Source organism: Equus przewalskii, chromosome 1 (genome assembly GCF_037783145.1).
Source record: "Equus przewalskii isolate Varuska chromosome 1, EquPr2, whole genome shotgun sequence".
Taxonomy (NCBI): Eukaryota; Metazoa; Chordata; class Mammalia; order Perissodactyla; family Equidae; genus Equus; species Equus przewalskii.
The window spans coordinates 157,338,131-157,482,309 of NC_091831.1; the positions used below are offsets into that span (position 1 = coordinate 157,338,131).

At 38.8% G+C, this 144,179-nt stretch overlaps 5 protein-coding genes and 1 long non-coding RNA gene across 19 annotated transcripts in view; 3 read left to right on the forward strand and 3 right to left on the reverse strand.

The window, feature by feature from the left end:
- Nucleotides 1-3,581: 3,581 nt before the first annotated feature.
- LOC103565261 (purine nucleoside phosphorylase-like) lies at nt 3,582-10,987 on the forward strand. Of its 2 annotated transcripts, none has more exons than XM_070584847.1 (6): nt 3,582-3,811; nt 6,383-6,552; nt 8,707-8,810; nt 9,009-9,184; nt 9,298-9,488; nt 10,331-10,987. In XM_070584847.1, the coding sequence occupies exons 1-6, from the start codon at nt 3,801-3,803 to the stop codon at nt 10,546-10,548; spliced, it is 870 nt and encodes a 289-aa protein (XP_070440948.1). In that variant the 5' UTR covers nt 3,582-3,800; the 3' UTR covers nt 10,549-10,987. The 2 variants fall into 2 exon arrangements, with proteins under 2 accessions (XP_070440948.1, XP_070440947.1); XM_070584846.1 differs by having other exon boundaries at nt 3,690-4,034.
- A 23,380-nt stretch (nt 10,988-34,367) lies between these two features.
- Nucleotides 34,368-39,134, forward strand: LOC139077379 (uncharacterized). The gene is made up of 3 exons (XR_011529840.1): nt 34,368-34,501; nt 34,627-34,729; nt 38,998-39,134. It is a non-coding gene; the product is annotated as an uncharacterized lncRNA (long non-coding RNA).
- Nucleotides 39,135-40,353: 1,219 nt separating this feature from the next.
- Nucleotides 40,354-44,731, forward strand: RNASE10 (ribonuclease A family member 10 (inactive)). 2 transcript variants are annotated; one of them, XM_070584870.1, is made up of 2 exons: nt 40,354-40,490; nt 41,837-43,004. In XM_070584870.1, exon 2 carries the CDS (start codon nt 41,842-41,844, stop codon nt 42,481-42,483), a length of 642 nt encoding a protein of 213 aa, XP_070440971.1. In that variant the 5' UTR covers nt 40,354-40,490; nt 41,837-41,841; the 3' UTR covers nt 42,484-43,004. The 2 variants fall into 2 exon arrangements, with proteins under 2 accessions (XP_070440971.1, XP_008539483.1); XM_008541261.2 differs by having other exon boundaries at nt 40,363-40,498; nt 41,837-44,731.
- A 48,542-nt stretch (nt 44,732-93,273) lies between these two features.
- On the reverse strand, nt 93,274-104,728 carry RNASE9 (ribonuclease A family member 9 (inactive)). Of its 7 annotated transcripts, XM_070584988.1 has the most exons (5): nt 104,670-104,728; nt 101,087-101,156; nt 98,955-99,079; nt 95,600-95,706; nt 93,274-94,244 (listed from the first exon to the last, which is right to left on the reverse strand). In XM_070584988.1, exon 5 carries the CDS (start codon nt 94,236-94,238, stop codon nt 93,681-93,683), a length of 558 nt encoding a protein of 185 aa, XP_070441089.1. In that variant the 5' UTR covers nt 94,239-94,244; nt 95,600-95,706; nt 98,955-99,079; nt 101,087-101,156; nt 104,670-104,728; the 3' UTR covers nt 93,274-93,680. The 7 variants fall into 7 exon arrangements, with proteins under 7 accessions (XP_070441089.1, XP_070441079.1, XP_070441072.1 ...); XM_070584978.1 differs by lacking the exon at nt 101,087-101,156 and having other exon boundaries at nt 104,670-104,694; XM_070584971.1 differs by lacking the exons at nt 101,087-101,156; nt 104,670-104,728 and adding an exon at nt 102,143-102,164.
- A 25,270-nt stretch (nt 104,729-129,998) lies between these two features.
- Nucleotides 129,999-132,375, reverse strand: RNASE11 (ribonuclease A family member 11 (inactive)). Of its 3 annotated transcripts, none has more exons than XM_070584949.1 (2): nt 132,104-132,375; nt 129,999-131,597 (listed from the first exon to the last, which is right to left on the reverse strand). In XM_070584949.1, exon 2 carries the CDS (start codon nt 131,573-131,575, stop codon nt 130,976-130,978), a length of 600 nt encoding a protein of 199 aa, XP_070441050.1. In that variant the 5' UTR covers nt 131,576-131,597; nt 132,104-132,375; the 3' UTR covers nt 129,999-130,975. The 3 variants fall into 3 exon arrangements, with proteins under 3 accessions (XP_070441050.1, XP_070441040.1, XP_070441029.1); XM_070584939.1 differs by having other exon boundaries at nt 132,039-132,374; XM_070584928.1 differs by having other exon boundaries at nt 132,135-132,367.
- Nucleotides 132,376-135,241: 2,866 nt separating this feature from the next.
- Nucleotides 135,242-144,179, reverse strand: part of RNASE12 (ribonuclease A family member 12 (inactive)) — a 22,053-nt gene continuing 13,115 nt past the window's right edge. The window contains exons 1-2 of one of the 4 annotated variants that reach the window (XM_070584894.1): nt 139,430-139,544; nt 135,242-135,933 (exon numbers count right to left, since the gene is read on the reverse strand). In XM_070584894.1, the coding sequence (XP_070440995.1) occupies nt 135,458-135,933; nt 139,430-139,484 (531 nt within the window). In that variant the 5' untranslated portion in view covers nt 139,485-139,544 and the 3' untranslated portion in view covers nt 135,242-135,457. The other 3 variants (XM_070584902.1, XM_070584891.1, XM_008507111.2) reach the window with 3 other exon arrangements.

A 144,179-nucleotide genomic window follows, 5' to 3' on the forward strand; every position in this document is an offset into this window, starting at 1 on the left:
GTAAAGTTGTAGGGTACAAAATCAACATACAAAAATCAATTGTATTTCTATAACTAACAATGAAAGAGCAGAAAGAGAAATTAAGAATACAATCCCATCTACAATTGCAACACAAAGAATAAAATACCTAGAAATAAACTTAACCAAAGAGTTGAAAGACCTGTACACTGAAAACTATAAAACATTGTTGAAAGAAATTGAAGAAGACACAAAGAAATGGAAAGATATTCTGTGCTCTTGGATTAGAAGAATTAACATAATTAAAATGTCCATACTTCGTGAAGCAATCTACAAATTCAATGCAATCCCTGTGGAAGGTCCAATGACATTTTCTATGGAAATAAAACAAAGAATCCTAAAGTTTATATGGAACTACAAAAGACTTGAATAGGCAAAGGAATCCTGAGAAAAAAGAACAAAGCTGGAGGTATCACACTCCCTGATTTCAAAATATACTACAAAGCTATAGTAATCAAAGCAGCATCGTACTGGCACAAAAATAGACACACAGATCAATGGAAAAGTATCAAGAGCCCAGAAATAAACCTACACATCTATGGACAGCTAATTTTCAACAAGGAAGCCAAGAATATACAATGGAGAAAGGAAAGTCTCTTCAGTAAATGGTGTTGGGAAAATTGGACAGCCACATGCAAAAGGATGAAAGTAGACCGTTATCTTACATTAACTCAAAATGGATTAAAGACTTGAATGTAAGACCTGAAACTATAAAACTCCTAGAAGAAAATATAGACAGTACATTCTTTGACATTGGTCTCAGCAATATATTTTCAAGTACTATGTCTGACCAGGCAAGGCAAACAGTGGGAAAAATAAACAAATGGGACTACATTAAACTAAAAAGCTTCTGCACAGCAGAGGAAACCATCAACAAAATGAAAAGACAACCTAACAATTGGGAGAAGGTATTTGCCACCCATATATCTGATAAGGGGTTAATACCCAAAATATGTAAAGAACACATACATCTCAACAAAAAAACAAACAACCTAATTAAAAAATGGGCAAAAAATCTGAACAGATATTTCTCCATAGAAGATATCCAGACGGCCAACAGGCACATGAAAAGATGTTCAACATCACTAATTAGTAGGGAAACGCAAATCAAAATTATAATGAGATATCACCTCATGCCGGTCAGAATGGTTATAATTAAAAAGACAAGAAATAACAAGTATTGGAGAGCTTGTGGAGAAAATGGAACTCTCATACACTGCTGGTGGGAATGGAAACTGGTGCAGCCACTATGGAAAACAGTATGAAAATTCCTCCAAATATTAAGAATAGAACTACCATATGATCCAGCAATTCCACTGCTGGGTATTTATCCAAAGAATGTGCAAACACAAATGCATAAGGATATATGGACCCGTATGTTCCTTGCGTTATTATTCACAATAGCCAAGACTTTGAAACAATCTAAGTGCTCATTAAGGGACGAATGAATAAAGAAGATATGGTATATATACACAATGGAATACTACTCAGCCATAAAAAATGATGAAATCTCGCCATTAGTGACAACATAGATGGATCTTGAGGGTATTAGGCTAAGTGAAATTTGTCAGATGGAGAAAGTTGAATACTGTATGATCTCACTCCAAAATAGAAGATAAAAACAACAACAAACAAACACACAGACAGAGATTGCGTTGATGGTTATGAGAGGAGAAGTGGGGTAGGGAGGAGGGTAAAAGGCGCACATGTGTACACTGATGGATGGTATTTAGCCTTTGGGTGGAGAACATGATTACTCTACACAGAAATTGAAATATAATGATCTATAACTGAAATTTATATAATATTATAAACAAATGTTCCCTCAATGAAAAAATAAATAAAATAAAAAGATATTCACCAAAAAAACCCCCACAAAACATGTGGTCTCAGGAGGCCTGCTGGGTAGACTCCTCTATGGGCCATTGGTGAATCTCAGATTAAAGAGATTGGGGACCCAAGTGATTATTTGGAAGGCTGGTTGCTGAACCTGAATTCAGAATAAAGTACGCCATGAAGTTCTGAAGGTTATGTCACCCTGGCCAAGGTGTAGTCTGGTAAACTGCCCTTGCCTGTCACATGATTTCTTCAGTGACCAGAATATTTATATATACATACTGCAGATTCTTCCCCACATGACACCAGAGAAACATTACAGAACAGTAAACATTGTCACCCAATTTTGCTTTTGTAAATATATTGAAGATCATCTCCTTTTGGTTTACATACGCTTACTTTAGACAGATTCCATTAAAATTAATTAAGTTTGCACTTGTTAAGTTATAATCATGTTCTTATCTTTTGCGTAAATTGGACTGCATTTGGGGTGTTTAAAAAAACCTTTCAGAGAACAAATAGGATACATCCTTCCTTGGGCTGATTTTTACTTATGACTGACCTTATTCATCATTTAAAATCATGCTTCCAATGTTTCAATTGTTCCCAGTCTCATTACTAAGATCTCTAAGATTTACTTTCTGATCGTCCTGTTGTTACTTTTGCTAAAATTACCGGATGATTAAGGATAGTGATAATAAACAAATAATAACAAATTGGTTTATTTTATATAATAAAGCAGTAATAATAAATCAATAATAATAAACCAATAATAACAATAATGATGACTGAATAAACTGTTCATATTAATGAGGACTGAATAAACTAAACTCGGCTCAGTTCCTTATCATTTGTTTCTTTATATATATTGTCATTACTCCTCTGTCCCTAGCACTAGAACATTGCAGGTACATAGTTGAGGCTCAATAAACATTTCTCCCATGACTGAGATAGAAACAGGGTTGGGAAAGAGTGACCTGGGCCATGGTGGTGGGTGAAATGGCAAGCAGCAAAGATGAGGTTTCAGGAGAGTGGAGACAGGTAGAGGATTCCAACAGCCAAGCAAGGGCCAGTGAGTAGCGATTTCATGTGAGGCTGGTTAAACTTGTAAAGTGGAGAGAGGAAATAGCTGAATTCTTACAAAGACGTTATGTTGTGTAGTTCTGTTTCAGGAATTTCCATATTGGGAGGAGTCCTCCAGCTTTCCGAATTGCTTTGGTCCAGTATTGCGTAAATCAAGGGATTGTCTGGCTTTTTCCACGTCATCCCCACTCCATCCCCATCCTTTCTCTGTCGATGTCCAGGATCCAGGAATTCTTGCCCCTGGAACTTTCCTCTTCTCCCCATCTGGACCTGGATTTAGACCCCCGATAAGTGCTCCTAAAGGCCGTAACCTCTTGGTTCGACCCTGTTTCCTTGTTCAGGAAGCAGCTCAGACACAGGCTCAATTCAATTTTATTCTGAGGTTGCATGATCTAAGGTTTCAAATTTTCAACTTTCCAATCTCTCACGGTTCACTGTAGACACAAGCAGGAATGGGGTTGGAGACAGACAGTTCGGGGGTCTCCTCCTGGCTTCTAGCCCTCTTCTGGCATAGGCATCCTCGCCAGAAACCCCAGCTCTACGGACTGGAACAGGCGCAGGGATGAAATGCATCATGGCCCTCCGGGGGTGGAGGAGCAAGGGGAGGTGGGGCACAAGAAAGGATCCAGCCCGGGGAAGAAGTCAGATTAGGCTTGTAGCCAAGCCTGGGACGATTGAAACAGAGTGTGTCACCATGGAGACAGGACCGGCCAGCGTGCTCTGCTGCCGTCGGGTGGGGCCTTCCGGGCTGAGGAGCAAACAGCGCGCTAAGTGTGCGGCCCTGACCGGCGGCGGCAGCTCAGCTCAGCCGAGCAGATCCAGGCAGTGAAGGGCGGGCTTGCTCGGAGAACGTCAGCGGCACCATGGAGACCGGGTGAGGTGGGCACCTTGCCCGGGGAACTCTGCCGCTCCTAGGGAGGGGAAATGGCTGTTACCGAGACCTGGAAACCCGGCTCTGGGCCCCGAGGGAGAGGGAGCGGGGGCCCTGGAGCTGCAGAGAGGCCTGGCAAGGAGCCCGGGGTCAGGGCCAAGGCGCAGAGCAGGGACGCACTCGGGAATCGAGCCAGGGTGACGCCAGTGGAGCGGGAAGGGGAGAGGTGAGTAGAGTGTAGTGTACTCGGAAAAGGAGCCGGTGTGTTTGTGTGTATGTGTGCGCGTGCACGTTGAGGGTGTAAGTCTAGAGGGGGGCGTACTCCCCTACCCCAAATACAGGGCAAAGGTCTTCCCACTGCACGCTCTTCACAGATTCCCATTCTAGAGTCCAAGTAAAGCCGCGAGATAGTTTTGCTGCCCATATCTAGAGTTCCTCCTTCAGAGGAGAGATTGCTCAGGTCCTTCGCCAACGCCACTCTTCCCTCGAAATTGGAGGTCCAATTTAGTTAGGGATGGAGTCTCCAAGGAGGGAAGGAAACCGTTATTCATTGATCCAGGCAACATATCCTGCCCACTGGCCCCCACTCCTACCTTTGAAAACCTCTTTCTCTGCTTTGGTCCTGGAAATCCCAGTCCAAATCTCCAGCGTTAGGGATCGCAATGGCTTTTGGATGCTCAGGGCACTGATGGCCAATGAGGAAGTCCTATGGCTGTGGCTAGAAATGCTAGGTGGCCAGGGCTTCACATTTCCTTTGCATCTCTTGGGGATGCTGTTTGGTTCACTTCTTACCATTTCATTGCTTCTCTTCTCCAGCCTCCTGTGGCCCTGGCTCTAGCGCCCCTGCCCTGTCCCTTTCTCAGCTACTTCCCTGAGGGAAGCCTGGTGTATTGTGGAGTGATTTGGTTTCAAAGGCTCTGCTTTTGAGGGAAAGAATTTCCTCTGGAGGCTTGGTTAGCTGTGTGCATGGGTGTGAGAGAATTGGACTAGAATTGTGAGAAAAATTCTAGATTGATTCTTGGGATGTATGGGTTCTGGATGAGTGTATGTCCTTAAGTCTGTGAGGAGCAAAGAACCTTGGTGAAGAGAAGGGAAGATGGGGGAAGGCAGGGAGCAGAACAGAGACATGGGAGCAAGTGGCAGAAAGGTTCACGTGATGGGGACCTGAACCGGTGATTTATGGAGTTAAAGATCTTTGGAGCTTGTTAGCAAGTTTTTAATTCATTTTCAAACTGAGCCTGTAAGATAGGCAGGGCTGATCACATTCCTTTGGTTTCTATCTCAGGAAAGAATTTGAAGCACAAGTTACTTGCCTAAAAAGGCAAAATTGGGACTAGACACCAGGTTGATTTCTGCTTCCCTCTAGACCAGAAATTCCCAAACCTGGTTTTTGAATCAGAATTACTTGAGGCACTTTTGTAAAAAATACAGATTCTAGGGTCTCTCTCCAAAATTATGAATCTGGAGGAGTGGGCTCCAGAATCTATTTTTAACAAGCTGCTGTGAGAAATTTATGCAGTCAGTTCTGCTCCAGCGCTGACAACCAGAGTGCAAATGGGGTCTGCTCTTGGCATTCCATGTGACAGTACTCTGTTTGGGTCTGGGGACCCTGGAAAGAAGGATCCAATTGAACAGACACATAGACTTCCACTAGGAGTGTTCCTCTCACTTTCTTTGTCAATCAAAAATTTAGCCCCTAGGGCCCGGTGGCATAGTGGTTAAGTTCGCAGGTTCTGCTTTGGTGGCCTGAGGTTCACTGGTTTGGATCCTGGGTGCGGTCCTATGTGCTGCTTGCCAGGCCATGCTGTGGTAAGCGTCCCATATAAAGTGGAGGAGGATGGGCACGGATGTTAGCTCAGGGCCAGTCTTGTTCAGCAAAAAGAGGAGGATTGGCAGCAGATGTTAGCTTAGGGCTAATCTTCCTCAAAAAAAAAAAAAAAAAATTCAGCCCTTAGTATTTGTCTGAGGGGAGAGCTGGAGGGTGAGGGTCCAGAAGGAAATTGGATTCATCCCTTGCCCTCAGGGTAGTTAGTCTTAACCACATTTTGAGCGTCCTGAGTGGGTACTAAGGAGGGGTGCATTGAGTTTGTCACTGCCCTAAGGAAGGTCTTAGTTCCTTTTTGAGTGTACTTCTGGGCCGGCCTCCTGAGGCCCAGCACTTTTACCCTCCTCGATTTGATTATTTCGCTGTATTTGTCTGTATACTAGATGGTCCTTCCTCTAAATCTTTGTCACAAGAGAGAGGTTAAGCCTGCCAGTGGTGGCTGAACTGGAGTTGGGGCTGCTGGTGGAGACATAGGCATCATTAATATTTGCCAGGAATGAGGAGGGAGTTTCATGTCAGACTTTTAGTGAGTCTGATTCAGAAAGAGGAGTGTGTGGGTGGGTGGGTGGGTGAGCTTAGTGCAGCCTCTCCTGAGAGAGAGGAGCCTTCCCTCTGGTGCAGCTCTTTGACCAGATTTTCTGTCCCCTGTCACCTTGGTACACCTGCCAGCCTTTGTGCGCTGAGGGTCATTAGTCTGTGATGCACTTGGGATGGGAGTGAAACTCACCTTGATTTTCCCTTTCTCCTAGGTTCACATATGAAGATTATCAGACCACCGCACAGTGGCTTCTGTCCCACACCAAGCACCGCCCTCAAGTGGCGGTGATCTGCGGTTCTGGGTTAGGAGGTCTGACTAATCAGTTAACTCAGGCCCAGAGCTTTGACTACAGTGAGATACCAAACTTTCCCCGAAGTACAGGTACTGGTCAGGGGAGGGAGGGATGGGACTGAGGAATGTTGATGGGATTCTGATGGAAGGGCAATGCTTCCGTGCCTGGAGCTGGTTATTCTCTATAGCATTTGACTGGAGACAACTGTTGTGATGGAGGAGAGAAGACGACAGGAATCAGAATGACTTTATTTTTATTTATTTATTTATTTTTTTTAAAGATTTTATTTTTTCCTTTTTCTCCCCAAAGCCCCCAGGTACATCGTTGTGTATACTTCTAGTTGTGGCATGTGGGACGCTGCCTCAGCGTGGTCTGATGAGCAGTGCCATGTCCGTGCCCAGGATTCGAACCAACGAGACACTGGGCCGCCTGCAGCGGAGCGCGCGAACCCAACCACTCGGCCACGGGGCCAGCCCCAGGAATCAGAATGACTTTAGAAGGAAATTTCCCCAGTAGGAATTTCAGAATAGACAGGGCGTGTGTGTGTCATGTACTATATGATGACCTGTTTCATATGCTTGAATGATTCAGAGCTCCTTAAAGCTCTTCAACACCTCCCTCAACTGCTCCCCCATATACCATGGTCACCACAGACTCACGCACACTCTTATTTCTTTCATTCTCATTTCTTTTCTCTCATTTCTTTCAGTCTGCAGCATTAATGGAAAAAACAGTGCCTGTAACTGCTCAGGACAAGATCAGGCCATCCCTGTCCCATGTCCTCCTGCTATTCCCAATCTCCCAGCTCTAGCTCCAGGCCTAGGATAAGGCAGACACTGGTGCACAGCAGCAAATGGGCAGACTGCCATGTTCCTGCAGACAAATGCACAGATGCTGCATGAATACACAACTTCTCATTCACACTACCCTTTGGAGGGGAAAGGAACGGGGCAGATGCACCCTGTGCACAGTGGAGCTCTGAGGTATCTGAGAATAGGGTATCCAGCATCCCAGTAGCATCCAGAAAGCTCTAAGGCTAACACTTGGAAAAGGGCCAGGTAAAATAGGACAAAGATAGTTTATTTGGTTTACTGATTCATTTCTCAGATCACTAACTTCTCTTGATTTATTTATAAATTTTTCGGCAATCTACCTTCCTGTTTTCTCTGGAGAGTTATGACTTTTCACCGATATTTTTCAAATCCTTTGAAGCAACTGGGAGACTAGAGTGGGGAGGTGGGAATGGGGTAGGAGAAGGAAATATTAAGAAAAGAGAGGGAGGGCAAAGTTTTCTAAGGAAGATAGTAGTGGCATTGGCTCTACCTGTCACTCCTACTCCCTGAAGAAGGGCATTGCACTTAGTGATAAGTGGATTAATTTTTAAATTTTATCAACGTGTTTTTTTGTATTCCACTTGAGTTTTTCAATCTCTGACACCTCTGCTCTATTACTGGTAATTTTTTTAATAAGCTGCTATATCTCTGTGTGTCCGTCAACTCTTCCTCTTGGTTTTGGTGCGTCTCCTAGAACATCCATTCCAAGCGATAGGGTGGCCATGTCCATTAGAGGAGAAATGCCAGATAAGGGTATGGTAATGATGGCTATGATGTCTGGGTGGGAGTTACCTTTGCACTCCCGTCCCCTGCCTGCCCCATCCTGGACATGTGCTCCCACAGAACTGTTATGTGGGTCTAATGGAGGAGACTTGTATGGATCCAAGCTCTGCCCATTTCCCTTTGTTCAGTAGACTCTTTAGAAAGCTAGGATATGCCTTGAGTTCCCTTTCAGGAGCGAGGAGGCATATAGTTAGGGTAATAAATAAGAATATACATTTTGAGAATTTTGAAAATTTTGGAAAAAAGTTCTATAATTACTGCATTCACTGTTTCATTATTACCCATTTATTCTACTTTTTATTCCTATTCTCTCGCAATATGGCTTTCTCATTCTTAGAAATGTCTTTAAAAAGCCTTTCCTTGTTTTGATATATGTTTACACCGAACATCCTTGTCTCCATAGCTTTAATCTCAAAATGGATTTATATACTTAATTGTAAAATTGTGATTAATTTCTGCCTCCCCCACTCAACTTAAACTTTCTGAAAGCAGAGATGGTAATGTCTTCTTTTGCTTCATTATGCCCTCACGTGTTGAGCACAATGAGTTGGCTCATGGTAGGTGTTCATGGATATGTGTTGTATGAAACAATCATCCCATTCATCTCCCTTTCTTGTTTGTATACAGTGCCAGGTCATGCTGGTCGACTGGTGTTTGGGTTCCTGAACGGCAAAGCCTGTGTGATGATGCAGGGCAGGTTCCACATGTATGAAGGCTACCCGCTCTGGAAGGTGAATCAGGGGCATCAGCCTAGATGAATCTGGAAGAAGGGAGAGAGCCATCTCTCCTATTCTATTACCTAGCTACCTGGTCTAGGTAATTTTTGATGCCCTCTTTTCTCTTTCATGATGTATATCATGCATGTCTGCATGGATGGGTTGGTGAAATTTTAAAGAACAGTTTATCATCTTTTATCTTTTGCTTCTAAGGTGACCTTCCCAGTGAGGGTTTTCCGTCTTCTGGGTGTGGACACCCTTGTGGTCACCAATGCAGCTGGAGGGCTCAACCCCAAGTTTGAGGTTGGAGATATCATGCTGATCCGTGATCACATTAACCTGCCTGGTTTCTCTGGTCAGAACCCTCTCATAGGTCCCAATGATGAAAGGTATGGATCTTGTTCCTTTATTTATAGATGGATAGATTGTAAGGACTGGCCTGGGGGTTCGGAGAAATCTCGTTGTATTCCGTTAATCTGAGATAATTGAACCTGTGCCCTAGGTTTGGAGTTCGTTTCCCTGCCATGTCTGATGCCTATGACCGGGATATGAGGCAGAAGGCTCACATTGCCTGGAAACAAATGGGGGAGGAGAGAGAGCTACAGGAAGGCACCTACGTGATGGTGGCAGGCCCCAGCTTTGATACTGTGGTAGAGTCTCATCTGCTGCAGAAGCTGGGAGCAGATGCTATTGGTGAGAAGGGGAATGTGGTTGGAGGCTTGAAGCGGGAGGGATCTGGTAAAATAGGGAGGGCAAGAAGTAAGAGATTGCAGATTTGATGGTGGATTGAGAGAGAATCTGACTTAAAGGTAGATTGAATGAAATTGACTTCTAGAAAGATACTAAGATGGTGAGGTTTGGTGTATTGTCCCAGCAAACCTCCTCATCCAGCATCAAGGGCTTAAACAGCTGTAATGCTAATGACCTATCCATGATTTGATAACTATGTCTAAGTGTTATTCTAATAAATATCATTATATGCACCTTCTGTACCTTGCCTGGAAGATGGAACTGCATCATTACAACTGACTCCAAAATTGCCACAGACAGGGGCGGACCCGTGGCCTAGTTGTTAAGTTAAGCACACCCCACTTCAGAAGCCCAGTTGAGGTTCCCAGGCATGCATCTATACCACTCATCAGCAGCCACGCTAGGTGGTGACCCAAATACAAAATAGAGGATGACTGGCATGGATATTAGTTCAGGACGAATCTTCCTCAAGCAAAAATGAGGAAGATTGGCAACAGATGTTATCTCAGGGCAAATCTTCCTCGAAAAAAAAAATTGCCACAGACAGATACAGAAATAAAGTATTGCAATGGTAATATTTATAAGAAAAGTGTAAGGCCCTCTGAGGGCCCACTCCTTTAAACAATACAGAACAACCTAAGCTCAACTCTAATTTAGCTGCTTCTTTGGATGTTTTCTGACATGTTAAATTTTCAGAGAGGTGATGAATAGCTGTTAGGCCAAGGGGTGAGGAAAAGAGTCACTTGAGGCTCCTGACAGTTGGTGTCCCTCTTTCTCCCCATCAGGCATGAGCACAGTTCCAGAAGTTATAGTTGCAAGGCACTGTGGACTTCGAGTCTTTGGCTTCTCCCTCATCACTAACAAGGTCGTTATGGATTATGAAAGCCTGGAAAAGACCACTCACGAGGAAGTCCTAGAGGCCGGGAGACAAGCGGCACAGAAACTGGAAAAGTTTGTCTCCATCCTTATGGCTGGCATTCCACAGCCTGGCAGTGCCAGTTAAGCAGGCCTGGAGTGGTCTGGCCTCTCCATTATGGTATACGAGTAGCTGCTACCTGCTTTGGCCCCTTGGTGGGTCATGTGCCTCTGCTCTTAGGTAGTAGCAGAAAAGAAAGGAAGATCCACATCCTCCACCTTCCTCACTTCTCCCATCAGACCCTTCTGGTGCCAGGTCCTCTTTTGCTTCATTGTCTTCTCAAAACAGTCCTTCCCTGAGAGCTGAAGCCCAAGCCCTGCCACACATCCATGCAAATGCCCAGGATGTGGCTTAGGCTGTTGCACTTGGCATAGTAGCTACTCCAGCTTTCTGAAATGATGCTCTCAAATTCCTGGGGTCTCAGTTCTGAGTCCCCTAAAGCACTAGATCCCACGCAGGGACCAGCCCAATGTCTCTTGTACTGTTATACTATCATACTTTGAGAATAAAGAGAAAGATAAAATAATTTGTTCATTTTTGTGCAGTTTGTTATAAGGCTGGGGCACAGGCAGAGACTGGTATGAAAGGTTGCGAGACCACATGTCTTATGTGACTGTCTCCTTCTCAGATAAGTAGCTAAGAACTGAGATGAGGTGGTAGGTGAATCCAGGAAAGAGGAAGGAAAGGCAAAATGATGAGAGACAAAGTTGTTGGAAGATGATGAGGATGGAAGGGCTAGCTTCTGGCATGTGAGGCCACTTCCCTCAGACCAGTCTGCTCTGTCCCTTGCCTTCCGATTGTGTCACCCCGTCTGCTCTCTCATGAATACCAGACTGTTCACTGATCTCAGCTTCTGTTAACAGTTGCCACTTCCCCGTTAAGTCCTAATTATATTTCCTCTTGATTTCCTTCTCTCTCCTAGTCTACCTTCTGCCCTAATTAGTGGCAACTATACCCTCCTTTGCTCTGATAGTGCAGCAGATAATACCCCGTTTTCTGTGGCCAGCCACTACACTGCTGGTTAGAGTCCTGCCAGCCCCAGGCAACTTGTGAAGTGGGCTCATCCTCAGCTTCTTGGAGCTCTTCCTTCCCTCCTATTGCTGCCTGTCTGGGCTCTAGTCTTTCTCTTCACTTTCGCTTGGTCAGAACCTCCCTGTGACTGGCTCGAGGCACTAGTGGTTATCAACGTGCATTCAGCTGGCTGGCATGTTTGAAAACCACACTACCCTCGGGGCCTCTTTGCCTTGTCAGGAAGGGTTGTGCTGGATGAATCTATAATAATGGTGACATTCCAAGTACTAGTAGTATAAAATAGAAGAGGCATGTTGGACAGAAAGCTTTTGAAAAGTCTTTCAGGGGGCCGGCCTCTGGCGTAGCGGTTAAGTTCTCGCGCTCAGCTTCAGCAGCCCCAGGTTGGCCACTTGGGATCCTGGGTGTGGACCTGTGCACGGCTTGTTAGCCATGCTGTGGCAGGCATGGGCGTGGATCTTAGCTCAAGGCCAATCTTCCTCAGAAAAAGGAGAAAGATTGGTTGTGGATGTTAGTTCAGGGCTAATCTTCCTCAAAAAAAAAAGTCTTTCAAATCATCATTGTATGGTAAGTGACCTACTTAGCTGAGCCCTGCACCAAAAAGCATCCTGGAGTGGCCTGGTCATCATTCTTTCATCAGTTCTTTGTACCTCCATCCAGCTCTAAAACCCTACCTGGACCTTTAGGCAATCTACTAGCATCTGTCTTTTGTCTCTGAGAGAGCTGGTTTAGAGGGAAGTACTATGCATCCTTTAGATAGAAACACAACTTTACTTTGTTCACCTAAGGAGATGGCTAATAGACATTTTTGTTTGATCAAGTTATTAAATATCTCTGTATAACACTCTCAGCTCAGAAAATGTTAAATTGAGAATGAAAAAATGGTCATTTCTCTCAAGGGCCTTACAATATTAAGAGATACCTTTGTAAAGCCATGAACTGTTCCTATAAGGTGGTATAAAATAGGTACAAGTCACATGTGACGGGAGACCAAAGGATGGACTGATTGCATACACTGGCCCCTGACGATTGGGTGTTTAGGGAAAGTTTCACAGAAAACTTTGACTTAGTCTCAGAGGATGGAGGGGAGGAAGATTTCACACCAGGGTGTGCCAAAGCACAGGGCTATGAAAACTACTAGGCATATTCATAGGTCATTGTCACAAGAGCTGTGACTAGACCAGAGGACATGAAGGACTCTAGTGAGATGGGCAAATGGGTATTTGGAAGTGGGAAGAGGGCTGCATCTGGTGCTTGGCTTTCTTACCCCTGATCTGCCCCTTGGTGAGATGAATCAGGATCCGGAATGGTGCCACCTGAAAAATATGTCCCTGAAAGACTTTGTGGAATTCTAACTTTATAGATTAGTAAATGGGTTTACCCATTTACCCTGTAGAGCATCATGTATTTCGTGATAGAATACTAGATTCCATAAGATTATGCATTTGATGCCTTAATTCAAGAGTCTAATTTCTTAGTTCTAATTTAAAGTACAAAATGTGGGACTCACTTGCTTATACAAGTGTATATTAATATATTCATATTAAGGCATTAAATGTACTCCTAGGGTGACAAAAAAAAAAATAGGTTGTCTATGGTCAATTCCGGCTCACAACGTTAATCCCTACTGCTCCCCCGTATAATAAAATATAGCTCCCACCATTGTTAGTATCCTACCAACTCCATCAAAGAAAGTATAAAAATAATTGCCATCGAGGGATAAAGTCAATATTTGGCACAGTAGTTATTTTGATATACTTATTTGGAGTGGGAAAGTTATCACTCTGGACATCAATAGATAGGATGTTACACAGCCTGTGAAGCCCCTGAAATGCAAGATTACAGGTGTGTGAATTTTTGGACGCAGGAGAAAGTCATATCCTTGGATGTGTCCTCAGCTACCTTTCCCTCTTCCCTCACAAATGGATAGGAGCCGCTAGTGTTTAAAAAAAACAAAGATAGAATTATGGTAAGAATAATTTTCTATATTTTCTGGCCAATCTGCCATTCTTTTTTTTTTTTTGACGTTCAAAATAAAATTTTTATAGCTTTGTTGATATATAATTGAAAGACAATAACTGCGCATATTCCAAGTGTACAATTGGGTAAGTTTTGACAGGTATATGCATCTGTGAAACAGTCATCACAATCAAGACAGCAAACATATTCATGTAGACACATGAAGTCATACGGTATTTAACATGTGTTTCGTCTGGTTTCTTCTACTCTGCATAATTATTTTGGGACTCGTCCCTGTGTTGCATGAATCAGTAGTCATTCCTTTTTATTGTTGAGTAATATTCCATTGTATGGATATTCCACAATACATTTACCCACCAATGAACATTCAGTTGTTTCTAGTTTTTAGCTATTACAAATAAGCAGCTGTGAATATTTGTGCACAAGCCTTTGTGTGGACATAAGCTTTCATTTCTCTTGGGAAAATATCTAGGAATGAAATGACTGGGTCATAAAGTTGGTAAATTTTTATCTTTTTAAGAAACTGCCATACTGTTTTATAAAGTAGTTGTAATATTTTATACTCCCGCCAGCAGAGTATTGGAGTTCCAGTTGTTCCACATCCTCACCAACGCTTAATATGGCCAGACTTTATAGTTTTAGCCATTCTAGTGGGTGTATAGTGATATTCCATTATGGTTGTAATTTGCACTTCCCTAATGACTAATGACATTGAACATAAGATTTGTAGCAAGACATTATCCAAACTGGCCTGGCTACTGCTTGGGGAGAGGATTTTCTAAGTTCTTTTTATATTGAAGCAAAATAGCACAGTGGTTAAACACACAGACGTGGCATGTCCCTAATAACGTATATACAAAGATATTCATTGCAGCGTTGTTTGTAATAGCAGAAAAACGAAAACACTAAGTATCCTTTAATAGAGGCCTGGTCAAATAGGTTATAGTATCGTATTAGGTTCTCCAGAGAAAAGGAACCATAGGAAGTGTCTGTATATAGTTAGAGATTTATTTTGAGGAATTGGATCATGGGATTGTGGAGACTTGGTGAGTCTAAAATCTGATAGGGGTAGCTGGCAGCCTGGAGACTCAGGAAAGAGTTGCAGTTGAAGTCCAAAGGCAGGCTGGAGACCCAGGAAGGAGCCGATGCTGCAGCTCAAATTCAAAAGCAGTCTCCTTGGAGAATTCTCTCTTGCTCAGAGGAGGTCAGTTTTTTCTTCTATTCAGGGCTTCACCAGTTTGGTTGAGGCCCACTCACACTATGGAAGGCATTTTGCTTACTCAAAGTATACCAATTTAGACCCTCACAGAAACATCCAGAATAATGTTTGAACAAATATCTGGGCACCCTATGGCCCAGCCAAGTTGACACATAAAATTAACCATCACAAATATGAATGAAATACTATGCAGCCATTAAAAAGGAAAGACTGCTCTATATGTTCTGAAATGAATATATATCCAAGATATATTATTAAGCGAGAAAAGCCAGATACAGATGGTATGTAAAATATACTACTGATATAAAAAATTTCTTAAATAATATACATGGTTATGATTGTAGATGCATAGTATATAACTTAAAGGACACATGAGACATTCATATGGGGGAAGAGAAGTTTACTTCTGAAGAAGGCAACTGAGTGGCCAGGGAATAGGGAAGAAAGGAAACTTATTTTCGAATTTACACAATATCTTTTTTAATTTTGAAATTTTATGGCATGTTTAGAAGAAGCCTTGGCTTTGAATCTCAGCTACGTCCATTAAAGATGTGTCCCAGCCATCCTTTTTGAGGACTGTGGGCACAAGGACAACCACTTTAGAGCAAAAGTGATGGCAAGTTGGAGGGACAGGGATGGAGGCAGAGAGTGCTCTAGAGTGCCATGGACAGAATCCAAGACTGCGGCTCACCCCTTGCTGTGGGGTGGACAGCCCAGCCCAGGGACTGGGGAAGGTGGGGCTGGAGCCTGGGGAGACCTGTGAGAGCCGGGATGAGGTTGAGTTGCTCAGGGAGCACCATGGCTCCACCAAGCAGTGCTTTTTGCTTTGTAGGGAAGTCGGACTTACTCACTTTTTGGTCTGAAGATGGGAAAGATGACGTAGGTCCCAGGGGCCTTTAACCCCATCCAGAGGCAATCTTTTTCTGTTACAGACCAGACTCTGCCCTGACACTTTAAGTGTACAAATCTGTGGAGAGACCCCTCCTCACAGGGGGCCTGCAGAGGAAATCCCTGCACAGGGTGGACAGGTGAGCCCTCTGCTTTGCCAGCTCTTTAAGATTTGGACTGCACAGTAATAGAGGTTTGCTTCCAAAAAAAAAAAAAAAAAAAAAAGCCAGCATGTGTTGCAACTTTGTGATCAACACGTGGTCTTAGCTGATAGCATGCGGTTACTTTCTGTGTAACTCCAAGTCCCTCCTGCCCTCCTCCCTCTTCCACATGCTCCTACCTCCCTATTCCCCTCCCCCCACTTCCCTTGATTTTCCCCAAACTCTAGGCTGACTTGACTCCCTACTTCCCCGTCTCACCCTGACCACCCCATGCGCTCCTTTGTTGGATGTCTTCAAAGGAATGAGCGGGTCCCCAGCCCCAGCTGCCACTGACTGAGTTGACCCATGGGCACATTTTAAAGCTGACCTTTGGCTTTTTGCTTGTTTTGTTGAAGTTTATTTCAGGAGGTGAGGGGAAGGGTACTCTTTTTTTGTTTAATTGAGCTAACATTGGTTTATAACATTAAATAAGTTTCATGTGTACAACATTATAACTTAACATCTGTATACCCTACAGTGTGCTCACCACCAAAATCTAATTTTCATCCATCACCATACAGTTGACCCCCATTATCCATTTTGCCCTCCTCCCACCCCTATTTCCCCTCTGGTAACCACCAATCTGTTCTCTGTATCTACATGTTTGTTTTTGTTTTGTTTTGTTTATTTTGTTTTTTTATATTCCACATATGAGTGCAATCATACCATATTTGTCTTTCTCCCTCTGACTTATTTCACTAAGCACAATATCCTCAAGGTCCACCTATATTGTCACAAATGGAAAGATTTCATCTTTTTTATGGCTTAGTAGTATTCCAGGTGTGTGTGTGTGTGTGTGTGTGTGTGTGTGTGTGTGTGTGTATCTCACATCTTTATCCATTCATCTGTTTGCGGGCACATAGAGTGTTTCCATATCTTGGCTATTTTAAATAATACTGCAATGAACATAGGGGTGCATATATCTTCTCAAATTAATGTTTTCATGTTCTTTGAATAGATACCATGCATTCTTAGTTTCTTGAGGAATCTCCATATTGCTTTCCATAGTGGCTGCACCAATTTAGATTCCCACCAGCAGCGTGTGAGGCTTCCCTTTTTCTCCATGTCCTCTCCAACATCTGTTATTTCTTGTCTTTTTGACAATAGCCATTCCAATAGATATGAGGTGATATCTCATTGTGGTTTTGATTTGCATTTCCCTAATAATTAGCGATGTTGAACATTTTTTCATGTGCTTGTTGGTCATCTGTGTGTCTTCTCTGGAGAATGTCTATTTAGCTCATCTGCCCATTTTTTAATCAGTTATTTTTGTTGTTGTTAAGTTATATGAGTGTTTTATATCTTTTGGATATTAAGCCCTTATCAGATACATGATTTGCAAATGTCTTCTCCCGTTCAGTAAGTTTTCTTTTTAATTTCATCGATGGTTTCCTTTGCTGTGCAGAAGTGTTTTAGTTTGATGTAGTCCCATTTGTTTATATTTTCTTTTGTTTTCCTTGCTTGGGGAGACATTTCCAGAAAAATATTGCTGAGACCTATTTCAAAGAGCGTACAATCTATGTTTTTTTTCCAGGAGCTTTATAGTTTCTGGTCTTACATTCAAGTCTTTACTCCATTTTGTGTTAATTTTTGGTTTTGTTGCAAGATAATGATGTAGTTTCATTCTTTTGCATGTGGCTGTCCAAGTTTCCCAACACCATTTATTGAAGAGGCTTTCCTTTCTCCATAGTATGTTCTTGGCTCCTTTGTCATAAATTAGCTATCCATAGATGTGTGGGTTTATTTCTGGGCCCTCAATTCTGTTCCTTTGATCTGTGTGTCTGTTTTTTCTGCCAGTACCATGCTGTTTGATTACTATAGCTTTGTAGTATATTTTGAAATCAAAGTGTGATTCCTCCAGCTTTGTTCATTTTCCTCAGGACTGCTTCATCTATTCAAAGTCTTTTATGGCTCCATACAAATTTTTGGATTTTTTGTTATATTTCTGTGAAAAATGTCATTGGGATTTTAATAAGGATTGCATTAAATCTGTAGATTGCTTTAGGTAATTGGATGGTTTAACAATGTTAATTCTTTCAATCCATGAGCACAGACTATCTTTCTATTTCTTTGTGTCTTCTTCAGTTTCTTTCAACAATGTCTTACAGTTTTCAGTGTACAGGTCTTTCTTCTCCATGATTAAATTTATTCCTAGGCATTTTATTCTTCTTGTTGTTATTGTAAATGAGATTGTTTTCTTAATTTCTCTTTCTGCTAGTTCATTTTTAGTGTATAGAATCACAGCTGATTTTTGTATATTGATTTTGTATCCTGCAAATTTACGGTTTTTGTTTATTATTTCTAATGGTTTGTTTGGTGGAGTCTTTAGGGTTTCCTATATATAAAATCATGTCATGCACAAATAGTGAGTTTTACTTCTTCCTTTCCAATGTGAATGCCTTTCATTTCTTTTTCTAGCCTAATTGCTCTGGCTTGGACTTCCCATACTATATTGAATAAGAGAGGCAAGAGTGGGCATCCTTGTCTTGTTTCTGATCTTAGAGAGGTACCTTTTAGTTTTTGACCATTGAATATGGTGTTAGCTGTGGGTTTGTCATATATTGCCTTTATTCTACTGAGATGTCTTCCTTATATACTCATTTTACTGAGAGTTTTTATCATAAATGTGTCTTGGCTCTTGTCAAATGCTTTCTCTGCATGTATTGAAATGATCATGTGACTTTTCTTCTTCATTTTGTTAATGTGGTGTATCAGATTGATTGATCTGGGAATGTGTAACCATCCTTGCATCCCTGGAATGAATTCCACTTGGTTGTGGTGTATGATCCTTTTAATGTATTGTTGTATTTGGTTTGCTGATATTTTGGTGAGGATCTTTGCATCTATGTTCATCAGAGATATTGGCCTATAATTTTCTTTTTTTGTGTTGTCCTTATCTGGTTTTGGTATCAGGGTAACATTTGCTTTGTAAAATGAGTTAGGAAGTGCTCCCTCCTATTCAATATTTTGGAAGAGTTTGACAAGGATAAGTATTAAATCTTCATTGAGTGTTTGGTAGAATTCACCAGTGAAGCTATCTAGTTCTGGACTTTTGTTTTTTAGCAGGTTTTGATTACTCTTTCAATCTCCTTACTAGTTATCAGTGTATTCACAATTTCTATTCCTTTATGATTCAGTCTTGGAAGTTTGTATGATTCTAATAATTTCTATTTCTTCTAGGCTATCCAATTTGTTGACACATAGATGTTCATAGTAGCCTCCTCTAATCCTTTGTATTTCTGTGGTATCCATTGTAACTTCTCCTCTTTCATTTCTGATTTTATTTATTTGAGTCTTATCTCTCTTTTTCTTAGTAAGTCTAGCTAAAGAGTGGTCAGTTTTGTCTTTTCGAAGAACCAGCTGTTAGAGTCATTTATCTTTTCTATTGTCTTTTTAATTTTTATTTCATTTAATTCCACTCTGATTTTTATTATTCCTTTCCTTCTGCTGACTTTTGGCTTCACTTGTTCTTCTTTTACTGGTTCCTTTAGGTGTAAGATTAGATTGTTTGAGGTATTTCTTGTTTCTTGATGTAGGCCTGTACTGCTATAAACTTCCCTCTTAGTACAGCTTTTGCTGCATGCCATAGATTTTGGTATATCATGTTTTCCTTTCCATTTATCTTCGGGTATGTTTTTATTTCTCTTTGATTCCTTCATTGACACAAGAATTCTTCAATAGTGTGTTGTTTGGTCTCCACATATTTGTGATTTTTCCAGCTTTCTTCTTGTATTGGATTTGTAGTTTTATACCACTGTGATCAGAAAAGATGCTTGATATGATTTCAGTCTCTTAAATTTATTGAGACTTGTTTTGTGTGCCAACATATGGCCTATGCTTGACAATATTCCATGTGCACTTGAGAAGAAGGTGTATTCTGCTGGTTTGGGATAGAATGGTCTGTATGTACTTATTAAGTCCATCTGGTCAAATGTTTCATTTAGGGCTGATGTTTCCGTGTTTACTTTCTCTCTGGATGGTGTATCCATTGATGTAGGGGGCTGTTAAAGTCCCCTACTATTATTGTGTTGCTGTCCATTTCTCCCTTTAGGTTTGTTAATAATTGTTTCATATATTTTGGTGCTCCTATGTGAGGTGCAAATATATTAATAAATGTTATATCTTCAGATGAATTGTCCTCTTTATCATTATATAATGTCTATCTCTCTGTTTCCTTTTTGCAGCTTGCAGTCTATTTTGTCTGACATGAGTATGGTTACGTTTCCTTTCTTTTAGCTGCCATTTGCTTGTAGTATCATCTTCCATCCCTTCACTCTGAGCCTATATTTCTCTTTAGAGCTGAGATGGGTTTCCTGGAGGCAGGATATAGTTGGGTCTTGTTTTTAATCCATCCAACCACTCTATGTCTTTTGATTGGTAAATTCAATCCATTTACATTTAGGGTGAATATTGATATATGAGGGCTTAAAATTGCCATTTTATCCTTCTAAAAAATTTTTTAAAAAATTTTTCCTTTTTCTCCCAAAGCCCTCCAGTACATAGTTGTGTAGTTTTAGTTGTGGGTCCTTCTAGTTGCATGTGAGATGCTGCCTCAACACAGCCTGATGAGCAGTGCCATGTCTGCACCCAGGATTTGAACCAGCAAAACCCTGGGCCACCATAGTAGAATGCACCAACCCAACCCTTTGGTCATGGGGCTGGCCCCCATTTTATCTTTTATTTTCTGGTTGTTCTATATTTCTATTTTTTCTTTTTCTTTGTAAGCATACTCTCTGCTCACTTCTTCCTCTCTTCTTCTTCTGGCATGCCCATTATCCTCATGTTGTCTTTCCTAATGGAGTTGGATAGTTCTCATAGAAATACTTAAATTGTTTTAAAAAAATTTTATTTTTCCTTCTTCTCCCCAAAGCCCCCTAGTACATAGTTGTATATTTCAGTTGTGGGTCCTTCTAGTTGTGGCATGTGGGACACCGCCTCAGCATGTCCTGACAAGCAGTGCTAGGTCTGCGCCCAGGATCCAACTGGCAAAACCCTGGGCCACTGAAGCAGAGCATGCAAACTTAACGAGTCAACCGTGGGCTGGCCCACAAATACTTAATTTTTTAAAAATATTCATTTTCTTTCCTCTTATACCTGAATCATTCCCACGTCTGTCTTTGAGCTCAGAAATTCTTTCATCTGGTCTGCTCTATTTCCAGTGCTTTCTAATACATTCTTCATTTCACTATTCAGTTCTTCAGCTCTAGAATTTGTTTCTTTCGTTTTTTTCCCCCATAACTTAACATTTATTCTTTTCAAATTCTCTGCTAAAGCTTATTCATTTTATTTTCCAACTCTACCAAAGAGTTTGAGAGAGAAAGCAGATTTCACTTTATTTCCACTGTGTTCTGCATAAAACCCTTTGGATGCCAGTTTGGATTGTACTGACATATTAGACAAGCCCATTAAAATAATGACAGCCTGCATTTGTGTGGTGCTTTTCCATTTAAAAGAACATTCATGTACCTTATGTATTTTGATTCTGATAATAATCTTATGAGATTGACAGGGGAAGATTAATAGCCCCACTTAGAGGTGAGGAAAATAAGGCTCAGAGAGCTAAGTGATGGCCCAAAGTCACTGTGTCTTTGGCAGGCTAAAGACCAGGATCTGAGCATCCTGACCCTTAATTCAGGCTCATTTTACATGGGTATAAAACCTCACACTCTTTGGGGCCAGCTGCACGGCTGAGTGGTTAAATTTGTGTGCTGCGCTTCGGCGGCTCAGGGGTTTGACAGTTTGGATCTTGGGTGCAGACATGGCACTGCTCATCAAGCCATAGTGAGGTGGTGTCCCACATGGCAGAGCCAGAAGTACCTACAACTAGACTATACAACTAGGTACTGGGGGGATTTGGGAAGAAGAAGTGGGGATAAAAAAAGCAAAGATTGGCAACAAATGTTAGCTCAGGTGCCAATCTTTAAAAAAATTTTTTAAAAACCCCTCACACTCTGAAAAATTAAAGTTTAGCCCTCTCAGTGAAGTAGGAGTCAAAGAGTCCTCCATCAGTAATCAATTAAAGGTGTCATTGAATTCCCAGACAATAGTACAAACCATCTTATCTCCTCTTTCATATCACACCCAGTTCCCATTTGGGTTCTTTCCATTTCAAGATGTCTCCCATCATTAAAACAATTTTTAAAAATAATTGTAAGCCTCTTCCCTTGACCCCACATCCTTCCTCCAACCATCACTCCCATATATAGAAAAATTTCTTAGAGGAGTTGTTTGTATATTCTGTCTGTACTTCCTCATCTCTCATTCTTTCTGTTGTCATCTTTATTGCTCCACTGAGACTACTTGTCAAGGTCAGCAGTGAACTTGACACATGCCCTCCGAGACATTCTACTTCATATCTGATGAATGGAGTTGCTTTTTACTGAGATGAGACGCTTAAGAGAGGAGCAGTTTTGGCAGGTAACCAAGAGTTTGCTTTCACAAACTCTTTTGCTGTTAAGTTTGACAAGTCCAGACCTCCAGGTGGACATAATGAGTATGCAGTTGGGCAAATGAGTCTGCAATCAAAGAAAAGAGATTTAAGCTAGGTATATAAATTTACTCTAAATAAGACTATAACATGCTAACTAAAGCTAAGTTTATTTGAACTATATCAGTCCACTGTGGAAACCCTGCTTATCTCATTCTTATCAAAACCTTTTTTTGGTAAATTTCTTTTTAAATTAATGCAAATGGGAAAATTAAATTAATTAAACTGTGGTGAATCATGAGTATAATAGCAAAATTTCCTCAAAACTTGAAATTTTTGGTACCATTGATGCAGGCTCGGTGAGTCGAGGAGACAAAATAAAGATTTCTTGGACTCTCAAGGTCTGGCAGTAGTGCTCTTTTATTCAAAGAATAGCATGGAGTAGCATGGGGACAGGACCCATGGGCAGTAAGAGCTGCAGGCATGGGGACAGGACTCATGGGTAGTAAGAGCTGCAGGCATGGGACAGGATCCATGGGCAGTAAGAGCTGTAATGGGTTTAGGGTAGGGACAAATTTATAAGGCATAGGTATGTGAATTATTTCTTTACAAGACAAAGGAAAGATCACGTAAAAAACTCATTCAAATGGTATCGGTGTAGGTGGGGTCTGGTTATTGGGTGGTCCTATAACTTTAGATAAGAATCAGATTGGATCAGGTCAGGATGTCCTATGCTTCCCAGAGGATGATATAGATCAGTATGTAGGGCAGGAGGCCTTGGGCTTCTCCCTGGGGAAGCCTTGATCCTCATCATAAGACCCTCCCTGAACCCATTTGGCTCCAAAATCTTTTGGGAATATGAATGATGGTCAATCTTCTGTAACTGCTTCTGGCTGTACAAGGTCGTAAAGCTGTCCCTAAATGGGGCCATAGGGGAAAAGGTAGGAAGTTCAGGGGACCAGAAGGTTGCACCCACAGAGTCCAAGGCTGATGAGGTGTACAGATCCTCTGGAAACGAGAGAATCATTTGACGAGAAGTGGTCGAGGAGGTGAAACTTCATTGACATGTGGAAGACGAACAATGAAATAGACAACAAATTTTAATAAGAAATACAATCAATATGATTAACCCAATGAATAAGGCTTTGATACTAGTCAAGAGACCTGGACCTGACCAGGAGTCCAACCAATCATTTAGGGAGGGGGTAGGGTCAGACATGGATTTAATTTTGTGGCTCATATCAGATAGGAAGCCAGAGATATTTTGATGGTAGTCAGGAATATAGACACAACATTCTATTTTTATAATGGCACAAGTGCCCCCCTGTGCTGCCGTCAAGACATTCAGTGCCATTCGGTTTTGGAGGACCACCTTACGCATTTGGGATACTTCTAAATCGAGCAGTGAAAGGCTATGTTGTGTATCATTTAATGCCTTCATGGTGAATTTGTTTAGGGCTTCCATGTTCCAGATGACACTTTCGACTCCTAATTGGGGAAGGAAAATTGAGGCAAGATGATCATACCAGTGGAAGACAGAATGGTTCCAGCATTATTGCAAGTTGAGTAGGTTAGCAGGAGGAGATGTAGTAAATGTAGCTCTACCTTGTATCCAGACAAAACCTAGGGTGCATCATCCAATCCATCCAGGCGGCAGCCAAGGCCATAAGTCAGAGCCACATAACCATTGAGTGCTGTTAGTGGCTAACCAATGTATGCTGGGCTGTCTATCCCAGTCAGTCCCAAACCAATCAGTATTTCTTAAGGCTATGATATGAGAACACATATAATGGGAAATTTGTCCCATAGGTCGGGCGCTATTAGGCCACATATCTCAAGTGTGATTGCTTTATTCCCAACATAGACTGGCTTTTGACTGAGTTGACCGCTAGTAGGAGTGAGCCAAATATTTTCATCCCAAATTTGATATAGTCCATCCTGTGTGTATCAATAGGTTGAGGACTTTACCTTTGGAACTCATTGTCTATGATCCATCTGTGACAAGGCAAATCTAGTTAGTATTTGGGCAGTAGAATTGAAGGAAAAGTTTTGATTGTGGCCAGGGAGCTCCCAGGTATCAGAGACGGATGGCCACAAGGAGACATTGTGATTACTAACAGATGAATCTTGTCGAAGGGAAAAGCTAGAAGTATATCCATGAATGTGTACTATAGCTTCTACTGAAACATAATTTTTCTCTCTAAAGTCACCCTCATTTTTACAAAAGACAACCAAATTAAGATAAACTGGTTTGCAAAATAAGTGTAGTTTCAATAAAATTTGGTCCAAGTATTTACATAAGTGCAGCAAGAATAGCAATTGATCATATAGGCTCTTTTAAATCTGCTTTGCTGGAATTTTTTATCAGAAATCTCAGATTGAAATTTAAAGACCTCTTGAGGCCCGAAAGTCAAGCCAAGGACTTTCCATCAGACTTTGCCTGCAATACCTACAGATTTGGGTTGATTCCTCTCTTTTCAAGGTCCCCCCAAATATTGAGGTTCCTTGTACCTGCCAGATAAGCCAGCTTCCTTACTTACCAGGTAAGATTGCTGGAATCTCTGTAAACAAGGTACCAGGCCAATATTTCCAAGTGGCTTTATTCTAGAAAGTCCAATCTTTGTTCCTGAAAAGCTGTCTTGTCATATCTAAGCCTCTATGTTTCTCTCAAATATGACGTTCCAGTCAAAGCCTTGGTAATATAACCAATGTGCCCTGTTATAAGGAGAACAGATTCTCATTGAACTTATGCAAATAACTATATTGCCATGAAATAACCATACTCACTCACAAAGAGTTTCCTAATTCTGGAGGGATCAGGTAGGGAGAAAAACATAAATGTTTCAGTTCTGCTCATAATGGTATAATTTCACTAAATTGCTTTAAGTCATAGTTAGCATAAGCTTAGATCTGAGAAAATAAAACAAAACATCAAGAACAATATTTCAAACAAAAGTCATAAAAATTATAATCATCCTCATCAGTTCATACAGTCCTGTATGATCGATTCTTGATCTTAATCTTCTGTTAGCAGTTTTATGAGGTCATCAGTTTCTCTGTTAGAATTCTGTAATTTCTTACCCAGTTCAGTTTTATAATCTGAAAGTTTGTCAGAAATCTGTAGTTTAGAATCTTGTGTCAGAATCCTTTCCAGGAATTTCTCTGAAGATGGAACATATTTGCAAAAGCAAAAAGCATCAGAGTAAAACAGCAACTATCTGCAAATGACAAAAGACTCAAAAGGGCAATTGACAAAGAAACTTGGCTACTTCTGTGACATACAACACTTCTAGATAATACCTAGAATTATGACTGATAACCAGGACAGATCAGAATTTTAGGAATGTTATAGAATTTTAAGACATCTTTATCAATAGCATTTACTCATATAATACCACCTAAGAAAGTTTATCATTGCTTATTTGACAATGCTTCCCATGTAGTTTAACAGACTAAATAAGCCTAATTAGTTTAGTATTTTCCTCCTTATAGGAAGAGAGAGCAAATTTCTTTGAGAAGTCTCAGGGGCCCTCTGAAAATCCCCAGAGAAAATTTCCTCCTTTTGGGTCAAAAGAAAGCCTTCATTCAGGATTTGAATATTCTTTTCTTTTTTTTTTTTTGATGGAGAAGCTTGTCAAAAATATCAAAATGTTTTAAAACACTTGTTCAAATAGGACACAATGCTCACTGTGAAACAATGCTCAGGTTTCCATTCAAAACGACAACAGAAACAGTCAAGAGCAGTTAAAATAGTCAAAAAATCTTAAGAGTGACCTCTTTCTTTCTGAATATAGGAAATTATTTTAACAAAACATAGATTTTGTCTTTTACGTACAGTTAGAACAGGCCAAAAGTTCAAGAAAATTATCCTTTGAGAGAAAAACCAAACTTTAATTTCTGCACCAGCTTATTTTTAACATTAAAACTCATTTACTTAATTGGATTTACTTTAATCTTATCCAACTTGACCAGGCATAAAACCTCTTTTTGAATTTCTCTTTCACAAACCTTAAACTTTCTTTTTACATTCAGAATTTGTCCCATGTTTTCTTTGTTCCCTTATAGTACATTAGGACAAATTTATCCTTCTTAACCCAACAAACAAAAATACTTCCATTCTTTATACCCTCTTTACTGAAAACATGCATTTTAACTTCCTTATATACAGAACTGTTTTTCCTTATTAATTTCCAGTAGCTTTAATTACATATATTAATTAGAACTTTTAACCCTTAACAGACTCTAGTAAACACTAAAAAGGTAAGCAATTATGAATTGTCTTTTATATCAGCATTCTAAACACTTTTCATAATTTCTAGAAACACGCCACTACAGTAATAGACCCAAACACTTTTAGCCTCTCTGCAACAAGAAGCCAAAGATAGATAACTTAGATATATTTAGCAATAATGTTTCAGTGTTCTATCCAATCCAAAAATGACCCAGATACTCAATAGATTTTTATCATTTAACTTAACTTGGCAAAACTCAAGATTGTTACCAAAAAGAATTTGGAAGCTGTTTTTCCCCAAGTATACAGACCATAAAACAGTTATTGTACCCACAAACTCTTATCCATTTTCATCTATCTAATTCATTTGTTTCCAACAATTATGTTCATATCACCCATGAAAACTTCTTGAGATATTAGACAAAATTAGCCATCACTTAAAGCTATTATTTTGCTGACGAATTTCTAGTAGACAACGTGAGCTTACTTGACTAGTAAACCCAGGCTGCATGCCTGCATCATATCCCAATACTGACAGCTCTGACAAGACTATTTCAATCAAATGAACAAACTTAAATAAGCTTTCATTTACCAAAGGTTAATTCACATCACGTTAGCTTGAAAGACATTGGGTTAATTTCTACTACGTTTAGAATTTATGTAAGTGCTTACTTTAAGCCAATTAAACAGAGGTCTTAATGTTGGCCATACCATCTGGAGGTAAAATACCACACACATATAACATACATCTAGACACACATACACAGAGTCTCCACAGCTATTGTTTTAAAATTACTGCCAAGAATCAGGTACAGTAATACAAAGCTCACTAGATTTGAATCCAAATTTTTTGGGGGCCTTATTATCCATATCTGTGGAGAAGACACTCAAGATGCTAGGTTTTTGGCCAGGACACTCTTTTGGTCATTTTTCCTTTTTTTTTTCTTCAGTCTTAGGAATTAGTGGTGGGCTAGATAGTCCCCAGAGGATTTGCAAGCTCTTTGAGATAAGGGAAATGGGTGGAACCTGAATGCATCTAGAGCTGCTTTCCTAGCCTTACAAGGATTTTCCAAGGATGGTTGCTCTTGATTTCTCAGAAACTGGGTTGTAACTCAAATGACATTATAGGTTGATCTACCTGTCCAACTGAATCATAAAGGCACAGAGAAACCCCTCAAGTTTTCTCCCGGCTGGAGTTTCTGGGGCATAATACATCCAATTGAAAGAGTTTCCAATTAGTTAAAATGCACTTGAGTGGTGAGTCTCCAGGGATGATTAGGGCATTCCCCATGACAGTAAAGCTGGTGTCCAACTGACTGAGGCTGGAGAAAGGGTGCAGAGCCTGACGGTGGGTGTCAATATGGCTATAAGATTTCATCAAGTCCCACTTAGCCAGAGCGCTTAGTCCCTGAGCCAGCACAAGGGGAACCAGGGAAGCAGGAAGCAAAGGCCTGGAACTTGCTGGGGGCTGAGACTCCCAGCGCTGGGGTTGAGAGTTAAGTCCCTGGCAAAAGGTTGTCAATTTTACAGAAGGTCCAGGTTCTGCTCAGGTCCAGCCTGAACTTAACCTCCACTTGGAGACAACAGAGGAGGTGATGAACGAAACAAAGAAAGGAAAAGAAGAGATCAGGCCTCGCCCTCATGGCTTCTTCCAGAGGGTTATCAAGATAAGAGTAACACAACAGTTCCCATGCCAGGGCACACAACCCAGCAGGACAGTTCGCAAAATAAATCACAGGTCTCCTGTCTGCATAACTGACTCAGTAGGTGCCTAAAATACTAGAGTCAAGTGCCAAGAGAGAGGATCCCACTTGGGGTTACTGGCGTGATCAGGCCCAGAACCTAAAGTTGGGGCTCCCAGGGGTGGAGCCTTTGACTCTTTAAAGATTTCTTGTTTCCCAGTTGCAAAGCTCAAAAGGAGACCAAAATGGCCACTGTAACTCTAAGAGAGATGAAAGAAAAAGGTCCATTACCTTGAAAATCCCCCCTGAACATAGGGCAGTGTCCTACCAGTTTTTCCTCCTATGGGATTCCTATGGCAAGGGGTGATGGGGGCGTCCCCCTGCATGGCATCCCTTGTATACCTTCCCTATTATGTCTGGAAGTAATAGGTGCCTGGTGAATGGTCCCAGAGGTAAAAGAATAGAGAAAAATGGTGAGGAATTTTCCACTGGTCTGGGGGACATTCTACCCAATTGCATCCTGGAGCCATTCTCCCAAGAAGGGGTTCCCATACTCAACCAAAGCTAGAGTTTGGTACATTCTTTGAACGGGAGTCCTGATTGGGACTTTCCCGGTTCAGAGTGTGTTCAGGAGCCATAGGGAGGGATGCCAATCCAGCCTTAGGAAAAGAAACCTGCCACGGGAGTCTTGGAGATTGGTGACCATTGTAATGACTTAAGTGATCAACCCGTGCCCATGTAAAATTTATATATTAGAGATAAGATTAGGAAGGAATGGATTAATTCATTCTCCATCACCCTCAGGCTTAATGTACTGATTCTCTTCAAACTGAATGCCATGGTTTGCCCCATAGAGTAGCCATGGGCAGCAAACGTGGATTCATACAGCTGTCTGAGAAAGATCCTGATGGAGAAGTGAATTTAGGTCTACCTTTGAAAAAGAGGAAGGCACAAGAAAGAAAAGGGCACTTACCAGAACTTCAGCTCACAAGCCAATGAAGCAAGATTCCCGTAAGGGCCACCAGAAGAAATGATGCGGGCTTGGTGAGTCAAGGAGCTGAAAGAAAGATTTCTTGGACTCTCAAGTTCTGCTGTTTTTTTCAGAGAATAGCAGGGGGACAGGACCCATGGGCAGTAAGAGCTGCAGGCATGGGGACAGGACTCAAGGGCAGTAAGAGCTGCAATGGGTTGAGGGTAGGGCTCAACTTATAAGGCATAGGTGTGTGAGTTATTTCTTTACAAGACAAAGGAAAGATCACGTAAAAAACTCATTCAAATGGTATCGGTGTAGGTGGGGTCTGGTTATTGGGTGGTCCTATAACTTTAGATAAGAATCAGATTGGATCAGGTCAGGATGTCCTATGCTTCCCAGAGGATGATATAGATCAGTATGTAGGGCAGGAGGCCTTGGGCTTCTCCCTGGGGCAAACTTGATCCTCATCACTATCTGAGGATTAAATCAGCTCAGATCAGCCTTTGGTAAATAGTACCCACCATTTGTGAAGTCAAACACCTAATCTACCCAAACTCATAATCTATCAATGGGAGGAGGCTCCAAGAACTCACAGACTCCAGCTCTGGGGACAAAAATGCAGGCTTAGGGAAGTATAGTGATTTTAACATCCTCACAACTAAAGTTCAACCAATCAAACTGTATCCTACTTCTTTCCTCTTAACTAAATTTGATTTGGGTTATCATTTATTGCAGATAGTTTTGCAAGATATCTTTAATCCTATCTTGGAACAAGGTGGAGTATAAAACAATACAACCAACAAGCCTACTAATATATTTTAACAAAGAGATGGGGGAGGTTGGAGATTAGAAAGGGAAATTCTAAATTTTGGAATTGCTTCCTTGTGAGCCAGCACTGCTCAGCGGTAAGATGCTGGCTCAGTCCTTAAATCCCAGTCAGGAATGTCTCCCCACACCCACCCTGCCGGAATGAATCTCAACACTACTCCCATGCCTGCTCACTAAGCAAACATCTCTTCATGGTTTGGTCTCCTCCCACTTAAGTGAGGGAGAGACTGTGTAGGGCAGGGGTATTTCCCACTGCACATAGTGTTCAATGTAGCTCTTGTTTATAGTGTCGTTTTGGGATTGGTTTGTATGAGTCAGTCCTGTGAGACTGAAAAACTCCAGATGCACAGACAGAATCAAGTGTGGGCCTGTGAGCTGAGGAGGGGATCCAATGTGCTGGGGTAACGGTGCTGCCTCCACCTCCTGAATCCCTTCCTGAGCGGATCGTCTGACCTTTCTGGATGACTTTGTTATCTCAGTCTAAGCGAGAGAAATAACTGTAACTTAACAAATGTAGCTTACAGGGACCCAATGGGACTGCGAATAATGAAAAGTGTCCACGAGTTTAGCTGGTTTATCTTCTACCTTCAGTCTTTTTGCCAATTGAATTAAATGTGGTTCCACTAAAACTTGTTTGACCACTACCTCAAGTTGAAATACTACATAGTGACGATTGTTGGAAAGCCTTTCTCTGTGAGGTTCACTATTTCAGCATTTTGTGGCTGTTCTAAAAGAGTATTACTATCACCTATCAACCATTTTACAAATGATCCTCTCCCACTCCAGCAGACACACACACACTCACACATGCATTCACACACACATTCCTTTCCCAGTGTTTTCTCCTTCTCAGTCCTAGTGTCTAGTACCATTATGACCTCAGGGATTGCCAAGAATCCCCAACTGACCCAATAGTCTATCTCCATACTTTTTCCTGTCTACACTGGAACTTCCAAGAACATGGATTTTTAGTCAGACAGATCTGAGTTCAAATGCTGACTCTGTCATTTACTAGTTGGATGATCTTGAGTATTTCACTGAAAGTTCCTAATGCTTTGTTTGCACCTTATAAAATGGGGCTGTACTGTAGTATCAGTCACCTCACAGTGTTAGATGAGATAATGTAAATATAGTACTTAACACAATTCCTGGCACTTAATCAGCACTTCATAAATGCTGGCTGTTATTTCTTTTCATCTCCTGGGGCAATGCATTCTCTTATAGGAAATCACACCTAATTGATATTGACTACAAGCCCAATTAAATGTGCCAACGATTTTGAGGATCATTTTATTTAAAAAAAAAAAAAAGGCAAAGAAAGAAGATAAATGTTAAAGGAATGTCTCTCAGACCATGGAATCTTACACAATGTGCAGCTATTAGGAGAGAATTTTTTGGGGAGTATAATGGCAAGAAACCTCAAGAATCATATGTGATTAGGTGATTTTTATTCTGTGTTTATCCATAAGGCTGGCTCAGTGTGCAGCCATGGAGACCTGATTGTGATCTGAAGGAACGTTTATAGTCCAAGGCAAGTGAGCAATGCCCATTCTCACTCCTGTTTCCTCACTCCCAGGGCCAGGCTGACTCCACTTGTTCCTGATTCCCCCCAGAATCATTGTTGGGGGTAGGGACTGATAAATAGAGGGAACAGTGCTACCCACCTTCCTTGGGTCTCCAGCACTGATTCCCTCTACACATATACACCCCTCTCCTGCCTCCTCCTCAGCCCTTAGATCATTCCATTCCCACTCTACTTGTGACAGTATCTGGCCACTGCTAAGTCTCAGACCTGATATGTCTGTCCATACAAATAATCCATAATCAATCTATAAATCAAAATTGAGGTGAATTTATTATGAGCCAGATTGGAGGACTAGCCCAGGGCCTTCCTTCTCCAAGGAAGAAAGGGCACCAAAGAAGTTGGGTGTACAGAGTGATTATATACCATCTTGGAACAAAGAGCATACATTACATATGATAGTAATGTCCCTCTTACAATAGTCATGAGATTGTGTTGCTGGCACAGCAGATAGGGGAGCACAGCAGTTCAGTGGCCACAAAGTCACAAGCAGGTCAGTAATAAATCCTTACTTTAGGGAGAGATGCTTATCCTAAAGGAAATGCCAATACGGGAGAAGTTACATCCCTATCTTTAAGGGCATCATTCTTGTCTTTGGGACACAGTAAATATTTAAAGCAGATGTACAATGCATGCTCAACAGGCGTGTCAGGCCCTTGCAGAAAAACAAGGTCAGGCCGAATTAGTTTTAAACCAAATGGCTTCGTGATATACTCCAATATATTTTATTGCTTTTCCTTTATTTATCATAGCCAAAGGACCAGTGTGTGGAGTGAGGCCTGCCAACACTCAGGGCTGAAACAATGCCAGTTGAGCGCTTCCCTCTCTAGCTTCAGTATTCCTGGAAACTCTGCTATTTTGCAGATCCTTTCCGAGAACTGGGCGGTCAAAGAGGAATGTAGAAGCCGGTCACGGGGCTGTTTGAACTACCGGGTGCCAAAATCCAAAAACAAAACAAAAAACTGCCTGAACTTGCTTATCCTTCACTTCCTTCCTCACAAAGCCCTCAGAATTCCTTTCTGTAATTTCCTTCCCCTTTAAGGTCATTTTTAAAAAACTTTTTATTATGGAAATTTTCAAACATGCCCTGAAGAAGAGAGAAGAATATAATGAATCCCCACTTGCCTACGACATGCAACTTAAACAGTAATCAACATTTTGCCCATCTTATTTCATCTCTCCTCCCTCTTTATTAGTTTTATTTATGTGTTTCTTTATTGCTAAAATGTTTTTAAAGCTAATTCTGAATTTATTTTTGATGAATTCTCCCTCTCTCCCGAGTCAAAGCTGGGAGTTGGTCAGAGACCCAACTGGTGAGCTCAGCCCCTCCCCCTGCCTCCCTCGCTCTCCATCACTGCCTCACAGTGGAAATCAGGTGCAAATACAATTTCATAACTCGGTATTTATTCTTCTAATCAATAATCTTGATTTCCTTCTTTATGCCACACACTGTGATAGGCACTGAGAATAAGAAGAGCGCCAGGATAAGAAACTCTCAGTTCAGAGGGGAAAAAAGGAAGCAGAAAAACAATATTGTTGGTTTGGCCTGATAGTTTATAAAGGTACAGCGAGAGTGTTAATTTACTATATAGGCCTCCTTAAGTTTCCATTGTAACTCTAGAGCCATATATTATCCACAAAGCTACAAAATTAACTCCTTTCTGGAAACTTCCTTAAGGAATCTCAGATTGGGCTTTTAAAAGCCTCTACTACTTGCTATGTTGAGCTTAGAAAAATGAAGCCAAAGAAACCCTTTCTGTCAGATTTCACCCGTAGTACCTACAAATTTGGGTGAACTTCTTTCTTCTCAAGCACCCCACAATTTCCTAAATTTCTTGGCTTGCCAGGAGGTGATGTTCCCTACCTCCTGCAAAGCTGGAACCTTGTAAGCCAGGTCCTAGGCAAGTTTTCCTGAGAGGACATGCAGGCATTTGTCCATCATATGGGATTAAATGAGCATCAATCTTAAAAATGACGTTCTGGGCAAGGTCTTGGTTGCATAACTGATTTTTCCATTATATCCTGATAAAAAGGAAGATAAACTTTTACTCAACCTATGCAAATAATTTACTGCCATGAAAAATAGGGGACTTGGTAAGAGTTTCTGAATTCTTGGCTGAGTGTGTGAGTCAGTGAGAATCAGGTATCATTTAAAATTATTTATTTCAGTTTAAAAAAGCAGAATCTAGTAATTTGTTATGGATTATTGCGAATTTAAGAGGAAAGAAAAAACCTCCTTTAAATATTCAGAATAGGACATTAAAACAACATTAACATTAAGGTAGAACATTAAAACTATATTCCAAACAAATAACCACAAATTTCCCTTATCAGTTCATTTGACACAGCTAATTCTTGCTCTCGTGGATCTTGAGTTAGCAGTCTCATGGAGCTGTCTGCTTTTTGACCAAAAAAATTTCTGGAAATCTTGACTCAGTCCACTGGTTTGGTATGAAAATTGTCTAAGTGACGTTAACTCAAAAGCCTGTACTTAAGAATCTATGCTGCAAAGTGTCAATAGATGGAAGTTTCTGGTACAGTCTTTTCACGAGGCTCTGAGACTGTCTTTCTTTGTTGAAGACACAAATTCTGACTTGTGGTTTATAGCAGAGGCTTCAGGCAAACAGTAGAATAAACTAAAAACTACCTGCAGGTGACAAAGCTGTAAAATGCCTGTGGTAAATTTACATCTGATAATTTTCAAATTTGAAAATTTATGAAGATTCATAAAAAGAATAATGCAACTTTCAAGGAAATCTAGTTGTTCAAAACCAGATAATAAAGCCATTTCAAAAAAGTTTTCACACAAAATGTCTCTAGAGATAGTTATTAAGCCTATTTCAAAGTCAGTGAATGTTACTTGTGCTGCTTGACAACAATGAATGAACATAATTTTTATAGAGGACACAACTCAGATTGTCAGTGAGCTGGCTTCTTTCCTAGCAGAGGTGTAGGCTGTGAGAAGACAGAGAACTTGGCAAGAGGGATCCGTGGGCTACAGGTAAGCTTTGGGAGTAGCTTCTGTAGACTTTGTTGGTTCTGGAAGTTCTTGTTGCAACAGAGTGGGGTGGTTGTGGTCTGTTTTACTGATCATATGTTATTAACAAAACTCCTCCAACATTACAGAAGCTGCCAAAATCACTCAGTGAGAAAGAACAAGACATAGTGTGATAACTCCCCCAGAGGGTTGTCTGCCAGGTGGAGCCGGGGCTGTGCAGAGCCTGAACAGGTAAGGACCCAGATCGGGGAACTGCAGTGATTAGAGAGGGGATGAAAGGATTCTAAGAGTCCAAGATCTCACAGAGGTGAGAAGGGTCTGTTTCTATGGATTGTGAGCAGGTTTATGTGAGTTCATTTTAAAAATATGAACTGCTATGATTCTTAACAATAACGAAAAGATCCATCTTATATGTGCAAGATTGTTTTGGACATAGATGGTAACCAATTCTTCTCTAGATCCATGAGAATCGACGTCAACTGGAACAGACTATCAGGGGCAAGGCAGAGAGAAGGAATAGGGGGTGGAGCCTGTAGACTAGGGTCGCATTCCTGTTTTGCACCCAGGACCTATAAAGCCTTACGCAAGACATTTAACATCCTGAGGCCTCGGTTTTATTGTAAAACAGGAGAAATAGCTGTAGTTCCTCTTATTTGGTGGAGAAGTTATAAGGGTCATAGGAGGTCATTTATGTGAAATGAACTAAAATGTAAAGCCACCTATTTAGGTCCCCAGATGGCCTAAACAACACCTTTGTATGGATTGGAAGAAAACCCCGTCCTCTGGGTGAAGTCAACTCCGTGCCATTTTGTACAGTTTGTTGAGCAGAGCAGGGGTTAAGTTTCAGTCTCTACTCACCCTTGGCTGGCCACTCTTGAGCAGAGCAGAGACATCAGAACTGTTTCTGCAAGAATTGTACCACATAATACAAGGACGCATTCACTATCAAGATGTTTGCCGAATACCCTTAATAGGCCAGGTCCCTTTGTCTTTGGTGGGTAAACTGATGCTGTGCTCTGCACACAATTGAGCACTCTGGGATCCTAATGGAAGTCAGTGTTTAACTGTTGAATCATGTCGAATAACATATCTCTCTCTGAAAAAATGCCTCCCCCTACTGCTCCCACCTTGGACTTTAGTGTATCTGGTGGGCATGTGAGTGACAAAAACTCTGGAAAAAAAGCCAAGGGCTTATTGGGGACCCACAGCAGAGTTGGATTCCTTATTAGTAAAACATTATTCAGTATCCTTTCCGCTCTTTTGTTTCTGTGTCTCCCATCCTAAGAAACTCTTCAAAGCTGGGGAGCCTCCTCCCCAAGGTTGACCTGGATTCTGATATCCAGTCAATTGTAATTAGGCAGTAGCAGCCATAACTGCAGAATGAAGGGAAAGCTACTCTGTGTACAGAATAGCAAGACCCCTGACCATTACTAATTCTTCTAAACCAATGGTTCTCAACCATGTCACCAGATCCAACCTTCCACAGCAAGCATGTGGTATGTCCCCTTTACCATCTTGATGTGTAATTCATAGATAAAACACATTTACCCACATAAACTCAAGCAATCCATCTGCAGAGTCTGAGGACTCAAAATCATTCCTCCAAAGATTCTCTCCTGTCATATCAGTTTTTCCTCTCTACTTGGTCTTTATTATCAGTAAACAAGTGGTTATTTTTCCCATATTAAAAAAAAACAAAAACAAAAACTAACCTTCTTTTGACACTCATTCTCATGCAGTCTCATGACTTTAGATACCTAGTCATATGCTGATGTGTCCCAAATTTATTTCTCCATCTCAAATTCTTCTGAACTCTAAACTCCTATATTCACTATATTCAACTGCCATTTGACACCTCAACTTGTCATTTTAACATATATGTTGAACCTAACATCAACACAGGGTTATGTGGGGTGGGAGGAGACTGCTAGGATAGGCACTAAAATGTAAGTAACAGTCTCAATGAGAGTCTTGTGTGTGTTTCTCTATACTATTATGTAAAACTTCTGTAATGAACAGTAACACTTCAAAAAAACTCATTTTATTTTGAAATAATTATTGAAGCGTTGGAAGTTGCAAAGGCAGTACACAGAGGTCCCATGTACCCTCACTCAGTTTCTCTTAGTGGTTATGTCGTATGTAACTATAGTATAATGTCAAAACCAGGAAATGGACATTAGCATAGTGTGTGTGTATGTGTGTGTGTGTGTGCATGTAGTCCTATGTCATTTTATTTCTAGTGTAGATTCATGTAACCACCACTGCAGTTAAGATACAGAACTATTCCATCACCATAAAGATCTCCCTTGTGGTATCTCTTTATAGTCATATCTGTATTACTATCCCCACCATCCTAACCACTGGCAACTGCTCCTGTGTTTTCTGTGTTATATAAATGGAGTTATAAAGTACATGACCATTTCATTTTTTTTTTCCACCGGGCACAATGCCTTTGAGATCCATCCAGTTTGTTTTGTGTATCAGTACATTCCTTTCTATTGCTAATATTGCTTATCTGTAGTGTCTGAGACATTAACCTCTTCGAGTCTCTTCACTTGTAACATAAAGTGTCAGTCTATATGAGCCTTAATTCCTTCTCTGAGATTCTAGGGTATATGTTTGACTTCTGAAAGAAGCAGTGAGCAATGTTAGTAGCTGCAGTTTTCGTATATGTTATTTCTAAATAGGAAAATAGCATTGATTAGCTAATGAGAATGTTTTGGTAAGTGCTATGCAATAGCAATAATAGTAGGAATAACAACAGTAGCTAATACATTTATCCTTTTATATGCAGTTTCCTTTTCTTAAAAATTTTTTAGTGTAGTAACATTGGTTTATAGCATTAAATAAATTTCAAGTGTATGTCATTGTATTTCAATTTCTGTGTAGATTACATCATGTTCACCTCCTAAAGACTAATTACAATCCATCACTATATACATGTGCCTAATCACTGCTTTTTCCCTCCTCACTCCTCCCTTCCTCTCTGGTAACCACCAATCTAGTCTCTGTTCCTATGCATTTGTTTATTGCTGTTTTTATCTGCTATTTATGAGTGAGATCATAAGGTATTTTTTATCCCTCTGACCTATTTCACTTAGCATGATATCCTCAAGGTTCATTCATGTTGTCACAAATGGCCAGATTTCATCTTTTTTATGGCTGAGTAGTATTCCATTGTATATATATACCATATCTTCTTTATCCATTCTTCTCTTAGTGGGCACTTAGGTTGTTTCGAAGTCTTGGCTATTGTGAATAATACTGCAAGGAAGATGCGGGCCCATATATTCTTATGCATTTGTGTTTGCACATTCTTTGGATAAATACCCAGCAGTGGAATTGCTGGATCATATGGTAGTTCTATTCTTAATTTTTTGAAGAATTTTCATACTGTTTTCCATAGTGGCTGCACCAGTTTCCATTCCCACCAGTAGTGTATGAGAGTTCCATTTTCTCCACAAGCTCTCCAATACTTGTTATTTCTTGTCTTGTTAATTATAACCATTCTGACAGGCATGAGGCAATATCTCATTGTAGTTTTGATTTGCATTTTCCTAATAATTAATGGTGTTGAACATCTTTTCATGTGCCTGTTGGCCATCTGCATATCTTCTCTGGAGAAATGTCTGTTCGGACTTTTTGCCCATTTTTTAATTGGGTTGTTTGTTTTTTTTGGTTGTTGAGATGTATGAGTTCTTTACATATTTTGGATATTAACCCATTATCAGCTGTAGGGTGGCAAATATCTTCTCCCAATTGTTAGATTGTCTTTTCATTTTGTTGCTGGTTTCCTTTGCTGTGCGGAAGCTTTTTAGTTTGATGTAGTCCCATTCGTTTATTTATTTTTTCCATTGTTTCCTTTGCCTGGTCTGACATGGTACTTGAAAATATACTGCTGAGACCAGTGTCAAACAGTGTCCTGTCTACACTTTCTTCTAGGAGTTTTATGGTTTCAGGTCTTACATTCAAGTTTTTAATCCATTTTGCATTAGTTTTTGTGTATGGTGTATGTTAATGCTCTACTTCATTCTTTTTTTTTTTTTTTGAGGAAGATTAGCCCTGAGCTAACATGTGTGTCCATTTTCCTCTATTTTATATGTGGGATACCTGCCACAGTGTGGCTTGATAAGCAGTGTGTAGGTCAGTCCCTGGAATCTGAACCAGCGAACCCTGGGCCACCAAAGTGGAGGGCACAAGCTTAACCACTAAGTCACCAGGCCAGGCCCCTCTACTTTCATTCTTTTGCATGGGGCTGTCCAGTTTTCCAAACGCTATTTATTGAACAGCCTTTCCTTTCTCCATTGTGCATTCTTGGCTCCCTTGTCAAAAATTAGCTGTGCATAGATATGTGGGTTTATTTCTGGGCTCTCGATTATGTTCCATTTATCTGTGTGTCTGTTTTTGTGCCAGTACCATGCTGTTTTGGTTACTATGGCTTTGTAGTATATTTTGAAATCAGGTAGTGTGATACCTCCAGCTTTGTTCTTTTTTCTCAGGATTCTTTTGGCTATTCGGGATTACATGCAGTGTCTTTTATAATGTTCCCAACATCCCTATGAGGTAAGAGCTATTATTATTCAAATTTAGAAGATAAGAAAACTGTAGCCTGAAAAAGGAAAAAACAAAAATAAAAACGTGTGCAGTCTAAAGGTTGTATTTGGACCACAGACTTAGGTCCTTTCTTCATATTTAATCAAGCATTTATTTCAAACAACTGCTAATAGTAACCAAACACCCCAATAGTAAAGAAGCAAGTGAATTGTGTAGTTGAACATATTATCACTGCTGACTCTATCCAGCTGCTGGTTTCAATGGATGATTCTTTATTTCCTCCTCATGTTGCAAATAGACCTCACCAGAAGGAATGGGCAGAATAGACACCAAAGAGGGATAACACAAGCAAATCGCGAGGGTGAAATGCAATAAATGCCTACCACAAAGTGAGAGCTCAATTTTGGTTAGTTGTTGTTATTATTACTATTGTAAATCATCAACATGAGCACTGCAAAGGGTCAGCCTGATAGACTTTGCACATCATGGAAGCAGTTCCCAGACCACCATTTGAAAATTCCAGCCTGAATGACAAAACAAAACATCCTCATAAAGGGTATTGTTTATGTGTAGAGAGGGTTTTTCTGGTGCTTTAATAATCTGCAGAGTGCTTTTAAAAATATTATCTCATGATGTCACTTTTAGCTAAAGAAGTGAATAGAATTAACATTGGAACCCTTCTGGTTTTACTCACCCAAGCTACAGGACTGATGGTGATGGTGCTACCTTGACTATTGTCTTATTTAGGGTTAAGTTATCAGGTTTGCAAAATCTGAATATTCCTATGGGAATGTGGTTATTCATTGGGGTTGGAAAGATGGAGTGGAGAGTGGAGGGCTGGGATAGGCTTCATAGGTAAAGATAAGAGGAAATTTGTGATTGACTCAGATATTCCAAATCTTCAAATGAAGACATGATACAGTTCTAAAATGTGACAAGCAAAATGACCACGTTGGAGAGATGAACTAAATAAAAGACCAAGATCTTGACATTCCAGAAATGATAGGAAAGGGCTGAAGGAAGTACATGTGGAGAATATAAGGAAATGATTTGGTTTTAAATTCACAGGCAAAGGCAGGCTGTATAAACCGCAGGATAGTGGGTGTAACTCAAGAGAAGAAGAATTGATTGCCAAAATAAAACTATCTGCAGTTTCCCAGGCTGGAGACATTTCCTGTCTTGGATGTCTGGATCTACTTCAAAGTGTTTGTGGGTGCAGGAAGGAGAACTGGCTGAGCATGTTTATTCAGTGCTGGATAGGGAGAGTGGAAGGGAGCGTGGGCTTAGGAAGTAAGCCTGGGTTTAAGAGTACATGGACCACAAGGAGCTAACCATTCTTCTGCGGACCAGCATCCAGGGCACTTCTCAGAGAGAAGGAAACCCTGGGAGGGAAGAACTTGTTGAACAGGAAAACACAAGAATCTTTGAAGCTATTTGGGTATGTAGGTAAGTCACAGTGGGTGCCCCAGGGAACAGCATGAGAAACTCTCTCTCTTTTTAAAAAATTTAAAAAAATTTTTTGAAGTATTTTCAACTTTAGGGAAAAGTTACAATAATAACACAAGGAACTCCAGAATACTCTTTACTCAGGTACATTATTGTTAAAGACCTTTTCTCACATTTTTTGGATCATATTCTTTCCTTCTCTGTAAACACACATGTACACACATACATATAATCAATATTTTGAACAATTTGAGAGTAGGTTGCATACATCATGCCCCTTTTCTCTGTAATATTTCAGGGTTCATTTTCTAAGAACAAAGATATTCTCTTTAATCATAGTACAATTTTCACATTCAGTATATCAAACATTGATACAATACTCTTATTTACTCCATAGACTATAATCTAATTTTATCAATTGCCTCAATAATATTTTTTTAATAGTAATTTTTATTTTCTAGTAGGGAAGGGATTTTTATTTTCTTTGATAGGGGGATGAGACTGGCCTAGCAGGACAAAGATGCATGGTCCTCTCGGCTCTCATTAGGATCTTTATAAGTAAAGGAATCCCAGTAGATCAAGTCAATCGTTTGGTTTTCTTCGGTTTCATTTTTATTCTATTTTTTCCCTGAGAGTATAAAACTAATCAGCAGGAAATACCCAAATGCTGAGAGATCTTTAGTAGTAGAAAGGATCTGGCATGAGAAGATGTAGTTTTAGCAGGGTCCTGAGATGTGAAATTGGGCATCTCCCCATCTTCCTTGGCCCCACTGGCCTCAGCTTAGGAGTGAGAATGGACTATAGCACATTTTCTATTCCTTTTGTGGGAAGGATAGGGAGAGTAATAGATACTTGAATAAGCAAAAGTGAATTTGGGCTAAAAACAGAGAAATGGTCTCGTGGTAAACCTAGTCCTTTATTGAGAAAAAGATTTTCTACAAGAATTTCTCTCAAGGAAAATGTGACACTATACTTGCTTGTTTTCTCAACCATTCTCTTGGGTTATTTGGAACTAAATTCTATTTAAGAGGCAACTGATATCAACTTTCTTAACTGATTCCTCATATGTGAACCAGTTTCAGAACTGCTTTCCCTGGTCATCTTCCTATTCTGCAGGATCCATACGTTATTACACAATGACAGGGAATGTGGTGGGGAGGACAGGAGAAGTGGGAAAAGAATGAGAAAGGACCTTTGCCTTGAGGGGGATGGAGAAATGTGGCAAAGGGAGAGGAGACTCCAAAGACAATGCTGTCAGGGTTTAGGGTGTCGAGGGTCTCTACTGGAGCCAAGTTTCATCTCAAAAGTCAGTCCTTCCATTTCCTTCCTCCTCTCTAGGTAAAATGAAGCTGACTTTGGTGCAGATCTTTTTCATGATGTTGCTGCTGTTGCTGGGCCTGGGGATGGGCCTGGGGTTGGGGCTTCAGATGGCTGCAGCAGTCCTGGAGGATAGTGATCAATCACTGAATGACTTTTGGTCCAGTGACTCACAGGAGAAGGCCGAGACCACTAAGGAGGGAGATGGCACCCGAACCACAGAAACCCTGCTGCTTAGCAACAAAGGAGTGGTTCAACCTGTGTGGCCAGAAGAGACTATCCTCGCTGAGGATGAAGTTGGAGGAAACAAGATGCTCAGAGCTGATGCTCTCTTTCAGAGTGACAAAGACTATCTTAGGCTTGACCTGATGAACAGGGAATGCAATTCCCTAATGGCACATAAGGTGAAGAAGCGCAACCACACATGTATACCTGAGTACACATTCATCCATGAGGAACTAGATACAGTCAAAGCTGTCTGTAAGAATCCTGTTGTTGCCTGTGATCTCAAGGGAGCCAAATGTCACAAAAGCTCCCGTCCTTTTGATTTGACATTCTGCAAGTTATCCAAACCAGGCCAAGTCACTCCTCACTGCAATTACCTAACTTTCATTTTTGAAAAGTTCATTATTATATCCTGTAATGACATGAAGGTCAAGATAACATGAAGGTCTGGACAATGAAGCAACTTCTCCTCCTCTTCCTCTTCACCTTCTCTCCTTCCTCTTCCTTTCCACTTCTTTCTCACATTGTTTCTTCCTCTTAGGTATTCTGCAAAAAGGTTCTGGGAAGAGAAACCAGCCTATTCTTTATCATTTTCTTCTGAAAATATTATTCTTCTTTGCTCTCGGGTTCACCCAACTTGCATTTTGTTCCTGGAATTATAGGTGGCAGAAGAAAGTAATGATGTCTAGTCTCTCTAGGTTCTCCATCTCTTGGATCTTATCTCCTGCCCTGGAAAGAGATAAGTAAAGAACTGCTTGGTTTCTCCTGTGATCCTGGTCATCAGTCTGCTCCTTGCTCTGTTTGTCTTTGGGTATGGATTACATGAGTTTAATGCATCCTTTACCCATGTTCTTCCCTGCTACCCGCCGTGAGCCTCTAGGATAATCACGTCAGCCTCCTGGGCTTTCCACACAGCACTTCTCTGCTATGGATGCAAATTAAAATGATTCTATCTGTGACTGCATCTGGAGAACCATGTGAATTGGGTTTCTTTTTCTGAGTTTGAAAAAAATGTAGGGCCTAGGTGTAGGGGTCTGCTGGTAAGGTGCTGTGGTGCTGCAGACCAAGATAGAACATGTGCTGGGGCAAGCCCAGCACTCTTTTTCTTGAGCCTCCTCAATACTTTTTCCTTTCCTCCCATTTTGTACCAACTGCCTCTTTCCTTTCCTTCTTTTCCCCCTCTTCCCTCTGTTGTCCTTTTCCTCTTCTTCTTGGGCCCCATCTGTTCTTCTTCTGGATCTTTTTAGAAATTCACTCAGCCAACACTGATCATTTATGCTATGCCAAGTAAGAAGATGCTGGTCCTATAGTCAAAAAGTCGGGCATAGGGGGTTGGAGGGAGAGTGGGTCAAGAGAGTGATGAGGATAGACATTAAGAGAGAGATATTTTTTTCCAAATTAGGTCCAGAAAGTAGAATAGTCCTCACATTAGGTGCTCAATAGATGTAGAATGAATGATATTGGAGGTAGTCTTATTTTCACTCAGCCTCTCCCACTTTTTTGCACTGAAGAACAAGAAAGTCAGTGAAAGAATAATTTCAGCGGAGAAGAGATTGGATCTACTCAAGCTATGGATTTGAATAAATAGAGGATGTAAGTGGCTGCCCTCAGCTTATTTCCTCTGAATTCAAATCTATCAAGAAATGCTGTAGTTAAAGATGTATGGGCGCAGGAGGGAATCAGAGAAAATGGCAATGGGGATTCACCGGGTGACCGACTTTGAGATTTCCTCCCCACTGAGATTTTTCTCTGTTTCACCTTCCTAGACTGTAACACACTTGAGAGTTAGGGACATACACAAATGGGAGACTGGTTGGAAGAAAAGGTTTGTCTTACTCTGACCTGACTTTTATTTCCTGTTCTTTCTTCATTCATTCCCCAATTTTCTTTATCCTCACAGGCAAGTAACCACTTAAAGGTGCTGCCTCTGAGACTCCCCTGATTCAACCTTTCCCTTCATACCTCTGACTCACCTCTCTTGGCAATGATCTTTTAGGAACAGTGTTGTTGGGAAGGAAGTGTGTCTGCATCTATGGGCTGCCCTGACATTTTAGAGGTGGATGGAAGAATGGTGGGAGGTGAAGACTTGGCCAAGTCATATTTCTACTCTTCCTGATGGGGAATCTCTTTCAGGGGAAACAGACAAAATATTACCTAAGGCAAGGGAGAAAATGAGAAGTGAGGTGAGAGGAGAGGAAAGAAGGGTAGATGTCAGAGAAAACCAGCCATATGAGGAATTTGTCCAGTAGGTAAACCAAAGGCATTTAGGGATGGGAATGGAATATGAAAGAGTTCCAAGTCTGACTTCTTAACCAAAAGCCAAAGGATCCATTGTATGGAATGAACTATTAAGAGGCTGGAACTACCAAGGAATTGAAGCCTACATCTCTCTCTCAGAGAAAAGACTACATCCTCTTCTAGGGTCCCACCAGTGTCTCTCCTGTAGGTTCTCACACTGTCCAGTGAATACTCCTATCTCCTCCTTCCGGTCGTCACTTTGGACAAATCTCAGTGGTCAGGCTTTTATCCGACTGTGGAGACTATCTCAGGAAAGCAACCTAAAAAACACGCTGCGGGCTCCTAGCAGCTCAAGAAGAAAAACACAGCTTTCATAGATAATGTAACATGTAGATGAGATGTTGTGGATACCTCCCTTACCAGGGACAGAAAATAAACTCATTATAACCCAAATTCTGTCTCATTCACAAAACTTTCACCAAATCCTGCAGCTCTGATGTAGTTCCCTCTTTGTACTTCCAGTGAATATGCTTTAGCCCGTACAACAGGTCCTCAGTCCCTCATCCACTGTTCCTAAATCCCTACAGCTTGGAAAACTGAAAAGTTTTCTTTCAAAGTGGCTCCAAAACTCATTTAGATGTGAAATCTGCCTGCATGAATGATGCAAGGCTATTTATCTTCATTAATGCTTTATTTATGCTATATGCCCATTATACCTTTCACTGAGAAAATATCAATGTGTTTGGTTATGAATACTACCTCAGATAGACTGTTCTAGGGGTGTTAAGTAATATGTGACTCACACAACTTTGCATTTTAAAATCTGAAAAATTCTAAGTTTCAAAACGCACTGGGCCCAAAACTTTCAGGTAAGGGATTGTGGACCTATATATACTATTTAATTAGCCCATAATTAATTTGAGTACATAATATATGACCCAAGTTAGGCCATAAGCATCTTTGTGGAAGCAACTATATTATAAGTTTCTTCTATATTCTTCGACACATTTATTGATCAATGATGACCTGCTTATTGATTATCCAGTACCTCCTCAGAATTTATAAAAATTGTGTGAAACATAAAATAATTTAAGAGGAGCATGTTTTCTGACTCCTGTCAAATACTGCACAGTCTAATAAAAACAGCTAAGTAGGCTAATTCATGTTTCAGAGGGCTTAATATGAATTCTTTTCTTTTCAAGACAAGCAGGAAAGAAGATATCATTGTATGCTGGGCACTCTACCTGGTGCTGTCACATATTTGGTTCTATGTAATCCCTGTAAAGATTTGGAGCCAGGATTCTGGATTCTTTGTGTCAGTCAAAAAGCATTTATTGTGCTAAGCACATATGTACTAGGTACCCTAGGAAAATGAGAGAGACAGCGAGAGAGAGAAAAAGACACAGCCAGAGTGACCGCCCAGGAGAGAATCTCTAGGTTCTGGGTCCTTCTCTCAGGACATTAACACTGGCCAGAGTATGACTTCAGAGGCCCAACATTCTGGATAATTATGGACATTGTCTAACATAATATTTTTTTTTTAAAAAAATCGCCAACCCAACTAAATCATACTATATGTGTAAGAAAGTTCAACAAAGTTTGGATTTTTACCAGGATGACTACTTTAGCCCTTTTGAAAATATGAAAGATAATTTTTTTCAAAATCAATCTCCTTCTATGTCTCACTATCATTCTCACTCTTTCTGGCCCCTGCTTTGCTCACATCCTTCACCTGCCTGTTGGGTAATGCAGCACTGAGCATAGTAAAGGTACCTGGGAGGGAGGAACCAAGGCCAGTAAATGACCCTTTACTGTCTGCAAGGCACTCAAATGTTGTCTGCAGAATACTCTGTACAAGTTTTTCCTCAGTCTTGGCTGCTCATTAGAATCACCTTAGGGAGCTTTAAAACTACAATAAATATAATCCCAGAGTCCTTCTTCCAGAAATAGTGATTTAATTAGTCTGAGTTGGGACCTGAGCTTCAGGTGCAGTCTAGGCACCTCGGGGCTTCCATTACTATCCGTTTGATGGCAGTTTTTCTGTGAATTGGTGTTTCAAAGACTTTTAGCAGAGATGTTAAAATGATTAGGGAGATGCTGGGTTAAACAGAGTTCATCAGGTTTCTTTTATGCAAATCTCACAACCTTTAATATTAATATGCCTTGTGAATCTCTAATAGGTAGAGATCATAATCAGCATTTCTAAGATTATTTCAACATTAAATTCCTCCCCTTCCCCTCTTTAATCATTTAATAACATATTCTAGAGCTAGTGTTTCTAGTTGGGAAAAGCTGTTCTAGACCTTTCTAAGCCCTTCTCCTGGCTGTGTTCATCTAATACAGTTATCATGGGGCCTACCTTAAAGACTAACATCTAGGTTAAGATTATAAAGTAATCTACAGTCAGATTATCAACTAATCTCATGTGGTATGATACAGGGGGAAAGAGCCTGGGAACAGACATGGGACAAAATCAAAGCTCTGCCACTTAAAGGCAATTTTGACCATGGATAATAGCTCTTGGTACTCAGAACCTCAGGTTCCTATTTATAAAATGAGATAATGATAGTATCTACTTTATAGGGTTGTTTTGAGGATTGTGTGGGATGAAATGGCCCACAGTAGGGCTCAATGCATGCAGCTGCCTTGGGTGGTGATGTTGCTGGGCTCGCTGCCTACAGCACACGAGTGTTTTGACAGCGTCCTTCTGGAAGCAGTACTATGATACAAAGTGCAATACCATTACCATGGACTTCAGTTTTGGTCACACTGGCTAGTATGTGAATATGTCGGGGAGGGTCTTATAGAACTCCTTAAATTCCATCCCTCGGATGGCCACAAAATTTATATACCTGAGGCCAGTGCAGTCCTTAGAGCTGAGCAGACAGGGCCCCTTCCCTGGGACTAACCCTCAGGGGTCACCCATGCTTTATAGTGCCTTTCATATGTGAAGTCCCCCTCTGGTGTCTGGGACTAACTAGGGCCAACAGTGCCATCTGAGTCAGGTACCCTAAGTTTGGATTGGGACTCCTGTGGACCTGAGTCCCATTTCTCCCCTTCAGGGCACTACTCCCCTACCCTATGTGTGGGGCCAATCAGCTGCCCCCAAAAAGTTCTGAGACTTGCACCTATAGGGTCATCCTAGGGCCCTGAAGTTAGGCCCTGGTTCCAAGAAATGGCCTGGTAAGTGGATAGTTCTCCCTGGCTGATGTGGTATTTCCTTTGTGGGAACATATGACAACAGATCACAGGAATGGTGCTGATATATTGATTTTGGGTGACTTAAACACTTCCTAGACACAAGAAGAATTTAGGACTCTGGGTTACCAATAGTAACTATTGACCCTTGGACTTGAGCGCATATGTGGAAGGCTTTCACCCATCCGTGTTCTTACTGCTCTGCTACTTCTGGTCTGTACCACTTGAGGGTAGCAGGGATAACAGCATATTTTCCTTGCCCTGTGAGCCTCTTACTGCTGGCACCCAGGGTATTTACTCTACCCCTTTGCAGTCTCAATATCATATGGTGCTATGGGGTGCTGCTGCTGTATCCTATAAGGACTTTCAAGACCATTGCTCTTTGGTGCCAATGGGGCACTTCTGATCAATGTCCTCTGTTGCCTCTGAGTGATGGGTGGTGATATACTCTCTTGGTTTAGTCTTAATCTGTGCAAGATGAAGGATAGTCATTCCTTGAATAAATGATACTGCTCTTTTCACTCTGCCCATGGACCTCTTGCCTATCTTCCTGCCTGGTGGCAACGTGTGAAATGCAGGAGTGTGATCTGGTCAGTTATGAAAGAGTTTGTATTTTAGGAAAGCAGTGATTATGGCCTAAAGAGTTCAAGAGAAGATACGTTTGGAGGATGTGTTGTTTTATGTTTACACTACAAAATCCCAAATGGCAAATTCCACAAGGCCAGAAAGTGAGTTATCATTCTCATTTTTCTGCATACTCTGAGTGCTATGGTCTGAATGTGTGTCTCCCCTAAATTCACATGTTGGAATACTAACACCCAATGGGATGGTGTAAGAAGATGGGGCCTTTGGGAGGGGATTAGGTCATGGATCCCTCATGAATGGGATACATGCTTTTATGAACAAGATCCTCCAGAGCTCCCTAACCCCTTCTGCCATGTGAGGATACTATAAGAAGTCTGCAACAGAGAAGAGGTCCCTAGCTGACCATGTGGGCACACTGATCTTGGACTTCTAGCCACCAGAACTATGGGAAATAAATTTCTGTTGTTTATAAGATACCTAGTCTGTAGTATTTTGTTATAGTAGCCTGAAAGGGCAAAGACACTGGGTAAGACTTGCATTTGTGGTCATCATCAACAATGTAAAGTAACAAAGTAACATTTTAGAGAGTCATTGGAAGCCAGTATTCACAAGCAGCCCAGCGGATGATTCAATGTCATGAGCTATGACATAGCCAGCATTAAATAAATTGCATTAGGAAACTGTAGAGGCAAGAAGATCTATATTGTTTCAATTCAGACAGGCTTTGAAGAGCCATGACATTGCGTGACCTTTTTCTTGTTGTGGGAGATATGAAATTATCCAAGAATGATACATTTGACAATAAAGAACACAAAGAAGTGGTTCCTAGATCTAACAGGGAGACATGGTGCCTGAACACTGCAAAGAATCTGCTTGCGCATTGATTGGACAATAAGCAAATATGTAAGTATCTTTTCTTCACCCGTAATTCTAAATCTTCATTGATAAATCACTATACTTCACTTGGACACATGAGTTTTAAGATATATTAAAAAATCAACCAGAGTGACGTTAGATCATGGGGAAGTGAACGAATCCCTTAGGCTCTCCCCTCTAAGATAAAATGAAAAAGACATTCATCAATCAACAGAGGACATTCACACAACACAATAGAAGTCTGAGAGATCCACACAGCCATACATCTGAAGGTGGGGATGCTGGATCTCCTGGGAGGCAATGGAAGGAGGTAAGCAGATCTCCTCCCACTCCCCAGTGGCAGTGTTCTAGAGAGTAGGACCTTGCACAGTGGCTGGCATGTGACTCTTGAGAGGAGAAGGGGAAGAGGTAGCCCTCTGCAGGAACATTTTCACTCTCAGAGTTGCTTCCCAGCCTGTGGGAGCACTCCACACCATGGTGGCTCAGTCACTGTGTGTGTGTGGGGTGCCTTGACCAAGCCAAGCAGCCCAGGAAGCCACCAGTGAGTGCAGAATGGGAGAGTTGGAGAAACAAGGCTCCCCCACCCCTCATCCCACCTGGCTGTTCAGCTTGGCTAGTTGGTCAAGGCAGGGGATCCCCACCAGAGTGACTGTGCCTGCGTGTGCAAAGCAGTGGTGGTCAGACACAGAAAGCTCTATTGGCACAACTTCCAAATGACAAGCACAATGGCCAGAGGATGCAGCAGGCTCAGAAAACATGGCTCCTGTCCCCTACCCCCAGTGATGGCAGGTGGAATCTGTGACCAGATACTACCACTATGAGCCGGCAAAAGTCCACTCCATCAAACAGAATGAAGAAATACATTAACACTCCAGACCAGAAGGAAAATGACAAGTATCCCAAAACCAATCATGAAGTCACAGAAATTTACAATCTAAAAGAGAGAGTTCAAAATAGTTATCATAAAGAAACTTAATGAGTTACAAGAAAACTCAGAAAGACAGTTCAATGAACACAGGAATAAAATTAATGAGCAGAGGAAATTCTTCACAAAAGAGACTGAAACTCTAAAAAAAACCAAGCAGAAATGTTGGAGATGAAGAATACAATGAAGGAGATAAAATTAAAAATCTGGGATCCTTAAAAAACAGAGCTGGCATTATAGAAGACAGAATAAGTAATTTAGAGGATAGAAATGCTTCAGATGGAGCAGGAGAGAGAACTAAGACTAAAAAAAAATAAGAAATATGTGACTCAATTAGGAAACGCAACATAAGGATTATAGGTATTCAAGAGGGAGAACGGAGGAAGAAAGGGTCAGAGAGCTTGTTCAAATAAGAGATAGCTGAGAACTTCCCAAACCTGAGGAAGGAGCTGGAATTACATGTAAATGAAGCTAATATAACTCCTAACTACATCAATGTAAAAACACCCTCTCCAAGGTGTATGTTAGTAAAACTGGCAAAAGTCAATGACAAAGAAAAACCATTAAGGGTAGCAAGAGAAAAGAAAAAAACCTACAAAGGAACACTTATCAGGCTTTCAGTGGTTTTCTCAACACAAACCTTACAGTCTAGGAGAGAGTGGAATGATATATTCAAAATACTGAAAGACAAAAACTTTCAGCCAAGAATACTCTATCCAGCAAAACTGTCCTTCAGATACCACAAGAAATAAAACTTTCCCAGATAAACAAACACTGAGGGAGTTCATTGCCTCTAGACTCCCCCTACAAGAAATGGTCAAGAAGGCCCTCATAACTGAAAAAAAAAGGGTTACAACGCCTTGAGCAAGGAGATAAATAGACAGAAAAAATCAGAAAATTGTAGCTCCCTATCAAAACAGGTTAGCAAACACTTATAACATTAAAGATAAAGGGAAGGAAAGCATAAAAAAAATATAGTCAATTCATTTTAATCACAAACTCACAACACACAACAGAACAAGTTGTGAGAACAATAAGTTAGATGGGGAAGAGGAAAGTGATGGAAACTGCTTAGGCTAAGGAGATAAGAGGCTTTAAGAAAATGGACTATTTCATCTATGAGATCTTTTATACAACCATGACTGTGACCACTAAACAAAAAATCAGAAGAGAGTCACAAGTGATAAATAAAGAGAAAACTCAGAAAACCATCATAGAAAATCATCAAACTGAAATGGTAGCCAGAAATACATGGGATAAGAAACAAGGGAAATACTGAACAACCAGAAAAGAAGAGAAGATGGCAGTATTAAGCTCTCATATATCAATAATCATTCCAAATGTAAATGGATCAAATTCTCCAATCAAAAGACACTGAGTGGCTGAATGGATTAAAAAAACAAGACTCAACAATATGCTGTCTCCAGGAAACAATTCTCAGCTCTAAAGAGAAGCATAGGCTCCAAGTGAAAGGATGGAAGACAATACTCCAAGGTAATGGCAAACAAAAGAAAGCAGGTGTTGCCATACTCATGTCAGACAAAGTAGACTTCAAGATAAAAAAGGCAATGAGAGACAAAGAGGGGAAGTATACAATGATAAAAGGGACACTCCACCAAGAGGACATAACACAAGTAAATATATATGCAGCTAACAAAGGAACACCAAAGTACATAAAGCAACTATTAACAGACCTAAAGGAGAAATGAACAGCAACACAATACTAGTAGGGGACCTCAACACCCCACTTACATCAATGGATAGATCATTTGGACAGAAAGTCAACAAAGAAATAGCAGAATTAAAAGAAAAACTAGACCAGATGAACTTAGATAAATATAGAACACAGCAGAATACACATTCTTCCCAAGTACACATGGAACATTCCCAAAGATAGACCATATGTTGAGAAACAAGGCAAGCCTCAATAAGTTTAAGAAGATTGAAATCATATTAAGCATCTTTTCCAACCACAATGCTCTGAAACTAGAAATCAACTACAAGAAAAAAACTAGGAAAGTCAGAAATATGTGAAGACTAAATAACAGGCTACTGAACAACCAAAGGTTCAATGAAGAAATTAAAGGAGAAATCAGAAACTATCTGGAGACAGTGGAAAATGAAAATACATCACACCAACTAATATGGGATGCAGCAAAAGTGGTGCTAAGAGGGAAATTCATAGCAATACAGGCCCAAGTCAACAAACAAGAAAAATCTCAAATAAGTAATCTTAAACTACATCTAACTAGAACTAGAACTAGAAAAAGAAGAGCAAATGAAGCCCAAAGTCAGCATAAGGAGAGAAATAATAAAAATCAGAGCAAGAATAAATGAAATAGAAACCAAAAAGAACAGTCAAAAGAATCAAGGAAACTAAGAGCTGGTTCGTAGAGAAGATAGACAAAATTGACAAAACTTTAGCCTGACTCCCTAAAAAAAAGTGAAAAGGCTCAAATAAATAAAATTATAAGTTAAAGAGGAGAAATTACAATGTATACCACAGAAATACAAAAGATTAAAGAGAATACTATGGAAAACTAAATGCCAACAAATTGGACAATCTAGAAGAAATAGGTAAATTCTTAGACTCATACAACCTCCCAAAACTGAATCAAGAAGAAATAGAGAATCTGAACAGACCCATCACAAGTAAAGAGATTGAAACAGTAAACAAAAACATCCCAAAAAATAAAAGTCCAGGCCCAGATGGCTTTTCTGGAGAATTCTACCAAACCTTCATATAAGATTTAATACTGATCCTTCTCCAATTATTCCAAAAAATTGAAGAAAATGGAATACTTCCTAACTCATTCTGTGAGGTCAATATCACCCTGATCCCAAAGCCAGGAAGGGACAACAAAAAGAAGGAAAATTACAGGCCAATATCACTGATGAACATAGATGCAAAAATCCTCAACAAGATACTGGAAAACTGAATACAGCAAAGCATCAAAAGGATCAAACACCATGATCAAGTGGGGTTTACCCCAGGGATACAGGGGTGGTTCAACATCTTCAAATCAATCAGTGTGATACACTGCATTAACAAAATGAGGAAGAAAAACCATGTGATCATCTCAATAGATGCAGAGAAGCATTTGACAAGATCCAACAGCCATTTATGATAAAAACTCTTAATAAAATGGGTATAGAAGGAAAGTACATCAACATAATAAATGCCACATATAACAAACCCACACCCAATATCATACTCAATAGTGAAAAACTGAAAGCCATCCCTCTGCAAACAGTAACAAGACAAGGGTGCCCATTTTCACCACTTTTATTCAACATACTACTGGCGGTTTTGGCCAGAGCAATTAGGCAAGAAAAATAAATAAAAGGAATCCAAATTGGCAAAGAAGAAGTGAAACTCTTGCTGTTTGCAGATGACATTATTCTATACGTAGAAAACTCTGAAGAATCCATCAGACAACTATTGGAAATAATCAACAACTACAGGAAAGTTGCAGGGTACAAACTCAACTTACAAAATTCAGATTTCTCTTCTCTAGTAATAAACTAACAGAAAGAGACCTCAAGAATACAATCTCATTTATAATCACAACAAAAAGAATAAAAATCTAGAAATAAATTTAACCAAGGAGGTGAAAGATCTATACAATGAAATACATAAGATATTCTTGAAAGAAATCGATGATGACATAAAGAAATGGAAAGATATTCCATGCACGTGTTTGGAAGAATAAACACAGTTAAGAAGTCCATTTTACCAAAAGCAATCTACAGATTCAATGCAATCCCAATCAGAATCCCAATGACATTCTTCATGGAAATAGAACAAAGAAATCCTAAAATTAATATGGAGCAAAAAGACCCTGAATAGCTAAAGAAATACTATGAAAAAAGAACAAAGCTGGAAGCATCACAATCCCTGACTTCAAAATATACCACAAAGCCATAGTAATCAAAACAGCATGGTACTGGTACAAAAACAGATACAGATCAATAGAACAGAACTGAAAGCCCAGAAATAAAACCACACATCTACAGACAGCTAAGATGTGACAAAGGAGCCAAGAACATACAATGGAGAAAGGAAAGTCTCTTCAATAAATGATGTTGGGAAAACTGGACAGCCATATGCAAAAGAATGAAAGTAGACCATTATCTTACTCCATACACAAAAATTAACTCAAAATGTATGAAAGACTTGAAGGTAAGACCTGAAACCATAAACTCCTAGAAGAAAATGTAGGTAGTACACTCTTTGACACTGGTGTTAGAAGCATCTTTTCCAATACCATGTCTACTCAGGCAAGAGAAACAAAAGAAAAAATAAACAAATGGGACTACATGAGACTGAAGAGCTTCTGCAAGGCAAAGGAAATCAGGAACAAAATGAAAAGACGACCCAAGAACTGGGAGAAAATATTTGCAAATCATATATCTGACAATGGGTTAATCTACAAAATATATAAAGAACTCATGCAACTCAACAACAAAAAAACCCAAATAACTCAATAAAAAAATGGGCAGAGGATAGGAACAGATATTTTTCCAAAGAAGATATACAGATGGCCAATAGGCACATGGAAGGACATTCAATATTACTAATCATTAGGGAAATGCAAATCAAAACTACAATGAGCTATCGCCCTACACCTCTTAGAATGGCTGTAATTACCAAAACAAAAAATAGCAAATGTTGGCGATGACATGGAGAAAAGGGAAGTCTCATACACTGCTGGTGGGACTGCAAACTGATGCAGCCACTATGGAATGTTGTAACAGTAAGGAGAATTAAATTAAAAAGAGAAATACCATACAACCCAGCTATCCCATTATGGGTATTTATCGAAAGAACTTGAAATCAACAATTCAAAGAGAATTATGCACCCGTATGTTTATTACAGCATTATTCACAATAGCCAACACATGGAAGCAACCCAAGTGCCTATCAATGGATGAATGAATAAAGAAAATATCGTGTATTTATACATAATATACAATGGAGTACAACAGAATGCTACTCAGCCATAAAAAAAGACAAAGCATCCCATTTGCAACAACATGGATGGACCTTGAGAGTATTATGTTAAGTGAAATAAGCCAGACAAAGACAAACACTGCATGATTTCACCCATATGTGGAAGATAAACAAACACATGGACAAAGAGAACAGATTAGTGGTTACCAGAAGGGAAGGAGATTGGAGGACGGTCATAAGGGGTAAAAGGGCACATATGTATGGTGACTGACAAATAATCATGCATACCTGAAATTTCACAATGTTTTAAATGATTATGACCTCAATAAAATAATAATAATTTAAAAATCTAATTGTTTATATAGATAAAGGCCCCATTCCCCCTTCAAAAAATTTGGCCAGGGCCACACGCACCCTAGAAGCAGCTCTGTTTGTAGCCAAATCCAGGGTAAAGTCCCGTGTCTCATGTTCTTCTTAGGCTCTTGACATGGACTCTCCTAAGATCCCTCAAGTGCTCACTCTTGGAAGACAGAGTAGACTGAGCTGGCCCTCTTCATCCCTTCTCCTGGCAGAGACTCATTTCTGGTGAGATGAAAAGGAACTCCAAGGGACAGAGTTGTTGTTATTTTCAGCAATACTTTGATTTAGCACATAATTTGTTGATGTTTCTGCCTCTGTATCCTACTCACAGGCCTGCCCTTTCCCCTTCACATTTGCAGACTGGGCTTCATTTAATTTCCAGAAAGTGACTCAAATTACAGAAATGCCACCTCCAGGAGCAGCTGGGCTGGCTCTTTATTAGAATTATGATTCAGAAACCAGGTAAAAGTTGGATTTAGGAGAAAAATAAGGGGAAAGGAAGATGATGGTGTTAAGGTTAAACAGAAAGGACAATAGAGAAATGTGAGTGCCCACGTCAAGGCATAATTGCCCTTTACCTATTTACATAGGATTTAAGGATTGGGATGCCCCAATGTTTGAAAATGTCAGCTTTCCAGTATTAGCATGAGGCTAGTGTTTGGAATCATATCCTTATAAACTAATTGTGTATCCCTATACACAATAATAGAAAAATTTTAACTTCAAAGAATGAGTGGGATTTTCAGCACCTTTATAAACTGACAAGAGAAGCAAAAAGCAAAACAGCACTTACTCTATGAATGCTTTTGCATGAGTTTGGCAGTGTGCTAGTTACTGGGTATACATTTATTAAAAACAAAAAAACTCTAAAACCAACCATTGTATCTGCCATTGTAGCACATCCACAAATGAGATGCATAAGAGATAATTGTGATAGAAAGAGGGAAGGTGCTGTGATTAGATTCAGCACTTGGCACTGCTCTGGAAAGATGGTCTGGTTAGGATCAATATACAGGAGGCAACTGCAGTGGGAGACTGGGGTGAGAAGAATGTATTTCCAGGTTAAGGAAAGGATATCTAAAGGGTCAGCTGATAAAGATAGATTTCCTTTACGAAGCATGTGCAGCCATCCCCTAGCTGCTGTGAGTGCTACCTGCCAAGAATTCACAGGTGCACTCTTCTCCACAGTATCACTCCAATTTGAGGAGGCCAATGATCGACTGATACAGGTGTACAAGAACCTGGGCCTCTTGCCTTAACTTTATGTTAGTATTGTTCTAGAGCTCCCTGTGGGGTCCAGATTTGAGGCAAGACTTCGGCTAAAATTGCATCTTTGTTTAGCTTTTTCTTCTGCCCTATCCTGCTTCTGTTACTTCCTTACAGGTTTCTCCTGAGAGCACTCCCTCGATGAATCACTAGCTCAAGAATCTCCATCCTAGACTCTACTTTCAGGCCACCTGGCCTAATACCTTTGGTAAGGGCAAGCCTTGACAGACACTCATTCTTTAGGATGTACATATTCTAAGGAAGGAATAGATAAGTCATTTAACTTGAAGGTCTCCAAGGAGCTGAAGGGCAAGGGTCTAGGTTGGGTCACTTCAGGCAAGGCAGCGGGCAGAGTAGACTCTGGAATGTCAGTGTGGCATAATGGTTAAGCACATGGAATCTTGAACTACACAGCCTGCATTCAAAGCCTAGTTCTAACATTTACTAGCTGATTCTGGGTAAGCAACCTCTCTTGTTCTTGTTTATCAGTAAGTGAGGAATAGCCTCAGAAGAACTGACAATGCCTTGTACATATTAGGTACTTAATGTATATGTATTGAATTGAATTCATTTTTTTTTTAACATTCCATTCTCAAACATTGGCTAATATGCCCTGATTCTCCTTTTATATATAGTCAATACCACTCATGATAAAGATGGACTAGACCTCCTGGCCCTTTAATCAATAGTATTACCACTATACTCTGTTTCCAACTTTCTTGACCTGGGAACAGTCAGCTATCTTTCATTGATATCTCAGACTGAGGTTCCTTGATAAGAGCTTTATGGTTTTTAGTTGTTGTGGTGGCTTCAATGTTCACATATTCATTGGTTCTCTTCCCTTCAAAAGGTGAGCTGAGTTTCCTTCTCCTTGAGTGTGGGCTGATTTAGTGATTCACTTCTAATGAATAGAATGTGATCAAAGTAATGGCAGGCTGCTTCTGAGATAGGTCAAAGACAGCATTTGGCTTCCTCCTTGCTCTTGTTCTTGAATCACTTGCTCTGGTGTAAGCTATCTGCCACGTCATGAGGACACTCAGTCAGCGGGAGAGCCCCATGTGGTGAGGAACTGAGGTCTCCTGCTCACATTGGCAAGGAACTAAGGCTTCCTCCAAAAGTCAGGTGAAGTGGAAGTGGATCCTCCAGCCCCAGTTAACCCTTCAGATGACTGTAGCCCTGGCTGACATCTTGACTGCAACCTCATAAGAGATCTTGAACTAGAACCTCCCAGCTAACCTGCTTCCAAATTCCTGACCCTTAGAAACTGTGACATAAGAAATATTTGTTGTTTTAAGCTGCTACATTTTGGGGTAATTTGTTACACAGCAATAAGTAATCAATATAGTTATGAAATGCAAGATTTCTGCCCTGGAATGGCTCATTATGTTGTTTTCTCATTTCTCCATTCACGATCATTCTTTATCTGGGAACTAAAGAATGAGTATACTTCCCTCCCATCTCAGCTAATAATTGACCTACCAGTTTAGTTTAAAAATATAGAATGTCTATTATTTACAGGCAGGACTTTTACAAACTGTTGGAAGATATTTGTTTATCAAGTTGTCTCCAGAAATGTTAAAGATTACTAATTATTCTAATTATATAAGTTCCTCACAAAGAAAAATATGATAATATTTAATGTTGTCATGGGCTAGGGTACCGAGCTAGTAAGAATATAAACTGGTACATACTTTCTAGAGGGCATTTTGGTAATATGCAGTAAAAGCTCTTAACATTTTTTCATACTCTTTGACCCAGGGATTCTCCTTTTTACAATTTATCCTAAGGACTTAATTTGTCAAGTGCATAAAGTTGTATGAACAAGGATGTTCACTGTAGCAGGGTTTATAATAGAAAAAAGTGGAAAATCCTAAATATCCAACACTACAGACTATTTCTATAAATAATAGTAGTCTAACAGGGAAGTACTATTCAGCCCCCTAAAGAGATAATAAAGATCTATATTTATTAACATGGAAGAATGTAGATGAGTTCAGCAAAAAAATTGATAGTGTGTTTATTATGATTGCTTTTTATGGAAACATGCGTGTATTTACTTAAAAAACTATATGTGTATATTTGCATTGAAAATTCCTGGAAGAGTATATATCAAAATATCATCAGTGGTTAACTTTCAGTGATGAGATTTAGGGCAATTTTAAATGATTAATTTTTTTGTTTATCTGTATTTTCTAGTTTTTCTTCTAGTGATTTAATGAATCAAGAAAAAAAGCAATACAATTCATTGTAGAAAATTAGAAAAATGCTGAAGAAAAAGAAAGTCATGGTCAAACGTAGTTACACTATTTAAAATTACTCATTGTTTTGGTGCATATACTTTTAGCCAGAGTTTTTTTAATTGTGGTAAATATATATAAACATAAAACTTGTTATTTTAAGCATTTGGAAGTATACAGTTTAATGACATTAATTATGTTCATAATGTTGTGCAACCATCGCTGCCATCTATTTCTAAGATGTTTTCATCATCGCAAACAGAAACTCTGTCTCTCAGGTCATATTTTGTATTTATCAAAATAATACATGCACACAGTTGAAAGCTACAGTCCTTTCCCCACCACTTTCCAACTCTAGTCCAGTCCTAAGAGGCACTACTTCTAGCTCTTGCCTTGATATCTCTATAATAAAGTCTGTCCCCCTACTCGTTAACACAGCAAGTGGCTATTGACTTCATGTTATGACAGACTAAGGTTTAGCTCAATTCTACCTCACTCCCCTCTCCTCTTCCTCCTAATAAAGCTATATTTTAGTTTCTCTGCTCCTTACCTTTCTAACCTAACATACTAACCCTTTTAGTATCAGTTTCAGCTGTGCACTATATATTTTGAGTCCTTATTTTGTAAGATGAGAATATTAGCATCCTTCATCCATCTTTCCTTCATTCTCTTTGCCTCTATCTCCCAACTTCTCTCATCTGTAATTTAGTTTTACATTGTCATGATTGTTAATATTTCATTCTATAACCAAAATTAAGATTTAACTTCATTGACTCTAACAATGAAAGTTGGTACAAAGTATTTATATTGTTTTGGATACAAAAATAGTGTTTTTGGAAAATCCAATAATGCTAATTTTTTAAACAACATTTTGTACCTCCTGGAGTTCTTTATTTTATTATTATTGTTTTACTTTATTTCTCTTTTTTTATTTTATTACACTTTTTGCAAGCCTCAAGTTTTCAAATCCTCAAGTTCATCCATCCTCTCAATCAAGTTGAGTTTCCTATGAAGTACTTGTCTTTGCCCAGAGATTTCTCTCCTAGAGCCTCTGCTCTGGTAGGTAGGCCTGTTCTTCAGCTGGAATCCTGCAATCACTGTTGCCTGGATCCCACATCTTCCTCTTTCTTGGTCGACTCTCTTCTTTTTATTTTTGTTGGAGCATATCCCCAAGTAAGAAAGTGTGCTTGGGAGGTACATTTTGTGAATTCTTGCATATCAGAAAATATATTTATTCTATTCTCAGATTTGATTGATAATTTGCCTGGGTATGGAATTGCAGATTGATAATACTATCTCCCCAGAATTGTGAAAACACATGGCTTCATAATCTTGTCACTCAATGCTATTGTTGAGAAGCCTGATGTCATTTTGAGTCTTTGTAATTGGTCTTTTTATTTCTCTAACAAGCTGTTAGGATCTTTTTATGCCTGTGTGCTCAATTTTCACATGATGGGCTTAGGTATAGGTCACTGTATCCTGCACTGGGACAGGTGTGGTGGTGGTGGTGGTGGTAGGGTTTAATTTGGAAACTCAAATATTCACGTCTGGGAAATTTACTTCATTCAATTTTCAATTTTTCTTTTCCTCTCTCTTTCTGGAACTCTACTAGTCAAATCGTGGATTGCTCTTCTACAATTCTTATCTTTTGTTCTATTTTTTTCTCATATTTTGGAACTAAGTTCTTGGAAATTTCCTTGACTTTATCTTTTGACCCTAATACTGATTCTTTTGTTCCCCATGATATTTATGTATTTATGTTTCAAGTGTTTATTTTTTTTCTATTGTTACTTTTTCATAGCATCCTGCTTTTGTTTTATGAAAGTAATAGCTCTTCAAGTAGCTCAGAATGCACAGATTCAAGGTCTTGATAACCTGCAATTATTAATTATTAAAACTTTATCCTCTGGTCTTTGCTTTGTGATATTTGCTTTTACTTTGTGTTTTGCACATGCAAGCTTCAAAGAGATATGGAGGCAATTCAGTATGTGTAGCGAATGGACTTTGCAAACAAATGAACTAATTTTGTAGACTTGGGCAAGTAAATTTCTCTTTAAAATAAACATAATTCAAAGTTGTTAAAAGGATATATACATGTATATACATATGTATGTCTGTGTAAAATATCAGGGAAATGGTAGTTGCTGAATTGCTAGTAGGTCTAATTTTTCTTTTATGTATTCACTTCTCAAAAATAACAAACCCCCCAGCATCTACAATGTGTGTGAGATATACCAGCAGATGGCGCCAGTGCATTAGTCTCATGATTGGAACTGTAAAGTGGGTGCTTTACTTTCACCTGTCTCAGCTTTCTCGATTAATTTAAGTAGTCCAGCACTCATTTTACAGAATAAAATCTAGGAAGATATATACCAATAAGTTAATCATAATTTTCTCTGGATGATGGAATCTGGTTAATTTTTGAACAGAACTCTTTTTTAGTCTTCAGCAATTAATATGTATTATTCAAGTGATAAAAAAGCAAAATGATACTATCTCTGTAAATCAGTTGAATTTTAATATTAGATGTTACAATATATAGCTCTTAACATTTGGAAGGGAAAGAAATTAATATATAGGTACAAATTGGCGACACATTAATTATTTCCTGTCATTATTTTAAATTATCATTCCAAAGCTAATCTCATGAACAGACTCATCAGAATGTTTTTTTTCATCTACTCCCACTGAAAAAAATTAAGGACACTCCCCCTCCCCCATCTCCCATCTCCAACTTTAAGAACTCTATGATTAGGTCTCTTTGATTTCTTTAAAAATATGATAATATAAATCAAACATATGGAAGGGAATAAGAATAATAATATGACACACCCACACACCTCCATCAATATTTTAAAATGTTAATATTTGGCCATATTTGATTCAGATATTTTTATTATTTTTTTGAAAAGAATTAAAATGCTACTCTCCCATTCTTTTCTCTTCATTCCCCGGAAGTAACTACTAAAAGGATGTTGGTGACTATTCTCTCTGTTGATGTTTTTGGGCTTGTATTAGCTACGCATATATCATAAAAAATATATATACATATAGCATTTATGTTTTTCAAATGTACACAAATTATCTCATGCTGTGCATGTCCTTTTGCCACTTACAGTTAACAATCAACATTGTTATTGAGATTAGCAACACTAACGTATGTAGATCCTGTTCATTGATTTTTACTACTCTATTCTTTTTGTAAGTATATTGGGTTATTTATTTTTTCCTTTATATATGGGCATTTAAGTTTCCAAACATTTACTATACAAACAATGCTTTATTGTCTTATGCATCTTTCTTTGCCTATCTGTGTGTTTCTCTAGCGTATATACTTGGAAGAAGAATTCCAAATTATGATGTATATTCGGTTATATCTCATTGTCATAATAGTTTACATTTCCCACATTACCAGTGAGATTGAACATCTTTTCAAGTGCTTAATGACTATTCACATTACTGCTTCTGCCATTACTGAGAATTGCTAGCTCATGTCAGACTTAGAGAAAATTTGCAAAAATAGTTAAAAAAAAACTCGTACATACCTTTAACCCAGTTTCTCCAATTGTTAACATTTTACCACATTTGTTTTTATAATTCTATCTATCATCTTTGGAGGAACCATTTGAAAGTAATTTTCATACATGATGCCTCTCTATCACTAAATACTTCCTTGAATTTTCTAAGACAAGGATAGTCATTGAAATATCCATAATTATCAAAATCAGGAAATTAACATACTATAATAATATTTTCTAATCTAAGGACCTTATTCATAATTCACCAATTGTCTCAATGATATTATTTATTTTTAATTTTCTAAATGTCTTTGCTGGCAGTTACCTATGCAACCGATTTTTTTATTGAAGTAAAGCTCACATAACATACTATTAACATTTAAAAGTGTACAATTCAGTGGTTTTTAGTTCATTCACAATGTTATGCAACCACCACCTCCATGTAGACCCCAAGCATTTCACACCCCTAAAGAAAACCTTACTTCCATTAATGGAAGTGGTTTTAATTAATTCCACTCCTGATTCTTCCCTTCTCTCATTCCTTGGCAAACAAAAATCTGCTTTCTGTCTCCAAGGATTTACCTATTCTGAACATTTCACACAAATGGAATCATACAATAGTGACATTTTGTGCCCAGCTTCGTTCACTTTGCGTAATGTTTTCCTGATTTGCCACACTGTAGTATGTATCACTACTTCTTTCATTTTTATGATTGAATAATATTCCATTGTATGCATATACCACAATTTGTTTTTCCATCATCAAAAACGACAATAATACCAAGTGCTGTCAAGGATGTGGAGAAATTGGAACCCTCCTACATTGCAGGCCCAGTTGTATCTATCTGCTTTCAAACTCATGCATTGAGGTGTTATTTTAGTGGTAGTTTTTAGTTCTAATATTTTGTTTATTTCTTTGGCACTGTTTTTTGTTGCCTGCCAAAATTCTCAGTTCTATTGTATTAGTTATTTTATTGCTGTATAACAAATAGCTTAAACTTAGTGGCTTAAAACAATAACTATTTATTATCTCACAGTCCTGTAAGTCTAAATTTTGGCTCAACTGGATTCTCTGCCCAGTGTCTCATACCCCAGGTGTCAAAACTGGGCTACATTCTTATTTGGAGGCTTTGGGAGGAATTCACTTCCAAACTCATTGGCTGAATCCGGTTCCTTTTGGTTGTAGGACTGAGGTCCTTGTTTTTTAGCTGATTGTTGGCCAGGAGTCATTCTCAGCAATGTGAGGCCTTCTGCCGTTCCCTGCCATGTTGCCCAATCCATTTTAAAGTCACCAGTGGAGAATCCGCTGACATCAAATCCCTCCCAAACTTTGAATCTCTCTTTTTTATATATTAGGTGACCTAGTACAGTCCACCTAATCAAATCAGGCCCGCCAAGGATAATGTCCCATTCTTAAAGTCAACTGTTCAATAAACCACAACGTCATGAAGTGATGACTATCCCATCACATTCCCAAGTCCTGCCACACTGAAGAGGAGGAGATAATGTGGGGATGTATAACAGGAGTGGGCATCTTAGATGTCATCTTGTGGTACTAGAACTGGGCTACTGCACTGTATTTGTGTATGGACATATTTTTATGTATTTGGACATATTGGTAATTTAAAAATTCCTGTTTTTATAACTCCATTTCTAGATTATGTGGATATCACCTCTGTTCTCAGTTTCTTTTGCTCTTGATTTTCACTGTCATGATTTGTCTTCTTGTATATTGATAACTTTTCATTATATATTGAATATGGCATATGAAAAATTGTAAAGATACTTTGAGGCTCTGGAAGATGTTATTTTCCTCCATAAGGTTTTCCTTTTGCTTCTTGCAGGAAGTAGGGCTAGGACCATTAGCAATCCTACTTAAATTCTGCGTCGGAGTTTTAAGTGCTTCAAGTCTGAGATTTAGTCTTTGTGAGGGTACCTCTATATCTGGTTCATTCTTACCCCTAGAATGTCTCAGCATTCTAGCTAAAAGCCTGAGATATCACCAAATGGCTCTTCATTCTGAGGTATTAAATTTAATTTTTGTTCCCTCAGGCCTGTGATTCTGAGTAAAGCTCTTGGCTTCTCATATGCCACTTTTGAAATTGGCATTGCCTTGAGGGGGGAAAGTGACCCCCCCGTATGCCTGACTCAGCTTTCTCCTTTCTTGAAACTTGGCCACACAATTCCTCACTAACTTGGCACTCTCTGATACCTTCAGAGAGATCTAAAAACTTTTTGTTCAGCTCTTCCAGTTATTTTAGTGAGGGGTTGGTGTGAAACCATCTATTCTACCATGCCAGAAGCTGAAATAGTGGAATTTCAAACTCGTAAAAGACACATTGGACTATTCTTTGAAAGTCAGTAGAGTTGGGTTTCTACCTCATATCATACACTAAAAAAGATTTCATATAAATTAAATATTTTGAATGTAAGACATTTAAAAACTGCGTGATAAAAGCAAAGCAGAAAATATAGGAAAATGTATTTATAATGTTAAAGGCTATGCAAACCATCAGTCATAATTCAGTGCATAAATTTTAAGATATCCTGTTGACAAAAGATATCATAAATAAATTTGCAAAAGAAACATCTGAATAGAAAAACTACTTGTAGCATACACTGGAAGGATTAGTATCCATGTTATATAAAGTACTCCTAAAATCAATAAATAAACATAACCCAGTGGAAAATATGCAAAGTATGTGAATAGGAAATTCACAAAAGAAAAGAATAAATTGCTAGCAAACACCTGAGATTTTTAACCTCATTAATAACCAGGCAAACAGAATTTTTTATCTGTTAGAATAGAATATGATGTATTTGGTAATAATATTAGAAGGATTTAAAGAAACTCTTTGTGAGAGGATGTATTGATATAGCTTTTGGGGAGAAAATTTGTCAATATGCATTGGGTTTAAATATGTTATTTTGCTCCGATCCAGAAAAAATTCAAACATATTAAAATTGAAGCAAAACACATAGAAAAGTGCACAAAATATAAGTATACAGCTTATCAAATACTCATGCAATCCTTGAGGTTTATGTCTAGAATTCTATCCTTTGCAAACTTCCCCAAAGGGAAACAAAGAGGTTTCTGCAAGGATGTGAACTTCTGTATATTTTATTACTGTATGAATTTTTTTTAATTCCAATTTTCTTAAAATTTAATTTTAGAGGTGTTTCTATCTAATCATAGCTCTGCTGTGGGTAATCAAGGGAAGGACCTAAAAGTAAAGGGGAAACAGTGTTCTCTCCCTGGAAGCTGAGGCAATGTTGGAAGCAACATCACCAATGTGGAGACAGGCCTGTGACACCCTCAGACAGGACAGTCAGTGGCCACGATCCCTGGACAAAGAGAGCCATGGGAAGGACCTGAAGAACTGTGAGAATGCACAAAGGCAGCACCACCGGGAGATTCAGAAGGTACCCAAGGACATTAAAGGGAAATTACATTCCTGTCTAGAGGCACAAGCATTTGAAATCTTTAAAATTTGTTTTTTAATGGAAGTATGGCCTTATTTTATACTTAAAGGCTATTGAAACTTAGATATGTTGCTTTCATGATTTTTATCATCACTATTTGAAATAAGAAGGAAATCAGTACCTGTTCCCACTAAGAGAGAACAGTTGACCTCTGATATATCCTGAATAATGAGGCGAATGAGCTCAATATGTGCCTGGACTACACATATCGGAATGTTCCATATCTCCTACATTATTTTTTTTAACTCATCAACTCTCTCCTTTGATCACGCCCAAGGTGTGCTCTAGGGCTTTCTCAAGGTCTCCCAGTAAGGTCCAGAGTCATCATTCTACTTGTCTCGGCTCTCATCCAGGACTAGAAGGCCCAGGGCAGGCTCCAGGCCTAGCATCATTAGGATTTTTCTGTACGCTAAGCACTAAGCAACAATCACGGGCATGCGCATGATATCAGGCTGTTGAGGAACAGAAGGTGTGAGGGTTGATGTGAGTTTTATGGTGCACTTAAAACAGATTTTCCAGAACACCTATTAAGAAGTTTGTTTTGGTTTTGGTTTTAACAATGGGAATTAAATTGGTTAAAATAAAGAACTAAAATCCATAGTTCTTCCTTAGGCTTTTAAATTTAACTTGCAAATTTTATTATTCAATTCATAAATTCAGCAGATAACTGACTGAATTTTGAATATCTCACAAAGCTTTCTTGTGACCTGTGGTCATAAATCATGAGATGGATACAGAGGATGTAGAGCTCTGGGAATCTCAGTTTGGGTCTTGGCTTGGGGCTTAGCCAAAAAGTTGACCAAAGAGCCTCAATTCTACCTGTAAAAGTCTCAAGATAAGAAGAATCATCTGAGGCTAATGAAGTACAAAGAATTTCTGTGGTCCTTCAGGCTATAAATAGGTCAGCGATGCATCCCAAACTGTAATTCCCAACATAAGAGTTGTTTCCATTAATCTTTATATTTGAATTTTCTTTTATTGTTCTTTCATGCCAGAACGTTTGAGGTAAAGAGTGGGAGTGGACAGTAGTTAGAAGAGGTTCACTATTTCTCTAATATAACATCACTGTTGTGCTTCTGTTTCTATAATTATATCATTACATATAATTCTTAAAATTTGCGCCAGGCCTATACTTGAGCAACCTAAACCTCCTCAGGCCTCATTAGTCTGAGGTTATTGATGGGATCATTTACTAGTAACCACCTACATCTCACATGATTTTGCTTTCCCCTCCCTAGCTCCTGTATGTAGAAATTAGAATTGGTTTGACAGTGACAGAAACTTCAAATCACAGTGGCTGAAACAAGATAGGTATTTACTTCTCTCTCACATTTCTTTTTCTGAAGTTCAGGGATAATCAGTTCAGGTCTGGTATGGTGCTCCATTGTGTCACATATCCAGGCTCTTTCTATTTTGTTGCCCTGCCGAACCTAGCATGTGCCATCAAATGTCAGGATCCAAGATGTCTGCTTTAGCTTCAGCCATGATGTCTATATTCCAGCCATTAGGAAAAAGAAAAAGAAAAATAAGGGCATTCCTCTTTCCTTCAAGGACACGTCCCAGAGGTTTCATTCATTTCACTTATTTTTCATCGACATACCGTTGTTTAGAAATTAGTGACATGGCCAATTTTACTTGAAAAAAAAAACCTGAGAAATATCTATTTTACTTTGGATAGCTATGTGCTCAGGTAAAACTTGAGGTTCCTATTACAACCCCCAGAGGAAGAAAGGGATTACAGATATGGAGGGGCAATGGATAGTGTCTACTATATACCTTGCAGACACTTTTAAAATCTCACTTATGTCATATCTGTCATATCCAGTGTTCTCCAGGGGAGGTCTCAAAATGCTCCCAGACCAGTAAGTCATGTGTATCAGGTGGTGTTCTTTTTCTTCACCTCCATTCCTTTTTGATGGTGTCCTTTACCCATGAAGACACTTGTGGGAGCTTGACGAATGTCATGGCTTCCCATGCCTCTATGACACTCGGCTTCTATACCAAGATGTGCTTTCTTCCAACAGCATCAAAACTGTTTAGATGGAGGTCTTACAGGTGTATGGTTTTCCTTTGGGGAATGGAGAGGTTATGCCTTTATCACTCTGTGTTACTCTTCATCCCCTGACCACCAAAGCAGTATTGTTTGTTCCTCAGTCTCTCAGAGGCTCGCATCAAAATAGCTCTATCATATTCTACTTAAAGTTCCTCTCTCTACAGTGTTCAAATACTGGTCAGAAAGGCCAGGTGTGTGTTACTGTGTATGTGGAATGTGGGATAGGGAAGTATATGGAAGAGAAACATCAGTCTTGCTTCTCTGCCCCAGTTTTCATTTTCTTTTCTGTCACGCAGAATGCTCCCTCTTCAGCAATCTCCTCACATAACTAGAACCTTTTCAAACACTGCCTCACCAGTTAACCATGTATGTCTGAATCTGCTTGAATTCTGGTTTTAGGAACAACTTAACCTATAACCATATTTCACTTTGTGTGCCCAATAGCTGGCAAAGTCTCAATAAATATTTATTGAATAAATGAATGAACACATGTTTTAAGTAGGGTCAGAGAGGAATGCTTGCAATGCCATGGACAGTGGAGGAGTTAGCCACCCCTCGTAATCTCAGTTAGAGCACTATGCCATTCTCAAATAGACATACAGTCTAAGTTAAAGCACAAAACAGAATAACGTGCTTCTTATTGAGGAAAATAAATCATCTCCAAAACAAAATGACAATTTCTTATTTTTTATGTCATTCTACAGTATTTTCTATAAATATGCTTAAATAAAAGCAGGCTGTACCTCTCACCAATTAATTGATCTTCATTTGTCACTCTGGATCCCTTTCTAGCACATTATATTTGATTGATAATCACAACGATGGAGGCAAGGATGAATGACCATCTTTTAAGGTTAGAGCTTAACTTCAGAATCCAATAAGGTCTTATGATTTTATACCCCAGGAGAGAGGTTAACTCCAAAAGTGTTCACTTCTATATATAGCCCATTAGAGAGTAAACTGGATTGTGTTTAACCTACCTATTTTTTTTAGGCATTCCTTTTACTAATAGTATTTATTTCTCCTTTCCCAAACTTGGGGAATCAAGCTTTTTACCGTCTCTGCTAGTTCTCCATTAAAAAGTAAAATAAAACTTTGACATGTGCTCACTCTATATTTGTTGAGAATTTTGCTTTCACATTATGCAAATTCATCTTCAATTCAGGTCCTCTAGTTCCCCTTTCTAACCAGATCATAGCCTCTGAGCCCCATCTGCAGTGAAGTTCTGGGGCCACCAGCAGTGAGGTGCTATCTTTCCTGTATTCCTTTGGAGTTAAAGGAATTACAATGATGTAACATTTCATGGGGGAAAAACAGAGAACATTTTGAAACTGACAGTGTGGCTAAGTGTACCAAGATTAACAGCCATGAGGAGGACCTCCATTTCCAGGAGAATATCCTGGGAAGACTAAGGACTTATTTGGCCAAAGGACAAAATCAAAACAACTGTAAAATTATCATGAAAAGTAGTTTGTAGTGGCTGAAAAATGTGAATGATGTAGAATCGGATCAAATGCTCCTGTGTCCTTTTGCTTAATTTCTGAAAAATTTGTCTTCCTCCCCATTCCTTAATAGAGGGCCCCGTAGAACTGAAAAAGCAAGGCCTAACTTTTGAGAATCTAAGGACTTGCAATGACTTTGAAGTGAGAGCATTTATGGTTGACTAAAAGAGCTATACTCACCTGATCCAGAAATTCTACTTGTGTAGGTAAAATCAATGAGGGACAATTTGTCACATATCAAATTAGCAGAGATTTAAGCAAAAAGCAGTTATGATGACATTCTTGAAAAAAGAGGCTCATATATTAATCATGAGAATATAAATTGATACAATTATTTCTGGAGAAAAATTGGCAGTGTGTCTGACGTTTTGACATGAAAGACAATCTCATTTTCAGAAATTTACCTTAAGGAATTATTTTTGCAAGTGCACAAAGGTATGTGCACCAGGATGTTCACTGCCACTGTAGCACCAGGGAGCACACGGAGTGGCTGCATCAATTGGAACCAACTCTAGTCACTTAAAATGTACAATGTAGGCAATGCATGGTAAGAGAGTATTCTAAGATTCTTTCTGTTGATCGAGGTTGGGAAGATGCTACCAGGTTAGGGCAGAAATGAAAGCTGCTGATGACTCAGAGATACAGGATTATGAAATCAGATCTACGTTTAGTCCTAGAGTGCTAAAGAGAGGCTAGATTGGACCAAAGAGCTTTTGCTTCTTCCACTAACATCACTGTGAGACAGAGGATATACCTTGCTTTCTTTAAAAAAAAAATCCTGCCTTTTCTTCTATATTTATTTTTTCCCATCATTTTCATTGTGGTAAAATAGAGGTAACATAAAATTTACCATTTTAACCATTTTTAAGTATACAATTCAGTGACATTGAATACATTCATGTTGTTGTGCAGCCATCACCACCCCCCATCTCTCAAATCTTTTTGATTGTCCCATGCTGAAACTCTGTAGTATCCGTTGAACAATAGCTTCACATCCTCTCGCCCCCCCAAGTCCCTGGTAACCACTGTTCTACTTTCAGTCTTTGTGTTCTCTTTTCTTTCCAGTTTTAGGGGTTTCTATCAAGATTCCTCAAGCGCAGAGATTCTTTCCTCAGCCGTGTCCAGTCTACCAATGAGTCCGTCAAAGGCACTTTTCATTTCTGTTACAGTGTTTTTGATCTCTAGCATTTCTTTTTGGTTCTTTCTTAGGATTTTCATCTCTCTGCTTACATTGTCCACCTCTTCTTGTGTGCCGTCTACTTTATCCATTAGAGCCCTTAGCAAATTTCTGGTCTGATAATTCCAATATCCCTGCCACATCTGGTTCTGATGCCTGCTCTGTCTCTTCTAATTGTGTTTTTTGCCTTTTGATATGCCTTGTAATTTTTTCCTGATAGCCAGACATGATGTACCAGATAAAAGGAATTGCTATAAACAGCCTTTAGTAATATGATGGTGAAGTGAGGGGGGAGGGAAGCATTCTAGAGTCCAATGACTAGGTTTCAGACTTTTAGTAAGCCTATGTCTCTGGACTGTGAACTTCACAAGTTTTTTAATTTTTTTCTATCTCCACCCATAGGTGGGAGAGGATGGCTAGAATGGGTGGGACTTGAGTATTTCCCTTACCCCAGGTCAGTTAGGCTCCAGTTAACTAGTTTCTCCTGAGGGCAGGGCTTGTTGAAAAGAAGAGAGTGCTTCTGTTAAGAAAATAGTGTTAAGAAGAACAAAGAAAAAAATGATTCCTTTCCTCCTCTCTCTGCCAGAAGCACTAGGGCACTTTTCTCCAATATTTACTGTGGGAACCTGCTCAAGCTTCTGGAGGTAAATCTCACAAAATTGTGGGCACACATCTATGACAAGGTCTGCTGGAATTTTTAAGTCTCAGAGTTGTCCACACTGAGCCTCCAGCAATTCACTAGTTACAGTTCTGGTTTTCCTACCCAAGAGCTGGTTCCTGCAGTGGTTTCTCCTGTTAGAAGATAAAGTGACATATATTAAAAATTTTTTTCCCCAAAAGGAAACCACAGCTTTATTAGCAAAAGTTGCATTGTTTCTCACTGATAAAAATTTCAGTGCTACATCAAGAATGTACTGGCAGAACACACTGGGGGACACAAAAATGGTGACAGGGAATCCTTTCCATCTTGTTAAGAGACACAGGTTTACAAGAAATGTTTTTGGAAGGAATAATTCAGTGGTGTGAATGAACTTGAGGTTTAAAAGAAAAAGGGAAAGGAAGAAAGAAGGAAGACCTGTTCCAGAGTAGAAGGAAGGCCAGAAAGCAAGATAACCCTGGACACTCAGAAGGGCAGAGTAGGATTAGGGGACATGCCTGAAGTGGACCAAAAGTTAGAAAGGGGAAGCTGGAAATACTAAAAATAGACTTTCCTGTGAACTAACCCAATTAATTTTGTTTTATTGAGGTAACATTGGTTTATAACATTAAGTAACTTTCAGGTTGTACATCATACTATATATTGAATTCTGTGTAGATTACATTATGTTCACCACCCAAAGACTAACTACAATCCATCACCATGCACGTGTGCCTTATCACCCCTTTTGCCATCCTTCCTTCTACTGACTTTGGACTTTGTTCTTCTTTTTCTAGTTTTTTTAGGTATAGGGTAGGTTTGTTTATTTGAGATTTTCCTTCTTTCCTGAGTCAGGCCTCTACTGCTGTAAATTTTCCTGTTAGTACTGCTTTTTCTCTATCTCATATGTTTTGGTATGTTGTGTTTTAATTTTCATTTGTTTTTAAGTATTTTTTGATTTCTCCTTTGAATTCTTCATTGATACACCAGTTGTTCAGTAGCATGTTGTTTAGTTTCCACATATTTGTGACTTTCCTATCCTTTTTGTTGTAGTTGATTTCTAGTTTCATATCATTGTGGTCAAAAAGGTGCTTGATCTGATTTCAATCTTCTTAAATTTATTAAGCCTTGCTTTGTTTCCCAGCATATGGTCTATCTTTGAGGTTGTTCCATGTACACTTGAGAGGAATGTGTATTCTGCTGGTTTTGGATGGAATATTCTCTCTATATATCTAAGTCCATCTGATCTATGTTTCATTTAAGGCCACTGTTTCCGTGTTAATTTTCTGTCTGTCTAGGTGTTAAGGTCCCCTACTATTATTGTGTTGCTGTCAATTTCTCCCTTTAGATCTGTTAATAGTTGCTTTATGTACTTTGGTGCTTCTGTGTTAGGTGTGTATATATTAATATGTGTTATGTCTTCTTGGTGGACTGTCCCTTTTACCATTATATAATGGCCATCTTTGTCTCTATCTTTTTTATCTTGAAGTCTGCCTCATCTGATATAAGTATGGCTACACTCACTTTTTTTGCTTACCACTTGCCTGGAGTATCATCTTCCATCTCTTCACTCTGAACCTATGCTTGTCTTTAAAGCTGAGATGTATTTCCTGGAAGCAGCATATTGTTGGGCCTTGTTTTTCAATCCATCCAGCCACTCTGTGTCTTTTGATTGGTGAATTCAATCTATTTACTTTTAGAGTGATTACTGACATATGAGGGTTTAATACTGCTATTTTATCTCTTGTTTTCTGATGTTCTATATTTCCACTGTTTCTTTTCCTTTATATTTCCTGTCTGCCATTTCAGTTTGGTGGCTTTCTATGACGGTTTTCTCAGTTTTCTCTCTATTTATGATTTATGACTCTGCTCTGATTTTTTGTTTTGTGAGTTTCCATGAGGTATGTATAAAAAATCTCATAGATGAGATAATCCATTTTCTGTGTGTGTGTGTGTGTGAGGAATGTTGGCCCTCAGCTAACATCTGTTGCCAATCTTCTTCTTTTCGCTTGAGGAAGATTGTTGCTGAGCTAACATCTGTGCCAATATTCCTCTATTTTATGTGGGATGCCACCACAGAGTGGCTTGACAAGTGGTGCAAGGTCTACGCCTGGGATCTAAACCTGTAAACTCCAGGCCACTGAAGTAGATCATGCAAGCTTAACCACTATGCCACTGGGCTGGCTCCACCCAAGATAGTCCATTTTCTGATTGCCTCTTATCTCTGTTGGCCTATGCAGGTTTCATCCCATTCCTCTTCCCCTTCTATGTTTTTGTTGTCAAATATTAGTCTCTTTTGTGTTGTGAATTTGTGACCAAATTAAAGTGGTTATAGTTATGTTTGATGCTTTCTTTCTCTTTCTGTTTTATTTTATGATTGTTTGCTAACCTATTCTCATATACAACTACAATTTTCTGATTTTTGTCTGTCTATTTATCTCCTTGTTCAAAACTTTGTAAACCTTTGCCTTTTTGTCTGGTAGGGGGGCTGCCTTTATCATTTCTTGTAAGGCATGTCTCGTGGTGATGAACTCCCTCAGCCTGTCTTTGTCTGGGAAAGCTTTCATTTCTCTGTCACATCTGAAGGATAATTTTACTAGATAGAGTATTATTGATTGATAGTTTATTCTTTCAGTATTTTGAATACATCATTCCACTCTCTCCTAGCTTGTAAGTTTTCTGCTGAGAAATCCTCTGAAAGCCTGATAAGGATTCCTTTGTAGGTTATTTTCTTTTCTCTTGCTGCCCTTAATATTTTTTCTTTTTCATTGACCTTTGGCAATTTTAAAATTATATGCCTTGGAGAAGATCTTTTTGCACTGAGGTAATTAGGAGTTCTTTTAGCTTCATATACTTGCATGTGCAATTCTTCCTCAGGTTGGGAAGCTCTTAGCTAATATTTCTTTAATAAGCTCCCTGCTCCTTTCTCCCTCTGGGAAACCTATAATGTATGGGTCACTCAGGCTTTCTGGTGTGCTATGCAGGGAGTCCTTTGTTGGTCACTGGATGTCTGACTGGTCATAACTTAGAGGGGAGAGACAAAGGGAAAAACTCACTCTGCCATAATGCTCATGTCACTCTCTCATATTAAATCTTTCGGAGTTTATTTGAGCAAAAATCAATTCAAATTGAGAGGTAAACCAGACGTGGTTATGAGCTCTTCCCCAAAAGAAACTATGGGAAAGACTTTTATAGAGACAAGGTGGAAGCAAGGCAAGGAAAATATTTGATTGGCTGCAGCCTAAGTGTTTGCCTGATTTGGGAAAGCCTAATGGGCTGTTTATGATTGTTTGTCCTTAGGTTTTGATTTCTTAATCTTGAGTCATTTCACACTTAGGTCTTGTTTTCCTTCTATAGGCTACTAAGCCATTAAAGTCGCCTCAGTCTAATGGCGTCCTGGTTTAATTTAACACTCCTCATATAATAAGTCTTTCCTTTGATAAGTTGTTATTCTCTGTATTTGCCTGTAGATCTCTCCAATCTTAGGGGAAGCATTTGGCCTTGTGTCCTCACCTTTCTTACAGACCCTAGAACAGTTGTTGATTTTTCAGTCTGTTCAGCTTTTTACTTGTCATTAGAAAAAAATTGTACCTACAAGGCCCTTACATGCAGAAGGAATTCCTTGCAGCTGGAAACCGGAAGTTTACCATTATTCTACTTTGTCTCTATGAATTTGATTATTATAAGTATCTCATTTAAGTGGAATCATACAATATTTGTCTTTTTGTGTCTGGCTTATTCACTTAGCGTAACATCTCTTCAAGGTCCATCCCTGTTGTAGCATGTATCAGAACTTCATTGCTTTTTAAAACCAAATATTATTCCACAGTATGTATATACCACAGTAAATATACCACAGTATGTATATACCAGATTTTGTTTATCCATTCATCCATAAATGGACATTAGGTTTTTTCCACCCTTTGGCTATGGTGAATAACAGCAATGAACATTGGTGTACAAATATCTGTTCAAGTCTTTGCTTTCAATTTTTTTGCTGATGTACCCAGAAGTGGAATTGCTGGATCATATAGAAATTCTATGTTTAATTATTTGAGGAATACCATATTGTTTTCCACAGCAGCTACACCATTTTATACTCCTTCCAGTAATTCACAAATTTTCCAATTTCTCCACATTTGTTGTTTTCTGAATTTTTTGATAATAGCCATCCTAATGGATGTGAAGCAGTAGTTCATTTGGTATTGATTTGCATTTCCCTAAGCATTAGTGATGTTAAGCATATTTTCATGTGCTTATTGGCCGTCTGTATGTCTTTTTTTGAGAAATATTTATTCAAGTATTTTGCCCATTTTTGAATTGGATTGTTTGTTTTGTTGGTGGTGGTGAGTTTCAGGAGTGTGTTATATATTCTGAAGATTAATCGCTTTTCAGATATGTGATACACAAATATTTTCTCTCATTCTATTTGTTGCCTTTACACTCTGTTGATATTGTCTTTTTTTTTTTTTTAAAGATTTTATTTTATTTCCTTTTTTCTCCCCAAAGCACCCCCGTACATGGTTGTATATTCTTCGTTGTGGGTCCTTCTAGTTGTGGCATGTGGGACGCTGCCTCAGCGTGGTTTGACGAGCAGTGCCATGTCCGCACCCAAGATTCGAACCAACGAAACACTGGGCCGCCTGCAGCGGAGCGCGCGAATTTAACCACTCGGCCACGGGGCCAGCCCCAAACAATTTTTTTTTTTTTTTAAGATTTTATTATTTCCTTTTTCTCCCCAAAGCCCCCCGGTACACAGTTGTATATTCTCCATTGTGGGTTCTTCCAGTTGTGGCATGTGGGACGCTGCCTCAGCATGGTCTGATGAGCAGTGCCATGTCCGCGCCCAGGATTCGAACCAACGAAACACTGGGCTGCCTGCAGCGGAGCGCGTGAACCTAACCACTCGGCTACGGGGCCAGCCCTGTTGATATTGTCTTTTGATGCACAAAAGTTCTTAGTTTTGATGAAGCCCATTTTGCCTATTTTTTTTTGCTGTTATTATCCTTGTTTTTGGTGTCATATCCAAAAAGATCATTGCCAAATCCAACATCATGAAGCATTTCCCGTTTTCTTCTGAAAGTTTTATAGTTTTAGGCCTTATATTTAGGTCTTTGATCCATTTTGAGGTAATTTTTGTATATGGTGTTAAGTAAGCATCCAATTTCATTCTTTTGCATGTGGCTATTCAGTTTCCCCAAGCCGTTTGTTGAAAAGACTGTCTTTTGAATGGTCTTGGCATCATTGATGGAAATCATTTAACCATATATGTGAAGGTTTATTTCTGGGATTTCTATTCTATTCCATTGATCTATATGTCTGTTCTTGTGCCAGTACCACACTGTTTTGGTTATTATAGCTTTGCAGGAAATGTAAGATCTCCAACTTTGTTCTTTTTCAAGATCATTTTGGTTATTTGGGGTCCCTTTATGATACATATGAACTTTGTGATAGATTTTCTTATTTCTGCAAAAAATGTCATGGGCATTTTGATAGGGATTGCATTGAATCTGTAGATTGCTATGGGTAATATTAACATCTTAATATTATTAAACCTTCCAATCTATATACATGGGATGTCTTTCCATTACTTCTTTTTTAATTGATAAGACCTCTGAGGTTCAGAGAGACATTCTAATTTCCAGCAAGTCAGTGTTGCATCAGCATTGTAATTTCCTGACTCAAGAACTATGGGTTAACCCTTCGGAATCCATGCCATTATGAAACTGGTTTTAATTTGATATGTCTTCATTGGCCTAAAGAGTGAAAAGACTGAGGGCTGGGACAGGGGTATGGGTGTAGGAAAGTTTGATAGGAAAGTAAGTTGATTTAAAAATCTACTTCATGCCAAAGATAAGATAAAATTGTATTTTGATATTTTAAACTAGTTTTCTCTCTTTCAAGGAAAAAAAATGCATTCTGTGCTCAGTGCCTCAGAGAAGGCAGACAGCAAAAAAAATCTCTTCTACTTTGTGTTCCAAAACCTAAAAGGAATATTGGAGACTTTCTAGAGTAGAAAAAAGAGAAAAGTAACTTACAGGCAAAGAGCTTTAGATAGAAATATGAAAATTGAAGAATGTCAAAGCAGGAAATAGATACCCCTTGGGATGGAGGGATGAGTGAAGAGGAAAATTTAATACCTATTCTTCTCAAACTTTTCCAAAAACAGAAGAGGAGGAAACCCTTCCAAACTTATTTTACAAGGCAGCATTACCCTGCTACCAAAACCAGAGAAAAACACTAAAGCAAGGCAAATTACAGGCCAATATCCCTGATGAACATTGATGCAAAAGCCCTCAACAAAATATTATCAAACTGAATTCAACAATATACGAAAAGAATCATACACCAGGATCAAGAGATATTTATTCTAGGGAATGCAAGGATGGTTCAACATCAGCAAATCAATCAATGTGATACGCCACATTAATTGAAAGACAAAAATCATATGATATTCTCAATAGATGCATAAAAACTTTTGACAAAATTCAGCACCCATTTGTGAAACTCTCAACAATCTGTATAAGAGGGAACATGGTTCAACATAATAAAGGCCGTATATGACAAAGCCACAGCTAACATCATAATCAACATTGAATAGCTGAAAGATTCACTATAAGATCAGGAACAAGACAAGGATGACCATCCTCACCATTTTTATTTAACACCTTTATTTAACTAAAAGTAATATTTTTATGTAACATGTAACTTTTACTTAACATATATTGAAAGTCCTAACCAGAGCAATTATGTAAGAAAATGTTGAAATAAAAGGCACCCAAATTGGAAAGGAAGAAGCAAAATTGTCTCTATGTGCAGGTGACATGATACTATATATACTATATATAAAAAACCCTGAAGAATCCACCAAAAAACTATCAGAACTAATAAACAAATTTAGTAAAGTTGCAAGATATAAAATCCATATGCAAATCATTTGCATTTCAATACACTAACAAACCATCAGAAAGAGAAATTAAGAAAACAATCCAATTTACAATTGCATCAAAAAGAATAAAATAACTAGGAAAAAATTTAACCAAAGAGGTGAAAGATCTGTACTCTGTAACTATTAGACATTGATGAGAGAAATTGAAGACATAAATAAATGGAAAGATATTTCATGCTCATGGATTGGAAGAAATACTATTGTTAAAATGTCTTTACTACCCAAAACAATCTACAGATCAATGCCATCCCTATCAAAATTTCGATGCCATTTTTCACAGAAATAGAACAAACCTAAAATGTGTATGGAGCTGCAAAAGACCCTGAATCACAAAAACAATCTTGAAAGAGAGGAACAAAGCTGGAGGCATCACAATTCCTGATTTCAAACTATATTACTAATCTATTTTAATCAAAACAGTGTGGTGTTGACATAAAAACGGACACATAGATTAATGAAACAGAACACAGATCCCAGAAACAAACCCATATATATATATGGTCAATTAATTTATGACAAAGGAGACAAGAATACTCAATGGGCAAAAGATAGTGTCTTTAATAAATGGTGTTGGGAAAACTGGACATCCACATGCAAAAGAATGAAACTGGACCTGTATCTTACACCATACACAAAAACCAACTCAAAAGGGATTAAAGACTTGAATGTAAATCTGAAACTGTAAAACTCCTAGAAGAAAACATAAGACCAAGCTCCTTGACATTGGTCTTAAGAATGATTTTTTGGATTTGACACCAAAAGCAAAGGTAACAAATGAAAAATAAACAAGTATGACTACATCAAACTAAAAGGTTTCTACACAGCAAAAGAAACCATCAACAGAATGAAAAGGCAAGCTACAGAATGGGAGAAAATATTTGCAAACCACATATCTAATAAGAGGTTAATATCTAAAATACATAAAGAGCTCAACCCAACAGCAAAAATAAAAAAAGAAAATCTTATTAAAAAATGAGCCAAGGAACTAGCCAACATTTTCCCAAAGAAGACATACAAATGACCAACAGATACAGAAAACGTACTCAGCATCAACAATCATCAGAGAAATGCAAATCAAAACCACAATGAGATACCATCTCATTCCTGTTAGAATGTCAACTATCAAAAAGACAAGAGATACAAATACTGTTGAGCATGTGGAGAAAAGGGAACACTTGTGCACTGTTGGTAGGAATATAAATTGGTACAGCCACTAAGGAAACAGTTTGGATGTTCCTCAAGAAAATAAAAATGGAACTACTGTATGATCCAGCAATTCCATTTCTGGGAATATATCCAAAGAAAACAAAAACACTATTTTGAAGAGATATCTGCACCCACATGTTCATGGCAGCATTATTTACAATAGCCAAGACATGGAAACAACCTAAGTGTCAATTGATAGTGAATGCAGAAAATGTGGTGTATATATACACAATGAGAGATTCAACCATAAAAAAGAAGGAAATATTTCTTTTCGTAACAACAAGGATGGACCTTGAAGCCATTACACTAAGTGAAATAAGACAGACAGAAAAAGACAAATATCTTATGATCTGACTTATATGTGGAATCTGAAAAAAAAAAACCAAGCTCATAGATACAGAGAACAGATTGATGGTTGCCAGAGGTGGGGGTTAGGTGAAATGGGTGAAGGTAGTCAAAAGGTACAAACCTCCAGTTATGAAATAAATAAGTTCTAATGATGTAATGTACAGCATGGTGACCATAGTTAATAATACTGTGTTGCATATTTGAAAGTTGCTAAGAGAGTAGACCTTAAGAGTTCTCATCACAAGAAAAAAAATTTTTGTAACCATATATGGTGATGGATCTTAATTAGACTTATTGTGATGGTCATTTCACAATATATACAAATATCAAATCATTATGTTTTACACCTAAAACTAATACAATGTTGTATGTCAATTATACCTCAGTTTAAAAAATCAAAAAAGAAAGTGTGAAATTAGAAATGTATAAAAAAGACTGATCATATCATGCTTTCATGAGGATGTGAGGGAACTGAATCTCTGATACACTGCTGGTTGGAATGTAAAATGGCACTAGGAACTTTGGAAAATATCTAGAAGTTTCTCAAAAATGTAAACAACTTACATCTACCATATGATCCAACCATTCCCTTCCTAGGCATTTTCTCAAGAGAAAAGGAAATGTGTGTCCATTTAGAAACTGGTACATGAATGTTCGTAGTAGCTTTATTTGTAATCACCAAAAACTAGAAACAATACAGATTTCCATCAAAGGAAATGGACTAATTGTTATATATTCATACAATGGAATACTACTCAGATAAAATGGAATAAACTGTTGATACACACAACAAAATAGATAAATCACAAAATAATTGAGTTAAAGACACCAGACAGAAGATAGCTCATAGCATAGATTCCTTTCTGTAAAACTCTTAAAAAATACAAACATATTCTTTCAGCAAGCCCTCATCGTTTTTGGAATACTCCCCTGTTTTCTGGCACCACAAGAGGCTACAGACTCAACTCACATTCATCTCACATTTTCCTTGCCCCAATTCGATATCAACTACTTCTCCACAGACCCCTGGTTTCTTTTCTTAGAGGATGGCGTTTAGAAACCAAGACTTGTGTGCTAGATGTCTTTATTGTTATTGAGGCATTACGACTTTTAGGTTCTCTCAGAGGATAAAAGCACATTCTCAACCAGATATACCAGAAAGGCTTGGGAATAATTATAATATTGCTAATTTCCTTACACTTTTGCTATACCATATGTTGCTACAATATTTGAATCTTGTGATATGATATAAATAAATGTTTAAAAATTGTATCTTCTGCATATGTAGTTATTTTATTGGTGGAAAATGCCTACTATGTATTATACTTAGAAAAATAAGCCCTCCCTGTCAAAATGATAATCTATTGAGGTTATTTTCTGTTAGAAAAAGTCTGACAATTTCTCCACTGGATTCATGAGAAGCCCAGGATGGCTAGGCCATGAGGCTTACTGCTATATGCAAGTAGGTAGAGTTGACAAAGACAAATAAAAGAAAGGCCTGTCCCATTTTCAGCCAAGAGCAGAGGGATGGTGGATATGAAAGAAGAGAGGGAATAAGAGAGCAAAGCCGTCAGTCACATATTTCTCCATTTCTTCTGGTGAGGCTTAGGCTAGGAGATTAGATAAACTGAGGATGAGGTTGAAGACAGAGTTCCTAGGTTACACTCTCATCAGAGTAACCAATGTGGTGCAGCCAGGGCAGTCAGAGAGAACCCTGAGTCTTCCTGAGATGTATCCAGTCTCCATTTAGCCTAGATCATGAGTTGAGAGCAGGACCCCTCCACAAGCTAACTCTGCAGCCAAGTTTGAGAGTAGACTGCCATATGCGGAGACCACTCATGAATCTGCAGCTAGTGGGAGCCATGGTGAAACTGAGTGAGCGAGGAATATTACTGGGCCTGAATCAAGCCGAGAAAGAACAGGTTACATGTTCTACCAGCCACACTGGGCAAGTTGCACCAGGTGGACAGAGGCTGCACTCTCCAGACCAAGGAAAGGAAGGAAAAGAATGCCAGAGGGCCCTGACTTTCTCCTGTCACCATGTAGGAACGTAAAACCCCCTCTCCCTATATATTTTCTTTCCATACAGAGAAGGAAGTAGGGGGAGGAGGGAGAAGTATTTGAGAGTTTGAACATACTGATCTCAAGGAAAGACTATTTACTAAGAGGCTGTTTAAATTATTGAACGAGTCTAAGTCAGAATTGTATCAGATATTTAGTTAATTTGTTTATCAGCTTCCCTGTGAGTCGTGTCTCATGATAATGGTGGATTAGTTATCAACAAAATAAAGACTTTGCCTTCTTTTCTACACATTTGAGTTGTAGCATAAATTTTTAGATTGTTCTGTGTGATTATTATTGCACTTATGTTAGAGATATAACAAAAATATCCCTGGAAGAGGCTGGCTAGAATTACCTTGGTAAGATCACTGCAGCTGAGCATCTGTTCTCAGCTTTGCTCTATAGATGCTTAATTTTATTAATACTCCCAGAATTAAGCAAATTCAGATTTGTTTCTATTTGTCATGCATATATTAACTTATAATGACAATATATGAATTTATAATGAGAACTAGAACTGCCAAAAAGACTAATTCTCATCCGTTGGTCATTGTCCCCTGTAATCTTTCAATAGGTTAGGGTTAGAGTTAGTTAGATGTAAGATGTTAATGGCTTTTTCATCCATCTGTGATAGCCTGATGCATATATCTCTGGCAAAGGAAATTTCCTACCTTGGATATAATATCTTCTTGCTAATTTGATTCAATCTTTAGGCTTCATGCAAGACACTTGTCAGTGATCCTGAACTCTGGCTGAACCTCAGAATTGCCTGTGGAGCTTATTAAAAATGCAGATGGCTAGGCCTCATCTACACCTAGTAAACCAAATCTCCAGGAGCTTCAGCAATTTTGTTAAAGTTTTACAAGATATTCTGGTTCATTAGTGACAGTTGAGAACTTCTGAACTCATCCTTTGCAGTTGAGTTTCAGCATCTACTCTAAGCTAAAATTGTTGATGATGGATTCTGTACTTCTGTTTCCAGGTTGACTAAAATAAAATTCTGCACAAGGAGTCAACACTCTCTTCCTCAGTAATAATCCTACATAGAGATGCTCATACCAGAAGACAAATGAGTAGTAAATATATTCCCAGAATTGTTATAAAGGTCTGGAGTTGGTCAAGGCAGATATTTAAAGACTGAGTAATAGCTACAAGAATGATGGCCAATTACATTGAGAAAAACATTTTCTTAGGTCAGATCAGATGTTTGACAGACCAATAATTGTTTCCTAGGATACATTTTCTTATTCTTCCTTGTAATACTAGACTATATTATCCAGATTCCTTGCCTTAAATGGGTCCTGGTCACTACATTCTGGCCAATGTGATGTGAGCTAAAGAAATGTGAGTAAATTCCCACCATGTTCTCTTCAGAGAAAGCTTGCTTCCCTTTACCTTTTTCTATTCTCTTACAGTGGAATACAGACCCATGGTGAGTTGGCTGCAGCCAACTAGACAATGGCAACATCTTAGAACTGGGAAATGGTAGAGTGGCAATATGGAAGGAACCCTAGCCTATCAATGGTCACATGGGGCACAGCCACCATATCACCCTGGACAAATTGCCTCCCCCTGGATGGTTACATAAGGGAAAAAGAAACTTTTATTTGTTTGAGGTACCATATTTTAGGAATCTTTGTTGTGTTGGATTCATCTGTACCTTAATTACAACAGATGGCTATAGGACCAGTAGTCTCAGATCTTTACCTACTTGTTGAATTCCTTTCACTATAAGCTTCTCCAAAATTCTGGGGTCAGAATTTCAACAAATGAGACACTAACAGACTTCTGATGTCCATTTGTCTAAAATGCAACCTAATATCTTTAAGTTGGAGTTGATTAGGTGACTGTATCTCTCATTGAGTTTTCAAAACTCAATGATTAAGAAGGGAATGTGTGCCATTGGATCTGAGGCCTAGGTCTGTCTCCTTCTGCCATGTCTAGAGATACTCCTTCAGGCACTCACATAAAGGCATAGAAAGCATGAAGGCACAGATATTGGATAACATTCACTGATGACTTAGTTCCCATGTACTAACAGTGCCCCTTAAAATTGCCCTTTACTGAGAGTGATGTCAACAACATGGCGGAGTGAGCAGTTTTCTATGTCTCTCCCCCTTCAAACTACAACTAATATGACATTCATAGATCAACAAAGGATATCCACACAGCACCTCAGGATACCTGAGAGACCTGCACTGCTATACATCACAAGGTGGATTGACTACCCCCAGTGAGGAGGTGGAGATAGGTGAAAACTCTCCAACACCCAGACAACCTTGTACCTGTAAGTGAGTATCTCCTGGCTGACATGCTCATAACACTGCCACAGCACTGAGGGTGGGCATGCGCCTTGGTGGCATGACTATGGAAACAGTGGACTACAGCCTTCAGCCCCCCATGATTGCTCCTTAGTCCAGTGGGAAAATCCATGGTCCCACAGTGGCCATGGGGAAAGTCTCTGGTCAGCATTAGCAGAGAGGCTGCACCCAGCAAACACAAAGGCTGGGAGGCCCTGGGGCAGAAGGAGTTCATCCAGCTGAGCAACCCACCAGCTGCATTAAACACACACAGCCCTGCTGCAGCTCTGAGGGGGTAAGGGAGACCCAGTGGAGTCACACGAATGGGCAGTGATAATCCCGAGCCCCAGTGTGACTGCTTCTTGGTCCAGGGGGAAAATCCATGGTCCAACAGTGGCTGCAGTGAAAGTCTTTGATTGGCCCTAGTGGAGAGGCCCTGTCTACCAAACACAAAGGCTGGGAGGCCCTAGGGCAGAAGTGGCACAGTTGTGTGAACTAACCACTGGCTGCGTTAGATACCCATACCTCTGCTGTGGCCAGGAGTGGACAAGTGAGATCCTGCAAGACCTGATGGTGGCAGACCTGAGAGTCTAGGTGAACCACTCCTGGCTGCTGTGAAAGCCCATAACACCACAGCAGACCCTAAGAAAGGAGCATGTCTAGGTGGTCTGTGAAAGCAGGCACCAGCAACCCAAAGCCCCCTTGTGATTGTTCCCACAGCTGACAGGAGATGCCACAGGGCCACTGTGATGCTGAGGAGGGGTCCAGGCTCAGTCAGGAACAACTGACAGGGATCCTAGTCAGTGCAGATTACACAGCTGCTGCCCCCTCCCAACCAGCAGAAGCAAGTGGGAGCAATAACAGAACTCTATCTCTATGTGGAGGAAGAAATACACATCATCAAGCAGTATGAAAAAATATATTAAATCTCCAGAACAGAAGAAGAATGACAAGTATCCAGAAAACAATCCCAAAGACACTGAAATCTATAACCTAAATGACAATGAATTCAAAATAGCTATCATTAAAAAACTCAATGAGTTAAAAGAGAATCCAGACAGACAACTCAAGGAGTTCAGGAACTACATCACAAAAGAGCTTGATACTATAAAGAAAACAAATCAGAAATGTTGGAGATGAAAAACACAATGGAGGAGATTAAGAAAAATCTGGACACTCTGAATAGTAGGGCTGATAATATGGAGGACAGAATTAGCAATTTGGAGGATAGGAATATAGAAATGCTTCAGGAGGAGAGAAAACTAAGGCTAAAAAGAAATGAAGAAATTCTGCAAGAAATATCTGACTCAATTAGGAAATGTGACATACAGATTACAGGTATCCAAGAAGGAGAAGAGGAGAAGGGGGCAGAAGGCCTGTTCAAAGAAATAATGGCTGAGAACTACCCAAACCTGGGGAGAGAGCTGGAAATCCATGTGACAGAAGTTAATAGATCTCCAAACTTTATCAAAGACCAACCCCAAGGCAAATAGTAATGAAGCTTGCAAAAGACAATGACAAATAGAAAATATTAAGGGCAGCAAGGCAGAAGAAAATAACCTACAAAGGAACCCCTATCAGGCTGTCAGCAGATTTCTCAGCAGATACCTTAGAGGCTAGGAGAGAGTGGAATGATATATTTAAAACACTGAAGGACAAAAATTTGCAGCCAAGAATACTCTGTGCAGAGAAAATATCCTTTAAATATTACAGAGAAATAAAAACTTTCCCAGATAAACAAAAGTTAAGGGAGTTCATTGCCACAAGACCCCCTCCCTACAAGAAATGCTCAGGAAGACCCTCATACCTGAAAAAAAAAAGAAAGAAAGAAAGAAAAGTGTTACAAAACCCTAAGCAGAGGAGATAAGTAGAAAGACAAAATCAGAAAATTGCAGCTCTCCATCAGAACAGGTTAGCAAATGCTTAAGTATAAGATTAAAGACAATAGGAAGGGAAACACCAAGAATAAATATAATCTTGTCATTTTAATCACAAACCCACAACACAAGAAGAAAAAAGATCTGACAATATCAACCTAGAAAGGGAAGAGGAAGAGAATGGCACCGCTTAATCAAAGGATATAATAGGCTATCAGAAAATGGACTATCTCATCTAAGAGATGTTTTATACAAACCACATGGAAACCACTAAACAAATAACAAGAATAGAGACACAAATTACAAATAAGAAGAAAGCCATTATAGAAAACTACCTACCTGAATTGGTAGTCCAAAATTCATGGGACAAGAAAAAAAGAAAATGCAGGAAAACCAGAAAATGAGTGATAAAATGGCAGTATTAGGCTCCCACATTTCAATAATCACTCTAAATGTAAATGGATTGAACTCTCCAATCAAAAGACACAGAGTGGCAGGATGGATTGAAGAACAAGACCCAGCTATATGCTGCCTCCAGGAAACACACCTCAGCCACAGAGACAAACACAGACTCAGAGTGAAGGGATGGAAGACAATACTCCAAGCTAATAGTGAACATAAGAAAATAGGTGTCACCATGCTTATATTAGACAAAGTAGACTTCAAGGCAAAACAGGTAAAGAGAGACAAAGGGCAGCAGTTTATAATGATAAAAGGGACACTCTACCAAGAAGACATAAAACTTATAAATATATATGCACCCAACACAGGAGCACCAAAGTATGTAAAGCAACTATTACCAAAACTAAAAGGAGATATCAACATCAGTGCAATAATAGTAGGGGACCTCAACACCCCACTAACACCAATGGATAGATCATCTAGACAGAAAGTCAATAAGGAAATTGTAGAGTTAAATGAAAAATGAGACCAGAGGACTTAATAGATATATATAGAACACTACATCCAAAAACAGCAGGTTACACGTTCTTCTTAAGTGTGCATGGAACATTCTCAAGGATATACCATATGTTGGGAAACAAAGCAAGCCTCAAAAAATTCAAGAGGATTGAAATAATATCAAGCATCTTTTCGGATCATAATACTATGAAATTAGAAATCAACTACAAGAAAAAAACTGGGAAAGGGGCAAAAATGTAGAGATTAAACAACATGCTACTGAACACCCAGTGGATCACTGAAGAAATTAAAGGAGAAATTAACTATTATCCGGAGACAAATAAAAATGAAAACACACCATACCAACTCATTTGGGATGCAGCAGAAGTGGTCCTAAGAGGGAAATTCATCACAATACAGGGAAATTCATCACCTCAATAAAGAAGAAAAATCTCAGATAAGCAATCTCAAACGACACCTAACAGAATTAGAAAAAGAACAAAAAAAGCCCAAAGTCAGTAGAAGGAGGGAAATAATAAAAATTAGAGCCGAAATAAATGAAATTGAAGCAAAAAAGACAGTAGAAAGGATCAATGAAACAAGGAGCTGATTCTTTGAGAAAATAAACAAAATTGATAAACCCTCAACCAGGCTGACTAAGAAAAAAAAGAGAGAAGACTGAAATAAACAAAATTAGAAATGAAAGAGGAGAAATCACAACGGATACCACATAAATGCAAAAGATTATAAGAGAATAGTATGAAAAGCTAAATGCCAACAAATTGGACAATCTAGAAGAAATGGATAACTTCTTAGACTCTTACTACCTCCCCAAACTGAATCAGGAAGAAATAGAAAATCTGAATAGATCAATAACAAGTAAAGAAATTGAAACAGTGACCAAAAACCTCCCCCAAAATAAAAGTCCAGGACGAGACGGCTTCTCTGGAGAATTCTACCAAACATTCAAAGATTTAATACCTATCCTTCTAAAACTATCCCAGAAAATCAAGGGAGATGGAGCACTTCCTAACACATTCTATGAAGCCAACATCACCCTGATCCCAAAAGCAGACAAGGGCAAGACAAAGAAGGAAAACTACAGGCCAATATCACTGATGAACATAGATGCAAAAATTCTCAACAAAATTTTGGCAAACTGAATATAGCAATACATTAAAAAGATCATACACCATGATCAAGTGGGATTTATACCAGGGACACAGGGATGGTTCAACATCCGCAAGTCAATCAATGTGATATACCACATTAAGAAAATGAGAAACAAAAACCACATGATCATCTCAATAGATGCAGAGAAAGCATTCGACAAGATCCAACATCCATTCATGATAAAAAATCTCAATAAAATGGGCATAGAAGGAAAGTACCTCAACATAATAAAGGCCATATATGACAAACACACACCAACATCATACTCAATAGGCAAAAACTGAAAGCCATCCCTCTGAGAACAGGAACAAGACAAGGGTGTCCACTCTCACCACTCTTATTCAACATAGTACTGGAGGTTTTGGCCAGAGCAATTAGGCAGGAAAAAAAAAATAAAAGGAATCCAAATAGGCAAAGAAGAAGGGAAACTCTTGCTGTTTGCAGATGACATGTTCTTATATACAGAAAACCCCAAAGAATCCTTTGGAAAACCATTAGAAATAATCAACAACTATAGCAAAGTTTCAAGGTATAAAAACAACTTACATAAATCAGTAGCATTTCTATACTCTAATAATGAACTAACAGAAAGAGAACTCAAGAACACAATCCCATTCACAATTGCAACAAAAACAATAAAATACCTTGGGGTAAATTTAACCAAGGAAGTTAAAGACCTATACAATGAAAACTACAAGACTTTCCTGAAAGAAATTGATGGTGACATAAAGAGATAGAAAGACATTCCATGCACATGGATTGGAAGAATAAACACAGTTAAAATGTCCATACTACCGAAAGCAATCTACAGATTCAACACAATCCCAATCAGAATCCCAATGGCGTTCTTTACAGAAATAGAACAAAGAATCCTAAAATTCATATAGGGCAACAAAAGACCCCAAATTGCTAAAGCAATCCTGAGAAAAAAGAACAAAGCTGGAGGCATCACAATCCCTGACTTCAAAACATACTACAAAGCTACAGTAATCAAAACAGCATGATACTAGTACAAAAACAGGCACAGAGATCAATGGAACAGAATTGAAAGCCCAGAAATAAAACCCCACATCTATGGACAGCTAATCTTCAACAAAGGAGGTGAGAACACACAATGGAGAAAAGAAAGTCTCTTTAACAAATGGTGTTGGGAAAACTGGACAGCCACGTGTAAAAGAATGAAAATAGACCAATATTTTACACCATTAACCAAAGTAAACTCAAAATGTATCAAATACCTAAAGGTAAGACCTGAAGCCATAAGGCTTCTAGAAGAAAATATAGCCAGTACACTCTGTGGCATCAGTCTCAAAAGGATCTTTTCGGACACCACGTCTTCTCAGACAACGGAAATAGTAGAAAGAATAAACAAATGGGATTTCATCAGGCTAAAGAACTTCTTCAAGGCAAGCGAAAACAGGATTGAAACAAAAAAACAACCCACCACTTGGGAAAAAATATTTGCAAATCATTTATCTGACAAAAGGTTAATCTCCATACTATATAAAGAACTCAGACAATTCAACAACAAAAAATCAAACAACCTCATCAAAAAATGGCCAAGGGACATGAACAGACATTTCTCCAAAGAAGATATAGAGATGGCCAATAGGCACATGAAAAGATGCTCATCATCACTGATCATCAGGGAAATACAAATCAAAACTACATTAAGATATCACCTTACACTTGTTAGAATGGCCAAAATAGCCAAAACAAAAAGTAACAAATGTTGGAGAGGTTGTGGAGAAAAAGGAACTCTCATACATTGCTGGTAGGAATGTAAACTGGTGAGGCCATTGTGGAAAACAGTATGGAGATTTCTCAAAAACTTAAAAATAGAAATACCATATGATACAGCTATCCCACTACTGGGTATCTAGCCAAAGAACTTGAAATCAGCAATTCCAAAAGTCCCACGCAACCCTATGTTCATTGCAGCATTATTTACAATAGCCAAGATGTGGAAGCAACCTAAGAGCCCATAAACTGCTGATTGGATAAAGAAGATATGATACAGATATATAGATATATACACAATGGAATACTACTCAGCCATAAAAAAGGATAAAATCATCCCATTCACAACAACATGGATGGAACTGGAGGATATTATGTTAAGTGAAATAAGCCAGATAGAGAAGGACAATCTCTGTATGACTCCACTCATATGTGGAAATTAAACATGTGGACAAAGAGAACAGATTACTGGTTACCAGGGGAAAGGAGGGGTGGGGGTGGGCACAAAGGGTGAATTGGTGCACCTACAACATAACTGACAAGCAATAATGTACAATTGAAATTTCACAAGGTTGCAAACTATCATAATCTCAATAAAAAGTTGAAAAACAAAATTTTTAATAAATATCTGTTGGCTTAATGAACAAATAAACAAACAATGAATTGTTAAAAAAAACTGCCCTTTACTGACATAACTCTTATTCCTAGTATAGAGGCCTCTTCATGTCCAGTCCTTATTTTCCTCTTCTCTCTCTACTCCCAGCTGGAGAAAAACACCTCTTTCTCTTACTCTTGTTTTCTCCTTGAAATTCTTCCCTTTCTTATTCTTAATGTCCACTCCCTCCCTGGAAGTGCTCTCTCTATTTTGATATTTGCTTCACAGCTTCTAGTCCAATATCCATAACAGATTTTGCTTCATGAAATCCCAAAAGTCTGCTGCTGTTTTCTCTGCTCAGGCAGTACTACTAGAGCATATGTTGAAGTGGTAAATTGCTTGTCCTTACTTATAATCAATATATTTTAATAAGAGAAGGAAGATAATCTTCAACAATTGAATAATGTCAAATACTGACATTTTGAAATAAGGGTTAAGTAAAGAAATTTCTATATGTACTTATTATCATTGTATATAGTAATATCATCATTGTATATAATATGAATGTCCCTGTTCTCTTGAAGTTTATATTTTAGTGGTTGGAAAACATAGTCTCAGAATCCAGTCTTGTGGAAAAAGTGTTCCTAAATTCAAAATCTCATTTGTATAAAGCCTATCTTACTTCTTGTTTTGATAAGACTAGAGTCATTCTCTAGAGGCTCTAAATTACTGGAGGTGTCTCCTTTGATCTCTTAAGAAGAACATGATATTGTTTACTAACTTTTATAATTTTTTGACCATGAAATCTAGGGCAGAATATTTATCTCATACTCAATGCAAGTTATAGAATGCATCAAATCCAAAGAGTAAGGGATGAGTCATTTCTGTCTTACGTTTCTAAAAATGTGACAGTTCATAGATGTCAAGATCCTTCTGCCTCAGACATGTGAAAGAGATCCATATTAGGGAGAGAACAAAAGAAAGATTTTGATAAAATGTGTGATCTCATTGCTGATCCTAAGTTGTATCTGATCAGGACAAGTGACCAAGACTTTCTCTGGGCAAACTGTAGACAGAGAATATGACTCCTTTACTTGTGACACAGGGTTATGGTGACCAACAATGAAAGAGTACATGAAAATGCTTTGAAATCTTTATATGTAATATGGAGAAAATATAGGGGAAGTGTTATGTTTGCTCTGTATATAATGTTAGAAAAAAACTTCTTGTAGGCTCTGAGTTAATCACAAATATTAATTCAATTTTTCACCAAAAATATGCAGGAACAAATGAATAAGGTTTAACTTGGCTCGTCAATTTTCTTCAACAAGGAACAGCACAGGGATAGTTAGAAGCTTTGGTTCCATACTTTCCCTAGTGTCATTTGAGAATATTGTGCTAGAATAGAAGGGATAGGAGCAACCATGCTCTCTGCTTATTGGACTATACTCTTCTGCTCTTTACTTATTCAAAAACATTATGTACATCATAAATTTTCAAAGGAAAATACCGATTGGATTTATTTTGGTTAGGAAACAAATGCTGTGTCTATTCATTTTGCAAGATGAAAAATTTCTAGAGATGGTTGTTGGTGATGATTACACAACAATGTGAATACACAGTGTCACTGAACTATATGCTTAAAAATGGTAGATTTTGTACTATGTATATTTTACCACAATTAATGTTGCATGATCTCAAAGGATTCTAACATAAAGAATAAATTGTGATGTGAGTAAGGTTATGGACAATATCCATCTTATTACTTTGGTATTATTGAAGAGGGAGTACTAATGGAGATTGGACAACAATCTTTTGAAATCTTACAATAGGTGGAGCTGAATATTACAGTTTTGACTTATCTTAGGGAATCCAGTGGGTAGAGGTGAGGCTCTGGATTTCTTATGCAATATTAGATAAGAGGAACACTCTGTAAATGATCGTTGTTCTGTTTCCATGACTCTAATTCTAGAATGTGTATGGATTAGATCATGTATCTGAAGATAAGGATACATTATGATTATTTCATGCTTTAGTTATTGTACTATACCATACTCTCATAAGTATATTGTGTGTTGTATAGCCCCAAGATAGATGAGATGAACATGGTCCAGATGAAATGATTCATGGCTTATACCCAGTCTAGCCTATGTGCAGAACTTCTTCAACTGATGTATAGAAGGTTAGCTTTTAGAGGTTTTCATGAAAATTACCAAAAAATTGCTGGGATCCTCATTCACTCAGACATTAAAATTAAAATTTATGAGTTTCTGAGTAAAGAGTGGTGTCTAGAGGCTTGATTTCTGGTCTCTTTTTCTTAGTCACTGAAATGGAGTCTGGCAGCCTTTGGCCCTCGTCCCTTATTTACATCAACTGATTGATAAATTAGGACCTTAGCTCTGAGTCTGAAGACATGGATAGCGAATGGGGAGGAGATGAGCAGATTGGATTGCAGTGAAATGCATAAGCGTAATAGACACTCTCCCTACCAGCCCCCATCACTCCTTATCCCTTTCTCAGTAAGTTATAGGGAATAGTGATAAAAAGATACTAAGAAGTTTCATGAACAAAAGGAGAGAAATTGTTACTTAAACTGGACAGATAGATTTCTTTTGTTGTACTGATTCTCCAGCCTTTTCTGGACGTGGAATATTCTCAGAGGAAGCCACATCTACTGGAAAGTGAGGAAAGGAGTTGTGAATAAATGTGACTCTGCCAGAAACTGAAGAATTGTTTGCAGTTTTGTGAACAGTGATGCCTAAGCTAAAGCAAAGATGTGGGAATCCATGGAAGTAGCCGTTGGATGATTGAAAAGTAGTTTGGAGAGTTTGCTATCCTGAATATTTAGATATTTTTCCTGAGATGTTTCCTCTTAGAATCTACACCTTCATGTTCCCATGAGTATTGTGTTGTGTGGAAAGAACAGAATAAGTGTAGTATCTGCAAATACAGCACTGGAAAGATGAATCGAACAATTTCTCCAGGAGCTTTAGGTTCTTTCTGTTTCAAATTGTGTCACAGAGAAAGATAATTCCAAACCCAGAAACCCCACATAACCATACCAGAGACACTTCACTAGGTCAGTGCCCTTTATTATTTCTACCGAACTAGAGATTCCTATGAATACAACTTTACATCACAATTCAGGCAACCATATTCTGTTCCTTTTGCTGCTGGTCATCCTTTCACTGCAGGCATTCATTCTCATAAGACATCCAAAATGTGCTAAATTACATGACCTGTTTGAAACCACATCTCAGAGCACTATCTGTGAACCTAGCCCACGCTGCGTTTGCCTGGTGTTAAGGGAAGAAGGGAGGGAAGCAGATGATTAAAATGAATGGTACCAAAATTAGCATTCTCAATTTTGACCTATAGGGATCAATATGGAAAGGGTCGTATCCTCCTATTCTAACCTTCTAAAGAATACTCTTCTAGAATAATGGGGGGAAGATAGCTTCCTGGTGAATAATGCCTTTCTGCTAGCTATATAATTCCTGAAGATCATCTACATGATCAGGGATAATTTCTTGGATATCATTTTGCCATCGACACGTGATAAGGGCAAATCCACGCTTGTAAAAAGATTCATAGATACAGTCTACTATCATGGTTCCTGATGTTAAACTACAATACACTCCTTCTATTAGTTTCTTGCTCCTATGACATTTCTTAACTCCGTTCTTACATGGTACAAACAGGTGGCGACATATCTTTTGCACCTCCTCATATGTAGCTTGGAGGAAGAAATGTTCTTTCTTACAATATAACCTGTTGTGAACATTTTTCATCCTAACTTCATCATTGCAGTAATGTGGATCAGATAATGGTCTGTCAGGATCAGCAAGGACCTGATTTTGGAAAGTTTTTTTGGTAGGTGCTTTGGTAGGCCCTGTACTGTATAATTCCTCCAAATAATCTTCAAATTCTTCTGAGTCAACATCTGATAAATCAGAATATTTAAAAAGCTTTTCAAACTGCAGTGGCTGCAGCATCAGGAGCAGCAGAGGCAGGAGCTGCGTGGTGATCAGAATCCACATATTTTCCTGTGGGGAATACAAGAGATAACGATATAGGTTCTACTGTGATACTGTACCTGCTTCTATTCCTATGCAGGGTCCATTTTTACCACCTATTCTTGATCTGAGCTCTAAGACTTTGGATCATTTTAAAATTGACAACTCAGAATCTGTTTAATTACCTCTGAAATATTGACTAGAAAGTGACCTTATTGGGCCCATAGTCAGTCTAGAAGGCTATAGATAAGAGAAGGAAAAGTGAAGGAGGGAAGGAGAAAGAGGGAGAAAGATAAGAGAAGGAAACAAGGAAGGAATATGAAGAGAGCAAGGAAGAGATGAAGGATGAGAGGGAAGGAGAAAGGAGGTCAAGACAGCAGTGGGGAGAGACAGGAGAGAGGAGGCTCCTGTGCTCTCTCTATCTGGAACAAATGCATCTGTTGCCTTCTTAGGAGTTAAGAACTTCACTAGAAAGAACCATAAGTGATCCACCCTCCCCTCATTAACATCCTGCTGTTATCAGAAAAATTTTGCATCTTGTGACTTTCTCCTCTTTCTCACATCTGACCACAGATGCTCTTGGAGAAGGGATCAAGCAAGGTACTTAGGGTCAAATGAACATCATATGCTGAGCTTCTTCATGTGTATGCTTTCACCACTACCCATTGCTGGGTCCATTTTGCAGCCTCCTGTACCTCCTCTTACTACTCAGAATAGCTCTTCCACTAAAGGGTATCACTCACCTTGTGTTTTTTTCATTCTTTTTTTCTCTTAGACCTCATGGTTTTTGCTGTAATCAGGTTTTCACATCCCTTCCTGTGTGACTATCTGCAGTTACGGTAACCTCATCATCAGAGATTCCATAGAGGTCATTACATCACTTCCCTCTCTTTGTGTCTCCACATCTATTCACCCCATAGTAAGCTGCACTATTTCCCTAATGCTTTAAATCTGTATGAGCAAGTGTCTTTGTTACACAAATGCATAAAACTTGGTAGATGACTTACTTTTTAAAAAATTGTATTACTTTAGAAAGAAATGAAAATATTTAATTTGGTATATATGGATGGACACATTATTATTCTTCACGGCAATTATGTTAAATGATTTTTTAAAAAATTTCCTTACAAGGGCATGAGCAGTATAACATATGTCCAAGAGACGCACCCAATTGCTAGACATCAGGGTACAATCTACTCTTTAGTGGAAAGTGTCATCTTTCATAGAAGACTCTTGAGCCTATTTATCATTTTTCTTTCCTATTTCAAATCTGACTGTTAATCATTAATTCTCCAAGGATCCTTTTTTCCCTCAGAGAAAGGCAAATACCCTAGGTATACTGGAGAGCAGGCTTCCAACCCTATCTTTGCTCATGGCTTCCTTACCTTATTCAGTCCTACTGTTGTCTATGCTTTAGAGAATGGATCTTTCAAGGGCTGGGCTGGAGAGATCCTGGTACCAGGGATGTTGACCTTCCCTAAGAATACAGGAGCTTGGAGGAGGAAAGGAGAAGAACAAGTTTGAGCAGTGAGATAAATACTTTCTTGGGGTCACCCTACAATAAAAATAATAAACAATAATGGCTAACATAATGAGCAACTATGTGCCAAGAACTATACATACCTTGTCATCATCATCATCCAAACAACCTTATGATAAAGATATTATTTTTAATATCGTTTTTGTTTTTATTATAATTAGCATCTCTTTGTGAAGGGAGGTTGCTTAAAATCTTTTGTTAGTTCTGGCAGAATCCTGGTTTAAGCCCAGATCACAAATCTGTCTGATTTCCACATCTCTGTTTTTAACTGCTATTCCATGGCCTCCTTCACTGTAGTTTCCTCTCCTTAGGGTAGACTGTACCTCCCTCTAGGCTGTGTTTGTAATTCTATGAGAAGAGACTAACAGAGACAGAGAGACCACCAAGGTGGCCAGTACTAGAATTGTCTTCGAACTACTAGAGTGTCGTGATAAGCTGGTCTACATTCCATAAAACCTTTTGCAAAAAGTGGTTTTGTGGTTTTCTTACTCCACTGTGTTCTTGATATAAGAGTAGTCCTCTCATAAGGCAACCTGAGTGATTCTCTAATCCTGGTAACCCGGAGATTCAGACCCACATGGAGATAGAGATGGTGAGCCTCTGATTCCAGGTTGGATCCAAGTTTGTACAGATGTGAGCAGAAAATCTCATGGAATGGCAGAGTTAAAGAAAGGCAGTTGTTGGGGGCACTTATCAGAAAGAAGAGAATAGGAAAATTGAATATAGGAGATCATAAAATGGGATGGAAAAGAAAAAAAATGGTCTAAAATGGTGATGTGAGAGTGGGCACTCTTGTTGTGACTATGTCCATAAGCCATTCCTTCCATCCCTGCTTTCACAGTCTTGTCAGTCTCCTCCGGGGAGTCTCTTTGGAAGAGTGATCCCATCGAGACAGTGGAGGGAACCCAGCACACATTCCCATAAATGAGAACCTGGAGCCTCTGGGACGTCTTGGACTGGAGAGAACAGGTCAGCGTATGTATGGACAGCAGAGATCAGGCTCCTGTGGCCCTTGTAACCTGCTGAGGACACAGGCCAGGGCCTGCCTAAGACACCTCTTCATTTTTTATATCCTCAAATGTATTAACCCTTTATTTATGAATTCAACTTATGATTTCATGCTTCTCAAAATCCTTTCTCACCCCAAAAGTATATGCATCTTCACTTACACTCTATTCAATTACTTTAATGGATTTCTTTTCTTTTCTTTTTTATTTTTTTGCTGAGGAAGATTCACCCTGAGCTAATGCTGTGCTAATCTTCCTCTATTTTGTATATGGGTCACCACCACAGCATGGCTGCTAACAAGTGGTGTAGGTCCACTCCCAGAAACTGAACCTGGGAAGCCAAAATGGAGTGGGCCAAACTTAACCACTGGGCGATGGAGCCAGCCCCTGAATTTTTTTTTGTCTTTTATCCATATGGAATTTATTTTGAAGTATAGTAAAAGGTGGGTTTTTTTCACATGGTTTATACATAATCCCAGCACCAATTATTTGGGGAACAAAATCCATTCTCTCACCCCTAGCTTAAAAGTTACCTTATATATTAAATAATTCTGTTTCTGAACAATCTGTTGCTTTTTGATGATAGGTTTATCTATTCATGTGCCAATAATATGCTTTTACTCATTATCGTTTTAGAAAACATTTTAATATCTAATAAAGTAATCCACATTCATTCCTCTTCTTGTTCAAAAGTTTAGTACAAAAACAGAACAAAGTAGATTAGTGGTTGCCTGGGGCAGAGGGTAGGAATGGGGATTAATCGTAAGTGGGTGAGAAAGAGAGACAAAGAGAGACAGACAGGGACAGAGACAGAGACAGAGAACACAGAACAGATAGCGCTGAAACATGCTAATGTAATACTTTTTAAGTTTGTGCCTGGTAACCTCACACAGCAGAACCACCGGGCCTACCTGTGGAATATAGACTCCTTGGTTTTTCCTTAGGTCTCGTTGATCAACAAATTTGTGAATAAGCCCAGATGTTTGTACTTTAAACAAATTCACAAGGTGATTCTTAGTCCACTAAAGTTTGAGAAGCACTTTCTCAGTATACATAAAAATGTACTTTATGACATAGAAAACATCCTCAAACAGTGGGAAAAGTGCTAAGCCTTTTCAGTAAATGTTTTTGGATGAAGATTGAGACAAATTGCTTCCACCTTTTGGCTATTGTGAGTAACGCTGTTTAGAACATGAGTGTACAAATATCTGTTCGAATCCTACTTTTCCTCAAATATTTGTTTGGGTCCTACTTTTCCTCTCTGCTTTTAAACTCGCTTGGGAGGGTTAGGGCAGCTTATAGATTTATAGGCTGAGAAGGGCCTGAGAGAAGTTATCTGTCCAGGGCCTCTCCTCCTAAAATGCTGGTCCTGAGTCCCAGGTTAGAACTTTATACTTAACCACAATTAAAAAAAAAGGATTGAAATGAGTCATAAGCCCCTTAGGTAGACAAATATATATTTTGGAGGGATTATTAAATGGTATTTTAAAATTAAATTGCTTTTTAAAAAGAAAAAGCAGCATTTTTAAAAAGAAAAATCACAGATCTTGCAATGATGCATCAATGGGCAATGACCATATAATAATGACATAGCCTCAATCACAAAAGGAAAAACTAAAATTGTATCTTTCAAATTGGTAATAATTATAATACCTTGCAAATTCAATGCAGGTGAGAATGTCATAAGGTTGGCAATCACACATTTCTGACTAGAATGAAAAACTTGGCAAATGTAATAAAAAGCTTTAAAAAGGTGATACATTTCCCCCCAGTTTTAATAGTTGGAATTCTAAGCAGCAATAATTTATATGGAGATATGGATAGCAATTTTTACTTAATAGAGACAAAAATTTGAATATTGAAAATACAAATATCTAAAGTTATGAGAAAGGTTAAATTGAGTCTGATATGTGTGTAGTAATAGCAAAAACTATAATAATAATAATAACAATTCAGTAAGAGCTAATATTTGAGATAGTCAGTAATCTATATTCATAGAGTTATATATTCCAAGAATAGATTATTTCCCAGAATTTAAAAATATATGAATCAATGAAATTTTAGAGATATAGAATATTTTCAATATTATAGTATTATAATTTGTATATCTTATAATTGTATAAGTATCTGGTTAAAAATGACAGAAGTACTAAACAAATTAACTTAAAAACAGAAGAAACTATATTGACTCACAGAAGATAGAAGTCCAAGAGGCACAGCAGGATGAATAAATTAAATCCTACACCAGACTCTCATTTTCCCTCTCTCTCACTCCACTCTGCTTTCTACTCTAACTTCATTTTCACACAGGGTGTCTCCTGGTAACGACAGAGAAAATCATTGTCACCTTTATAGCTTATGTTTGGGGTCACAGTAGGAAGTGCCATCCTCTCCCACTTTCATCCAACATGGAAAATAACTTTTCCGATTGGCCTTGATTCTGTCACATCAATAAATCCGGGGGTGTGGGGTCCTCTGATTGGCCAACCTGAAGCTCTTGTCCTCCTCTGAGAAGTAAAGAACCCATAATCTATATGAGGGGGGGTGAGGGAACCAGAACAAAACCTTTATAAACTTATTTCTGAAACATTGATTTTTTTATTTTATTTTTTTTAGTAAGATTGGCCCTGAGCTAACATCTGTTGCCAATCTTCCTCGTTTTGCTTGAAGAATATGGTCCTTGAGCTAACATCTGTCTCAATCTTCCTTTACTTTGTGTATGGGATGTAGCCACAGCATGGCTTGATGAGCAGTATGTAGATCTTCCCCCAGGATCTGAACCTGTGAACCCTGGGCTGTCAAAGTGGAGCACATGAACTTAACTACTACACCACCAGCCAGCTCCTGAAGGATTGATTGTTTTAATTGTCATCTTTAAAGTTGTCTATTTTTCAAATTTAAAATAAATTATTCTATAGAAGTGTCACTTAAAAATAGATTTTTAAGATCTGGTTTGGGCATGTTCTTAAATATTAAGGGCCAATTTTTCAGAATGCCATGTTTTGCTATCAGCAAACTGTCACTTTTAATTGTCATCAGAAAAAGCCAATTCTTTAATCTGAGTGGTTGAGAAAAGATGGATTCTATAAACTCAGTTCTCAGAGTTAGGCTTCCTTTGTAAGTAAATCCCAGAGTATCTCTTAGTTAAATTCAGTAAGAAAAATCTAGGCTTTAGACAGCTTCAAATTTATATTTTTCACAAACATTATGAGGCAATATTTATGCTTCAGACCTTCTCACCCATAATCAAATTGAGAATGATGTCAGGTTGAGAAAATCTGAAGAAAAATGTGACCCTTGTGGGTCATAAGGGGATCAATGAGTTCACTGAAGCTCACATCTTTTGCTCAAATATTTCTTACCCTTAGGGCCACTGTAAAGTCTTGAGGATCCACACTTACAGAGGCACAAAGAATAGATATTACTCAATAATTGAAAATCAACCTTCAAAGCACAAATGTAGAGTAATTTTAACATCTTATTTTGTAAAAATGGAGTCAAACTAGCTCTGGAATGACAGAATTGTCTTCACAATTGATTGAAGTTTTCTGAAAATTTATACTTATTTATGTCTTATTTAGCTTTTTTATTGTGCAATTTTACAAAATTTTTTAAAGATTTGTTACATTGACATCTGCTATTTTTTTCTATAATTTCAGTGTGAGTTTAGAAGGTATAGACCAAGATATGGCCACTGGTGGTTTGAGTTCATAATTTGTTTCGTCTCAGAGATTAGGAATGGCAGGAAAGTAGAAGTATGGAATATGTTAGGATACAATATCTCATATATTTTGCCTGGAAAAAGGAAAATAAATCTAGTGAGGCAATGGACTCTTTATCAAGAAAAAATAACATAGGTTCAAGTGTTCATACCATACACATACACACCCCTCAATGTAAGATTGGCTAAAGATAAAAGTAATATTTTAAAAACAACAATAAGGATATTGATACAAGTATAGTAGAATATTTTTCATAATTTTGAGTTAGTAAGGGATGTATTTATTACACAAGACAAGAGCATAGGCATGAAGAAAATAATCGGAAGACTTGATTATATACACATAGACTGAATTACATACCCGTATATACTAGTACACAGAAAATCTCACCAAAAATAAATAACACACCAGTAACCTCTAATGGCAAAAGACACCAAAAATAAATTTCAAAAACCAGCAAGAGCTTGGAAAAAAATACTTTCAAAACATGTGCAGTGTGAAATTGCTTCTCAAACTCAAGTGCAAGAAAAGTTTGAATTTCTTTTCTAAATCCAACATATCTCCACCAAAACCCCAACTCTCAAGGGTGGCAGCAAAATTTACCTCGGTTATTATTTCAGGTGTCTTCCATCTTTCTCAGATAATTATAAACATCAAAGTATCTGAATTTGTCCTAGTAAAAGAGAAGGTTCAGTTGATTGGCGTCAACCATAGTTGTTATGTGGGTATTGATTGGCATAACCACAGTTTCTTTTTATGTTATAAATTGTCTTAATATTGACCAGTGTTGTTTTTCCCTCACCTTTCAGGTAGCTAAAAATTTTAAATTTAACACAAAGCCATTAACATTCTTTTGAGCCATCAAGACCAAAAAGTATGACACTTCTTGCGTTATAGAGATAAAGAATTTCTCTTTCTTTTCGGCTATTCTCAACAATAAAAACAAAAAGCCAATTTATGCCTTAACAAAGTATTCTTACTCCCTATGAAATCTGCACTCAACCCACGCATTTCTTAGCTTTTGCATCACTAAACTGCAGATGTTCATCATGAGGGCAACTCCACCATGATACACCTACTTTCCCACTAGAAAGGCAGAGAGGTTATTTAGCTCCAAAAATTTGTAGGGAGCCTGTTTAGATAAAAATACTTTATACTTGTTTCAAAATAAAAAAAAAGATCTAATGTCATCTTCCAGTCAAGGTGGAGTAACATGGACCTGATTTACTCTCCCACCTGAAACAATTTAAAAAACTGACAAAGTGCTGGAAAAGTTCTTTTCAAGACACTTAACATCATGTAACAAAACACACCGATTCGTGAAAGACAGGGAACAAACAATGTGAGCCCTACAATTCACTCAGCTTACTGCCTTGAGAGAGATTTGAGGCAAAAGTGAAGAGAGGGCAAAGTTAGGAAGAGACTGAAGAGTACCTGAGTCGAGGAGATGGAATTGAGGAAGTGAATAGGCCAAGAAAACTTGCATCCATAGGACAAAGTACCAGAAAGGAGAGAGCTGCATCATGACAGAAACTCGGAGATCTGCAAAGAATTCCCAAATATTCAATGAAGTATTATGTATCAAATGTGTGGGAGAAAATCACTTGAGGTCGGGGGGAAAAACACCTAAAAGAATCAGAGGGAATAGCGTCTACTCACACTAGCCAAACTGGAAAAAGTCAAAATTCATGGGGCACAAGGTAAAGTACTCAGGAACGTCTTGCCTCAATAGAGGGGAATAATTAGCTCTAAAATGTCACTACTCTGGACCTGCCTAACAAGTCAAAAGGATCAGTGTAGTTCCAAATAGCTTACGTGTATCCAAGAAAAAACTTCAAGAAGATTTATAGGAGTACAAAAATAACCATACAAGGTAAACCAACAAGGTAAAATTCACAGTGTCTGGCATCCAATCAAAGATTACTAAGCATGCAGACATTTTTCCAAAGAAGATATACAGATGGCCAACAGACATATGAAATGATGCTCAACATCACTAATTAGGGAAATGGAAATCAAAACTACAATGAGATATCACCTTACACCAGTCAGAATGGCTATAATTACCAAGGCAAAAAACAGCAAATGGAGAGGATGTGGAAGAAAGGGCACACTCATACACTGCTGGTGGGAATGCAGACTGGTGCAGCCACTAAGGAAAACAGTATGGAGATTTCTCAAAAAATTAAAAATAGAAATACTCGTATGTCCAGCTATCCCAGTATTTATGCAAAGAACTTGAAATCAATGATCCTAGGAGATCTATGCAACCCTATGTTCATTGCAGCATTATTCACAATAGCTAAGATGTGGAAGCAACCCAAGTGCCCATCTATAGAAGAATGGATAAAGAAGATGTGGGATACACACACACACACACACACACACACACACACACAATGGAATACTACTCAGCCATAAAAAAGACAAAATCATCCCATTTGCAACAACATGGATCAACATTGAGGGTATGATGTTAAGCAAAATAAGCCAGAAATAGAAAGGCAAATACTGCATGATTTCACTTATGTGTGGAAGATAACAAACAGATGGATAAAGAGAACAGATTAGTGGTTACCAGAGTGGAAGGGGATGGGGGGTGGGTAAAAGGGATAAAGGGGCACATATATATGGTGATGGATAAAAATTAGACTACTGGGGGTGAACACGATGAAATGTACTCAGGAATTGATAAACAATAATGTACATCTGAAATTATACAATGTTATAAACCATTATAATCCAAAAAAATTAATTGGAACCAAAAGATTACTAAGCATGAAAGGAAGCAGGAAATCATAAAGCTTAATGAGAATAATCAATCAATTGAAATTGACCCATAACAGGTACAGAATATGACATTAAAACTATTATTATAACTATATTCCTTATATGGAAAAAGTTAAGTAGATTCATGGACAATAGGAAAAAAACAAAATCAAACTTTTAAAGATAGAACCACAATGTGTGAGATGAAAAATACACTGGATGGAGTTAATGGTAGATTAGACATTGCAGAAAAAAGATTAGTGAATTTGAAAGCAACAGAAATGATTCAAATGAAACATAGAAAAAGAAAACCAAAAAAAAAGTGAAAAGAGCATCAGCAAGCTGTAGAGTGAATTCAAGTGACCTCAGATGGACCATTTGAGTCCCTGAAGAAAAGAAGCAAGAGGATGGAAAATAATGGAAGAAATGATGGCCAAAAACTTTCAAAACTTGATGAAAAGTATAAATTCACAAGTCTAAAAAAGCTCAACAAATCCAAGCACAAAAACATGGAGAGAACTATATCAAGACACACCATAATCAAATTGGGAAAAAGAAAAAACAGTAATAAAGAGAAAACCATAGAAGCAGCCTCAGAAAAAAGACATGCTATGGCCAGAGAAACAAAGATAGAGGTGACATTAGGTTTCTCATCTGAAACAACATAAGTAATAATACAGTGGGAAAACATTATTAAGATACTCAAAGTAAGAAAACTGTCAATGTAGAAATTCTATACCTGGCAAACACATCTTTAAAAAATTAGGGAAAATGAAAACATTCTCAGATTGCAAAGCTGAAAAAATTCATCATCAACTAGAGAAATGTTAACGGAAAATCAAACAGGTGGAGGAGAAAATTATACTAGATGAAAATATGGATCTACACAAAGAAATGAAGAATGTTGTAGGAGGTTGGTGTCAAGACGCTGGCATAAGCAGACTCAGAACTCACCTCCTCCCAAGAACACAACCAAGTTACAACTATTCTTGGAACAATTAGTCCCTAGAGAGAACTGAAAACTGGATTTAAAAAATCCCTGCAACAAAGGACAGTCCTGACTGAGGCAGAAGAGGCAGAAATTCCTTTCTCAAGAGAAAAAAACCCAACTTTGCTAGCCATGGCTCTTCATAGCTGGTCAGGAGTAATCCTAAGGTACGCAGCTTAACCTAGAGGAGTAGGGGATCTGAGCAGGGGAACATTACCACTATAAGCATCCTTCAGACTCAGTACAACTGAGATGAGAACCATAATATCTGCCTTTGCTGGCTATTAACTACAACAGGGAATAGCCCCAGAAAACCTATGGGAAATAAGCAGAAAAAAGCCAGCTTTTAACAGGCCAATACACAAATTCACCCATTTTGGAAATCACCAGAAAGAAAAGTGCACAGTCATTTGATGAAAAGAGGTTCACCTGATAGGTGCTGAGTGCATCTTGGTGAGAGCTGAGACCTCTAAAGGGACCAAGAAATTGGCAGAAGCCATTATTGTGACGTAGTACAGGCATAGTGACACAGACACTGGCAGACGCCATTCACATTCTTCCCCTGGCCTGTTAGCCCAGGGTCTGCCCCACCCACTAGAGCACCAATTTAATCCAGATCAGCTAGGGCAGGCAGCCTGTCCTAGGATCTGGTCCCACCCAACAGCAAGCCTTTGGGCAACTTTTCAGCCTACATAGACTGGGTGCCTGGATCCTCTGCAGACAGGCAAGTGGGTCCATCTCTAAGGGCAAAAGCATGTGTGAGGAGTGGGTGGAGTCAGTGAGGTGTTAGTGGAGTGTGTGGGGGCCTCTGAAGTGGGGCAACTGTGTATGCTCCAGGCAGTTTGGACATGTGCACAGCCGAGGACTGTGTTGATGGTGTGTGTGGACCTGTGGGCAATGGGGCTTATCAGCGGCAGAACACCTGTGCTTCTATAACATCCACATAGGGGATGGGCCCCACCTTCCAAAGCCTGAAACAATTGGGTGCTCCCATGCCTGGGGCCAGCCCCTTTCAGCAGCAATACTGAAAGAACTGACAAGAGGCCTGCAGGCTGGAGACGCAGAGCAATTGTAAGATCCTGAGCCTAGCAGCCAGCCACTATGGGGGCCTACTCACTTTACAGAAAAACTGCAACAGGAATGTACTATTAGACCTTGCAGCCAACTGTGCTGGGGCTCCTGAATCCTGAAAAAATGACTGAAGGGTCCGTAGCAGGCACACGCACCTGAGCATTACAACCAGCTGGCCAGGGGGATAGCCAAGACTCCCCAGGCATCTGAATCAAAAGCAACCCTGCCACAACAGGACACATGTAGCCCACACAGGGGTCACTTCTGCAACATTTGGAACTGGTGATGAAAGGGAAGCACACTGCTGGGCCTCAAAAGGCATCTCTTACATAAGTCCACTTCTCTAAGATCAGGAGACATAGCTGACCCACCTAATACATAGATATAAGCACAGAGAAAGAGGCAAAATGAGGAGACAAAAGAATATGTTCCAGCAATGGAACAGAACATAACCACAGAAAAAGAAAATGAAACAGAGAAAAACAATCTACCTGACAAAGAGTTCAAAAAGTCACAAGGATGCTCACTGATCTGGGGAAAAGAAGGGATGATCACAGTGAGAATGTCAACAAAGAATGAGAAAATGTAAGAAAAGAACCAATTAGAAATGAAGGATAAAATACTGGAAATGAAAAATTCACTAGAGGGACTCAAGAGCAGATTAGATGATACAGAAGAATGGATCAGTGAGCTGGATGAAAGACTAGAGGAAATCACCCAGGCTGAACAGATACAAGAAAAAAAAAAATTAAAAAGAATGAGAACAGTCTAAGGGAAATCTGGGACAACATCAAGCACACTAACATTCATATTATAGGTGTCCCAGAAAGAGAAGAGAAAGACAAAGGAGCAGAGAATCTATTTGAAGAAATAATAGCTGAAAACTTTCCTAACCTAAGGAAGGAAACAGATGTTCAAGTATAGGAAGTACAGAGAGCACCAAACAAGATAAACCCAGAAAGTTCCACACCAAGCCACATTATAATTAAAATGTCCAAAATTAAAGATAAAGAGAGAATCCTAAAAGCCGCAAGAGAAAGGCAGCAAGTGACATACAAAGAAAATCCTATAAGGCTATCAGCTGACTTCTCAGCAGAAACCTTACAGGCTGGAAGGGAGTAGCATCATATATTTAAAGTGCTGAAAAGAAAAAATCTACAGCCAAGAATACTCTACCAGGCAAGGTTATCAGAATGCAAGGAAAGATAAAGAGTTTCCTAGACAGGCAAAAATTAAAGGATTAATTAAATTAATTTTCACCAAGAAACCAGTTTTACAAAAAATGCTAGAGGGGCTTATTTAAGTGGGAAAGAGAAGACCACAAATAGGAATAAGAAAATTATTTTTTAGGGGCCGGTCCTGTGGACGAGTGGTTAAGTTCGCGTGCTCTGCTTTGGTGGCCCAGGGTTTTGCCACTTTGAATCCTGGGCTCAGACATGGCACCACTCATCAAGCCATGCTGAGGTGGCATCCCACAAGCCACAACTAGAAGGACTGACAACTAAAAATACACAACTATGTACCAGGGGGCTTTCGGGGAAAAAGGAAAAATAAAATCTTTTTTTAAAAAAAAGAAATTTGTTTTAAAAAGGGCAATAAAATCACTGATAAAGGCAAAAATACAACAAAGGTAGCAGATCAACCACCTATGAAGATAATACAGAGGTCAAAAGACAAAAGTACTAAAATTACCTATTTCAATGAGAAAAGGGTAATGGATACACACACACACACACACAAAGTTAGATATGATATCAAAAAAGTAAAACGTGGGAGGAAGGGAGCAAAAGAGTAGGGTTTTTAGAAAGAGGTCAAACTAAAGAGACAATCAACTCACTATAGATGGCTGTATACATAGATTATTATATATGAACCTCGTGGTAATCAGAAACCAGAAACCTATAATAAATAGACAAAGAATTAAGAGGAAGGAACCCAAACGTAATACTAAAGAAAGCTATCAAACCACAAGGGAATAAAGCAAGAGAAGAGAAACAAAGAAGAACTACTAAAGCAGTAAAAAAAAAAAAAAATGGCAATACATATTTATCAATAGCTACTTTAAATCTCAGTGGACTAAATGCTCCAATTAAAAGGCATAGGGTGGCTGATTGGATTTAAAAAAGAAGACCCATATATATGCTGCACACATGAGAGACACTTCAGACCTAAAGACACTCACAAACCGAATGTGAAGGGATGGAAAAAGATACTCCATGCAAATGACAAGGGAAAAAAAGCTGGAGTAGCAATACTTGTATCAGAAAAAATAGACTTTAAAAGAAAAACTGTAACAAGAGACAAAGAAGGGAACTACATAATGATAAAAGGAACAATCCAACAAGAAGATATAACACTTGTAAATACCTATGCTCCCAACATAGGAGCACCTAAATATATAAAGCAATTATTAACAGACATAAAAGGAGAAGTAGACAGTAACAAAAATAATAGTAGGAGACATTAATACTCCACTTACACCAATGGATAGATAATCAAAATAGGAGATCAGTAAGGAAACATTGGCTTTCAACAACACATTAGAACAGATGGACTTAATAGATATGTATAGAACATTCCATCCAAAAACCACTTTTCAAATGCACGTGGAAACATTCTTCAGGATTGATCACATATAAGGCCACAAAACAAATTTCAATAAATTTAAGAAAATTGAAATAAAATCAAGCACCTTTTCTGACCACAAAGGTATAAAACTAGAAATTACTCACAGGAATAAAATCAGAAAAACCACAAGTATGTGGAGGCTACACAAAATGCTACTGAACGACGATTGGGTCAATGAGGAAATCAAAGAACAAATCAAAAAAATACCTGGAGACAAATGAAAACAAAAATATGACATGCCAAAATCTATGGGATACAGCAAAAGTGGTTCTAAGAGGGAATTTTATAGTAATTCAGGCCTACTTCAACAAACAAGAAAAATCTCTAATAAACAATCTGACAGTTCACCTAAAAGAACTGGAAAAAGAAGAACAAACAAAGCCAAAAATCAGCAAAAGGAAATAATAAAAATCAGAGCAGAAATAAATGAAATAGAGACTAAAAAACAATAGAAAAAATCAATGAAACCAAGAGCTGGTTTGACAAATCTTTAGCTAGACATACTAAGAAAAAAACAGACAAGGCTCAAATAAATAAAATCAGAAATGAAAGAGCATAAAATACAACAGACACCTCCAAAATACAAAAGATTGTCACAGTACTGTGAAAAGCTATACATCAACAAGTTAGATAATCTAGAACAAAGGGATAAATTTTGAATCACACAACCTTTCAAAACTGAATCAAGAAGAAATAGAGAATTTGAATAGACCAATCACCAGTAAGGAGATTGAAGCAGTAATCAAAAACCTCGAAAAAATTAAAGTCCATGATTACATGGGTTCCCTGGTGAATTCTACCAAAAATTCAAAGACTTAATACCTATCCTTCTCAAAAACTTCCAAGAAGTTGAAGAGGAGGGGACATTTCCTAACTCATTCTACAAAGCCAACATCACCCTGACACCAACCAGACAAGGACATCACAAAAAAAGAAAATTACAGGCCAATATCACTGATGAACATTGATGCAAAAATCCTCAACAAAATACTAGAAAATCAAATACAAAAATACATTAAAAAGATCATACACCATGATCAAGTGAGATTTATGCCAGGGATACAGAGATGGTTCGATATCCAAAAATCAATCAATGTGATACACCAAAATAACAAAATCAGGAATAAAAATCACATGATTGTATAGATGCATGATCAATAGATGCAGAGAAAGCGTTTGACAAGAGGCAGCATCTACTTATGACAAAAACTGTGAATAAAATAAGTATAGAAGGAAAGTATCTCAACATAATAAAGGCCATATATGACAAACTCACAGCTAACAGATTCTCAAGGGAGAAAAAATGAAAGCTATACCCCCAAGAACAGGAACCAGACTATGATGCCCACTTTCACCACTCTTATCTCAAATATTATTGGAAGTCTTAGCCAGAGCAATCAGGCAAGAAAAAGAAATAAAAGGGATCTAAATTGGAAATGAAGAAATAAAACTGACAGTATTTTCAACTGACATGATTTTATATACAGAAAACCCTAAGGAATCCACTAAAAAACTCTTAGGAACAATAAATGAATACAGTCAAGTGGCAGAATACAAAATCAACATACAGAAATCAGTTGCATCTCTATACACTAACAACAAAGTAGTAGAAAGAGAAATTAAGAATACAATCCCATTTAAAATTGCAAGAAAAAGAATAAAACACCTAGGAATAAACTTAACTAAAAAGGTAAAATATCTGTACACTGAAAACTATAAAACGTTGTTGAAATAAATTGAAGATACAAAGAGAGGGAAAGATATTCTGTGTTCTTGAATTAGAAGAACTAACACAGTTAAAATATCTGTACTTCCTAAAGCAATCTATAGATTCAATCCAATCCCTATCAAAATTCCAACAACAATTTTAACAGAAATAGAACAAAGAATCCTAAAATTTATGCAGAACAACAAAAGACCCCAAATAGCTAAAGGAACCCTGAGAAAAAAGAACAAAGCTGGAGGTATCACACTTCCTGATTTCAAAATATACTACAAAGTTATAGTAACCAAAACAGCATCGTATTGGCACAAAAAGAGACACAAAGCTCAATGGAACAGAATCGAGAGGCCAGAAATAAACCCACACATCTATGGACAGTTAATTTTTTGACAAGGGAGCCAAGAACATACTATGGAGAAAGGAAAGTCTCTTCAATAAACGGTGTTGGGAAAACCAGACAGCCAAATGCAAAAGAAAGAAAGTAGACCATTATCTTACACCACACAAAAAATTAACTCAAAATGGATTAAAGACTTGAATGTAGGCCTGGAAGCATTAAACTTCTAGAGGAAAATATAGGCAGTACACTCTTCGACATCGGTCTTAGCAGCGTATTTTCAAGTACCATGTCTGACCAGGCAAGGGAAACAACAGAAAAAATAAACAAATGGGACTACATCAAACTAAAAAGATTCTGCACAGCAAAGGATACGATCAACAAGATGAAAAGACACCCTAACAATTGGGAGAAGATATTTGCAAACCGTGTGTCAGATAACAGGTTAATAACTAAAATATACAAAGAACTCATACATCTCAACAACAAAAAAACTAACAACCCACTTAAAAAACAGGCAAAAGATCTGATCAGACATTTCTCCAAAGAAGATATACAGATGGCCAACAGGCACATGAAAAGGTGTTCAGCATCATTAACTATTAGGGAAAAGCAAATAAAAACTACAATCATCCCACTCTCGTCAGAATGGCTATAATTAACAAGACAGGAAACAACATGTGTTGGAGAGGATGTGGAGAGAAGGGAGCCCTCAGACACTGCTGGTGGGAGTGTAAACTGGTGCAGCCACTGTGGAAAACAATATGGAGATTCCTCAAAAAGTTAAGAATAGATCTACCATTCAATCCAGCTACTTCACTGCTGGGTATTTATCCAAAGAACATGATAACACGAATGCATAAAGATACATGCACCCATATGTTCATCACAGCATTATTCACAATAGCCAAGGCTTGGAAGCAACCCAGATGCCCATAAAGGGACAAATGGATAAAGAAGGTGTAGTATATATACACAATGGAATACTACTCAGCCTTAAGAAACAATGAAATCTGGCCATTTGTGACAACATGGATGGACCATGAGGGTATTATGCTAAGTGAAATAAGTCAGAGGTAGAGAGTCAAATACCATATGATCTCACTCATAAGTAGAAGAGAAAAATGGCAACAAACAAACACATAGAAATAGAGATTGGATTTGTGGCTACCAGAGGGGGAGGTGGGAGGTAGGAGGACGAAAGGGTGATTAGGCACATGTGTGTGGTAATGGATGGTAATTAGCCTGGTGGTGAACATGATGTAGTCTACACAGAATTTGAAATATAAACAATGTACACCTGAAATTTATATAATGTTATAAACCAGTGTTACCACAGTAAAAAAATATTTCAGAGGCTAGTTATATATTTAATCACCGAATAAAAGAGCTTTATTCCAAAAAAGAAGAATGCTGTACATGCTAAATACCTGAGCAAATAAATATAACTTATTCTTATTATTTAAATTTATTTAAAATATAGATTGTTTATAGTGGCAATGTTTAATGGGTTTTATATCATATTTCAAAGTAAAATGCATGACAACAATAACATAAAATCTGAGAGGCGAGAAATGGAAGTATATTATCACAAAGTTTCTATACTATAAATGAAGTAGTACAATATCAGTTGAAAGTAAGCAATGATAACTTAAAGATATATACTATAAATCCTAATGCAACCACTAAATTAACACAATAACAAGCTATAGCTAAAAAGTCAACAAAGGAGATAAAAATGGAATCATAAAAAAAAATTGATAAGCCCGAAAAAGCAGAGAAAGGGAGCAAGGAATAGAGGGGATAAACATAAAACAAACAGCAAGATATTTGACTCAAACTAACCACGTCAATAAATCTCATTAAATGTAAATCATCTAAGCATATCGATTAAAAGCCAGTGATAGATTGGATTAAAAAGAAACAAGACAACTATACACTACAAGAAATGCACTTTGTATGAAGACACAAAGAGGTTGACAGTAAAGGATGTGAAAACACAGAACATCCTAATGCTAGTCAAAGGAAAGCTGCAGTTGCTCTAGGGATATCAAGCAGGGTGAGTTTCAGAACAAAGCGTATTACCAAGGCTAAGAAGGGTCATTTCCAAGTGATAATGGGGTCAATTAATCAACAAGACATAACAATCCTAAATGTTTGTGTAGCCGCCCCTGACGCAGGAAGGGTTAATAATCGCTGGAAAAAGCTTGCCAACAAACTGTGACCTGGAGGTGAGAAGGCCGGTTAGCCAATGACGGGTAAGATCTCCAGGGGGGGCAACCTAAGCCAGGCACCGGTCACCCGGGGGCACAGATGGAGACACGATATCTGGAGCAGGAGGGGCCGTTGCTTAGGAGGCCTTGTCTGCTCCGAGATAAAATATACGAGCACAGCAGTAACATGATAATATCAAAACAGAGGCCGAGGAAGGGCTCCTTGGAAATCACTAGGAATTCTTGGCATTCACTAATTACTTCATCCAGAACACCTGTGTATGTTTAACAGCTGTAAGCTATGTATATATTGAAACGCTGGTTATAATAAACTCAGAGTGGCCATCAGCCCTCTCCGCATCTATCCTGATGTGTACATTGGATTGCAACACCGAGAGTTTGTGCCCCTAAAAATAGGGCTTCTAACTGCATGAAGCAAACATAGAAAGAATTATAAGGAGAAATGAACAAATCCATAATTTTAGTCTGAGTTTTCAATATCCATTTCTCAATAACTGGTAGATCAAGTAGGCAGAAAATCAGCAAGAATATTGAAGACAAACAAAATTATCAACCAACTTATCCCAACTGACAATTATAGAACACTCTACACAGTGACAGCAGAATATGTATCCTTTTCAAACGCACAGGAAACATTTAACAGGATATACCATACTTCCTGCCATAAAACAAGTCTTAATAAATTCAAAAGGATTCAAGTTAAACAAAATATAATCTCTGACAATGAAATTAAATTAGAAATGAATTAAGAGAAAGACCTCTCAAAAATCTCCAAATATTTGGAAAGTAAGTAACACAATTTTAAGAAACCCATAGGACAATGATGAAATCAAAAGGGAAATTAGAAAATATTTTTACCTGATTATTGTTGAAAGCAATAACATAGCATAGCAAAATTTGTAGGTTGCTGATAAAGCAGTATTGAGGAAAAAACTGATAAGCACTAAACATCTATATTAGATGCAAAGCATGTATATGTGACAAAGACTTGTATCCAGAAAAAGGAACAATAAAAATACAAATAGTCTAATTTAAAAAATAGGCAAATGTTTTAACAGACACTTCAACAAAGAAGATGTATCAAATGGCAAGAATGGGCAATAAGCACATGAAATAAATGCTCAGTATCATTAGTGGTTAGGGAAATGAAACTCAAAACCACAATAAGATACTACTACACACCTATTAGAACAGCTGAAATTCAAAAGACTGACTTTACCAGGTCTTCGAAGAATGTGGAGGAACTACATTTTTCCTACACTGCTGAGGAGAATGTAAAATGATACAACCAAATTTGGAAACACGTTGGCAGTTTTTTAGAAAGGTAAACATACATTTATCATATGATCCAGCCATTCCTCTCCTAGTTTTTACACAAAAGAAAAGGAAATGCGTGTCCATACAAAGACTTTTACATGACTGTTCATAGCACCTTTACTTGTACACCAAAAACTATAAACAACCCAAATTTCTATCATCAGGTAAATGGATAAATGAATTGTAGTATATCCATTTAATGAAATATCACTCAGCAATAAAAAGGAATTAACTATTTATACACAGAACAACATAGATGAATCTCAAAATAATTGAGTGAAAAAATAATACATAGTGTGTGATTCCATTTTTATAAAATTCTAGAAAATGGAATTTAGTCTATTGTGAAAAGGGAGCAGATTAGCAGTTGCTTGGGTGTTTGGGGTTGAGGACAGGTGGAAGGGAGGGATAACTAAAGGACATGCAATTTTGTAGGTGTTGGATATGGTCACTATAAGTGTTTGCCACGGAGAGAAAACAGTCTTGGGCCACAGATGTTGGGGAGTTGGGACAGGGCCACTATATAAAGATGAGAACTGTAGTGAGTTTGAAGAATTTGGAGGCTGATCTATGAAAAAGGGATGACCACAATGCGGCAGTAGCACCCAACAAGCTTTATTTGGGTGATGCTTCACAGGTTTGCATGTGGGTGAAGTCCCTTAAGGCAGGAGACCTCGCAGAGACTCTGTGGTGGGAATGGGGGACACCACCCGGAAGGGAAGGGAGAGCAAGAGAACTCCCAGGGGGAGACAGGATTAAGAGAGGAGGTTATGTGTCTAGATGATGGGGGCAGATGACATCTAGATGATGTCAGCAGAATGATGGGGGGGGGGGGTCTCTGAGTCAGAGAGCTCCGAAAGGCAGCAGCAGCTTGTGCAGGGTTTTTTATAGCTATAGGATTGATTTTACCCATAGCTTGAGATGTTGTGTGTAGTTTTACAAGATATGCAAAGCAGGCAGGCTCTAAATGGCTAAAAATCTACCTATTTGGTCTATATTTAAAACAAAAATTTCAGTTTGACACTGATGAGCTTTTGACCCTATGAGTCCCATCTGCTATGAAGAAGTAACATAGGGACCATCTTTGGCTCAATTATATAACAAGAACCCTCCTCAAGAGTACACTGGGAAAAAAAAAATCCACAGGACGGTCTGAGCTTAGAAGCCAGCCGTCACATGTTTCTGGTCACATCTCCCCATTTGGGGGCTATATGAAAAGGGTCACTGCTTTCTGCCAGTTGCAGGAATTATACTACCTCCAAAGAAAGCTCTCCTTTCCTCTCCCTTTCAGAGAAGTAGACTCTCTCCCTCTCAGGGGGGCACTTTTTCTCTCCTCTCACTCCTGTCTATGGCTTTCTTCAGTGGGTCTAACGTTCAAATGAATCTCTTGGAGGCTAGCACATTTTTCACAACTGTTCACTACTATTACTTAGCCTGAAATACAAAAGCAGTTAACAGCCTACACAGCATATGTACATAAGCTCTTGCCTTCTTTGGTGATGGAAAAAAGAACAATGCATTGTTTTAAAGAAGTAAGGACAAAAAAGAAATGCAACCAAATTAGTGTCTTAGCAAATTATCCTGCCATCCACATAACAGGAAAGGTGATGATATCTAGATGTAAAAAAAAGTACTTTCTATTGGGGGAAAAAAAAAAGCTGCCATTCAACCAAAACCAAGTGAAGAATGTGTGTAAATGGTCAAATATCATCTGAAAAGAATATAATCTTCAGTAGACATGAACAGATTTATATGTCGATAAGAAAATTGTATTTGCACACTGGAAAATAGTTGGGCAGGCACTAGGATGTGTCAGAAGAAATCAGATGGGAGATTATTGGGAATATCTTAAAAATTGGGCAGAACAAAAAGGAGATAAATGATAGATTTAACAGTTACTTAGGACATAAAAATCACAGGACTTGCTGTTAGAATAGATAAAGGAGATTAGGAAAATATGCTGAGGATAAATTCCTTGGCTTTTTTCCTGATAGTTTTATTAAAGGATAATTTACATAACATAAAATTCACTCATTTAAAATGTACAATTCCTTGATTTTTAATAAATTTAGAGTTGTGCAATCATCATATAATCCAGTTTTAAAACATTTCCATCACCCTCAAAAGATCCCTCGTGTGCATCTGCAATCACTCCCCATTCTCCTGCCAGCCCCAGGCAACCACTAATCTACTTTCTGTTTGTATATGTTTGCCTTTTCTGGACATTGCATGTATGTGGCATTATACAATATGTACTTTTTTGCGCCTAGCTTCTTTTGCTTAGCATAATGTTTTTGAGGTTCACCAATCTTGTACCATGTATCAGTACTTTATCCTTTTTTATTGCTGGGGAGTATTCCATTGGATAGATATACTGCATTTTGTTTATCCATTCATTAGTTGGTGGAAATTTGAACTATTTCCATTTTGGGGCTAATATGAAAAGTGTTGTTATGAATATTTACATACAAGTTCTCTGTGTGGACATATGTTTTCACATTTCTTGGATAGATGCTTAGGAGTGGAACTGCTGAATCATATGATAAATTTATGTCTAACATTTATAAAATTTGCCAAAATATTTTCTGAAATGGCTGTATCTTTTTATGTTTTAATTACTATGTATAAGGGTTTTCTTTTTGCCCCCTGTATATCCTGGAATGTGTGCTGGAGAAGTCTGCAACACAGAAATTCCAGCTGGCATAGACAAATAGTGCTCCAAGAAAATCCTGCTCTCTCTGGCAAATGAATGGGAAAAGGATGGACTAGTAGAATAGTACACTTTGACAACGCCTTCACTAATCCAGCCGAGCACCATGGGAAAAAATATGCATTCCCTTCAATCCTGAAGGAAAAATGGAAGCAAAGATATAGAAGAATTGAAGAGCACCATCAATCAGAAGAATTTTGATATTTATAGAATACTCCACCAAAATATATCAGAATATGCATTTATTTCAAGCATTTGGGGACATTCACCAAAATAGGTTATATCTTGGATCATAAAGAAAATCTGAATAATTTTAAAAGAATTTATAAATATAGTGTGATGGTTAGCTTTTGAGTCACCTTGGCTAGACTATAGTACCGGTACTATAGTATAGTAATTTATTTTATTTACTTGTTTAATTTATTTATTTTATTGTACCATTGGTTTATAACAGTATATAAAGGTCAAGTGTAAATCCTTATATTTAGATTTCTGTGTGGATTACATCTTGTTCACCACCCAAAGACTACCTACCATCCATCACCACACACATCCATCACCCCTTTTGCCCTCCTACCTCTCCTCTTATCCTCTGGTAACCACCAGTCCAATCTGTTTCTATGTATTTGTCTTTGTTTCTCTCTTCTACTTATGAGTGAGGTCATATAGTATTTGACTTTCTCCCTCTGACTTATTTCACTTAGCATAGTACCCGCAAGGACCATCCAAGTTGTCACAAATGGCCGAATTTCATCATTTCTTATGTCTCAGTAGTATTCAATTGTGTATATATGCCACATCTTCTTTATCCATTCATCCCTTGATGGGCACCTAAGTTGTTTCCAAGTCTGGGCTATTGCGAATAATGCTGCAGTAAATGTAGGGGGCCATGTATCTTTACACATTCGTGTTTTTATGTTCTTTGGATAAATACTCAGCAGTGGAATAGCTGGATCATGTGGTAGATCTATCCTTAATTTTTTGAGGAATCTCCATACTGTTTCCCATAGTGGCTGCACCAGTTTGCACTCCAATGGTGTATGAGAGTTCCCTTCTCTCCACATCGGCTCCAACACTTCTTGTTTCTTATCTTGCTGGTTATAGACATTCTGTACACAGAAGTGAGGTGATATCTCATTGTAGTTTTGATTTGCATTTTGCTGATAGTGATGTTGAACATCTTTTCATGAACCTGTTGGCTATCTGTATATCTTCTTTTGAGAAATGTTGGTTCAAATCTTTTACCCATTTTTTAATTGGGTTGTTAGTTTTTTTGTTGTTGAGATGTATGAGTTCTCTGTATATTTTGGATACTAATCCCTTGTGGATATATGGTTTGCAAATATCTTCTCCCAATTGTAAGGCTGTCTTTTCATTTTGTTGATTGTATCCTTTGCTGTGCAGGATATTTTCAGTTTTATGTAGTCCCATTTGTTCATTTTTTCTATTGTTTCCCTTGCCCACTCAGACATGATAGTTGAAAATATGAATCTAAGAACAATGTTAAAGAGTGTACTGCCTGTTTTCTCCTAGAAGTTGCATGGTTTCAGGTCTTATATTCAAGTCTTAAATCCATTTTGAGTAAATTTTTGTGTCTGGTGTAAGATAGTGGTCTAATTTCTTTCTTTTGCATGTGACTGTCCAGTTTTCGCAGCACAATTTATTGAAGAGACTTTCTTTTCTCCATTGTATGTTCTTGACTCCTTTGTCAAAAGTTAGCTGTCCATAGATGTGTGGGTTTATTTCTGGGCTCTTGATTCTGTTCCATGTTCTGTGTGTCTGTTTTTGTGCCTGTACCATGCTGTTTCATTTACTATAGCTTTGTAGTATATTTTGAAATCAGGGAGTGTGTTACCGCCAACCTTGTTCTTTTTTCTCAGGGTTCCTTTGGCTCTTCGGGGTCTTTTGTTGTTCTGTATAAATTTTAAGATTCTTTTTTCTATTTTTGTGAAAATTGTTGTTGGATCTTTAATAGGGATTTCACTGAATCTGTAGATTGCTTTAGGAAGTATGGACATTTTAACTACATTAATTCTTCCAATGCAAGAGCATGAATACTTTCCCCTTCTTGTGTTTCCTTCAATTTCTTTCAACAATGTTTTATAATTTTCAGTGTGTAGATCTTTCGCCTCTTTGGTTAAATTTATTCCTAGGTATTTTATTGTTTTTCTTGCAGTTTTAAATGGGATTATATTCTTAATTTCTCTTTCTGCTACTTTGTTGTTAGTGTATAGAAATGCAACTGATTTTTCTGTGCTGGTTTTGTATACTTCAGCCTTACCATATGCATTTATTATTTCTAAAAGTTTTTTGGTGGATTCTTTAGTGTTTTCTATATATAAAATCGTCTCATCTACACTTCTTTTCCAATTTGGATCCTTTTTATTTCCCTTTCTTGCTTAATTTCTCTGGCTAAAACTTCCAGTACTATGTTGAATAAGAGTGGCAAAAGTGGGCATCCTTGTCTGGTTCCTGTTCTTAGAGGGATAGCTTTCAGTTTTTCTCCATTGAGAATGATATTAGCTGTGGGTTTGTCATATATGGCCTTTATTATGTTGAGATACTTTCCTTCATACTGATTTTATTCAGAGTTTTTATCATAAGTGGTTGCTGTAGCTTGTTAAATGCTTTGTCTGCATTTATTGAGATGATCCTGTGATTTTTATTCTTCATTTTGTTACTGTTGTGTATAATGTTGATTGATTTGCAGATCTCAAACCATCCCTGCATCTCTGGAATAAATCCCACTTGATCATGGTGTATGATCTTTTTAATGTATTGTTGTATTTGATTTGCCAGTATTTTGTTGAAGATTTTTGCATTGATGTTTATCAGTGATATTGGCCTGTAATTTTCTTTTTTTATGATGTCCTTGTCTGATTTTGGTATCAGGGTAATATTGGCTTCCTAGAATGAGTTAGGAATTGTCCCCTCCTCTTCAAGTTTTTTGGAAAAGTTTGAGAAGGATAGGTATTAAGTCTTCTTTGAATGTTTGGTAGAATTGACCAGGGAACCAGTCTGGTCCTAGACATTTATTTTTTTTTATTACTGTTTTGATCTCCTTATTGGTGATTTGTCTATTCAATTTCTCTATTTCTTGTTGATTCAGTTTTGGAAGGTTGTATGATTCTAAGAACTTATCCATTTCTTCTAGATTATCCAATTTGTTGGTGTACAGTTTTTCATAGTATTGTCTCATAGTTTTTTGTATTTCTGAGGTGTGCCTTATAATTTCTCCTCTTTCATTTTTGATTTCATTTATTTGAGCCTTCTCTCTTTTTGTCTTGGTATGTCTAGCTAAACGTTTGTCGATTTTGTTTATCTTTTCAAAGAACCAGCCCTGGGGTTCGTTGATTTTTTCTATTTCTTTTTAGTCTCTAGTTTATTTATTTCTGCTCTGATTTTTATTATTTCTTTCCTTCTACTCATTTTGGGCTTTATTTGTCCTTCTTTTTCCAGTTCCTTTAGGTGAACTCTTAGATTGTTTATTCGGGATTTTTCTTGTTTGTTGAGGAAGTCCTGAACTGCTATAAACTTCCCTCATAGAAATGCTTTTTTGTATCCCACAGATTTTGGCATGTGGTGTTTTCATTTTCATTTGTCTCCAGGTATTTTTTGATTTCTCTTTTGATTTTATCATTGATGGAATATTTGTTCAGTACATTTTGTTTAATCTCCACATATTTGTAGCTTTTCTGATTTTCTTCTTGTAGTTGATTTCTAGTTTAATACCTTTGTGGTCAGAAAAGATACTTGGTATTATTTCAATCTTCTTAAATTTATTGAGGCTTGTTTTGTGACCTAATATGTGATCAGTCCTGGAGAATGTTCCATGGGTATTTGAAAAGAATGTGTATTCTGTGGTTTTTGAATGGAATGCTCTGTATATATCTACTAAATCCATCTGGTCTAATGTATAGTTTAAGGCCAATATCTCCTTATTGATTGTCTATTTTGGATGATCTATCCATTAGTGTAACTGGAGTGTTAGAGTCCCTTACTATTATTGTGTTGCTGTCTATGTCTCCTTCTATGTCTGTTAATAATTGCTTTATATATTTAGGTGCTCCTATGTTGGGTGCATAGACATTTACAAATGTTATATCCTCTTGTTGGATTGCTCCCTTTATCATTACATAGTTCCCTTCTTTCTTGTTACACTTTTTGTTTTAAAGTCTGCTTTGTATGATATAAGTATTGCTATCCCAACTTTCTTTTCTTTGCCATTTACTTGAGGTATCTTTTTCCATCCCTTCACTTTCAGTTTGTGAATGTCTTTATGTCTGAAGTGTGTCTCTTGTATGCAATATTTATATGGGTCTTGTTTCTTTATCCAATCAGCCACCCTATGCCTTTTGATTGGAGCATTTAGTCCATTGACATTTAAAGTAGCTATTGATAAGTACGTACTTATTGCCATTTTGTTACCCTTTTTTCTGGATGTTTTAGTAGCTCTTCTCTGTTCCTTTCTTCTTCTCTTGCTCCCTTCCTTTGTGGTTTGATGGCTTTCTTTAGTATTATTTTGGGGTTCCTTTCTCTTAATTATTGTCTATTTATTATAGGTTTCTGGTTTGTGATTACCATGAGGTTCATATATAATAACCTACGTATATAGCAATCTATTTTATGTTGATGGTCTCTTTAGTTTGACCTCTTGATAAAAGCTCTACTCTTTTACTCCTTCCCCCCAAATTTTATGTTTTTTTATATCATATGTAACCTCTTTTTGTGTCTGTGTATATCCATTACCCTCCTATCATTGAAGTAGGTAATTTTATTACTTTTGTCTTTTGACCTTCACATTAGCTTCATGGGTGGTTGATCTGCTACCTTTACTATATTTTTGCCTTTAATAGTGACTTTATTGCTTTTTTAAAAAATAATTTTCTTATTCCTATTTGTGGTCTTCTCTTTCCCACTTAAATAAGTCCCTCTAGAGTTTTTTGTAAAACTGGTTTCTTGGTGATAAACTCCTTTAATTTTTGCTTACCTGGGAAACTCTTAATCTCTCCTTCCATTTTGAATAATAACCTTGCCTGGTAGAGTGTTCTTGGATGAAGGTTTTTTTCCTTTCAGCACTATAAATATATCATGCCACTCCCTTCTAGCCTGTAAGATTTCTTCTAAGAAGTCGGCTGATAGCCTCATGGGGTTTCCTTTGTATGGCACTTGTTTCCTTTCTCTTGTGGCTTTTAGGATTCTCTCTTTATCTTTAATTTTGGACATTTTAATTATAATGTGTCTTGGTGTGGAACTTTTTGGGTTTATCTTGTTTGGTGCTCTCTGTACTTCCTGTACTTGAATATCTGTTTCCTTCCTTAGGTTAGGAAAGTTTTCAGCTATTTTTTTTAAAAATAGATTCTCTGCCCCTTTATCTTTCTCTTCTCCTTCTGGGACACGTTAATATGAAGGTTAGTGTGCTTGATGTTGTCCCAGAGGTCCCTTAGACAGTTCTCATTCTTTTTAATTCTTTTTTCTTGTATCTGTTCAGCTTGAGTGATTTGAGTGGTTAATGTCCAGCTCACTGATCCATTCTTCCGTATCATCTACTGTACTATTGAGTCCCTCTAGTGAATTTTTCATTTCCAGTATTGTATTCTTCATTTCTTTTTTTTTTTAAAGGTTGGCACCTGAGCTAACATGTGTCGCCAACCTTCTTTTTTTCTTCCTTTTTCCCAAAGCCCCACAGTATACAGTTGTATATTCTAGTTGTAAGTCCTTCTAGTTGTACTATATGGGCCACTGCCTCAGGATGGCTTGATGAGTGGTGCCATGTCCGTGCCCAGGATCTGAACCAGTAAAACCCTGGGCCACAAAAGTGGAGCATGCAGACTTAACCACTCGTCCATGGGGCCAACCCCTCTTCATTTCTGATTGGTTCTTTTTTTATATTTTCCATTTCTTTGTTGACATTCTCACTAAGTTCATCCATTCTTCTCCCAAGATCAGTGAGCATTCTTATGACTTTCTGTTTGAACTATTTGTCACATTGTTTATTTCTGTTTCATTCAGTTATTTTTTCTGGGGTTTTGTCCTGTTCCCTTGCCTGGAACATATTCCTTTGACTCCTCATTTTGCTTCCTTCTCTGTGCTTATGTCTATGTATTGGGTGGGTCAGCTACATCTTCTGATCTTGGAAATGTGATCCTATGTAAGAGACAGCTTTTGAGGCCCAGAAGTGTGCTTCCCTCTCGTCACCAGTTCCAAATGGTCCAGGAGTAACCCCTGTGTGGGTTACATATGTCCTTCTGTTGTGGCAGGGTTGCTTTTGCTGCATGTGCCCAGGGAGGCTAGACTGTCCCTCTGGCCAGCTGGTTGTAATTCTCAGATTCATGTGTCTGCTCTGGACCCTTCAGCCACTTTATCATGTTTGGGGAGCCCCAAGCACAGTTGGCTGCAAGGTCTAATAGCACATGCCTGTTGTGGTTTTTCTGTTAAGTAAGTAGGCCCCCAGCATGGCTGGCTGCTAGGCTCAGGGGCTTACAGTTGCTATAGGTCTCTGGCCTGCAAGGCTGTTGTCAGCTCTCTCAGTATTGCAGCTGAGTGGGGCTATCCCAGGCGTAAGAGCACCCAATTGTTTCAGGCTTTGGAAGGTGGGGCCAATCCCCTATGTGGCTGTTTAGGAAACACAAGTCTTCTGCAGCTGACAAGTGCCAACCCCACAGGGTCACACACCATCAACCCAGTCTTGCCCAGTGCACCCGTCCTGACCCCCTCAAGCAGACCCAGTAGCCCCACTACCGAGGCCCTATACATTCCACCAATGTCCCACACACTCCACCCTTTCCTTGTGCATGCCCTGCCCTGCAGAAGCAAACCCACCTGTCTGCCTGCAGAGGATCAAGGCGCTCAGTCTATACAGGCAGAAAAGTTGTCTAAGGGGTTGTTGTTGGGTGGGGCCAGTCCCTAGGGTGGCATGCCTGCCCTGGCTGAGCAGGATTAAATTGGTACTCTAGTGGCTGGGGCAGACCCTTGGATAACAGGCTAGAGGAAGAACTCCAATGGCATCTGCCAGGGTCTGTGTCAGCATGCCTATACTAGGTCACAACAATGGCTGTTGCCAATGTCACCGTCTCTGGAGAGGTCCCACCTCCTACCAAGCTACACCTAGAGCCCACCAGGCAAGTCTCCTCCAACCAAAGGACCATGCATCTTTCCTTCTGGCAATCCTAGGCTGCCCTCTGAAACAAGTATATTTGCACATGGGACCCCCAAGACCCAGCCTTTCTTTTCTTCCACATCTGACAGCTCCTCCAGGGCACTCCCTGCTGCTGTCATTAGCCAGCAAATCCAGATATTATGAGACTCATCTCAGTCGTGCTGAGTCCAAAGGATGCCCATAGTGGCAATTCTTCCCCACTCAGGTCCTCCACCCCTCCAGGGAAAGCTGTGCACCCTATGATTGCTCCTGGCTGGCCATGAAGCACCACAGCTTGTGAAGATAGCCTTTTTTCTCTCCAGAAAGGAATCTCTGCCTCTTCCACCTCAGCCAGGACCACCCCTCATTGCAGGGGCTCCCCGTATCCAGCTTTCAGCTCTCTATCAGGGGCAACCATTCCCAGAGCAGTTGCAAACTGGTTGCGTCCATGGGAGGAGGTAAGCCCAGAGCCCACCGTTGCCACCATTTTGACACCTCTCTCTACTTTCTTTAAAATTTTCTCATAATAATCTCTTTCTTTCTCATCCTAATGTTATTTTATTTCTTGTCTTCATTGCCTTACCTAGGCTATACATGTTATAGTCACCCACACTATATACTTTGTCTCCAGTTTCTCTCCCCTTCAATCTAACATGTCCATTATTGTCAAATTAATCTTCAAATATTATTTCTTTTTCCATGTCGTTTCTCTACTGCAAATCTTCATATTATCTCTCATTATACTTGTATTGGTTTCCTCTTGCTGCTGTAACAAATTACCACAAACTTGGTGGCTTAAAACAATACACATATATTCTCTTACAGTTGTCAAGGGCAGAAGCCTGAAATCAGTTTTACTGGGCTTAAATCAACGTGTTGGAAGGGTTGTGTTCCCTCAACAGTTCTAGGAAGAATCAGTTTTCTTTCCTTTTCCAGCTTCTGGAGCTGCATTCCTTACATTCCCTGGTGGGTCCTTCTGCCATCTTCAAAGGCAACATTATAATATCCTGCCTCAGTCCATTACATTGCCTTCTTCTGCTGCTGTAGTTAAATCTCCCTATGCCACCTCCTATAGAGATATTTATGATTGCATTTAGAACAAACCCAGATAATCCACATCTCAAAATCCTTAACTTAATCACATCTGCAAAGTCTCTTCTGCCATATAAAGTAACATTCACCCGTTCTAGGGATTGGGACCTGGACATCTCTGGGAGTCATGATTCAGCCTACCACAATCCTTTAGGGAAAAAACATACAAATTATTTATTCTGATACTCAAAGGTTCTAGTACTCATCCGTCTACAACCACATTTCCACCTACTTCTGTTCCTGTGTTTCCTCTCATTCTTAGTATCCTTTTCTTCTTTTTATTCAAAGCTTAGCTATTTTAATGGATCATCCATCAAGTTCAAGATTTTAATTCTTCTTTTATAGTTAGCTGCACTGATCACTTCAGACAACAGAGCTATGTTCCTCTTTCAAAGTATTATATATTGTCTTGTATTCAATACTTTGTATAGTGAGGGTACATTTCTTTTATTTATGCCTTTTCCCCACAGTAGCTAGGTACGATGCCTTAACATGGAAGTTTCTCAATTGCTTGCCTGTAAATATCTTCTGCTCATTAACTACTCTGTTGTTACTCTGTCCCCAAAATAGCTCATCTCATTGTAATCTCATTACATTTCTCTCCACTAGGTTCAAACGCCTGTTCACCCAGTCTAGGCCTACAGGAACATGTCTTTCAACTTTTATAATTTATGGACAGGTGACTGTCTGGCATGAGTCCTAAATCTACAAAATAAAAAAATATGTATGAACAGATTTGGGAACTGTGATGAAAACAACATCAATATAATTTGAATGTTCATAGCCATTATCACATTGCCTGGTAATTAGGCACAAAAGGAAGCAGTTCATAAAAATGGTTACAATGAGTATGATTTTTATAAAGACAGCTGAGCAATTCTAGAGTTTTCTAAAGAAGGATAAGGGGGAATTTAGCAGACTAGGGAACTGCTCAGAGGCACTCCCTTGAAAAGGCTTGATGTGAACTCAGGGTGAGTCCAGCAATTCGTGCTGTTCTTGTCCTTTTCCACTTGGGCAACTCAGGACCATGTATTCCACAAGCCCTGGATGAACAAGTGCCCCACAGGGGCTGAAACCAAGGCAGACTGAATATTGCACTTGTGTAAAAGTCTTATGGGAGTCTGGCTCCCGAAATCCATCCAACCCATCACCCTATACCTGAACAATGAGTTTGAATGCAAGACACACAGAGAAGAATACACAAAGTCAAGTGGTAGAAAGTCTGGAAGGAAAATAGAAAGCAGAAACCATGCAGGGTGCAAAAGGGAGATGTGTGATGAGGGCACAATCTGGTCAGGAGAAGAGGACATGGAAGTTGGATAAGGAAGAGATAGAAAAGGATAGAAGGGGAAAGGTGTCAGAAAGGGAAAAGTAAGAGTGGTCACTCTGTGTGGCCATGTTTCAAAAGTGCATCCGCCCAACCTTGCACCTTGTCCCTCACTCCACACCCCCGCCAATTTCTACACTAACAGGCCCTGTCTCTTGTGCCCAGGAGAGCCCTCAGAGGGACATTTAATGTGACAGGTCCCAGGGATCAGCAGACATTCCTGTAAAGGAGAACATGGAGTTCTTGGAACAGCCTGAGCTGAGGAGAACAAGGAGAAAAGCCGCAGGCAGCATAGCCTACAGCTCACACACATACCCTCTTTTATATTAAAGACATCAACGCTTTTTCAGCCATATATATTCTGAATGTTTTTCTTCACTTGTGTGATTGATACAGTGCCCTGATCCAATCATAATGAAAATAATAATAATGACAGCTACTATTTAATCCTCAAAACAATCCTGTGGGGTGGAGTTTATTCAGGAGGGGGCTCTGCCAGCTCCAGGGCCCTGCTCTTTGACCCTTTGCAAGACAAGCCCGAGAGCCTGCTGAGGCCCTCAACTGAGGTCCTGAACTCAATAAGCCATCACAGCCAGAATGGACTGAGTTGAGTCTCTTACCTAAAGGGTGTATAAGAGGAACGGAAGTGTCATCAGTGAAATAAAGAAACCAAATGTGCATAGTGTCTGAAAATTAGAATGGGGCTTAGTTCAAATTATTCTCCAGAAGGACAGCAAATGTACTGATTTGTTCTCCCAGGAGGAGGGAGTGCATGAGAATGTCCTCTTTCCTGTAGCTATGCCAGAAGTATGTTATTTTTAAAAATCTTATTTCTGCTGATCAGGCAGGTAAAAACAATATCACATTGGTTTTGTTTATATTACCTTTGGTAGGAAGGAAAAAATTTCCAAATGTTTAATGACCAGTTACTTCCTCTTTTGTTAATTTTCTGTTTGTTTCCCTTACTTATTTTTCTGTAGGTATGTTCATCTTTATCTTATTAAATTGACAGACCTCTTTATATATTAAAGACATCAACCCTTTGTCAGTCATGTACATTCCAAATGTTTTTCTTCAGTCGTGTGATTAACACAGTGTCCTGATCTAATCATAATGAAAATAATAATACTGACAGCTACCGTTTAATCCTCAAAACAATCCTGCAGGGTGGAGTTTATTCAGGAGAGTTCCGCCATTATCTTTCTGTATGGTTATGGGCAAGTTTGCTTTTTCCTATCAAATAAAGATGAATGGCTAAAAGCAAGGCCTGTGGAATCACTCTCATTCTTTGTTCCCAGGGGAAGACTTATTATGTGACTTTGCACACTGCCTAAAGTCTTTGTGCTTCAGTTTCTTCATCGCTAAAGTGGGGATAATAATAGTCTACCTCATAGAGATTGTTCTGAGACTAAAGAAGTAATATTTATATTTTAGACTAGTACCTGTCATATCATAAGAGCTCAATTGTTGTTAATTACTGTTATTACCTAATAACCATCCTTGTGGTAATTATCACATGTGATCTTGAGAAAGTTTAACACACTTTATAAACATGAAGGTTTAACGATTTAAAACAGTCATCTAATCCAAAAATTGTCAGTTCTTTGGTTGCTGGAGTAAAAAGGATGCATTTCATGTGTGTGACACCTCTTCCAACTTCTCAGCCACTGTTTTGGAAACATGAGTCCCCCTGACAATGCCTTTGTGTTTACTCCCAGATGTGTGCTATGACTAGGGAGATGCAGGGTGAACACACTGCCTTGCTAGTTCTGGGATACTGTGGAGGAGGTAGACGCTATTTGAGTTAAATTGTCTTGTTTTGTGCAAGTCCACAAAAAGCGCTGAATATCTGGACAGCAAACTTTATTCCCTAATTGGGACTAGAAATTAGAATATTCTGTAACTAGAAAGAAAGCTTTTAGTTCATCTAATTTAGTGGTGTTCAAACTTTGGAGCACATCAGCAAACCTAACACTCTTGTCAAAGACCCACATGCTATGGTCCTATCCCTGATCTATAATCTCCTGGGTTAGGGCCCAGGGATTTATATTTGATAACAGCTCCTAAAGTTATTAAATTTGTTAGGGTAAGTCTGGGCTGATGGAACAAAATCTCAAAGTATAACGGATTTAAAACTATACATATTTATTTCTCTCTCATGTATCAGTCCCAAGATGCGTAGTCCAGGTTGGCAAGATAACTCTGCTTCACACAGTTGTTCAAGGATGTAGATTCCTTCCCTTTTGCTGTTAAGGCCATCCCTAGGATATTATCATCGTCTGCATGATTAAAGCTGAGTCACACTCATGTGTGTTTTGGGGACCTAGCTATTGGGAAGAACAAAAATCACAGAGGAGGCAAGCTCAATGTCCTAAAACCTGGACAAAAGCCTGGACAACAATTTCTAAGTCTGAGAACCCACATCTAATCCAACCTGTGGATTAATCCATCCTGTGTAGGTAAGGAAATTGAATCCCAGTGATGTGAAATGACTTTTTGGGGTGGCATGATGAGTCAGTAAAACATGTGAAGATTTACCAATGATGTTGCAAAGCCTCTCTCCTTACTTCAGCACCATCCTGGGCACCTGAGGCCATGGACTTGTTTCACTTCAGAGCTGTTGACTACAGAAATTTAGTGCACTTTATGTCGAGGGGTGGAGGGCAGGAAATAGAGGGAATGGTTAGAGACAAAAAGGGTACTTCTTTTATGCTAAATAATCCCTCTCAGTATCCCTTTCTCAAACCTCTCTATCACTCCATTCCCAACTTCCTTTCTCAACTTGACTCTTCCTTCCATGGCTCTTATGATAAGATTGGTCTCCTTCATCACTTCATTTCATTCCCTCTCAGGTTTCTTCCAGCTACAGGGATACGACACATACCTACCTTTCAGTTATATTTCTAACAAGAGACTCTTGCTGGACTATTTCTAGTCAGATGGAGCTTGTGCAATTGAATGGCATGAGATGATACAATGAGAAAGAGAAGAAGAAGAGAAGACAAGATCAGCCTACCAAAGGACTGAAGACAAGGACACAAGTTCTATGGACTGTGAAGAGAGCAGCCTCAAAACAATAGAGCCTGGGCAGCTGCCGGAGACAGGCTAGATAAGATGACAAAGGAGTATAGTGGCCTTGAAAGACAGCCTGAGAAATTTAGGTGTGAAACTACAAGAAAAAAGGAGCCCTCTGTGGTTTAGGAGCAGAAAAGAGACATTACGAAAACTTAATGTTTTAGAATTGGAAATCCTTTGCCTATTGTCATCACGACCTTAGGATGTGCATTATGTCAAATAGATGACAGGTTTCAAGGGTGAGAAGTACTACCACTCGGGAGCCCTGATTCTCTATGGCACCTCCGCATTTAACATCTTTCAAACTTCATATAATGATGACTAGATAGATCCTGAGAGATCAGGGTACCAAAGGCTCAGAATCCAGAGTTCCTGATTCCTCCAGAGAAATGGGAAGGTTTGGTCTTGATCAAGACTCTTTAGAGGATGCTCCTGTCCTACAAAGAGGTATCTATTCTGGGTCTTTGTTCTTCTGTCCTGGTGAAGGAAGAAATCTGTACTAAATTCTGAACTAGGCTGGATTTGCTTTTTCTTACAGATCACCAAAAAATGCTCCCAGAGATTGAATAGTTATTGTCTCTGGGCTGACATGCACATCTCCCAAAGCTGAACTCTACAGTAGAATTCTACTGTAGGATAGAAGTAACTCAAATTTGAACCAAATTTGAATCAAGAGGAGATTCGTTGGACTGCTCTTCTATGGACAGAACCCATCCCATGTCTGGTGAGTGAGTGGTAGCACCTCGCCACATGAAACTATCCTTGGAATGGGACCTTCCCTAGGTTCTGTGAGTTCTCCTTCTACAGAGAAGAGAACTTTGGGCCCCAGGCATTTCCCTCTATCACTTTCTCCTTTGGCTGCCAAGTGCAAATTGAGTGCTAATTACGTATGTATTTGGCCAAGCTCATGGTGATTGTTTATTTAAGCAGCCATTATACTGACAAGGAAAATCCAGCTAAAACATACAAAAATATCTCCCCTAATGCTGCATATTGGTTGATTGTCAGAGTTTTGCAGTTTAGATATAAGGAGAATTCTGCACCCAATGTGAAAAACAGGAAAAGTGATATGTAGACAGTGATGTATAAAAAGTGTTACAGTGATGTAACATTCATTTACATGCATTTATTTAAAATTAGGACATTAAAAAACAGTAGTCACAGCATGAAGGGAGGATGTAAGATGAGGAAACAGGAGCACATAGGCACACATTAATGAACAAGATAACTGCTGTATTTTATGTAGAGTGTTGAACCACAGAGACTTACAAATAAACAATTGTTGGTGAAAAAAATATCCCTACAACATCAGAAAACAACAAGATTGAAGACTAATCATGCCTGGCACTTGGCATAGGCTTTCTTTTTCCCATGTGTCTACCTCCTCTATTACTCTGTTGTTTGCCATTCCTTCTCACAGCTTCGGGGAATCAAGACTATTCTTAGCAAAAATTGCAATTTCTTCCTTCTGTAGCAACCTATGAAATAGATAGGAACGAGCATGGAGGAATGGAGACTGCATAGGGCCAGAGTTGTTGACTGAGAGCAGCAACTAAACCAAAGAATATTTTTTCCTCTGGTATCTTCTAGAGGGCAGGCAGGCCCCTGGTTGCATGGATGGGTGCTCACATTTGTGCGCATGCATCAACGCACACACTTCTTTGAAGAGACGCAATGATAATAATGTCCCCCCTGCTCATTCACTATTTCTCTGAATAGTCTTAGTGGCAGTACAATGAACTTTCAGTCATATATATTGGTTTTGGGCCTTCCTTCCTTAATTCTAACAAGTTGGTTGGACTCTACTTCTTGGCTTTATATCTGAGCTAGGATGGAATTCAGCTTGGTTCAGAGAAAGTCTATGTGTGTGAGTATTTATGCATGAGAGAGGACGTATCTGCACTCCAGGATCAGTTATAAGTTTTCATTGAATTATCTACAATTTTGGATTTTTCATTTCTTCCATTAGTCTAAATAACCAAGAGTTTACTATAGTGCTGAAAGGGTAGACATGGATAATAGAAGGCAATAAACAATAATGAGAATAAGTATGTCTTTCTCCAGTCTCAAGGCCCTGTGGGATTTACAACTTAGAGCCACTAACTAACCAGCTCATCAGAGAATGACCTGTCAGCACTGCCAATATTTTCTTTAATGAGGTAACACTGTGGTATTGGCACCTGGGGAATTGTTTGCCTCTAGTGAGCTGGTACATAGTAGTCTCCAGTTCTGCATTCTCAGAGCAGCTTATGACAGCATTCTGTCCACATTTGCCCCAGGGGGCCTTGGGGGTGCTGTGGATCACTTCTATGGAGCCATGGATGAAGTTGTTGCTGAACTTGCATGACTCATTAGCTTCTGAAACTTTTCTCCAGACCGTCATGTCATTGCAATACTCTTTGTCATTACCTGGGCTGTTTCCCTTAAGGAAGCTATAATGTAATCTTCTGAATGTCAGTAATGAGGAAGACATAATATCCTTGGACATGCCGAAGCTGGTATTTCTATATAACAGAGTCAAGTCCATTAATAGCTCAACGGTCTGTTTTCCTTGGTCACTTTTTGTCATGCCGTATTTCATCTTTTCCTCTGAAAGTTCTTCTTTAATTATCTTCATTATGCTTTCTGAAGGTCCTGCAAGGACCAACCCCAGGCCGAGTAGCAGCAGAGAAAAAGTCTCCATCTCAGATCTAGGATAATCTCTTCTATGGAAAAAAAAAAGGAAAAGATAAAAATAAGGAGAATATTAAGAAGATAGCTCTCTTTTCTGTATGACAATAATTCTGTATGGCCCCAACATGTAAATTAAGACTCCTACATCTGTTAATGGACATCTGTTAATGGATGTAGTGAAAAGACAATCAGCTGTGAAATCTAAAGACGCAGCTTCAAAATCCTGCTTATTGACTAACAAACAATTTACTCCACCTTGTTTAACTAACCTCAGTTTCCCCCTGTGAAAAAAGAAGGAAATGTGAAAATTATATAACATGTTTAAAGTGACCAGAGCCAAGTAGTTATTTCTCTTCCTTTTTCACTTGTCTGTAATCTCATCAGTAGGGTCTATAATCTCTGTAGTGGGTCATAATAATCTCACCCAACACATTCCTAACTGTTCCTATGTCTCTTACAGCCTCATACAGTACCTGGCACATGCTAGCCACTTGAAAAAAACACAATGTTATTCCCCATTTCTCATTTCTTTTCTCACTGATTCTCAGTCGTGGGATTTCTGTCTTTACCAGTTTCTTTGGCAGGTTGATCCTGTAGAGAAAGATTCCAGCTTGTTGCAGGATAAGAAGTGAAATTGTATTTGTTTCCTGGGAGTTTGTGTTATTGGGTCTAACTGAGGGAAGGAGGGGAAAGTAATGGGTAGGTAGAATTTTACGAGATGGAAGGAGGAGACATTGTGGAGCCAAGGGTGCTCAGAGAACTGAACAAAGTGTCCATTTGACTGTCAGAATCCTAGTGACCTGGGCAGCACCACTGCTCCCTCTTCTGTGAAATCTTCTGTCTGTTTTTAATCCACAGCGATTTCTTTTTCCTCTTTTGAAACCCTACAGTGTAGATTATATTGCACTTCATTTTATATATTCTTTTTCTTTATTTTTCAAGTTAATTGATACAGGTTAGTCTTTTTTCCTCTTATTAAGGCTGAAAATTCCTTAAGCCTGGAACCTAGTTTCTGCTTCTTTATATTTTGCGCGGAATCAAACACTGAACTGTATATTTACTAGTTTCTCAACACTGCTTAAGAACATAACATGACTTGACAAGTATAGAAAATCCTTTACTTAAGGTCGATGCTGGAAAATTCATATTGAGAATCCCAGAAAGAATGGTTATTTAGGGTGATAATTCTTTGTCTTGCTCTAGAAAGACCTCATTTTTTTCTCTCCCACCTTTGAGAACTTCCTTCTCTTATACTTATATCTCCTGCATTATCACATTTACCTCCTAATCCCCATGCCTCACTCCTACAATTCCTTCGGTACACTACTTTGCTAAAAACACAACTTGCAATGACACTATTTCAGAAACTTTGAAATATTCCTCATTGCCTACATGAGGTAATCTAATCTCCTGAGGCCAGTTAGTCAAGGCTCTACTTGATCTAATCCCAACCTGCCTCTAAAGGTTTATCTCCCATTATTTTGGTACACAAACCTGCTCTAGTCAAATCAGTGTGACCCACTCTTCTCTGAATACACCCTATTCCATCTCTCCATTTTTGCTCCTCTCTTGAATGCCTACTCCTTTCTACCTTGTGAAATCCTTCAAAGCCCCGTTCAGATCCCATTCTTTCTTTGACACATTTTCTCACTACTTAAGTCGACCAAACCCATTTCTCACTTCTCTGAACTTCTTATCATGCACTTCTTATACCACTTATTTGACATTAGTACGGATGGACTTGTACTTTTTATTACATCTGATTTTAAAATGTCCTATATGTGAAATTAGAGCAAAGACCCAATACCAAGAATATTTGAGCCTTAATAATTGGGTTGATTGATTATTGATAGATTATTAAGGATTAAGTGGATGTGCTCATGTGTATGCTTTGAGCACAGACTTGGTGCAGATTAAAGGGAGGAGAAAAGGAGGATTTTGATTGTTTCCTAAACATTGTCTACCATCAACATCAATAGTGAACTGACAATAAGAAAACAGACAATAAGGAGAAAAATAAACAAGAAGAAGAGCAGTGCAGAGATTCCCAGTTCTTCTGAAACATGTATTTCAAGAGGGCAGAATTCACAGCTACCTGGGTTTGATTTGAGCTGCTTGGTGCCCATTAAAAAAAAAAAATACCCCCTCCAAACTAGAAATGTCTAAAATGTCACAATTCATGTGAATTAAGCTTTGATCACTGTTGAATGAAAATACTCTCAGGTTAGATTCCATTGGACAATCTCAGTTACTTACACTTTAATGGCAGTACATTTATCTGCAAGATTTTGTTTTTAATGAGAAGGAGGGAGGTTAGGGGAGGAAGGGAAGACAAAGCACTGGGAAAGAAAGAAAGGACAATAAAGCCGAGGGAAGTGATAGGAAAAGGAATCAGAATTCAGAACATAGAATCAGGGCCCTTAAAGGACACATTTCAGTTTCTTCAAACTTTCACCCAAAAGTGATTCCGCTACCGGGACCCAATAAGTCATATGCTAGGGACCACCTGTTCCTAATCAGCGTCTATTCAGATGGCTGAGGGCTCTGCTCCCTTGGTGACATCCTAACTTCCATGAAGACAACAGTGACAATGGGATTCCCACAGAGAAATGGGTAATGAAACTCAGCTGCAAAAGGGCCACCCCAGATGGGTAACCCTTGCCCAATTAAAAGGTTGCAAAGTGTCCTTTGCTCACGATTGTCACCCTCTTCTCTCCACAAATTTAATCAATCAGTTAGAACTTGATACTTACAAAAGCCAGAGTTAACAGCTAGCATAGGTGTGCCTCTTTTCTGATTTGAACTTGAATTAAGTACAAATAAATAATGCAATAGCTGAAGTCTCTCAGCTGGAAAGACCAGAAAAGAAAGGGCCCTCTAAAGTGTGTGCATTGCCTCTGCCCACTCTAGCTCACTGTATGAGGTTCCAGCTCTCAGTTACAGGACTGAAGTGTCATAGCTCAGAATTAGTGACCCCATAATCTGGCATTTAGTTCCCAGTTACCCCTTATTTCTTACTGTTCCCCTGTACTAACCCTCCCCTCCAACGAGGCTAGTATCTACACTACCTAAGAAATAGAATTGTGGAGTAATAGACCTGGAAAGAACCTTAAAGATTATCTAGTTCAAGCACCTCACTTTACAGATGACGCACATCTGTAATTTTAAATTTTAAATAATGGGATCTGACCGTGTGATGGCACAACTCGTGTACCTTGCCTCACCCTAAATCCAACTCAGTCAAATTGGGTCTTGATTTAAAATTCAGATATTTTGTTCATCAGGGACTTTTGCATTGATTTTGAATTTTTTTTTTTTTTTTTTTTAGTGAGGAAGATTTGCCCTGAACTAACATCCACGCCAATCTTCCTCTATTTTGTATGTGGGATGCCTCCACAGCAGGGCTGATGAGATAGTCCACACCCCACAAACCCTTGCTGCTGGAGTGGAGTATGGAACATTAACCACTTGGCCACAGGGCCGGCCCCTAATTTTGGTTTTTTAAAATATTATTTATCTAGATTACGGTGGGGAGGGTGTTGGTTCCCCTTAAATTTTGCACATAAAGTGACTATTTCACTCACTTTACCCTAATCCCAGTCATGTGTAGGATTCACTCTTGGCTCTCATCAAATGACCCAAAGTAAAGGGACAAGGAATTAAGACACATGCAGAGTTTATGGTTTAATTCAGTAGAGTTTTTTTTATTGAAGTAGAATAAAATGATTCCAGCTCAGTAATACTGGAAGGTTGAATGAATTACCAGTGACTGTCCATTTTACTCAAGGCATTACCCCACGTCCACTATTCAGGTGTGCATCAGGAAGAACCAGCACCAGTGCCCTTGCAAGAGGAGAAGAGAGGATCCCAGACTCAAGCACTGGGTCTCAAGTTATTCAACATATCTCTGGAGATTAACTGGCCCCATGTCATCACAAGTGACAAGAATAAACCCCTCTGTGGGGGAAACGCGGTACCTGCAGGCAGGATATCTGGTGCCTTCAATGAGCTTACAGACTGTCATTTTAAACTTTGTCTTGCTCTGGAAGCATAAAATGGTGGAATTGTTTTGGCAAGCCATCTTATTGGGAGAAGAGCAAATCCTATTGATATTTCGAGGCCTCTCATGGATGAAGACGTGCTCCTTTCTGCAGGCGTTGTCAGGTCCCTTGATGCTTCTTTGTAAGATCATGGAGTTACAGTACCTTACAGGAATGTCACTCTGAGGGTAGTCCACATGCAAGTGCTCTAAGGTTGACACCACTCCTTCGTCGTCCAGCTCATTTTCCCAGAACAGAAGCAGCAGGAAAATTATCACCATTAGTATCATCACGGGTAAGATGTCCTTCACATCTTTTGCTCTAACTCCTATGGAGTAAGAGGAGACAGAAAGTAGCAGAGGGTAATCAGATTCCTCCAGCCCCATCCCCTGACTTTGCTCCCCGATCCTTGGAATATTTTATTTCCTTCTCTCTGCTAATTAAAATCATGCTGCCCCTGCAAGATCCAGGTGGAGGTACAGCTCCCCGAGAAAGCCCTGTCAGACCATTTCAGCTCTCAGAGTTTGGCACTGAACTGTTCTCTAACTATTCCTTTGCCTTGTGTTTGTTTAGCTTCCACAAGCTCCTTGATAGCAGGTTTCTCTTCTCCTATGTCTCCTGAATCCAGCAGAGTGCTTCACACAGAGGTGAACACACAGAAGATGCTTGAATGTACTCATACCTGATTGTTTTATTCCTAGTGCTGAATGACTTCCTTTCCTGTAATGATCTACCCTAATTCCACCCAATTCCGCATCTTTAGTACTGTCTACTACTGTGTTCTTCCCAATTCCTTCCCAATCTCTCATCCTGTTGATCCTCGTTTTCTCTGTGCTAGCTCCTCTCACCTTTCTTTTTTGCTATAGCTCTCACAGGTAACATATCCTTGTGATCATGGATCTGAGAAAGTCCTTTGTATCTCACTGTTCCCTGGCAATATCTGGTAGGGAGCCAGCTGAATGTGGGGAGGGCCAAAGTGGAAAAAGCAGAAAGGGAGGGGCCTGTAGGGGAGTGTGCTTGGACGTCAGTGGGAAGGAAGAGAAGGTATCTTCAGGGGGAAAGTTGGGTACGGCAGGTCCTGAATGTGTCCTCATTAAACATGCATGAACTTTTCAAAACATTTATTGAAGTCCTGATGTATGCCAGAAACAATATTGTCTATTTTCCAAATTTTCGGTCAGTCCTTACTACAAACCTGTGAAGTAGCTATTATTTCCATTTCATTAATGAAGAAATGAGTTGCAGAAAGGTTCAGGTGGAGATGGGAGATGACAAGAGTAATAAGCATCTCACTTTCTCAATGCTTAACACTTTAACTCCAGGATTAGCAAGTTTCATTCTCACATGGTATCCAGGACAGTTCAAAAACAATTCTCTGACATAACTATTAGTCTTTATAAAATCCTGGGCTCCTGGAGAGTATAGCAGTGGTTTCCAAACTCTGCTGAATGCTGGTATCACCTGGGCATTTTTATATGCTACCTTAAGACATTCTGTTTTAATTGGTATTGGGTGTGACCTGGGTTTGGGGATTATTAAAAGCTTCCCCAGTAATTCTAATAGCAGCAAAATTTGGGAACCACTGAACTATGGTATACTTTGGAAACCTACATATAAAAATAATGGATGAGGGTTTGGTAAAAGATAGTGGCTCAAGGTATTGAGATAGAATTCTTTTTGTTGCTATCATCTCCTGGTCATTTGATATAGAAATAGGAACGTGGACTTAATTTTACTACTTGTTATCCTGAAATGACTTCTCTTTTAGAGACACAGCTACATAGTCTCCTTTGTACATATCTGTGTCTTTCTCAGTGGTAAGAAGAAAACCATCTTGGGGTGAAGAATGGTCTAGGAAGGACAGACAATCCTGGAAAAGGCTTCAAAGAATGTGTCTCTTTTTATATACAACAACAACAAAAGCATAATTCCAGACCACAAAAATGAACAACCAGAAGGTTATTATTTACTTTCCAAAACTATCATCCTAGATGTCCTTTCAGAATTCAAACTGTCTTGTTTTGGATATGTGTTGCATAATGCCACAAAGATGTAAGTGCATAATTAATTGTTGAAAAATTTTCCAATTGACAGATTTTGATTTGCACACCATCTTGCAGAAACATTTCCATTGTATAAGAAATATATCTACATATTGTAACATGGTCATCACTTCCTGCCAGGACCTCCAAGTAGCTGAATTACAGATGTTATACTAAGTGTACAGGCAGGGAGGCAAACCTTGTTACAAAATTTATCCTCAACTGAGGCAACTAGACCTGTCCCTGCATTTCAGAGTATTATCTTCCTGAAATAGAACTGAGATTGAGTTAAATAGTGCTGGCAGCTTTGGAGAAAACATTCGTAATGCCTAAAACCAACTACGGATTAACATCTAGATACATCATATCGTACATGATACATCACTTCCTCATATCCACAATAAAAAGACAGGAAACTCCAGAGGAGAAAAGTTGTCAAAAATTATGAAAAGCAAGTTTCAGAAGAGGAAGCCAAAATAGGTGATAAATAATGCTCAACTCCATTAGTAATCAAAGAAATGGAAATTAAAATAACAAAGAGATATCAGTTTATAATCATCAGATTATCAAAAATTAAAAAACCTAATATCAAGTGCTGACAAAAATGTTAGCAGGCATGGAAATTGGTGTGGTGATACTGGAAAGTAATCTGGAAACATCTGGTAAAATTAAGAATGGGTAAACCCCAAGACCTTGTAATCCCAGGCTGGGCATAGACACCAACAGAGTTCTTCAAGATGGAGCATGTGCAAGGATGTTCATCATGACATTATTGGTGGCAGAAAAGAGCTGTAGGCAACTTAATTGTCCCTCATGAAGGGAATGGATAGGTAAAAGTGTGTTAGATACATAAAATAAAATAATATAAAGCAGTTTCAAATAAGACACTAGATTTACAAATAGCAACATGAATAAAACTCAAAAACAGGGTGTTGTGTGAAAAAAAGGTAAGAAACAGAAAAAAATTGTTTTCAGTTTATTTAAATTAAAAACATCCATGCTCCACAACAATACAAAATATTTTCTAAGGATACACAATATCTAAATAGGTTGGAAGAACATGGACTAAGTACTCTAGGATAGATGCTCATAAGTATAAAAGAAATAGAAGCAGGGGTAAGGAATAAAAAGAAAAATAATAAAATCGAGGAAAACAAAAGAAAAGCCTAGCGTGGGCCATAAACAGAATATAATAAACTCAGTTCTGTGTACCTGAAGAAGGAAGGGAGGAAGGAAGGAAAGAGGAGAAGAAGGAAGGAAAGAGAGAGGATAGGTGGTATGAGGAGGAGCAAGAGCAGGGAGAGGAGAAAAGGAAGGAGACAAAAGAGGTGGAGTAGAAGCAGGAGGAGCAGAAAAAGAAGAAGGAGGGGGATGAAGAGGGGAAGGAAGGGGAGGAGTCAGAGGAAGAGGAGGAGGAGAAGGAGGAGGAGAAGGAGGAGGAGGAAGGGGAGGAGAAGGAAGAGGAGGAGGGGAAGAAAAAGAAAGGAAAGGAGGGGAGAAACTGGGCCTATTTTCAGATTATCACATTTGTCCTACAGCTCCCACAACCCTCCCTTTGCTGAGCCTTGGGTCCACTCACAGATAAAGACTACAGGAGGTAGATAGCTGCTGGAAACTAAAGTTGATGTCAGAATGTAAAATACCATTTAGTAATTACCCTGATTACACATTTTCTCAATGAGTTAAGCTGTGCTACTGGATTGCTAGAGACCTACCCAGCTCCAATATTGTCTGATACTAGGCAATGGCATCAAAGTGACAGCCGAGGAAGCGAACACTTACCCTGAGTGCCTTCAGCTGTCATGTATGAAGTTCGAATATGTTGAGGCCACCACATGGAGAGAAGACATGAATAGAGAGATGCTCAGAGAGCTTCAGCTGTTTCAGTTCTCCTACAGGAAACTGTGGAGGTTAGTCATGTCCTATGGATGTGGTTGGCTACCCTTGCAAGGCTTCTGTAATTGCCCAGTGCCATGCTCACCTTAAGTCAGTATAGCAGACTGTGTTTTCCAGAAAAGGGCTATAAAATATTTTCCATCATGTAGTCTCTTCCAGAACCTTGCCACTCTCCTAGCAAGAAGTAGAGTCTATGCCCTTTCCTGAGAAGCTAGGTGGGCTTTGTGCCTGCTCCCACTAATATAGTGTAGGGCAAGTGATCCTATGAGACTAGGTCATACAGCTTCCACCTGGGAGTTTTTCTCTTGAGACATTTACTCTGGGTGCCTTCAGCTGCCATGAATGCAGTCTGACTGTGTTGAGGCCACCACATGGAGAGACCACATGGAGAGAGAGAGAGAGATGCCCAAATTGCTCCACCTCTTTCACTTGCCTGATGCTTAAGTCTTCTTAGCCCAGGTGCCAGACTGGTGAGTGGAAAAGCCCATGAGCTTACTCAGCTCCAGGCACCATGTGAATAAAATCACAAGTGAGACCTTGAGCACAAACTGCCTGGCTGACCTCAGTCACTTCCAGATTCAGGATCAAAATAAACGTTATTGTTTTCAGCCACCATTTCAGGGTGAAGGGTAAAGCAGCAAGCGATAAACAGAATAGGGGGCTCACCACTTTGCCAAATCTCCCAAAGCAAATCCAATTCCACAGAGTTTTTTTAGCAAGTAATAGATACCCCTGAAGTTTTGTTGGATATAGAGTATAGGTTATCACACAAGCGATAATGCAAAACTAGTTTTCAAAATCTCCATCTGCTGTAAAACCCCAAAAGTTCCTTTTAACTCCCCTGTCTCTCTCCATCCCTGCCCTGAGAGCCTCTCCTGCTCCATGTGCCAGCTCTTCATGTCTCCTGGATTCCACCTGCCCCTCCATGCCCCTGCCTTCACAGAACTCCCCCTGTGTCCAAATAAAGATCTTTCCTGAGGATTCATTCACTAAAAACATCAGTGAAGTATTGTAAGTAATAAACATTTTGCTATCTAGCAGGTATAAATCTTATTCTTCAAACTTGGGCAAGAAAATTTCATCGCTTTATTGCTTCTCTATCAAATGAAAACTAATTCTGAGTCTGCAGCCCTACTAAGCTGGGGAGAAATTTGACTCATGCCATTATGAATGCTTCCTTTTCCTCCCTAGCTAGGGGCCCAGGGGAATCTGCAAGGCGTATTATTCCTGTTCCTTCTCACTATGGGACCTGTATTGGCCAACAGCACCAACCAAGGGACCAACATTCTTATTAGCTTCCCTTATAAAAGCTCTTAGAGTACAGGGTTTAGATCAAGAATCTTGACTCATGGTTGTATTAAGACTTGTTTTCTTAGTCATCTACTACATAAGACTTTCGTCACCCTCCGTGAAGGATTTTTATCATTCACATTTTATTCCAGTTAATAAGTATTTATTGAACACTTACCTATGCCAGACACTATTTTAGACAGTTGGGACAGGTCAATGAAAAGACAAAAATCCCCATCCCCCTACTGACTCTGAATCAATCCCTTAACATGAAAATTGGTAATAAAAATATAAGAATTACACATTTATTCTGTCTTGCCTGTAGGAACTATGTTTCAGGGTAACAAAATAGCTTCCATGTGATGAGATTGCTCTTCTTTAGAGAAGAGCAATAAGTAATAGAAATGAACAGAATGATAAAATTAGAAAAATCACCATTTTATAATCATTAATGAAATTTTTAAGCCAGGAAAAAATTATTTGGTAGGTGGTAGAACTATTAGGAGAGAGTCTGGGGCCCGCCCCTGGCTGAGTGGCTGAGTTTGCGCACTCCGCTTGGCAGCCCTGGGTTTCGCCAGTTCGGATCCCGGCCGCAGACATGACACCGCTTGTCAGGCCACATTGAGGCAGCATCCCACATGCCACAACTAGAAGGACCCACAGCTAAGATGTACAACTATGTACTTGGGGCATTTGGGGAGAAAAAAGCAGAAAAAAAAAGAAGATTGTCAACGGTTGTTGGCTCAGGTGCCAATCTTAAAAGAAAAATAAAAAAGGAGAGAGTCTCATGGGAAACTGCAATGAAAGATCTGGCTGCCATCACCTAACCATTACTACAAGTGGGAAAACTAGTTATCGCATACCTCTCAATAAGACAGCATAGGAAGAACACAGCACTGCTTAGGAAGTAGCCTTATCAAAAAAAATGAGCCTAAACTAATTAGGCCTTAGATTTAACTTCCAGTTTGGAGGAAAGAGAGGGAAATGAGGCACAAGTTAAATAATATCACACAGAAGCAAGAAGACAAATCCAGAATGTGAGACATTCTGTAGGATGACTAACCAGTTTCTTCAAAAAGTCAGCGGCACAAAAACAAAGAGGGTTGAACCATTACAGGTTAAAAGAATCTTCAGATTTTGATTCTTATTTGAATTTGAATATGGACTGAGCATTAGTTTTCATATTAAGAACATATTCTTACTTTTATAAGGTGTAATAACGGTAACTATGTAGAAAAAACTTTGTTTTTAGATATGTTCAAAAATATATGATTGAAATCACATGATGTCAAGTATTTTCTTCTAAGAAATAAAAAAAGAAGGAAGAGAAAGAATGAAAGTAGATAGAGAAAAGAGAGAGGGAGAAAGCAAATGAGGCAAATTTTTGATAATTATTGCCTTTAGGAAGATAAGTGTAATGAGATCCATTACGTTTATTCTCTCTGCTTTTGTGTATATTTGTAGACATTTATAAAAAAATCTTCAAAATTCTTGCTTTCATCGAGCTTGCATCTAGTGGAGGGAGACAGACAATGAAAAATAAGCATAATCAACCAATCAATACGTTAGCGTTTTGGAAGATAGTGAATGCTGTGCAATGTTAAACAGGATGATCAGAGTAGGCTTAGCCATTACAGGTTTCTCCCTCTTCCTTTCTAACCAAACCCCAATATGATTTAATAGTTGGGCATGGATTCTGGTGAGTATAAGTCAACCTGGGTAATCTCATTCAAGTAAGGTCAATGAGAAGGGAGGAGTATTCAGCTAGAAGTTTTGGGAAGAATCTGCATAGAGTAAGGATTGGCCACTGTAACAAAGACATCAGATGTTAGGAAGTTATTTCTCCCTTATGTAACAGTTCAAGGTGAGCACTCCAGGGTCTGTTCACACAGTCGTTGAGGAACTCAGAGTCATTCAAATACACCTTTCCAAAACAAACACTTTTTAAAAGAAATTATCTAAGAATCAACTCAACTGTATAATGTGGCAAATACCTATTAGGTTATCTACTCAGCCGTTTTCTGGTGTGGCTCTTCCTTTCTGGCCATAGCTTGGTCCATAGATACACCCCTCATCTAACCTGACCAAATTTTCTTGTGACATGAATTTGTAATTCTGAATTGAGAGGCACAGAAATTAGAGTTGATAAGAGTCACGTTAATGGCAGATTCACACCCTAATCTATATGCTCCAGCCTTGTGTCCCTTGAATAGGTCAGGTGCGCTCCTGCCTTACCGTATTTGCTCTGGCTGTCCCCTCTGCCTGGAAGGCTCTTCCTTCACATACACCATGGCTCATTCCCTCTCCTCCTCCAAGTCTTTGCTCAGTGAGGCCCACACAGACCACCTCATCTGAAATTGCAACCCCCACACATGCCTGACCCACACTTCTCTGTTCTACTTTTTCTCTTCTATTTCTGTTTTTTTTTTTTTTGAGGAAGATTATCCCTGAGTTAACATCTGCTGCCAATCTGCCTCTTTCTTTTTCTTTTTTTTTTTTTTGCTGAGGAAGACTGGCCTTGAGCTAACATCCATGTCTGTCTTCCTCTATTTTATATGTGGGATGCCTGCCACAGCATGGCTTGATAAGCAGTGGATAGGTCTGCACCCAGGATCCAAATTCGCAAACCCTGGGCCTTCGACGTGGAGTGTGCAAACTTAACCACTGTGCCTCCAGGCTGGCCCCAATTTCACTTTTACCCTTTAATATATTATCTAATTTACATTTTTATTTTGTTTGTTGTTATAGTCTGTCTCCCCTTCCCCCACCACCACCCTAACAGTAGTCTCCTCTAGGGTAGTGCTCTGAGTGAGACGTGTGCTCACCTGGGGGAAGAAAACACTTTCAACTCCTTGGTCCCATCCTGGGATTCTGACTCACAACTGCAGTGAAGAATGTGTTGTGGTGTAACACTAAGTGCTGGTGTTTAAATGCCTTCCAAACAAGAGCACGGGAAGCTTGTCTCAAGATTATTAATAAATGGGGAGATGGATGAAGGAAGAATGAGGAGACGAGGTCACTCGGTTCACCTTATTGACTGGCTGTAGCTTAAGCAGTTGCTGAAAGCGTGTTCTGAGCCATTCTGGATTCTGGTAGCCCAGAATTCTTGTGGTTCCCTTGATTGTATAGCACGGTGCCTGGGAGCCAGTGGCCTCGGGGATTGTTTACTGTACTATATTTGTCTTTGAAAAATGAAGATTATGGAAAGAAAAGTAGTTTATAAATATATAAATATATTTTAATATATAAATCCCCTGGGCCTACAGATAAGGGAAAGAGATCAAAGTGATATATATATATATGGAAACCTTAGACAAATACCTTTAAACAGCCTGATTTATTGTAA

Coding starts and splice junctions, on each gene's coding strand:
- LOC103565261 (XM_070584846.1), top strand. CDS start 3,862: ATGGCTGTTACCGAGACCTGGAAACCCGGCTCTGGGCCCCGAGGGAGA. Junction 8,811..9,008: donor AAGGCTACCCGCTCTGGAAG/GTGAATCAGGGG, acceptor TTTGCTTCTAAG/GTGACCTTCCCAGTGAGGGT. Junction 9,489..10,330: donor GCTGGGAGCAGATGCTATTG/GTGAGAAGGGGA, acceptor TCTCCCCATCAG/GCATGAGCACAGTTCCAGAA.
- RNASE10 (XM_070584870.1), top strand. CDS start 41,842: ATGAAGCTGACTTTGGTGCAGATCTTTTTCATGATGTTGCTGCTGTTG.
- RNASE9 (XM_070584988.1), bottom strand. CDS start 94,238: ATGTGGATTCTGATCACCACGCAGCTCCTGCCTCTGCTGCTCCTGATG.
- RNASE11 (XM_070584949.1), bottom strand. CDS start 131,575: ATGGAGACTTTTTCTCTGCTGCTACTCGGCCTGGGGTTGGTCCTTGCA.